Source organism: Scyliorhinus torazame, chromosome 29 (assembly GCF_047496885.1).
Source record: "Scyliorhinus torazame isolate Kashiwa2021f chromosome 29, sScyTor2.1, whole genome shotgun sequence".
In the NCBI taxonomy this organism is placed as follows: domain Eukaryota; kingdom Metazoa; phylum Chordata; class Chondrichthyes; order Carcharhiniformes; family Scyliorhinidae; genus Scyliorhinus; species Scyliorhinus torazame.
In genome coordinates, this window is record NC_092735.1 from 27,043,331 (window position 1) to 27,170,583 (window position 127,253).

At 50.7% G+C, this 127,253-nt stretch overlaps 1 protein-coding gene and 1 long non-coding RNA gene across 2 annotated transcripts in view; both read left to right on the top strand.

Annotated features, from left to right (window-relative positions):
• LOC140403759 (uncharacterized) overlaps positions 1-8,824 on the top strand; it is a 12,923-nt gene extending 4,099 nt beyond the window's left edge. The window contains exon 3 of the long non-coding RNA XR_011938410.1: positions 8,322-8,824. This is a non-coding gene — a long non-coding RNA (uncharacterized lncRNA). The remainder of the gene's footprint in view (positions 1-8,321) is intronic.
• A 13,386-nt stretch (positions 8,825-22,210) lies between these two features.
• Positions 22,211-120,174, top strand: mybpc2a (myosin binding protein Ca). Its single transcript, XM_072492268.1, has 32 exons — positions 22,211-22,383; positions 40,052-40,315; positions 40,426-40,443; positions 43,974-44,006; positions 44,122-44,151; positions 48,771-48,848; positions 50,905-51,053; positions 53,060-53,177; positions 56,075-56,120; positions 58,813-58,869; positions 61,986-62,155; positions 63,485-63,617; positions 68,043-68,167; positions 70,112-70,217; positions 71,061-71,227; positions 72,291-72,456; positions 73,330-73,436; positions 75,764-75,793; positions 77,553-77,695; positions 84,316-84,475; positions 85,600-85,704; positions 86,245-86,433; positions 86,736-86,870; positions 88,626-88,793; positions 91,918-92,006; positions 94,910-95,105; positions 104,152-104,291; positions 112,557-112,716; positions 114,158-114,294; positions 115,624-115,810; positions 118,312-118,353; positions 119,970-120,174. Exons 1-31 carry the CDS (start codon positions 22,362-22,364, stop codon positions 118,320-118,322), a joined length of 3,639 nt encoding a protein of 1,212 aa, XP_072348369.1. The 5' UTR covers positions 22,211-22,361; the 3' UTR covers positions 118,323-118,353; positions 119,970-120,174.
• Positions 120,175-127,253: the final 7,079 nt, after the last annotated feature.

Here is a 127,253-nt window from a genome sequence, read left to right on the forward strand (position 1 = left end):
GAAAATCTTATGAGGAAAGGCTGATGGACTTGAGGTTGTTTTCGTTAGAGAGAAGAAGGTTAAGAGGAGACTTAATAGAGGCATACAAAATGATCAGAGGGTTAGATAGGGTGGACAGTGAGAGCCTTCTCCCGCGGATGGAAATGGCTAGCACGAGGGGACATAGCCTTAAACTGAGGGGTAATAGATGTAGGACAGAGGTCAGGGGTAGGTTCTTTACGCAAAGAGTAGTGAGGCCGTGGAATGCCCTACCTGCTACAGTAGTGAACTCGCCAACATTGAGGGCATTTAAAAGTTTATTGGATAAACATATGGATGATAATGGTATAGTGTAGGTTAGATGGCTTTTGTTTCGGTGCAACATCGTGGGCCGAAGGGCCTGTACTGCGCTGTATTGTTCTATGTTCTATGTTCTAAGTGTTCAAGCAGTTCTGAACAATCCTCGTAATTCGGAAGTGTGTTAATGCATGCGTAACTAACAGGGCTATAAGGTAAAACTGATAGATTTTTGTTGCGAAAAACTGTCGGGAGTTTGTAGTCCGGAAAATAGCGAAAGCCGTACCCGTAATTACAGCATCGCCTTAATACCCCTCGTTCCAAATTTTAAGAGAGTATTTAGAGAGGAAAGATGGCAATGCAAGCAATGCAATGCCTCATGAACCCCGAAGAATTTGTGGTCGCAGCGACCAGCAGCAGAGAAGGACAGTGTCCCGTTTGGGAAGAGGAAATCAGGAAGTACCTCAAAGGGAAAGGATGGCCCCTTTGGAGTGAATTCTGTGAGAATAAGGAAACAGAACCCGGGAGAATAGGACATACTTGGTGGGAGAACCTGTCAGAGATTCATAAGAAAAGCGTGGGAAAAGCACGCAAGCCGGTGGCAATCGTGTCCTGTCTGGCACAATTGCGAGGCACAGTGGAGGTCGTTCGGATGCTCCGTAAAGAGTACATCGAATGACCAAAGTCGATGTAAGTGAGGTTGAGAAAGAGAACATAGAGTTGAGAAAGAATTTAGCAGCAAAGGACGGAGAGGTGGATGATCATATCATAGATTATCATAGAATTTACAGTGCAGAAGGAGGCCATTCGGCCCATCGAGTCTGCACCGGCTCTTGGAAAGAGCACCCTACCCAAGGTCAACACCGCCACCCTATCCCCATAACCCAGTAACCCCACCCAATACTAAGGGCAATTTTGGTCACTAAGGGCAATTTATCACGGCCAATCCACCTAACCTGCACATCTTTGGACTGTGGGAGGAAACCGGAGCACCCGGAGGAAACCCACGCCCACGGGGAGGATGTGCAGACTCCGCACAGACAGTGACCCAAGCTGGAATCGAACCTGGGACCCTGGAGCTGTGAAGCAATTGTGCTATCCACAATGCTACCGTGCTGCCCATGATGCCAAGAGGGCACACCAGTCTTGTCTGGCGCACCTAAGCAGCTTCCAGACACAGTACGAAAAGGTGCAGTCCTGGTAAGAGAGGAAACAGAGAAACCGGTAGAGGCATTGCAAAGGCAGTGTAGCGACCTGAAAGCAGCATTACGAGCACTCCATGCTGCCACCACGGAGCACAGACAGAGCTCACTAGATCACGCAAAGTGCCGGAAGCAGATTGCAGAACTGCAGTCTTTGCTTTCAGTTCAGAATGGGTTCCAGAGCACCTTTGGATCCCAGTTAGATGCAGAAGTCGGCCCGGATTGGGAAGAATTAAATGAGACCGCGAATTAAATGGATATGTTCAGGGAACATGTGCGCAAGGAAGGCCCCAGAAGAGAAAAGCGCCCCAGCCCCCCACAGAGCAGATAATTCAGGCACCCATGAATCCAGTAACCACCCACCGCACAGTCACATCGGAAGGAGACACGGAATTCCTGTACACGACCCCCTTAACCGTGACCGAATTACAGGACGCGTGCGAGAAAGTCACACCGTTCCTCCCCACCTCAGACCCCCACCACTTCTTTGCCAGAGTAAAGCAGCAGGCGACCATGTACGGCCTGGATGAGCGTGAGCAAGTGAAGCTCACAGTTTTAAGCTTAGACCCTTTAGTTGTAGCAGCCCTTCCCGACCCAGAGAATGTAGGAGGAGGCACCCTTGCAGAGATGCACACGGCGATCCTAGACGCGATCGGCTACAACAGAGGTGACCCCATAGAAGGCCTGAATAAGTGCAGGCACAAAAAGACAGAATACCCCACAGCGTTTGCTGGACGCCTGTGGATCCATTTCACAGTCGTTTTCGGCAATTTAGAACGCGCCCATTTGTCCCAAGACGGTATGGCCAAATGGACCCGCACCCTTATCTCCCATGCCACAGAGGCAGGACAAAAAGCCTGTACCAACTATGACCCCTCAGAGGAAGCCCACAATGAGAAATGGGTTTTAAAAAGATTGTCCCGCACCTGGGAGCAATCTGTCCAAAACAAACCCGTAATTAAGAAACCCGAAGAACAGCAGGCAGAGGCAGATATCCACATAGTTAAGATGCTCCAGAACCCCGCATGGGTAAACAAAGGCAGGAACAGCCCCCCACAGAAACCACAGGAGTGTTACAACTGTGGACAATTAGGACACTTTGCACGAGAATGCAATGCCCCACAAAAGCCACAGAGAGCCCAGCAGGCAGGCACTCTAAATATAAACAGGACAAAGCCAGTCCATAGTGTAAGCACCCGTTCAGACCAAGGGGACCTGAACGGAACTGACTGACGGTGTTCGGGCTCCCCCACTTGGGTCTGCGACATCCTTTGGGATAGGTCCGGCTGACCAGTAGTTGCAGCAAAAGTACGGGGACAGCCCATCGAATTTCTCTGGGACACAGGAGGGTCCCGCACCACAATAAATTCCTCCACCATGTTCCAAAAAGACACGTGGCCCACTACAGCCACAATCACCCTCAGCGGCTTTACAGGCCACTCACAACAGGGACACATCACCGCCCCTGTACCCATTCAAATCGGCAACATCACCACCAAGCACCCCATAGTCTTAGTCGACCTGCCCCACACAGCAGAACACATTTTGGGCATCGATTTTATGAATTCCCACAACCTGTCCTTTGATCCAGTCAACCAGTGTGTCTGGAAAATGGCAAAATCCGCAAGGCTCACAATAGGTGAATACTCAAACAAGATTAGCGCAGTCGGAGATTTCTGGTTTGACCCAACCACAATTAGCACAGACAAGCAGGTTAGGGCAGTTCTGCAGAAGCACAGGACATCATTCGCGACCCACAAACACGACTGTGGCCGGATGACTGGTTCTGTTCAAATCACAGGACCTAACCCTAGACCCCAAAAGCAATATGGATTTCCCCAAGAGGCAGAGGGAGAAATCTCAAAAGTGATCGACAGCTTATTAGAGCAGGGCGTACTCAGATCAGTAGCCTCGTCTAATAATGCCCCGATTTGGCCAGTGCGAAAGCCCGATGGATCATGGCGACTGACCATCGATTACCGGGAACTCAACAAAGTCACCCCCGCAGCAGCCCCCACGGTAGCCACAAGTCCCGAGACCATGCTCAAACATGGACTCAACTCACAATATTTTATGGTTTTGGACATCAGTAACGGATTCTGGTCCATCCCATTGGCAAAAGTGTGCCAATACAAATTTGCCTTCACTTTTAAAAGTCAGCAGTACACGTGGACATGCCTTCCACAAGGATTCCACAACTCCCCCTCCATTTTCCACCGACAGCTGGCAAATGGATTATCAAAATTTTCTCGTCCCGAATGTCTGGTCCAGTATGTGGACGACCTATTACTGCAGACAGACACCAAGGCAGAGCACATCGAGCTTCTGTCCGAACTCCTGGAACTCCTACAACAGATTGGTTGCAAAGTAAACCCAAAAAAGGCCCAGATTTTGGAAAACAAGGTGATATATTTGGGTACGATTATCACGCACGGTAAACGCGAGATTGAGCACAAAAGAATTGACTCGATTGCCAAATTGCCCCTTCCCCAGAATGTTTCAGCCCTCCGTTCATTTTTGCGACTGGTTGGCTACTGCCGGAACCATATTGACGGTGTAAGGGGAAAATTCGGGACAACGGATCAAGACCATAAATCATGGCTGACACTGTATCAGAAACAGGCAAAGGGTTAAATCAGATGGGTAGCACAGAAAGACCACACTTAAAAAGCACAGACACAGATCCTATCAGGACAATAAAGTATTCCCAATCAATACAAAGCCTGCATTTAACACCTCGTTATGAAACCCGGAACATATCTCAACCGTCAGCCAAAAGCCATCACCATTTAATCTAGTTAAAGGGAGCTCTATTGTGAACCTAAATAAATCCTATTAAAAAGCATGGTATTGACGTCAGAGCCAGGAAGCCCGCGAAAACTATGAATGAATGAAATCATGAATGAATGAGCTGTGAAGTGGGAACCGGTAATGGCCCACTGAAACTAACTTACGATAATACCTTCATGAATAAGCCCGCCAAGAATCATGTCTGCAGGGTAAAACTGTAAATATGCATTAACCCAAAAGCCCGCCAAAACTTGTAAGAAATCTGTATTATATAAGATGAAGCCTTTCTGTATGTACTTTGAGTTCAGTGTGGACCGTGATGTCTTTTAACTCCGGCCCGCTGTTCTCCCTGGAGCTCCAGACAATAAACCCTGTCTTGCGATTCAAACTTCTGACTCAGGTTGACTTTTTTCCCTGCAACAAAGGTTTCGCCAGCAAGGCAGCACCCCTCTCGGAACTCCTAAAGAAAGGAGCCCTTTGGGAATGTCTTCCGCAGCATAGGGATGTTGTGGATGCTTTGAAAAGAGCCCTCATTGCAGCCCCCACACTACAAGTTCCAGATCCGCTTTCCCCCTATGCTATAGAGATAGCTAGCACAGACCGCACCCTTTCGGCCGTGCTCCTCCAGGAACGGCACGAACAGTTAAGACCCGTGGCTTACGCCTCCAGACTTTTAGATCCTGTGGAGCAGGGATTTTCGGCTTGTGAAAGGCACCTGCTCGCAGTTTTCTGGGTAGTCCAATACTTCTCATACATCACCAGACTAAACCCCATCACAATCCTCACGGAACACACCCCCACCCAACTTTTACTAGACGGACAACTTAAGGACGGTACAGTAAGCCAGATCAGAGCAGCCAGATGGACCCTTCTTTTGCAGGGACGGGACATCACCGTTAAGCGGACCAAGACCCACACTTTCTTAGCCGATAACCTTCAGTACCCAGGCACCCCCCACAAATGTGAAATCATCTCACCGCACCACAACACAGGCCCCTTTATTGCAAAAACACCCCCCAGAAAGATAGGTAGTCCACCCCAGAGCCCCCAGCCCACAGACACGTGCGAACCCTTAAGGATATATGTGGATGGTTCTTCTACAGTATTAGAAGGGAAGCGCAGTACAGGATGCGGCATATATGTCGAGGACGCGCAGGGACGCTCCCTCGAAGAGATCTCCTTAAAGCTACCAGGCCACTTAGGCGCGCAGGCGGCAGAACTAGCAGCCGTTGCGTATATTATAGATCACCCAGATTCCTTCCCCAGCCCAGCAGACATATACTCAGACAGACTCTATGTCTGCAATAGCCTTACAGAATTCCTACCCCTGTGGAAAGCAAGAGGATTTGTTTCCGCAGACGGAAAACCTCTCCCTTCAGCCCCATTGCTCCGCCACATTTTATAGAAAGCACAGGACAGGACCTTTGGTATTGTTAAAGTTCGCAGTCACCACCGTTCCTCCCAACCTGGAAATGTAAAAGCCGACGCACTGGCCAAAGCAGGTTCCAGGCATGGATATTTTTGGACACCCCCCGAAAGCGCACCAGTGAATGCAGTTCAGGTCTCGCAGACTAATATCGAGGATTTAGTGTAAGCCCAGAAGCAGGATAGCAATCTCAGGGAGATTTTAAAAGGACAATTTACAGCACCCTATGATAGATTTAAAAATGCACTGACCACACATGATGGTGTGGTGTTAAAAGACACCCTTTATGTGGTTCCTGAACAGGCCAGGAATCAGCTCATTTGTTTGTTCCATGACAGTCATGGACATCAGGGAATTGATCCCACTACAGCCCACCTCAGGCAGCTCTGTTGGTGGCCAAATTTAAAAGAAGACGTAACACACTACGTTGAGAATTGCCTTATCTGTGCCCAGAACAATCCGGCCAGATACGCAAAGAAAGCTCAACTTAGTCACACCCGCCCCGTTAACGGCCCCTAGACTAACCTCCAGATCAATTTTATAGGACCATTGCCCCCTTCCAGGAATGGTTACAAATACGTACTAGTCGTCATAGACACTTTTACGAAATGGGTAGAGGCATTCCCATCTAGAACGAACACGGCAAAGACCACCGCAAAGATCTTAACCCACCACATCTTTATGAGATGGGGACTCCCCCGCAGCATTGAATCCGACCAAGGTTCCCATTTTACGGGACGTGTCATGAAGAACGTTCTCACGATATTTGGCATTACCCAAAAATTCCACATCGCATACCACCCCCAGTCAAGTGGTATCGTGGAGCGAATGAATCCGACCCGAAAAGCAACCCTCAGGAAAATGGTCCAACAGAACAATACCACTTGGGATTCAGTCCTCCTTTTTGCGCTGATGTTTTTGAGAAATACTGTCTCAACTTCCACAGGTTACACCCCACACACTCTCATGACCGGACACCCCATGAAAGGCATAGAATTTTTATTAGGATTGGACTTGACCAGCCCCGAAGTGACGGCTCTCACACACGAGAACGCAGTGCAACAATTAGTTGAGAATGTAAAAACGGCTCAGCTAGCAGCCGCAGTAAAATTAGGCACAAGGAAGAAACAGAGCAAGGCCTGTTTCGACAGGACAGTGCATGCGACTGAGTTTGAGGTAGGACAGCAGGTCATGCTCTCAATTTATAACCCCAACACATTCCTGTCACCGAAGTATTCGAGTCCGTACTCCATTGCGGACAAAGTAAGCCCCTCAGTGTATAAAGTTAAATACCCCAACGGAAAGACTGCGTGGTTCCATATTAACCAGCTTAAGGCATATGGCCCACAGTCCAATCACGCACACCACATCATGCTCGACGCAGCAGACCACACCCCGCCCACACCCAACGTATCCCTACCTCCCCCAACACGTCCACCACATCCACGGACTCACCCTCGACTCCACTCCCGACCTCTAGACTCCGCCCCGGAACGCCCACAGACAGCAGCAGCAGCGACAGCGACTGTGACACAGGAAATAGCCACAGCACGCCTCCTACTATCCCCATGCAACAGGACCCACACCCAGCAAATCTGACCATGATTCGAGTGATCCATTCCTCATTACTTTCCTCAACAAACCCCACCAAATACCACCGCCCTACGATGACGATTCCGTACCCACAGAACTAGACACCACCTTTTGGCACCAAGATAACTCATACAGGCTCGTCCGGAGCGACGAGATGGACCCCAAATCGCACCATGCAGCCCTATCAGCCCTTATACATTCGAGAGTATGGCATCCGGGAGAAGATGACGACTTTGAGTCTGACTCCCAAAGCGAGAACCCCTTTGCGACCCTGTTCGCAACTGATAACTGAGGTGTCCAGATGATGTTTTAAAAAGGAACCGCTTGGGAGAAACAGTGTCCTTTCTGATGGAACCTGCAGCATGTTGTTCAATGTTTGTTCGTTAATGTTATTGTTATGTGTTGTACGTAAGATCGGAATTTTTTTTTCCACGGCCCCACGCCTTATTTGTCGGCGGAAACCTATGAAAACTTGCCAGCACGCTCATCGGCAGAAACCGCTGAGAGCTTGCCAGACCCCCGTTCATAACTGCTCTTCTGGTTCGAAGGTGGAACCAATACGGCAACCCCCCACGATGACGACATTTCTTGCCGGTTGCTCAGGCAGTGGAGAAACGGCATTGGTCTCCGCCCTGCCTGAGGACGCCCCTCTGGTCAGCTACACTCGGGTAGAACGCATACGGCATTGATCACCGTCCTACCCGGGGATTCCATCCAAATCTTACCCGTCGCGGCCCATACACACCTCATTTCAGCACTCTTGGTTCAAAAAGTTTTGTTTTGTTTTCGGGCAACCCTTAGGTTGCCATCCCTATGCTATTTACATCCTCAAACATTTGGATGGTAAATCGCACAGCCTGCGAGACGGCTCGCACTGTTTCAGTTTTTTTAAGTGTGCCTAGTCCAAATTTTCGGTTTAAAAAAAATAAATGAGGGAGTCACACATGGTGACAAATTATAAAGGGAAATTGGCACTACAAGACAGACATTAGATATTAACCAAGACAGTAACAGAAACTATGCTTGATCCACAGAATTCCAGAAGCTCCAGGAAGAGAGAAGAAACGGAAAGGAAGAGACGAAAAGGAAAGAAGACAACAATGAAGACGTCATACGTGTTTTTTGTCGTTATTGTAATTTGTATCCGGTTGGGCGCGAATGCTACCCCCCTGACCCCTACCACACAGGCCGTGAATGATTCCCACCCCTACCATACACTCCACCCTGAAATAGTTAACCCCGAGATAGTCACCGACACACCATCGTGGTGTGATACGTTCATAACCTGATATTCACTATCATACGTAACTGAATCCCTTCTAGTACTGGCGATATTCTGCAGCATCGTGCAGATTATCCGCATGAGGAAATGGCGAAGGAGAGCCTACCGCTCTCGCACCCCGGTATACAGGATAAGATCCCCTATTTTCGGTTATCACCAGGCCCCCGAACCCCTTGATCTACAATAAAGACCATTTGTGTTGCATCTTTTGGCAATAAAGAAATGGAAATATTGTACACCCCTGTGCTTGACTGCCAAGCCAGAGGAAAAATGTGATTGCTGCTTTTATTTTTGTATTGTTCGGAAGATTAGTATGATTGAATGTTTTAGTGAATGTAGTTTATTGAGGACAGTTAGAGATACCGTTTTTTTGGGATGTTGTAATGCATGTCCCTGTCTGACATAGCGCCACTTAGAAATTGTTAGTTAAAATTTTTACTGCATAGTTACGGTTAGTGTAGAGGCCATGGAAGAGTGCTCGCTGGGTCAGGGAATGAAGACAACGCAGTTATGTGATCCTTCACACTTCGCGTTAGGGATCACAAGGAGGGTGTGCCGTCACCTGGGTTGGCCACTTCCTGACTTAAAATAGAGAACCGCAAAGACTAAAGGGAAATTCAGCCAACACAGGCAAAAACGAGCAAGTGCAGAAATCCTGTGTATTGGAACTTGCAAAAACCAGACAGCACTGAAACCAGCAGCCATCTGCATAGTAATGAGGCAGAATTGATACACTTCAGGTGAATAAGGCCAAGCCAGACTCCTTGGCGCCAACAGGAACCAAGACAAAGGAAGGCCAACGGACATTTAGGGACCGCCCCGCGATCAGGAAATAACTCCAGTATTGGAGAAATCGATCCAAGCGATCGGAACGCACTCCAACCATTTGGAACCAGATACAGGGTCCGCCCCGAAGGGCGGGAAGCCCCTGGAGACTATAAAGTAAAGCCCCCAAGTTCAAATCGGTCTTCTTGGCAGGGTCACTCAGCAGCGAATCAACCCTTGAGAGTGAACTGCCCAACTAATGTTCAATGTGATCCAATTCTCGAAAGTGCGTAATGAATAACGCCCATGAATTGTAGAACCCCTCCATCCTTCCCCTCAGTTCAAATTTGAATTTTTTCTTGTGAGGGCCATGAAGAATCCAGCACGAGTTTTAAGGATACAAAGAAATAACATTTATTTACAATAACATATATATACACAACAGCAGCAGCATCAACCTCCCTTGCTGTTCACTCCTTCCTGGCTGGTTCCAAACTGGCCAGCTTTATTTATGCAGGGAGTCTGCTAATGATTTCTCCACCCCCCTCATTGGGGAAGCTCATACTCCCATAGGATTATGGGATTGTCATTAGTCCCCAGCCAATGGTAAGCAGGCAGGTTATAACATCCCTCCCCCCCTCAAAGTCCAAGGAATCCACCGAAGACCCTGGCGAAGGAGGGCGTCGGACTCGTTTTGCCGCAGGCCAGACACCATTTGCACGATGCGTGGATCGGGCGGCGTGTAACGAGACGGAGACCGGCGCTTCCATGATGAACGGCGTAACGGTTGTGCATCCACGGCCCGTGGGCCCGAGGATTCCCCGTCTGATGCATCCTGTGTCTCCATCTCGGAGTCAGAGTCTGCTGCCTCTGTCATCTCGGCGTCTCTATCTCCATGCGGTTCTGTAACGACCTGCGCAGGCTTTGAGTGAGGCACCAGAGGAAGATTGTGAGGACTACTTTCCATTGTCTCTGGTCTCTGTGACTGTAGAAATGAGCTCCGGGGGCGGGGAATCTTTGGAAGGGCTAGTCTTCTGGACTGAACGTGGTCTACATGTTTGCGCTGGAGATGACCCTGGGCTTGTACCTGGTAAGATATAGGGCCTGTTTGGCGAAAGATTACGCCAGGGACCCACTGGGCACCACCAGCAAAATTCCAAACGAACACTGGGTCACCGGGCGCAAACTGCCGAATTGGCCGATGCCGAGAAAAACCCTGTCCCTGCCGTTCTTGTGTGCGGCGTACTTTTGCGCCAATGTCCGTCAAAACCATACTAAGGCGGGTGCGAAGTCTCCAGCCCATTAGGAGTTCTGCGGGTGCTACCCCAGTCACCGCATGGGGGGTGGTCCTATACGAAAACAAAAAGCGAGCCAGTCTCGTGTCCATTGACCCCGAAGACTGCTTCTTTAGGCCTCGTTTGAATGTCTGCACTGCGCGCTCAGCCAATCCATTGGAAGCCGGGTGGTAAGGGGCAGTGCGGATATGGCGTATGCCGTTCATCTTCATGAACCTCGCAAACTCCTCACTTGTGAATGGAGTACCGTTATCTGTGAGCAGCACCTCGGGGAGGCCATGTGTACTAAATGACAAACGCATCTTCTCAATTGTTGCGCAGGACGTTGTGTCTAGCATCTTATGCACCTCTAGCCATTTAGACTGGGCATTGATTAATAGAAGGAAGATGGATCCTTGAAAAGGGCCGGCAAAGTCCGCATGCAAGCGCGCCCAAGGCCGCCCTGGCCATTCCCAGTGATGTAGGGGAGCGGCCGGCGGAATCTTCTGATGCTCCTGGCAAATGGAGCAGTTTTGGGCCACCTTCGCAATGTCAGCGTCGAGGCCTGGCCACCAAACATACTCCGGGCCAACATTTTCATTTTGGTCACACCTGGATGTCCATTGTGCAAGTCTCTTAGTATCAGCGCCTGTCCTTTTTCCGGGACAATCACAGCGCTGGATCCGTGCAGAAGCAATGGGCGGTATCGGCTTATCCTCTCTGAAAAGTCCCAGCAGAGGCTTATGATCAGTCACGATAGTGAAGTGGCGGCCATACACGTACTGGTGGAAACGTTTCACCGCAAAGACCACTGCCTGGCCCTCCTTCCCGATCTGCGCGTACTTCTTTTCCGCTGCAGTCAATGTGCGGGAGGCGAAAGCTATCGGCTGCTTGGCCCCGTTCTCCATCTTGTGGGACAGGACGGCCCCAATACCATACGGGGATGCATCACATGTGACGAGCAAAAGCTTTCCAGGATCATAGTGGGTTAGTAACCCAGACGACGACAATTGTTGCTTTACCCGCCGGAAAGTGGTTTCTTGCGGCTGACCCCAAACACAGGTGTGATTTTTCTTTAGCAGAAGGTGCAACGGGGTCAGCGTAGTTGCCAGATTGGGGAGGAACTTCCCGTAATAGTTTACGAGGCCGAGAAAAGAACGGAGATGCGAAGTGTCAGTCGGGGCGGGGGCCTGTTGAATCGCGCGCACCTTCTCTGCGACGGGGTGCAAACCTTCGCAATCCACCCGATAACCCAGGTAGACTACTTCCTTCGCCTGAAAGACGCACTTTGTGCGACGTAAACGGACTCCAGCCTCCGAAAATCGTCTAAGGACAGCCTCCAGATTTTCCAAATGTTCCTGCTCCGACGTCCCTGTGATCAAAACGTCATCTAAGTAGACAGCAACACGCGGTAAACCTCTCAAAATGCCCTCCATTACACATTGAAAAATAGCACAGGCAGAGGATACTCCAAAGGGCAAACGTATATATTCATACAGGCCCCGGTGTGTATTAATCGTTACATATGGTCGGGAGGCAGGGTCCAGCTCCAACTGTAGGTAGGTGTGACTCATATCTAATTTTGTGAATGAGAGTTCGCCTGCAAGCTTTGCGTAGAAATCCTCTATGCGAGGCATTGGATATCGGTCGAGTCGGGAAGCCGTATTCACTGTAAGTTTATAGTTGCCGCACAAGCGAACTGTGGCATCTGGCTTCATTACAGGTACAATTGGTGCTGCCCAGTCAGCGAAACGGACGGGCCTGATAATACCCAAACTCTCCAAACGAGTGAGCTCCCCTTCTACCTTCTCGAGCAAGGCATAAGGCACCAGGCGCACCTGGAAATAGCGCGGCGTGGCTCCTGGTTCGACTTGGATACGGGCTACGGCCCCTTTTATTTTCCCCAAACCGGGCTGGAATACATCTGGGTATCGTCCTAGCACCTCAGTCAACCCTCCAGAAACTGTTTGGAGGATGTGCTGCCATTGCAACCGCAAATGGCGCAACCAGTCCCGACCCAACAGGCTGGGCCCATGGGCACACACCACGATAAGTGGGAAACGCCCCTCCTGGCGTCCATAAACAACAGGGGTCATTGTAGTTGCTGCAATGTCCAATGGTTCCCCCGTGTAAGTGGCCAACCTGGCCTGTGAGTTGGTTAATGTAAGGGTCTGTATACCCTGCTTGATGCGGTCAAATGTCCTCTGGGCGATCACGGAGACCGCTGCGCCAGTGTCCAACTCCATCTCAAGCGGGTGACCATTGACCCGTACTGTCACCTTAATGGGGGCCCCACGGGGAGCTGCCACACAATGCAGCTGCAGGCAGTCGTCCTCCATCTCCACGACCTCAGGAGTAGTCGCCGCAGGTTCATCCACATGGAAGGTACGGCCCCTGGGCTGGTCCCAGTTTCGGTCTGAATGACGGCATCTCTGGCACCCCCAGGACCGCCGTCCGCGACGGGGTCGGCGCCTACAAGTCTGACACGGACATGGCTCCTCATCGATTGGTTCTGGAGAAGGCTCCCTCCGGGGAGGAATGTCCGACGGCCACTGGCGTCGATCCGGACGTCACCTTGCCCAAGGTACCGCAGGAGCGCGGGGGGACATTTTTGGACGGAAGGGGTTGCGCCCCAAGGCGTGCACCTCCATTCCCTGTAGCTCCTGCACTCCTCGTTCTGCGCTCTCTCGGGACAATACTATTTGAATGGCCTGTTGAAAAGTCAATGTTGGCTCAGCTAACAACTTTCTCTGGGTTGCCGCTTTGTTAATACCGCAAACCAAACGGTCGCGTAACATTTCTGACAAGGTCTCACCATAGTCACAGTATTCCGCAATCCTGCGTAGCCTGGATAGAAAGTCGGCAAGGGATTTTCCTGGGGTTCTCTCAGCGGTATTAAACCGCTAACGTTGGACTATCGTGGACGGGGTTGGGTTAAAATGTTGCCCCACTAAATTCACAAGTTCATCAAACATTTTGGTGTCCAGTGCAGCTGGGTACGTAAGGCTCCAAATCACCCCAAACGTATGCGGGCCGCAGGCGGTGAGCAATATGACCACCTGCCGCTCGTTTTCGGTGATATTGTTTGCCCGGAAATAGTAACGCATCCGTTGTGCGTACTGGTTCCAACTTTCCAGCGCAGCATCAAAAACGTCCAAACGTCCGTACAGAGGCATGGTGTAATAGAAAACAACTTCCAACCTGTATCCAACAAAAATCTAGGGAGGTGGCTTCAGCAGTGGAGACAGCTATTCACTTTAACCCTCATCGCCAGTTTTGTGAGGGCCACGAAGAATCCAGCACGAGTTTTAAGGATACAAAGTAATAACATTTATTTACAATAACATATATATACAACAGCAGCAGCAACTTCGCTTGCTGCTCACTCCTTCCTGGCTGGTTCCAAACTGGCCAGCTTTATTTATATAGGGAGTCTGCTAATGATTTCTCCGCCCCCCCCCTCATTGGGGAAGCTCGTACTCCCACAGGATTATGGGATTGTCATTAGTCCCCAGCCAATGGTAAGCAGGCAGGTTATAACACTTTTCAAGCGTTAAGAATTCCAGCAGGTCCCCCCGCCACGCCAGGGCACAGGGTGGAGAGGTTGATCTCCACCATAACAGGATCCGCCTTCGGGCGATCAACGAGGCAAAGGCTACAACATCTGCCTCCGCGCCCGTTTCCAACCCCGGCTGCTCCGACACCCCGAATATGGCCTCCTAGGGCCCCGGGTCCAGTTTCACGTACACCACTTTAGAGATTACCCTAAAAACTCCTTCCAGCAATCCTCCAGCTTTGGGCAGGAACAAAACATATGAACGTGGTTTGCGCCCCCCCCCCCCCCCCCCCGGCAACATTCACACACATCTTATACAGTTAATGGAGTGTTGTGGTGGGCATGAGATGATGCAGTGAGATTGAAGGGTTTGTGGGTCGATGGATCTATATCTATTCAGGGAAGTTCCTGGACAGAATATCCTTTTATCCTCACCATAAGTGCGTTCATGTCCAGAAGACAGCTCATCCCCCAGGGCTGGAGACTCATTGTAAACGGTACTAAAGCACCTGCTTAGTAAACAGGAGATCCTCAGTTCAAATCTCAGTGATGCTGTTCCCTTTTAATCACATTTCAGTTTTAAATTTAATTTGTGATTTGTTTTTGTTTAAGGCAGCGTCCCTTTAAGGAATGGCCCCTTTTTTATTTTGTCCCTCAGTTCATTTAATTTAGTTTAATTGGTCCAATCAGAAATAGTTGGAGGCGCAAAGCAAATATCTCGGTTTCCTCGCAGCAGCAGATTTTGTTGAAGCGAAACCTCCGCTCCTGCCAAACTTTATCAGAAGAGATTCTGACAAATAGGGAGCGGGATTCTCTGTTGGCCGATGCTGGAATCGGGGCACGCGACTGGGCGGAGATCGTTTTTTTTTGGCGCTGAAATCGTGGCGGGCGCCGGGTTCACTCCAAATTGCAATTCTCCGCCGCCTCGACAGCGGCGTCAATGCGTTCCACTCCGCACGTGCGGTAAACGGCGTTGCCATATAATTAGCGGGCCTGACCCGGTATTCCCCGGGGCCGCCGCGATTCTCCGCCTCCACCGGGGCGAATTCCCCCACGTCGCGGTTCACTTGCCCTGAGTGCCAATCACGAATCTGGCGAATCAGACACCGTTTTTCATCGACATCGCCCGTGTTCTGTCCCGCGTGGCGCCGGCGCCAGCCCCTCAACGGTCGCTGAATCGGTCCGGGTGCGGCGCTAGCTTCCCCGTCATGGAAGTCTCAGGAACGGAGGATTTCTCCGCTGGACTCTGCTCAAGCGGAACTGATTGCAGTTGGTTGATATCCAGCAGGGGGCAATATTGTCCAGGTCTTGGCATTGGGGAATAAGCAGTGGTGGAGGGACAACGGTTAATAACCTTTTTACTTGGGTGGGGGGGGGGTTATTGTTCCTCCAGGATCCTTGTGTGTGGTTCATGCTGTCAACATTTTTCCCGAATGCAATTTATCCTACCTGCTGTGTTAGAAAGATATGAGTTTATGGATGAAAATGAATTACTGTGCGATGCGCTGTGTTGTTATACAGGCGACCACGCTGTGCACAGGAAGATTCCACAGGTGCGGTGACTGCCCAGGTGGTGACTTTGGTGGAGTCTGTTGAGGGCAGAATATTGGCCAGTATTTCGGGAGAACTCCATTGGTCCCATAGAACAGGAGATCTGGATCGTGCACCTTAGTCCTGTTCGAACCTCCTGACACGGAGACAGCTCCCAAAAATCAAAATAATTCAACGAGAAAATCTTATTTCCAATCTTCTCGCCTCCTCTCTTTCTGTTGATACCCCAGAGGTGGTGGTGGCCGTACTTCACATGTGAGACTTGGACAAGGAGTATTAGGAAGCTATTCGACTACAGGGAGCACTGCAGATCGGCCCGAATCCACACACTCACTCACTCACACACACGCTTACACTCACTCACTCACTCACTTACACACACACTCACACACACTTACACACACACATACACACACACATACACACGCACTTACACGTGTACATACACACTCACTCACTCACACACGCTTACACTCACTCACTCACTTACACACACGCACACACTTACACACACACATACACACACACTTACACACGTACAAACTGATGCACTATCAATTACGACGAGACGAGAGTAGAGAGTAATCGAGGCTTTATTACACAGAGTTGTGTGGCGTCCTGCAGCTGCTGCCGAAATGGCTGCAGCTCGGTGAGCACGCATATTTATACTCCGCCTACTGGGCGGAGCCAGCAGGCAGGGATCTACCCCTGTACCTGTAGTACAGGGGCCTTACTATAATACCCTCATATGCAGTGCAGTATATACAATATAATACAACGGTGGTGACTACTACATTCACCCCCTGTTAAAAATGAGTCCAGCGGGGGTGGTGGAAAACCAGTTACATACAGGTTGTCATTAAAATTTCAGCGAAAGTTACAAATTTAGACGGTCGGGTGCCTTGATCCATCGTCAAGAGCGCTGCCGTGCTGGTGGCGAGTCAGGCATAGGCTCGGTCGTCGGTGACTCCGGGAGCGTGTCGACATCCTCTTCATCCCCGGGTGGGACCAAGGGGAGGACGGATTGTCCTGGAGCGGGGGCTGTGGTGGGGTGGGCTGGGGGAAGGGAGGGTGGCACCAGGGCAGAGGGGGTGTGTGTGGGGACCCAGCTGGTGCCATGTCCCTGAGGGAGACTGTGTCTTGGTGTCCGTCGGGGTACGCTACGTAGGCGTACTGCGGGTTAGCGTGGAGCAGCTGTACCCTCTCAACCAACGGGTCTGCCTTGTGGAGTCGCACGTGCTTGCGGAGGAGAACGGGTGCTGGAGCTGCCAGCCATGTTGGGAGCGAAACCCCAGAGGTGGACTTCCTGGGGAAGGCAAGGAGACGTTGATGGGGGGTTTCGTTGGTCGCCGTGCACAAGAGCGACCGAATGGAGTGAAGTGCGTCGGAGAGGACCTCCTGCCAGCGGGAGGCCGGGGGATTTCTGGACCGTAGGGCCAGCTGGACGGCCTTCCAGACCGGCCCAGTCTCCCGCTCCACCTGCCCGGTGGTTGTAGCTGGTTGTCCTGCTTGAGGCAATGCCCCTGTTGAGCAGGTACTGGCGCAGCTCATCGCTCATAAATGAGGATCCCCAGTCGCTGTGGACGTAGGCGGGGAAACCGAACAGAGCGAAGATGGGGTTGAGGGCTTTGATGACGGTGATAGACGTCATATCGGAGCATGGGATGGCGAAGGGGAATCTGGAATATTCGTTGAGCACTTGAGAAAATACGTGTTGTGGTCGGTGGAGGGGAGGGGCCCTTTGAAGTCCACGCTGAGGCGTTAAAAGGGGCGGGAGGCCTTCACCAGGCGCGCACGGTCTGGCCGGTAGAAGTGCAGTTTGCACTCCGCGCAGACCTGGCAGTCTATGGTGATAGCCCCGACTTCCTCGATGGAGTAGGGCAGATTGCGGGCCTTACTGAAGTGATAAAAGCGGGTGACCCCTGGGTGACAGAGATCGTCGTGCAGGGTCCGGAGTCGGTCCGCTTGTGCGCTGGCACATGTACCTCGGGACAGGGCATCGGGGGGCTCGTTGAGCTTACCGGGGCGATACAGAATCTTATAATTAAAGGTGGAGAGCTCGATCCACCACCGCAAGATCTTATCATTTTTGATCTTACCCCGCTGTGTGTTGTTAAACATGAAGGCAACCGACCGTTGGTCAGTGAGGAGAGTGAATCTCCTGCCCGCCAGGTAAAGCCTCCAGTGCCGCAGCTTCAACGATCGCTTGGGCCTCCTTTTCGACGGAGGAGTGATGAATTTCGGAGGCATGGAGGGTGCGGGAAAAGAATGCCACGGGCCTGCCTGCCTGGTTGAGGATGGCATCCAGAGCGACGTCTAATGCATCGCTCTCGACTTGGAAGGGGAGCGTCTCGTCGACCGCGTGCATCACGGCCTTGCCGATGTCGGCCTTGATACGGTTGAAGACCTGGTGAGCCTCGGCCATCAGTGGGAAACCGGTGGAGTGGTTGGGTGGGCGGGCCTTGTCCGCATAGTTAGGGACCCACTGGGCGTAGTACGAAAAGAATCCCAGGCATCGTTTGAGGGCCTTGGGGCAGTGGGGGAGGGGGAGTGCCATGAGGGGGCGCATGCGATCGGGGTCGGGCCCCAGAACTCCGTTCTGAGCCACATAGCCGAGGATGGCTAATCGGTTCGTGCTGAACACGCACTTCTCCTTGTTGTAGGTTAGTTTGAGGAGTTTGGCGGTGTGGAGAAATTTGGAAAGGTTAGTGTCGTGGTCCTGCTGGTCGTGGCCGCAGATGGTGACGTTATCCAGGTACGGGAAAGTGGCCCGCAGTCCATACCGGTCAACCATTCGGTCCATCTCCCTCTGGCTCTGGTCACCCTACCAGACATCCAAACCATCCACTGTACACGTGTACACACATGCTGATCCATACCCACGCAGACATACATGCACAAACATGCACAAACGTGCAGGCATGCATACACACATGCATGCAATCGCACATCCACAGGCACATGCGCACACATACCACATACGCATGCATGCACACACACACACGAACACACTCACGCTTCCACACACAAAACACGTAGGCTTCCGCACGCGCACCCATCCGGCTTGGGTCACTGTCTTTACTACCCATGCTTTACAGCTGGAGTAATGAGAAATGGTCAGGCAGTCCCCTAACTCTGGGCATTGAAGCTAATTGTAGCCTCCCAGGGACGGCACGGTGGCGCAGTGGCCCCGGGTCATTGTCCGTGTGGAGTTTGCACATTCTTCCCGTGTCTGCGTGGGTCTCACCCCCGCAACCCAATAAGATGTGCAGTGTAGGTGGATTGGTCACGCTAAATTGCCCCTTAATTGGATAAATCCTAAAGGATTGTGGCCTTCCAGCCATTAATACAGCAAGAATTGTGATCAACATTTGGTATTGAGAGGGGACGATTAGCACGGTGGCGCAGTGGGTTAGTCCTGCTGCCTCACAGCGCCAAGATCCCAGGTTCGATCCCAGCTCTGGGTCACTGGCTGTGTGGAGTTTGCATATTCTCCCCGTGCCTGCGTGGGTCTCACCCCCACAACCACAAAGATGTGCAGGGTAGGTGGATTGGCCATGCTAGATTGCCCCTTAATTGGAAAAAAAGAATTGGGTACTCTAAATTTTTTTTAAAAAGGTGCTGAGGGAGGGCAGTAACTTTACTCTCCCGGCCAGTGGGTGGCGCCGTCCCTCTCTTTTTCACATGGTCGGTCAGGGCGGATGGTGTTGGGGAGTAGGTACGGCCGGATCAGTTAACCGCGCAGGGCCAAGGTGCCCTGTCCCTCGACATGGGCTGAACCCCGCGCCCGGATTCGCAACGCGAGCTCCCAGCGCGTTACCGAGCATCCAACAGACGCAGCGTTATACCAGCAGTATTGCTTTTACAGAGGGGGGCACCGGGGGGGGGGGGGGGGGGGGGGGGGGGTTAGCTCCACCTGTGAGAGTGCACTCAGGTCTGGCAAATCACAGCTCTCACTCTGCATCACGTGACCGCGCTGTTGTGCAGGCTGCGCAGCGACGGAGCCCGTACTGTATTGAGCTCAGTCCAGTCACTCTGTAACCGGGGCACCACTCTCACCTACATTCAGTCCTGCGCACCACAACTCAGGAAGGACATGTTGATCACGGAGGGAGGGTAGCGTAGATTGACCAGCGTGATATTGGAACTAAAAGACGAGGCTTTCCTATCGGAATTTCTCCAAATGGAGAAAATCAACTTCGCCATCCGTGGGTCGGAAGACGGCTTCCGCAAAACAAGGAGCCATACACCCGACTGTTCCGAGACCTGGGCAACACATAAATAAATAAGTAGCCAGGAACAAATAGCCAGGCCAAGCATGGGGGAAGGGGTGTGGGAAGGGAGGGAGGGGGGAAAACGAAAAAAGGGAGCTAGAAGGGAAAATAGATAAGAGAACAAAAACGGGAGGGAGAGCACAGGGGAAGACAACCGTGACAGCAACTCAGCAGGGCGAGAGAACGCGAAGAAAAACGGGAAGGGGAATCGAGCTATGGCCGATGCCGAGGCAACTGCACAAAACAATGTGAAAAGCATTCGGTGTCCCCTCCACCTTAGTTAGATTTCCCAGAGCCTTTGTGATTTGCTTTGCAAGGTATCTATAACTTGCACAAAACCCAATAAAAAACATTTATAAACAATAAAACGAGACGTTTAAGTACAGGGAAGATTAGGAGCGATCGATCTGAGGTGTTTAAGATCTTTAGGCAATTTATAGAGACAGACTCATAGAACATAGAACAGTACAGCGCAGAACAGGCCCTTCGGCCCTCGATGTTGTGCTGAGCCTTGTCCGAAACCAAGATCAAGCTATCCCACTCCCTGTCATTCTGGTGTGCTCCATGTGCCGATCCAATAGCCGCTTGAAAGTTCCTAAAGTGTCCGACTCCACTATCACAGCAGGCAGTCCATTCCACACCCTAACCACTCTCTGAGTTAAGAACCTACCTTGGACATAGAATCCCCACAGCGCAGAAGGAGGCCATTTGGCCCATCGAGTCTGCACCAACCTTCTGAAGGAGCACCCTGCCTAGGCCCACAGCCCCGTAACCCCACCTAACCTTTTGGACACTAAGGGACAATTTAGCATTGCTCCATGATAGAAAATATTGCATCTTGGGATCGGGAGGAGCGGCGGTGTTGTCACTCAGACTAGTATTCCAGAGGCCCAGGGTAATTCTCTGGGAGCCCAGGTTCGAATCCCACCACGGCAGAAATTTGAATCCAATGGAAATGAGGAACTAAAAGGCTAATGATGATTGTCCATTGCCGTAAAAACCCATCTGGTTCACCAATGCCCTTTAGGGGAGGAAATCTGCCGCCCTTACCTGGTCTGGCCTACCTGTGACTCCAGGCTCACAGCAATGGGGTGAAGTCGCTCCCAGGGGTGTGTGAGACAGAAAGTGTTGACATTAAATGTTACTATGTGGTAGAGGAATTATACAGTAGCTTGTCTTTTACCTTCAGCAAGTTTATTCTGCGTCCTACTTCAGCAGAGGTACAAACTCCTTACAAAGTCCCCACTGAAACAGTTCCAGCTGTGTCCATTTCTACTCTATGGGCAGCATATGGAGCAGTGGTTAGCACTGGGACTATGGCGCTAAGGACCTGGGTTCGAATCCCGGCCCTGGGTCACTGTCCATGTGGAATTTGCACATTCTCCCCATGTCTGCGTGGGTTGCACCCCCATAACCCAAAGATATGCAGGTTAGGTGGATTGGCTTGGCTAAATTGCCCCTTAATTGGGAAAAAATAATAATTGGGTACTCTAAATTTATGGGCAACACATGGCTAGCACTGTGGCTTCACAGCGCCAGGGTCCCAGGTTCGATTCCCCACTGGGTCACTGTCAGTGCGGAGTCTGCACGTTCTCCCCGTGTCTGCGTGGGTTTCCTCCGGGTGCTCCGGTTTCCTCCCACAGTCCAAAGATGTGTGCAGGTTAGGTGGATTGGCTATGCTAAATTGCCCTTAGTGTCCAAAAGGATTCACCCGAGGAAGGAGCAGTGCTCTGAAAGCTAGTGTTTGAAACAAACCTGTTGGACTTTAACCTGGTGTTGTAAGACTTCTTACTGTGCTCCAAAAAGCTTAGGAGGGGCTATTGGGTTATGGGGATAGGGTGGAAGTGAGGGTCTAAGTGGGTCAGTGCAGATTCGATGGGCTGAATGGCCTCCTTCTGCACTGTATGTTCTATGTATCGATGTATGTATCTTTTAGAAGTTGAGAAATAAACATTGGCTGTCTTTAGTAAGGCAATTAGCTGCACAATGTAATTTGTCACAGCTCACCATTGACAAAAAGTTCCAGAATGCTAAAATGGCAACGTGTGTTGAGTTAGGAAGGTGATGGCCAATTTGGCGACAGTGCATCTTCACTTTGTCCATTGCTCTCTTTCTCCATCCCTCCATCTGTCACCCTCTCCCTATCATTCTCTCTGTCTAACACTCTTTCCCTTATCCCTCTCCCTCTCTGTCTGTCCAAGCCCCCACAGTGTCTCTCGCACGTGTGGGACTCACAGCCCCTCCCCGGGGAGGGGGGACTGTCACTGCGATCGGCTGAGCCTCTCTCTCACACTTCTGGCCGTCTTATCTCCCGGAGCGCTGCTTGGGTGCTGGACGCGTTGTGGTGAGCGCAGGAGGATCGAGACTCGAACATGCCGGAGCCAAAGAAGCCAGGTTAGGTCCCAGAGGAATCCCACCCCCTCCCCTATTGAGGAATAATTTGCAAAACTTAAAAACCAACGACCTTCAACTAAAGTGTCTGTTTAAGCTTTTTTTTTTGGGGGGGGGGGGGGGTTGACCTTATTTGGGAATAGTCCTTGCTAATGCAAATTAATTGCAATTGATTCTGAATTCCACGTTTGAAAAGCATAAAGAGAATTGTGTCTATATTTCATTAATTCTGATTTATATAAATCGTGGGGGGGGGGGGGGGGGGCTGCAATGCAATTTAAGATTTTAGTTGCAAGTTTTTTTTTAATGCATTTTTAACCTTTTTAAAGTTATTTTGCCTGTTGCAATATCAAGATCCGCTGTGGATTTTTTTTCTAAACATCTGTTCTCCTTTATATCATCTTTTCCACTGGGGAGAGAGATCAGTTTCGGGGGGGGGGGCAGATTGGGTTTGGCACCGATGGGGTGAAGTGAATGTTGCATTTATTTGCACCCCCCCTATTCATTTGAGGCATAAAGCCTGTAATAATAATAGTAATCTTTACTATTGTCATAAGTAGGCTTACATTAACACCGCAATGAAGTTACTGCGAAAAGCCCCCAGTCGCCACACTCCGGCGCCTGTTCGGGTACACAGAGGGAGAATTCAGAATGTCCAATTCACCCAACAAGCACGTCTTTCGGAACGTGGAGGAAACCGGAGCACCCGGAGGAAACCCACGCAGACACGGGGAGAACGTGCAGACTCCGCACAGACAGTGACCCAAGCTGGGAATCGAACCTGGGACCCTGGCGCTGTGAAGCAACAGTGCTAACCACTGTGCTGCCGTGCCGCCCGTTATAGGTTATCTTGTGTGACCGGCGAGGAGGCAGATTGAGTGGGAGCTTTCAAAAGGGAACTGGATGAAATGAAAGTCGCTTATTGTCACGAGTAGGCTTCAAATGAAGTTACTGTGAAAAGCCCCTAGTCGCCACATTCCGGCGCCTGTTCGGGGAAGTGGTACGGGAATTGAACCGTGCTGCTGGCCTGTCTTGGTCTGCTTTAAAAGCCAGCTCTTTAGCCCTGTGCTAAACCAGCCTCATTAATAGCTTATTGTCACAAGTAGGCTTCAATGAAGTCACTGTGAAAAGCCCCTAGTCGCCACATTCCGGTGCCTGTTCGGGGAGTCCGGAAGCTGGGAATTGAACCCACGCTGCTGGTCCTGTTTTGCATTACAAGCCAGCTGTTTAGCCCATTGTGCTAAACCAGCCCCTGGTTTAAAGGAGCTGGGAGAGGAGAAAGTGTGCAGGGCTCTGGGGAAGGAGGGGGGAGAGGCGGGGGAGGGAGGTGGGGGAGGGGGGAGGGGGACGTGGTTCATCGCTGCTCTTTCAAAAACGTACCAGAAGCACGATGGACAGAACGGCCTCTCATTCCATGCACCCCCCCCCAAATAGTATTCCCCAACCCAACGACATGATTTCTGGAGTTGCATTATTGCCACTCTGACAAATGATAAAATCGATTAGCATTGGCCACTCTGCAAAGGGGGGAACTGGGCAGAATATGGGAATTGATTGCAGCCAATGTTGGGGGTGTTTTTGCACATTTAAAAGTGTGTGGGGGCCGTGTGTTTGTGTGTGTGTGTGTGTGTGTGGGGAGGTATGTTTAGAGGGTTTGAGATATTTTCCAATCGTTGGAGTTGACCAGGATTGAACGGGTTCTATATCAGTTCATGAGGTTGGGTGCGGAGGAGGGGAGGGGGTGGGGAGAGGGTGGGGCGGGGGTGAGGGACATTGTTTTGTTATGGGGAGAGTTGGGGAGCAGAACGCCTTCCCCACTCCCGTTTACCCTGACCTTTCAAACTGAAGATTATCCCACTCCATGTCCCCCCCCCCACCCCCTCACACCCTCTCCCCTCAGAGGGGGAATATTCCTTGAGTGCCAAGCTTATTTACCCAACCTGCTCAAAAGCGGCATTGGTACAAAGTCAGAAGGTGCGGAAAGGGTGTGAAACGTCAGTGCTTTCAGAAGTACAGACACCCTTTTGACATTGCAAACTTGCATTTACGTAGTGCCTCAGGACTCCAAAGTGCTTTACAGCCAATGAAGAACCTCTCTCGCATCGGCACCCATGCGATGTGAACTTTCAGCGTCCGTCCCTCAAAAGAAAATGATTAGATTTCCCTCGCAGTTTGCAAATATGGTTCCATTCAGACGAACATTCAACTTCCATTTTGTCACCATGCCTCAACTCTCTGAACACCGACCCCGCCCTTTTTCAAACTCTGCCTCGCCTCTTTGAGGAACCTTCCAGGAAAATATATTCCCATTCTGAATAGTTTCTAATTGCGTTTTGTTTTCAAGCCAACGTCAATAATAAATAACTCGCCCCACCCCATCCCAGGAATGATTTTACAACCTCTTTAGGAAGCTTGAATCGAAGACTGTGCATCGGGGTGAAGAGTTTGTGGGAATGGTGAGCTGGGGGACAGACCTGGATGTGCGCCAGATCGCAAATGGAGAAATGGAACGCTGGCCTTTTAATATTCACTTCACCCCATTGGTGCCGGTCTCAACTTGCAGCTCCGCCCCCCTCGTCCTTTCGAGTTGTCTTTCCCAGTGGTTTATAGAAGAATTACTCAAATGTTGACCTTGCATTTTAGGGTGTGATATTGCCAAGATCCCAGCAGCTCAGGACATCTGTGCGAGATATGTAGGCCTGTCTGCCCTCGCAGTTTAAAATAAATAATTACTTCATGGAATGTGGGCATCACTGGGCAAGGTCGGCATTAATTGCCTGTCCCTAAACACCCTTGAACTGAGTGGCTCCCTAGGCCCATATCAGGGCGCAGTTAAGAGCCACATGGAGCCACGTGTAGGCCAGACCGGGTAAGGATGGCAGATTTCCTTCGCTAAAGGGACATTAGTGAACCAGATGGGTTTTTCTGTCACCACAGTCGACACTGGTCACCGTTCAACTTTTAACTCCAGATTAATTTTTTTATTGGAGTCAAATTTCACCATCAGCCGTGCCCCCCCCCCCCCCCCACCCCCACCCCCACCCCCCGAAGCATTGCCCTGCGTCTCTGGTTCAATAATAATCTTTATTGTCACAAGTAGGCTTACATTAACACTGCAATGAAGTTACTGTGAAAATCCCCTCGTCGCCACATTCCGGCGCCTGTTCGGGTACACGGAGGGAGAATTCAGAATTCTCAGCCGGTACGGGAATTCAGCCCGCGCTGCTGGCCTTGTTCTGCATCACAAACCAGCTGTCTAGCCCACTGAGCTAAACCAGCCCCCTCATGCTAGTCCCATGGCAAAACCAGCCTCGCCTAGGTGGGAGTGGGGGGGGGGGGGGGCAAAGATCCTGCTGCCGCTATTGTGAAGAAGTGTAGGAGAGTTCTCCCCGGCGTCCTGGCCCAATATTTATCCCTCAGCCCACATCGCGACGAAGCTCCAGATTATCTGCTCATTATCATAGCGCTGCGTGTGGGATCTTGCTGTGCACACATTAGTTTCCATTAGTACATTTTAGAAGCACTCGATATTCATCCAGCACCTCTATTGAATGATAATGCACGCTTCCCACCCTCCCCAAAGTAAATATCGCGGAGGTTTCCCGCTTCTCGGTTAGATGATGACACCCCCCCCCCTCCCCCCACAACCAGGGGTTGATTAATGTGATGACATCGGTGGCGGAATATCTGGCTGCGAGCCCCCAGCTGAAAATAGTTGCCATGTTAAGTTGTCTTAAAGCTGCTGACACAGCTCATTCCGGGCCTGCCTCCCGGGGTGTTGGGTTTCCGCATTGAGCGCGGCTGCAGACTTGGGGCAGGGTATCATTTCACTAAACCTCGTGTCTCCTGATGAGGGATGGGGAAGGGGAGGCTGAGAAATCTTCTCTGCCCCTAATAGGGCTGGCTGCCCAGCCCCGGCCCCCTCGGTCCGGCCCCATGTCGATAACTCAGTTAGTTATGCCATGTGCTATCTGCCCTGCCTGTCCCTGGAAAATAAATTAGCTGGATTTAAAGGAGCATTTAAGTTAAATCCCATCAACCGACACTTAAGGCTCATAAAACATTTTAATGCTTGTCGTTTATATCCCCTTTTTCCCTCCCTTCCAGTCAAGCTTTTTTTCTCTCAGTATTTTAACACACCTGGCCTCTCCCTCTACAGGTCTCTTGTGTGTCAGTTTATCTCTCCATCTGTCTTTGTCACTGTCTGTCTCCTCAAACACCCCTTCCCAGCCCTCTCTCCATCTTTATTCCTTTTTCAGTGTATGAGTTTGGCTTTGGTGTGTGTGGGTCTCTCTCTTCCTCTCTGGTTGCTGTTAACCCTGCCTCTCTTTGCTCCACCTCTCTCTCTCTCTCTCTGTGGGCGCGATTCAACTAAGAGGGAATAAAGTTTCAAAGAGTGACTCTTGGCTGTAAAACGCCACCAGCATTCGATCAGGGGCCTGATGCACGATCAATGACCACTAAAACAAGGTTGCAGTCCAACTGGAGGCTTTAATAAGCCAGCTGTTTCCCCCAGCAGCTCAGGTACAGAATGAGGGCTGCTGGGACGGCACGGGTTCTTATACCCCGCCTAGCAGGGCGGAGCTATTATACACTCTAGCCAATCGCAAGCATATAGGTTCTACCAATGGTACTTCAGCCTCTCAGGTACCGTAATACCTATAATACCACATTCACCCCCTGTTAAAAAAAAGTCCGGCGGGGATGGTGGCCAGCAACTATGAAACATAACAACATGGTATAATTAGTTATGGAGGTACCGTAATACCTCCGTACAATGTGTAGTAACTATTTACAAGTCTGGTAGCTATGTACGTGCGGTGATTTTTATTTACAGATTACGGTTAAAATGAAGCAATCAGTCGATCGGGGACCCTGGTCGTCCTCTGTGATCGTCGGAACCTCGGTGGTGATTCCAATGGAGGCTCGGGCGTCTGTGACTCCGGGAGCGTGGCTTCGATCTCCAGGCAGCTTCGTCACCCCTAGATGGCGCTGGTGGGGAAAACGGCTGACCTGGGGAGGGAGCGCCTGCGGGGGGGGTGTCGGTGGGTGGGGGGCCTAGGCAGGGGCGGCGGACGGACCAATCCTCCTGTAAGGTGCTGCGGTGGAGGGGAGGGTGGGGCTGGTGGCTGGAATGTGCGTGGAGTTCCGGCGGGCGCCAGGTCCCTTAGGGAGACTGTATCTTGTCGGCCGTCGGGGTACGCCACGTAGGCGTACTGGGGGTTAGCATGGAGCAGATGGACCCACTCGACCAACGGGTCCGACTTGTGCGCCCGCTCGTGTTTTCTGAGCAAGATGGGTCCCGGTGCTGCCAGCCAGGTCGGGAGCGAGGTCCCGGAGGAGGACTTCTTAGGGAAGACAAGGAGACGTTCGTGAGGTGTCTGATTGGTGGTTGTACAAAGTAGTGACCGGATGGAGTGGAGGGCATCCGGGAGGACTTCTTGCCAGCGGGAGACTGGGAGGTTCCTGGACCATAGGGCCAGTAGGATGGTCTTCCAGACCGCTCCGTTCTCCCTCTCTACCTGCCCGTTACCCCGGGGGTTGTAACTGGTCGTCCTGCTTGAGGCGATACCCTTGCTGAGCAGGAATTGACGCAGTTCGTCGTTCATAAAGGAGGACCCCCTATCACTATGTATGTAAGCGGGGAACCCGAACAGTGCAAAGATGCTATGGAGGGCCTTGATGACGGTGGTTGTGGTCATGTCTGGGCAGGGGATGGCGAATGGGAACCGGGAGTACTCGGCAATCACGTTCAGGAAGTACGTGTTGCGGTCGGTGGAGGGGAGGGGGAACCGGAGGCCAGTGAGATTTTTTGATTAACCGGGTGGATGAGGAAGGAATAGCGCCTTACCGTGTCAGGGTGTATGAAGCTCTCCGCGCTCCCAGAGTCAATTAAGCAGGACGTCTCGTGCCCGTTGATGAAAACAGTCGTCGTAGCGGTTGAGTGTTCGAGGTCAAGATTGATCCAGAGTCACCGAGGCCAATCGCAGTAGTTGGGAATTCTGTTCAGGCAGTGTGTGGTCGGCCAAGCTGGGGTCCTGGGGGTTCATCCAAGATGGCGTCTCCCATTGGTCGCACATGGCCGGGGATGCACAAAATGGCGGCGCCCATCCCTCAAGCGTGGCGTCCGTGGAACAAGATGCCGGCGCCCGGGGTCTGCACAGGGCCCGTGGAGAAGTTTGTGGTGGCGGTCCGGATTCGCCGCTGGAGACCGCGGCCACCGCTCGGGCCTGACATACCCCCATGAAATGGCCCCTTTTGCCGCATCCTCTGCAGGTGGATGCGCGGGCCGGGCAGCGCTGGTGGGGGTGCTTGGCCTGCCTGCAAAAGTAGCAGCGGGGCCCCTTGGGGTTGGCAGGCCGTCTTGCAGCACAGGCCTGCGGGGAAACGGGGGAAGTCTCTGGGTTAGCTGCTGCGGGGTTCCACGCTGACCAGGGGGCTGCCGCGCGGTCGGGAACGTAGGCGCTGGCGTTCCTGGAGGCCATGTCCAGGGAGCCTGCAAGGGCCCGTGCCTCCCTAAGACCCAGGGTGTCTTTCTCTAACAGGCGCTGGCGGATTTGTGATGAAAGCATACCTGCCACGAAAGCGTCCCGGACTAAGAGTTCCGTGTGTTCGCTCGCTGAAACCTGCGGGCAGCCGCAGCTTTTGTCCAGCAGCAGGAGTGCGCGGTAGAATTCCTCCAATGATTCCCCAGGGGTTTGCCGCCTTGTTGCAAGCAGATGCCGGACGTAGATCTGGTTTACCGGGCGATTATAGTGGCCTTTTAGCAGCTCGATTGCTGCATCGAAGTCTTCCGCTTCCTCGATGAGGGTGTAGATCTCCGGGCTCACCCTTGAGTGCAGGACGTGCAGTCTCTGCTCTCCCGTGGGTGCGTTTTCTGCTGTCTCGAGATACCCTTTAAAAACTCCAGCCAGTGCTTAAAGATCGCCGCTGAGTTTGCCGCGTGGGGGCAGAGTTGCAGACACTCCGGCTTGATTCAGAGCTCCATCCTTTTAAATCTAGCTTATTAAATTGATGCACGATCAATGACTACTAAAGCGAGGTTGTAGTCCAACTGAAGGCTTTAATAAGCTAGATGTTTCCCCAGCAGCTCAGGTACAGAATGAGGGCTGCTGGGACGGCACGGGTTCTTATACCCCGCCTATCAGGGCGGAGCTATTATACACTCTAGCCAATCGCAAGCATATAGGTTCTACCAATGGTACTTCAGCCACTCAGGCACCGTAATACCTATAATACCACAGGGCCTAAGTGGGGAACGCCCAACCGAAGCCGCACTCAGCCCCGTTTTGTGCAAAGAGGGACTCCGCTCGCCGGATGTCCGCAGTGGGGTGTGAGAAAATGGCATCCTGATCTCCGAGGCAATCAATGTGACTGGCAGTGCCACCTGGGCATTTCCAGGGGACCAAACTGACAGTGCCAGAGTACCACCCTACCCAAAGGGTATGCGCCTGGAGGCCTCCGATCCCCTGGAAGACCCCCACAAGTGCCCTTCCATCTGGTCCTTGTTTGTGGAGACCAGTATTGGATGAATAGCATTCACCTGAAGTCTCCAAGGCAAAGGGGATAGATTCCAACGCCTCGGGTAACTCAGGAATCTGTACATTAAAGTAAGACCAGCTGTCTCGCTCTAATATGCAGATTTGCTAAAAAGTGATCACACCCACAATGGGCGCGATTAACATCGCAACATCTCACGAGATCGTGGTAGATCTCGTTGCGAGCCGGGTAGATGCCGGGAGTGGGGTCTCCCGGCTTCTATCGGCCACGCTGCGCCGCGGCGAGCTGATTTTCGGGCGCGGGACGGCATTGGATCGCGGCCTGTGTCACTCCCCGCCTCTCTCTGACTACTCTGCATGCACCTGTCTCTCTATCTCTGCCTCATTGCCTCCACCTCCCTTTCTTTGCCTCTTCTTTGCTTCCCTCACCATGTCCCATTTATCTTCGCCATTTTTTTTCCCCCTGAGATTTTCGAAAAGGGATGTGGTGGGGATGAGAACTGAACGTCTTTACACAGTGAGTGTTAATGGTCTGGAACACGTTGCCTGCGCAGGTGACAAAGGTGAGAACAATGAATGATATCAAAGCAATCTGGATTGGACGCTTGAGAACTTTAAGGGATAGAGCGGTGGGCACTGGAACTAACTGGATTGTTCTACTACAATGAGCCAGAACGGAATCGATGGGCCGAATGGCCTCCTCAGCTGCCATAAATTACTCTTAATTCGCAGGATATTTTTTCTTTTTGTCAAGAGGACGAATTGAAATAGAACACGTGACAGCGTAGACGCAGAGGTCACAAATATCAAGAATTAGGTTTATACCGTATCTCTCGTCCCCACTGGATGTTCCGGACCACTTTAGAACATAGAAAATACAGCACAGAACAGGCCCTTCGGCCCACGATGTTGTGCCGAACCTTTGTCCTAGATTAATCATAGATTATCATTGAATTTACAGTGCAGAAGGAGGCCATTCGGCCCCCTGAGTCTGCACCAGCTCTTGGAAAGAGCACCCCACCCAAACTCAACACCTCCACCCAACACCAAGGGCAATTTTGGACACTAAGGGCAATTTATCATGGCCAATCCACCTACCCTGCACATCTTTGGACTGTGGGAGGAAACCGGAGCACCCGGAGGAAACCCACGCAGACACGGGGAGGACGTGCAGACTCCGCACAGACAGTGACCCAAGCCGGAATCGAACCTGGGACCCTGGAGCTGTGAAGCAATTGTGCTATCCACAATGCTACCGTGCTGCCCTTAAGAATGGATGAAACACTTTTAAAATGTGGTAAACACGGCAGCCAAATTGTGCACAGCAAGCTCCCACAAACAGCAATATGATAATGACCGGATCACCTGACTTAGTCGTTCGGTCATATAGAACTTGAGTTTTGCTAAAAAAAAACCACGTGTCAAGGTTTTTCATCCTGCACTGATCAGGAAACTCCGGAAGAACACCGGCACAAGAGAAGACAACAACAATTTATACTGCATGAGATGAGCATGCTGAATGGTTGGCAGGTAGACTCTGATTTGGCAAGGCATCTACCAATCAGACAGTATGCATTGTTGTTTTCCTCCCTTATTCTTGCCAAGTTTTCTGATCAGTGCAACTTGAAAAACTTTGACGTGCGTGTCTTTTGTCAGCAATATTTTTGTGGTGCTGATTTGAGGGATGAATACTGGCCAGGACATTCCGACTGTTCTTCCACCTGAGCCATGCCATCTTTCAGGTCCGCCTTAGTAGGAAATGGAAGGAAGGAAGTCCGCACTCGGCAGCTTAGTCCAAAATGTCGACCTTTCAGGAGTGAAATCAGGCAGACATTTCTACATACAAGCAATCTCTCGTCCGCAATCGGCAATTCAAGCTACAGCAATATGTTTCAGACCTGAGATTGGTAGATTTTTCTTTTTGTTAACCAGGGTTTGAAAGAATATGGGGGCAAATGAAGGTGTAAGGAACTGGGTCACAGAGCAGGCATGGTCTCATTGAATGGGCAATCAAGCTGGGGAGGCCAAATGGCCTCCCGTTGTCCTCCCGTTAAACTTCACCTCTAATCGTGTGCAGAGTAAATCCACAAAATACCTTCACTCAGTCGCAAACACCAAGGCTTTCACCTGAATATTCCTCTTCCTCCCCAAAATCCCTGGCTACGCCGGTGAATCTAACTCATGGCTCAAGGCGAGGTTTACTCCCACAGTCGAAAGATGTGCAGGGTAGGTGGATTGGCCATGATAAATTGCCCCTTAGTGTCCAGGCAGAATAGGGTGGGGTGGACGGGGGGGGATTGATCATGGGTGGGGTGCTCTTTTGGGAGGGCCGGTGCAGACTTGATGGGCCGGATGGCCTCCCTCTGCACTCTGGGGGTTCTATGAGGTGTGGAGCATGCGATCAGATCAAAGAGTTCAGATAATAGCTGCAAACCAAGGGAGCTTTGACATCCCAATCCGCTTGAACCCTGTCAGATGGATTGTAACAGGCCTGGGTTTTGGCTAATCTTCAGAGTCTTTCATACATGTTGGAGAAGGGTAGTCGGTGCTGGTCGCCGCGCTTTAGGAAGGACGTAAGGGGTGCGGAGGAGATTTACCAGGATATTTCCTGGGATGAGGGATTCCAGCTCCGAGGTTAGACTTGGAGAAGCTGGGGAATTTTCTCCTTGCTGGGAAGGAGATTGAGGGGAGGTTTGATAGAGTGTGCAAGATTGTGACAGGGTTGAATGAGGCGACAAAGGGAAGCTGTGCTCATTGGATGAGGACAAAGGGGGGGAGGGGGACAGATCTGAGGTTCTGGGAATGAAATACAGGATTAGGGGTATCTGAGGAAGAACCTTTTTACCCAGCGAGCGGTAACTATCCGGCACTCTGTGTCCACGAAGGGAGTGGAAGTGGAGATGATCATTGATTTCAGATGGGCACTTGAGGGATATAAACTCGGAGGGCAATGGGGACAGGGAATGGGACTGATTGGATTGCTCTACGGAGAGCTAGCATGGACTCAAAGGCCTGAATGGCTGCCTTCTGTGCTGGGATTACTCTGTATACGTATGCTTCATAGCACCAGGTACCCAGGTTCGATTCCTGGCACGTTCGCCCCGTGCCTGCGTGGGTTTCCTCCGGGTGCTCCGGTTTCCTCCCACAAGTCCCGAAAGACGTGCTTGTTCGGTGAATTGGACATTCTGAATTCTCTTCCCCCACATCCCCTGCCCCACCCCTTCTTCCTGCTTCACCATCCGTTACTGGGGGCTTTCTTTAACTGAATTTTTCCCAAAGGCAAAACAAACTGAGGAACTTGAGATGTGTAGAGCGCGATGAAGTATCTGAAGAAATGCTGGAATAGGATTCTATGGGAAATTAGACAGGCCTCTCCAATAGCTAGCACAAGCCAGATAGCCTCCCGCTCTCCTGTCGGATTCGACAGTAGGGTTGGGAAGAAGTGCATTTGGAGCATACGTGACAGCATAGATCAGTCGGGCAGAATGGCCTCTTTCTGTCCCGTACACTCCAAGTATACTCCTGCTTGCCCAATTTCGGGCAAGATCTGACCACGACAATGATATTGATGGAAGATAGTTTAAGAGAGTTGACATTGTTTATAAATGTCAGGGGCTGGAATTAACAGCGATTTGGGAGATAGAAACCGGCGACCAGCCACCTTAATCCATAAGAATTCTCTTTAATACTGTCCCCGTGCTCTTGAGTTACGACCGTGTGATGGGATCACGTTTCCAAAGAGGCCGACGTTTATTCCTTCTTTGGTTTGTGTCCTGATTCGTAAGGGTCCCCGACTTAAATAAGAATAGACTTTGGATATAGAGCTGAAGTAGGAGCGTAGATCACCGGAGTGTTGGGCTCCTTGACAGTTCACAGCCGGCAGCCAAGATCCCCCTTCAGCTCCTGAGTCTGCCCTGTGTCCATGTTGGAGCTATAAATCCTCGGAGCTCCAGGCTGACAGCACGCCAAGGCATCTAGTGATGAGGACAAAGTGATAGAGGGAGAGAGAGTGAACCAGAGGCACAGAGCGAAGCCTGCAACACTGAAAGACGAGGAAGACAGATCTTGATACTTAGACACATAATAACAATCGTTATTAGTGTCACGAGTCGGCTTACATTAACACTGCAATGAAGTTACTGCGAAAATCCCCTCGTCGCCACATTCCGGCGCCTGCTGGGGTACACGGAGGGAGAATTCAGAATGTCCAATTCACCTCACAAGCACGGCAGGCAGACGGACGGGGCCCCAGGGCATCACCGGAGGCTGGCTCCTCTGACAATGTGGCACTCCTCCCCGGAGCCCACGTTGGAGCTGCCAGCCTAGGTTATGTGCCGGAGCCCATGGCCTCCTGCCAAGTGGCAACGGTTCCCTCAGCGGATGAAGACATTGTGCCTGACATGATGTACACCACCCTGTAGAAGATGTTCGAGCTCGGTACCCATTCTCAGTCTAGTTAATAAAGGAAAATAAAGATTTAGGTTTACATAGCGCCACCTGTTACCTCAGGATATCCCACAGCATTTATAACCATTGAAGTATTGTATTGAGTACCTTGGCAGATAATCTGCCCATAGGAAATGAGATAATGACTCGACATTCGTTGTTTTGTGCTGTGAGGGATTATAAATATTGATCATATTTGATGTGCTATTGAGAACATCCATACCCTTCCTCGGCATAATGCTGTGGGACCTTCTACAACATGAAGAGGTAGACAGGGCCTTGGCTTCTTGGAAGATGGCACTTCCAACAGTGCAGCACTCCCTCAGTACCGCACTGTGAGTGTCAGTACAGATTATGGAGGGGTCTTGCACCCTTAACCTTGTGACTCACAGGCTAGAGGGCCATCTGCCTAGGTGAGCATCAGTTGGAGTGTTACGTTGACCTCAGTACCATGGGCAATGGATGGGGGGGGGGGGTGGTGGATCAGCCCCAGCTTCAGCACCTAATTAGCCATTAGGCTATAGCGGGGGGGGGGGGGGGGAGGCTTGAGGACAGGACTAAGCTCCAACTACATGCCGTCCAGGAAGTCTTGTGGTGCACTGAGCTGGAAGCTCTGGGTTTGAGTTCCACCCCAGGAATTGATGGCCAAGGACGGTGTGTTCATTACACGACCAAGCGGGTTGAGTGCCAACCTGCAAATCCTTCCAAACACGCGGCAATGGCTGGTGGGAAGAGCAGGAGAGACTCCCGGTCTGCCATGTGATGGAAAGAATGCTGGAGACTCGACCATCACTATCCAGGCAGCAACATGCAGGTAAAAAGGTGCATGTCGCCACATCAAGTTAAACCAAGTGAACTGTAACACATCACCTCATGCCATCCGCGGTTACAAAGCCTGCCTCACCCAGGACAATGCGGGCACGTGGTGGGATAGTGCCAGAGCCCCCCAGAGAGCCAGGATTTCCAGAAGAGGAGAGTAATGAGGTCAGGAAGGAAGATCAGACTAAAACTAGGGATATTTACCTTTTATATAGGGCCATAAGACAGGCTCAGAATTAGGCCACTCGGCCCATCGAGTCTGCTCCGCCATTCAATCATGGCTGATATTTTTCTCATCCCCATTCTCCTGCCTTCTCCCCACAACCCCTGATCCCCTTATTAATCAAGAACCTATCTATCTCTGTCTTAAAGGCTCTCAGTGATTTGGTCTCCACAGCCTTCTGCAGCAAAGAGTTCCACAGATTCACCACCCTCTGGCTGAAGAAATTCCTTCTCATCTCTGTTTTGAAGGATCGTCCCTTTAGTCTGAGATGGTGTCCTCTGCTTCTAGTTTTTCCTACATCCTCTCCATGTCCACTCTATCCAGGCCTCGCAGTATCCTGTAAGTTTCAATAAGATCCCCCCCTCATCCATCCAAACTCGAACGAGTACAGACCCAGAGTCCTCAACCGCTCCTCATATGACAAGCTCTTCATTCCGGGGATCATTCTTATGAACCTGAGGGGGGGGGAGCATGGTGGCGCAGTGGGTTAGTCCTGCTGCCTCACGGCGCCGAGGTCCCAGGTTCGAGCCCGGCTCTGGGTCACTGTCCGTGTGGAGTTTGCACATTTTCCCCGTGTTTACGTGGGTTTCACCCCCACAACCCAAAGATGTGCAGGGTAGGTGGATTGGCCACGCTAAATTGCCCCTTCATTGGAAAAAATGAATTGGGTACTCTAAATTTATTATTTTTAAAAAATTCTTGTGAACCCCCTCTGGACCCTTTCCAAGGCCAGCACATCCTTCCTTAGACACGGGGCCCCAAACTGCTCACAATACTCCAAATGGGGTCTGACCAGAGCCTTATACAGCCTCAGATGTACATCCCACCTCTTGTATTCTCTTGGCATGAATGCTAACATTGCATTTGCCTTCCTAACTGCCGACGGAACCTGCATGTTAATCTTAAGAGAACCTTGAACAAGGACTCCCAAGTCCCTTTGTGCTTCTGTTTTCTCATTTAGAAAATAGTCTTCAAGGAAGTAAAACATTTTTTTTTTTAAATTTAGAGTACCCAATTTCTTTTTCCAATTAAGGGGCAATTTAGCCTGGCCAATCCACCTACCCTGCATATCTTTGGGTTATGGGGGTGAAACCCATGCAGACTTGGGGAGAATGTGCAAACTCCACACGGACAGTGACCCAGGGCCGGGATTCGAACCCCAATCCTCAGCGCCGCAGTCCCAGTGCTATCCACTGTGCCACATGCCGCCCCGAAGGAAATAAAAATTTAGGTTTATGTAGAGTCATGTGTTACCTCAGGATATCCTACAGCACTTTATAGCCATTGAAGTACTGTAGTATTGCTTTGTAAATGCGTTGGAAGTGTTTCAGAGGAGGTTTCCTCGATCAATACCTGGATTGGGTGGATTGTCTGATGAGGAAAGACTGGGCTCGTTCTTATTGGAGTTTAGGAGAGTAAAGGGGACTCGATTGAAGTCTATAAGATCCTGTACGGTGTTGACAAGGTGGACGGGGAATGGATTTTTCCTCTTGTGAGGGAGTCCAGAATGAGGGGGAGCTGGTGTAAAATCAGGGGTGGCTCTTTTAGGACAGAGATGAGGAGAATTTTTCTCTCTGAGGATTGTTCGACTTTGGAACTCTGCCTCAGAAGGCGATGGAGGCCGGGGTCGCCGAACATTTTTAAGGTGGAGGGAGATAGATTCTTGTTGGGCAGTGGGATCAGAGGTTATCGGGGGGAGGGGTGGGAATGTGGAATTCATCACAAACCAATCAGCCTTGATCTTATTAAATGGTGGAGCAGGCTCGAGGGGCCGAATGGCCTACCACTATCCCTATTTCCTATGTTCGTACGTTCTTTCAAAACCTCAATGTCCTAAAGCGCTTTACAGCCATTGAAGTAATTCTTTTTAAAATAAATTTAGAGTACCCAATTCATTTTTTTCCAATTAAGGGGCAATTTAGCGTGGCCAATCCACCTAACCTGCACACCTTTGGGTTGTGGGGGCGAAACCCACACAGACACGGGGAGAACGTGCAAACTCCACACGGACAGTGACCCAGAGCCGGGATCGAACCTGGGACCTCGGCGCCGTGCGGCAGCAGTGCTAACCATTACGCCACTGTGCTGCCCATTCTGAAGGGAATATTAAGATAGGGCAACACGGTGGCGCAGTGGGTTAGCCCTGCTGCCGCACGGTGCCGAGGTCCCAGGTTCGATCCCGGCTCTGGGTCACTGTCCGTGTGGAGTTTGCACATTCTCCCCGTGTTTGCGTGGGTTTCGCCCCCACAACCCAAAGATGTGCAGGCTAGGTGGATTGACCCCCTTAATTGGAAAGGATACTCTAAATTTATTTTAAAACGGATAATGTATAAAATATCAATGTAATGAACAGAATGGAAGAGGATGAGAGGGTAGAGGGAAATTGAAGAGAGTTAAAAGGGATAAGTGGAATAGGATGAAAAACAGGGCGAATATCGGACAGGAGGAGAGGCCGGGAATGGGAGGAATTGGAAAGAAAGACAAAGACACTCCAAGGAAATTAGCATTAAGAAATAATTAAACAAGGCCGCGATCATTGAATACTGCTCAATGAAAGAGCAGAGGAAGAATCTGTTTACCCTTTCGACTATTCCATCAAATCTGCGATTGAGCGCGTCCATCCATTGCCTCAGGATTTGCTGATTACACCCCCTGCCCTGTAAATGGTAATCCAGTGTGGAGTTCCCGACTTCCCGGGGGGAAAACACACAGTAAGAAACCCCCCTTGGCCGGGATTTTCCTCAAGAACTTCCTGGAAGGGACAATCCCAATCCTCATGTTCGGTTTCGGTGGCTGGGTCTTCGTTAAAAACTCTTGAGGTGTCGTTTTTGTTGTTTGTTGTTGCTGAAGTTTGATTGTGTCTCTCTGAAGCTCTTTGGGGTATCTTTCTATGTTTAAAAAAAAAACCTCCATAAATCCAAGGATGTTGAGATGATCACACCCAGACTTTGAAGAGATGATGAGGTACACGGGTTTGCTTCAGTTGTTTGTTGGGGCTGCTCGCTGGGATATTGAGGCGGTACAGCACAAAAATAGGCCATTCGACCCAACAAGCCCATGCTGGTTTTTTATGCCCCACACAACCGTCCTTCCACCCCTCTTCACCTACCTTCTATTCCTTTGTCTATCGTATTCTTAGCTTGGCTTCCCCTTAAATGCTTCCATGCGATTCACCTCAATGAGCAAGTTCACCATTAAGAAATAGGAGTCTCCCATTTGGCCCCTCGAGCCAGCTCCGCCGTCCAATAAAGTTGCAGTTGATTTTATTTTTCTACCTCAACTCCACTTCATCGCACTTGTGTCCAACTGATCAGTCTTGGTCTTGAATATACTCAATAACTGAGTCTCCACAGGTCCTAGAACATAGAACATACAGTGCAGAAGGAGGCCATTCGGCCCATCGAGTCTGCACCGACCCACTTAAGCCTTCCACCCTATCCCTGTAATCCAATAACCCCGTCTAACCTTTTTGGTCATGAAAGGCAATTTATCATGGCCAATTCACCTAACCTGCACGGCTTTGGACTGTGGGAGGAAACCGGAGCACCCGGAGGAAACCCACGCAGACACGGGGAGAACGTGCAGACTCCGCACAGACAGTGACCCAGCGGGGAATCGAACCTGGGACCCTGGCGCTGTGAAGCCACAGTGCTATCCACTGGTGCTACCGTGCTGCACCTGAGTGAAGAAATGTCTCCTCATCTCAGTCCTAAATGGCTGACCCTTCACCCTGAGATTCTGGCCCCTGGCTCCACACCGTCCAGCCAGGGGAAGCAACGCCATTTGAAAATTCGACATGTTTCAACGAGATCAAAGCACTCTCTGGGTAAAGGGAATTTCCCCTGAATCCCTTATTGGATTTACCGGTGACTAACCCATGGCTGGAATTTTCCATGCCCCTCCGCCTATCCCCATGGCCGGTTTTCTGGCTGCTCACCTTGGCCGCCAATGGGACCTTCCATTCCCGGCGAAGTCAATGCCAATTTCCTTGGCTCCCCCACCCGCCGTGATTGGAAGATCCCACTTGTGGGAAGGGCTGGGGAAACCCACTCATTCTATTTTTTATAATCTAGAGTACCCAATTCTATTTTTTTGTCCCCAATGAAGGTGCAATTTAGCGCAGCCAATCCACCGACTCTGCGCACCTCTTGAGGTTGTGGGGGTGAGATCCACGCAGAATGTGCCAACGCGCCTCTGGGACGGGGGACGGGGAGGGGGGGGGGGGGTGGAGAATGGGGAGGGGAAGGGGGGTGGTAGAAAATCCAGGCCTTTTAAAGCCCCTATCAGGTCACTCCTGGAGAAAAGAACCTCCGCCTGTTTGACCTTTCCAGATAGCCAGAAGCTCTCACTTCTGGCCCCATCTTTGTAAATCTATTTTTTGCACCTGCTCTGGTGTCTCTATGTCCTATTTATAGTGAGGGTTCTGTCTCCCTTGCATGATGGATGGGGGGGAATTTAACCTCACTGAAATCTTGGAATCCAAATGGCCACATTGGGAAGCTGCTTTGGGTAGGAGATAATGTGACCCGCCTGCCCCGTATCATTTTAATGATGCAATTTCAGCTGGAAATTCCCTTTCGTCGCATTTCCACCTTTCCCTTCCTCCCCTTCATCTCTCTCCTTTTTTTTTCTTCTTCTTTGGCCATGCATACCTTTTGACTCTCTTCTTTCTCTCCGCCGGCAGCTGGCTTCACCAAGAAGCCTGAGGGTCAGACGGGAACGCTGGGCGGCAAGGCGGAGTTTGTGGCGGAGGTGGAGAAGCCAAACGCGAAGGTGAAGTGGCAGAAGGGAGGGAAGGACCTGATCGCCGGCCCCAAGTACACCATCAAGGCAGAGGGCAAGAAGCACACACTGATCATCAATGACCTGGCCAAGCAGGATGACTCGGTGTACATGGCGGTGGTGGGCACGGTCAAGGAGAAGTTTGAGCTCCAAGTGAAGGAAGCCGGTGTGTAAATCTCTGGCATTGCGCCCCCTGCTAATTCACCAGCAAACGATGAGCTGGGCTTTGACCAAGTTTATCCATTCATTAATCATTTGTATTTCATTGCATTACAGAAAAAGCAGCAGCCCCCGGTAAGTACTTTCTTAAAAGAAAACTTTTATTCTCCTCCTTTTTCACATTTTCTCCCAAATTTACACCCAACAATAAACAATAATCAGTAACGAATGTAATGTCAATCCCCATATCAATAACAACGATCCCATCCTCCCACCAAACCCCAGGCATTAGCCCGCATGTTAACATAAACAAATGACAAAAAGGTATCAGGAATCACCGTCACCATTAACACATACAGTCCCCCTCCCCCCAACCCCCCCCCCCTCCCACCCTCACCCCCCCCCCCCACCCCCCCAATATTCGATGTAATCCATTTCTCGAAAATGCATAATGAATAACGCCCGTGAATTGTAGAACCCCTCCATCCTTCCCCTCAATTCTCATTTGACCTTTTTAAGCGTCAAGAATTCCAGCAGGTCTCCCCGCCCCGCCAGGGCACAGGGTGGAGAGGTTGATCTCCACCCTAACAGGATCCGCCTTCGGGCGATCAACGAGGCGAAGGCTACAACATCTGCCTCCGCGCCCGTTTCCAACCCCGGCTGGTCCGACACCCCGAATATGGCCTCCCAGGGGCACGGGTCCAGTTTCACGTGCACCACTTTAGAGATTACCCTAAAAACCTCCTTCCAGTAATCCTCCAGTTTTGCACAGGACCAAAACATATGAATGTGGTTTGCGGGGACCCCCCCTCAACGTTCACACACATCTTCAATCCCCTCAAATAGCCGCTCATCCTTGCCCTTGTGAGGTGTGCTCTACATCCCCGGTAAGTACTTTACCCCTCCTTGCGTCGGCTGCAAATAGAACATGGAACATACAGTGCAGAAGGAGGACATTCGGCCCATCGAGTCTGCACCGACCCACTTAAGCCCTCACTTCCACCCTATCCCCGTAACCCAATAACCCCTCCTCACCTTTGTGGTCACTAAGGGCAATTTGTCATGGCCAATCCACCTAACCTGCACATCTTTGGACTGTGGGAGGAAACCGGAGCACCCGGAGGAAACCCACGCAGACACGGGGAGAACGTGCAGACTCCACACAGACAGTGACCCAGCGGGGAATCGAACCTGGGACCCTGGCGCTGTGAAACCACAGTACTAGCCATTTTATGATGGAACCCTCTCTACACAGTGTCGTAGAAAGCTGGAGTTCCCTCCCCAAAAGACTAGATACTGGGGATACTTGGAGCTACATTTGGCTATCAAGTATGCCTGGACCCGAAGATGTGAAATTCTCTCTCTAAACCTCTCTGCCTCTCAGATGCGCCTTTAAAACCTCCCGATTTGGTCACCTGTATTCATACCTTTTGATGACGCCACTGTGAGTTGCACGGACATGTTACCATGTTAAAAGCACTACTTAAATGCAAGTTGTTGTTATTGTTTCTGGAATGAGGGGGCTTTTTAAAAATCTGCTTCATTAATTTTTTCCTGTCGTCTTGAGACATCTCGTTGAAGTTGGTACGACCACACATGGAACACTGTGTTCAGCTCAGGTCACCCTGTTGTAGGAAGGATATTGTTAAACGAGAAAGAGTGCAGAAGAGATTTACGAGGATGCTACCAGGACTTGATGGTCTGAGTTATAAGGAGAGGCTGGATAGGCTGGGACTTTATCCCCTGGAGCGTAGGAGGCTTAGGGGTGATCTTATAGAGGTCTATAAAATAATGAGGAGGATAGATAAGGTAGATAGTCGACATCTTTTCCCAAAGGTAGAGGAGTCTAGAACTAGAGGGCAAAGGTTTAAGGTGCGATGGGAGAGATACAAAAGAGATCAGAGGAGAAATTCCTTCACACAGAGGGTGGTGAGTGTCTGGAACGAGCTGCCAGAGGCAGTGGTAGAGACGGGTACAATTTTGTCCTTTAAAAAGCAGTTAGACAGTTACATGGGCAGGGTGGGTATAGAGGGATATGGGCCAAATGCGGGTAAGTGGGACTAGCTAAGTGACAGAAACTGGGCGGCATGGACAGGGCCATGCTGTCAACATCTATGACTCTTAAGAGTCTCGCTGTGTGGGCCGGCATTTGTTGCCCATCCCTAGTTGCCCTTGAACTGAGAGGTTTAATCGGCCCTTTCAGGGGGCAGTTAGGAGTCGACCACATTGCTGTGCATCTGGAGTCACAAGTAGGCCAGACCAGGTAAGGATGGCAGATTTTCCTCCATATAGGATATTAGTCAACCAGATGTATTTTTAAATCAATCGATGATACATTGCTAAGACTAGCTTTCAATTTCCTATTTTATTTGGAAGAGTTTCGAAAAAGCACCCTTACCTAGGCCCAGTCCCCTGTCCTCTCCCCGTAATCCCACCTAACCTGCACATCCAATCACGCAGACAGGGGGAGATCGTGCAAACTCCACACAGATGGTCACCCCCAAGGCCAGAATCGAACCCGGGTCCCTGGTGCTGTACCAACCACCCTTGACTGTCTACACTTTCAGATAAGGTAATTAGCCGCAGTCCATGGCAAGGTATCTTTCTTCATTTGAGAGAGAAAATTGGTTACGTGCCTTGAGGTAGTCCACTCCACAAGTCAGGGGTAAGGTGAGGAGACAAACCTTCATGAACCACCGCCGCTGGTACGGGGATTGAGTCCCAAGTTGTTGGCGAAATTCTGCATCAACCTCTAGCCATCGAGCCAACTAGGCTAACTGACCCCCCTCTGCCCTCATTGGACTTCTAGATAAAGATCAGGGGCAAAATTCTCCGGTATCGGCGCGATGTCCGCCGACCGGCACCAAAAACGGCGCAAATCAGTCCGGCATCGCGCCGCCCCAAAGGTGCGGAATCCTCCGCATCTTGGGGGGCCGAGCCCTAACCTTGAGGGGCTAGGCCCGCGCCGGACTAATTTCCGCCCCGCCAGCTGGCGGAAAAGGCCTTTGGTGCCCCGCCAGCTGGCGCGGAAATGACTTTCCTCACAGCATCCCCTCGCATGCGCTGTGGAGGGAGTCTCTTCCGCCTCCGCCATGGTGGAGACCGTGGCGAAGGCGGAAGGAAAAGAGTGCCCCCACGGCACAGGCCCGCCCACGGATCGGTGGGCCCCGATCGCGGGCCAGGCCACCGTGGGGGCACCCCCCGGGGCCAGATCGCCCCGCCCCCCCCCCCCCCCCCCCAAGACCCCGGAGCCTGCCCGCGCCGCCTTGTCCCGCCGGTAAGGTTGGTGGTTCAATCCACGCCGGCGGGACAGGCCTAGCAGCGGGACTTTGACCCATCCGGGCCGGAGAAACGCGGGGGGGGGGGGGGGGGGGGGGGGGGGGGGGGGGGGCGCCAACTGGCACAGCGCGATTCCCGCCCCCGCCGAATCTCCGGTGCCGGAGAATTCGGCAACCGGCGGGGGCGGGATTCACGCCAGCCCCCGGCAATTCTCCGACCCGGCGGGGGGGGTCGCAGAATCTCGCCCCACTTGAGCAAGGTATATGACTGGTGAGCCAGGGAGGGGGTCCAATACCTCAGAGAAGAGACAGAGGGAATGGGTAAAATTGTCAGTAAAAAAAAAAAACAATTAAGAGCAACTGTGCTAACATATTCTCTCCTTCTAGCCCCAGCAGCTGAAAGCAAAGCCCCTGCGGAAGGTAGACAAACATTTTTTCCCCCCTTGTTTCTGTGATGTTTATTTCTATGTAACATATCTTTGCTAGTTTGTTTTGACAGTTTAGAAAGGTTGATCTGTTTCTCTTTCCTTTGTAGAACAGAACCAAGCTGAGCTTCCAGAAGATGGTAAGAATTTCGATTCACCTTGCCTCACTGATAGGCTTCGAAGGAATTGCACAGCATGGAGGAGGCCCATGTAGCCCAACGTGCCTCTCTGCTGGCTCTTTGAATGAGCCGACCCCCACTCCACCCCCTGCTCCGCCACCCCCCCCCCCCCCCCCCCCCCCACCACCACCCCCAATTTGTCCTTTTTCAAGTATTTGTCCAATCCCCTTTTGAAAATGACCATTGACTGCGGCTGACTGGACATGACTCGAGTGGGCCGAATGGCCTGCCACACGATGGCAGAACTTACCCAAAGGCGATCCATGAGCTGTCTAGGAACAGCCCTGGGCTGGAGGGAAAAGGTGGAGAGGTGACACCACGGAGCTGTTCTTGCAGAGGGCCAGCACAGACGTGAGGAGCTGAATGGCCTCCTTCTGTCCTGTAGCCATTCTATGATCGTGGTTCCGGATACATTGTTGCCTTTTCCAATTGAAATCAATTTTCGGGGAGCGGAGGGGGGGTAAATGGGGCAGGCTGATCCAATAGACCCTGTTGCACTATTTGCCCAAAGTCAGAATTCCCTGACCCCCCCCCCCACCACACACACCCCTGGGGAAACCCCAGACCCGATGTTGTGCAGAGACCAGACCAGCGATGGGCAACCCAGGCTGGTGAGTGGTCCGCACGAGAGGCCCCCCCTCGTCTCAGCGGGCCGCCAGATTGAAATCGGGGCTCGTTCACTCACCGTGACCCCGTGAGTAAGATTAAATACATTTAATACACGCTAAATAGTTCATAATGAGTTATAGAAAATGCTTAATCATTTATATATTAATAGAACTATCATCAATTTCAAATGGTAAAAAGGAAATAAATATTTCAGAGGGAGCACACGACTCTCACAGACAATGTTATAGAATTTGCAGTGTGGAAGGAGGCCATTCGGCCCATCGAGTCTGCACCGGCCCTTGAAAACAGTACCCAACTTAAGCCCCCACCTCCACCCTATCCCCGTAACCCAGTAACCCCACCTAACCTTTTGGACACTAAGGGGCTATTTATCATGGCCAATCTACCGAACCTGCACATCTTTGGACTGTGGGAGGAAACCGGAGCGCCCGGAGGAAACCCACGCACAAATGGGGAGAACGTGCAGACTCCCCACAGAGGCCGGAATTGAACCCGGCTCCCTGGCGCTGTGGGGGCAGCAGTGCTAACCGCTGTGCCACCGTGCCGTCCCAATGTTGTGAGCAATCAGCGCACTCCTCACTTTGCTTTCCCTCGCTCTACGTGTGAATCACTTCAGTCACACCGGTAGGAAAAACACTACCCGGAGGGAAATCAGCAGAGTGTGGCGACCCTGCGCGTGGGCAACGGCCAACCAAATGTCTCGTGGGCCACAGGCCGCCCGTCACTGGTCCAGACCATCTTCAAAGGCGAGATCCATCAAAATAAGTCATGATCTCACTGAAAGGTGGAGCAGACTCGATGGGCCGAATGGACAGCTTCTGCTCCCACGCCTTGTGGTCTTATAAGATGTGGGTGAGAATCGGTGGATCTGATCTTGACCCCTGAAGTTGCCGATCTGTTTTACCTCCCGTTTTATTGGATTAGGGGCTGGTTTAGCACAAGGGGCTAAATAGCTGGCTTGTAATGCAGAACAATGCCCGCAGCGCGGGTTCAATTCCCGTACCGGCCTGGCCGACCAGGCGCCGGAATGTGGCGACGAGGGTCTTTTCACAGTAACTTCATTGAAGCCGACTTGTGACAATAAGCAATTATTATTATTATTATTATACCCTTTGCTGGAGCAACTGCACCACACGAAAAACCTTGAGCTCCGAGTGGGCGTCAGCGCAACATGCCAGAGGGCTGGGGAATAGATTTTGCTGCGAATTAATGTACAGAGGGATATAATTAAAAGGTAACCGCAGTTCAGGCCTCTTGTAGAGTTACAATTACTGCGCTATCAGCACCTCATTTCCAACATGTAATGGGGGGATATTCAAGTGGATTTGAATACTTTGCCAGTCACACCTTGGTCCCTCAATTTAATAGAAGGATATTCATATCAGTGCTGACTACTGACAAGGTTATTCACAGCTCATTCGCAGCCCGCACCAGAGGGGAAATATTTGCATAAGCCCTTCATTTGCATTTAAATAGACTTTCATTTGGCTATGACACCACGGGATGTCTGAGGGGGTCTGCGCGGTGTATACAGGGACCTGGTGGAAGTTAAGCTTCTGTAGGTTTCAGCCAAGAAGGTTCGTGAAGCCAAACAGGCCGGTATCTTGAGGCCTGGGACACATCTGCAAAGCAAATGAGGTAGAAGGAGTTGGGGAGTGGTGGGGGGATGGGGAGCCGCCCCTGGTAAAAACGCCTGGGTGGTCCTGTGGCCTGCAAGTGCAGGCTCGGACCCCCACTTGGCCCTCACTTCTGGATCCCAAACCCCGTGGTAAAATTCACCCCGCTCTTTAAAAAAAAAAAAAAATTTAAGTGCCCATTTCTTTTTTATTCACCAATTAAGGGGCAATTTATCCACCCTACCCTGCACATCTTTGGGGTGTGGCGGGGGGGTGGGGGGGCGGTGAGACCCACGCAGGCACGGGGAGAATGTGCAAACTCCACACGGACAGTGACCCTGGGGCCGGAATCGAATCCGGGTCCTCGGTGCTGTGAGGCAACAATCAGATCAGCCATGCTCTTATTGAATGGGAGAGCAGGCTTGAGGGGCAGAGTGGCCTCCTCCTGCCCCTAATTCGAAGGTTCGTATGTCCTGCCAGTGACAAATAGTGATCGGTTACAGTGCGGAACAAGGGCCAAACAAAGAAAATGCAAGAGCAGCATAGGGTGTCGTGAATAGTGTTCTTACAGGGAACAGATAAGTCAGAGGGGGAGTCGTTGAGGAGTCTAGTAGCTGTGGCGAACAAGCTGTTCCTATTTCTGGATGTGCGGGTCTTCAGACTTCTGTATCTTCTGCCTGATGGAAGGGTCTGGAAGAGGGCAAAGTGAAATTCTTCCGACCCACCCGCCGCAAGATCCCCACGGGCGGGACATGGACCATGTAACGGTCCATTGACCTCCGGCGGCAATTTCCGATTGCAGGGCCGTCGAGGCCGAAGAATACCGCCCATGGTTGCTGGGTTTTTGGCTGGGGAGGGCGGGATCAGGGAATCCTAGCAAGGAGGCTATTTGGGAAAAGTAATGCGCTGGACACATTCCTCCTGCCCACCGCATTCTGGTGGAGACAGAAACAGGCCCTCAAGCCTCCTTTTTTAGCACCATGAGGGCCTCAGTGGGATAAGTGTGGGCTGACACCATACACGTCCACCGGACTGTGGGGGACAGTCGGGGGTGGGTGGGAAGCTGATGGGCGAGCCATCCATTTTAATTTGAGGGGCCACCCTCACCTTCTGCTTCCTGCGAACACGCTGGCAGGGGGCTGGACATCTGTAAAAGTCTCCGCAACATTTCAGGTCAATTCCTGTGGTCAGGAGTCTTGAGTCTCTCTACATTGAAAACAACTGCTGTAAATCTTGCTTTGCTGGATATCGGACAGTTTGATGAGTGCACACAACCGTACGACCCTCATTGTTTTCAATATCCCTTTCCATTCCCAAAAGCCGTCATCCTTTTCAAATGTTATCTTCCATTTTCTATCTCTGCTCTCGCTGTGCTATGACTTACTGAAGGAGTGACTTGAAGTCTAAATCAATTATGCCTCCACTGACTGTCCTGACTTGGTTCCATATTTTAAAAACAAGATGTGAAAAAAATGTCTAGACTTTCTTACACATTGTGTTGAAGTGACCCTGAGAAGGTTCCCTGAGTTCGAACCTCCTCAGATAACCCCCGACCGCTCTCAAACCACAGTCCATATCGCACAGTCCCTTTTTATATTATTCATTCATGTGGGTTGCGCCGGCTGGGCCAGCATTTAGTGCTCATCCCTAATTGCCCTCGAACTGCGTGGCAAAGGACAGTACTGAGCCAGGTGGAATTTTAGGAGAATGGTTTCGTGATCGTCATTAAATAATAATAAATTATCTTTATTATTATCGCAAGTAGGCTTACATTAACACTGCAATGAAGCTACTGTGAAAATCCCCTCGTCGCCACATTCTGGCACCTGTTCGGGTACACGGAGGGAGAATTCAGAGTGTCCAATTCACCTAACAAGCACGTCTTTCGGGACTTGTGGGAGGAAACCGGAGCACCCGGAGGAAACCCACGCAGACACGGGGAGGACGTGCAGACTCCTCACAGACAGTGACCCAAACGGGACTCGAACCTGGGACCCTGGCAATGTGAAGCAACAGTGCTAACCACTGTGCTACCGTGCCGCCCATTAGATTGATGCTTCCAGATTTTTATTGAGTTCAAATTTCACCATCTGCCATGGTGGTATTTGAACCCTGCGTCTCTAGATTATCATGCCAGTGATAATACCACCATGCCACCACTGCCCCCAGGCTGTGAGGGAGGGAGTTACAGGACTTTGACTCAGCGACAGTGAAGGAACGGCCAATATATTATCTCCAGGTCAGGTCTGGAGGGGATCTTCCACCTGACGGTGCTCCCATGCGTTGACTGCCCTCTTGAGGTGAATGATTCTCATTTTCCTTCCCTCTTTGCAGACACCGCCCCTGCGGATGCCCATCATAACCTCACTGGTCTCTTCATCGAGAAGCCTGAATCAATCTCGCCTCACATGGGTGAGTCTGTGCGGAAGAGTCAAAGGATTGCTGTGATGTTGTGCTTATTGAAGGTTTCTACCTCAGTCAGAGGCAGGGGGGTGGTCGTGGGGGCTAAACTGATGGGGGTCTCTCAAATCTTAAAAAATATTCAGTCCGGTACATGCACGGTGTCCTTCAGTGTCGGGCGTGGGGGAAACGGCATCTAGGATGAAGAGAGAACATCATAGAATCGAAACCACGATATTCAGGAGTGGAATCACCAAGCAGGCTTACGCAATATCTGAAGACTTCGATCAGGGCAATACTGATCTTTCTCCTCCAAAATAATGGGGAGGCCATGGATAGAACCATAGAATTTACAGTGCACAAGGAGGCCATTCAGCCCATCGAATCTGCACTGGCCCTTGGAAAGAGAACCCTAAGCCCACGCCTCCACCTAACCTTTTTTTTTGGACACTAAAGGGCAATTTAGCATGGCCAGTCCACCTAGCCTGCATGTCTTTGGACTGTGGGAGGAAACCGGAGCACCCGGAGGAAACCCACGCAGTCACGGGGAGAAGGCGCAGGCTCCGCACAGAGAGCAACCCAAGCCGGGAATCGAACCCGGGACCCTGGAGCTGTGAAGCAATTCTGCTAACCTCTGAGCTACCGTGCCCCCCCATAGGTTGAGGCTTTTGAAACTGATTGTTATCAGGTCAGGGTCTCCAAACGATATGGAGCAGAGGCGGGTCAGTGGGGTTGAGATGCACTGATCTAATTGAAAGGTGGAGCAGGCTTGAAGGGCCAGATTAGCTCTGTATAATCTTGAGAGAGTGAGAGACCTGCCTTGATGTGAAGCAGAGTAGACTTGGAGTGGGCAGCATTACTTTGTGGGTCACCGGATTGGAGCAGGGTACAGGGATAGAGAAGGCCAAAGCCATGGTGGGGTCTGAACAGGAGAATCAAAATTTTACAATTGAAACGTTGCCAGATTGCTGAGGAGACTGAAAGTCCCAGCATGCATTGCCCATCCCTAATTGCCTTTGCGAAGGTGGTGGTGAGCGGCCTTTAGACCCAGGGAATTCCTACAGTGCAGAAAGAGGCCATTCAGCCCACTGAGTCTGCACTGTTGCTTCGAAAGAGCACCCTACCTAGGCCCTACCTAGGCCCACTCACCTGCCCTATCCCTATAACCCCACCTAACCTTTGGACTCTAAGGGGCAATTTAGTCTGGCCAATCCACCTAACCTGCCCATCTTTGGACTGTGAGAGGCCTTGAACATGCTGCAGTCCACGTGGTGTAGGTACACCCAGTGTGCTGTTAGGGAGGGAGTTCCAGGATTTCGCCCCAGCGACAATGAAGGGACGGCCGATATATTTCCAAGTCAGGGTGGTGAGTGACTTGGTGGGGAACGTTCAGGTTGTGGGGTTCCAAGTGTGGTAGGGGTCACGAGTTTGGAAGGTTCTGTCCAAGGAGCCTTGTTGAGTTGCTGCTGTGCATTTGCAGATGGTGTACACTTTGCGTCGGTGGCGGAGGGAGTGAATGTTGAAGGTGGTGGATGGGGTGCCGATCTGGAGTGGCCGCTTTGTCCTGGATGGCACCGAGCTTCTCGAGTGTTGGGCCAGTGGGTTTGGTTGTGAGCCACAATGTGGACGGTGGACATTGGGATGCGCTCGAATGTACGGGGAAGAGCGGGGTGGGGGAGGGGATTATGCGAGTCTGACCAGGAGAGCTCTGGAATGGTCGGATTTGGAGGTAACGTAATCCCAAACAATGATTTCAGCAGCAGAGAGTCTATGGCAGGGGTAGAATCACACCAGATTCTGGTCGTGGAAGTGGGTGGTCTTTTTGATGGGAAATGTATGGGGTCGGGAGCTAAGCTCCAGGCCAAATAGGATGCCGGGATTGCGAGGATAAAATTGGAAGCCGACCGTAAACGTTTGTGGGATTGTCAATCTCTTTTGGATTTCTGACGGTGTTGCAGAGGCTTGCAGGGGGGGTGGGAAGTGGGGGGACGGGGACGGGGACGAGGACGAGGGGAGGGTGAGATGAAGGGGAGGGATTGACTGATGCTTTCTGATTTTGGATTGACAGGCGATACGGTCTCGTTGATCGCGAAGGTTGATTCCAGCAGTCTTGTGAAGAAACCCGCCATCAAGTGGTTTAAGGGAAAATGGATGGATCTGGGGAGCAAGGCTGGGAAGGTGTACCAGTTCAAGGAGGAGTACGACAGCAAGACAAAGGTGAGGCAGCAACTTCAGACAGGATAGGACGGCTCCACCTGGCGGGCGTCATTCTCCGACCCCCCGCCGGGTCGGAGAATGGCCGTTGGCCGCCGTGAATCCCGCCCCCGCCCCCGCCGAAGTCTCCGCTCCCGGAGATTGGGCGGGGCGGGAATCCAGCCGCGCCGGTTGGCGGGACCCCCCGCTGGATTCTCCGGCCCGGATGGGCCGAAGTCCCGCCCAGAAACTGCCTGTCCCGCCGACGTAAATCAAACCTGGTATTTACCAGCGGGACCAGGCAGCGTGGGCGGGCTCCGGGGTCCTGGGGGGGGGCGCGGGGCGATCTGACCCCGGGGGGTGCCCCCACGGTGGCCTGGCCCGCGATCGGGGCCCACCGATCTGTGGGCGGGCCTGTGCCGCGGGGGCACTCTTTCCCTTCCGCCTCCGCTACGGCCTCCACCATGGCGGAGGCGGAAGAGACTCTCCCCACTGCGCATGCGCGGGAAACAGACAGCGGCCGCTGATGCTCCCGCGCATGCGCGGGGAAACTGACAGCGGCCGCTGACGCTCCCGCGCATGCGCCGCATTTCCGCGCCAGCTGGCGGGGCAACAAACGCCATTTCCGCCAGCTGGCGGGGCGGAAATCCCTCCGGCGTCGGCCTAGCCCCTCAATGTTGGGGCTAGGCCGCCAAAGATGCGGAGACATCCGCACCTTTTTGCCGGCGCGATGCCCGTCTGATTTGCGCCGGCTTTGGCGCCAGTCGGCGGGCATCCCGCCGTTGGGGGAGAATTTCGCCCGGCTGGTCTGGCAGTTCAGCAGTTGAAGTTCACATCCCAGAAAAAGGCCACTTGTGTTACCGCGCTGGCCATTTCCCGACCTCCAGTCGAGAAGGTTGCCTCGTAGGGACCCGGCGTTGACAATTTCACCTGGTTAAGCTGCTCACCTTATTTAAAAATTAATTTTAGAGTGCCCGATTCATTTTTTCCAATGAAGGGGCAATTTAGCGTGGCCAACCCACCTCGCCGGCACATCTTTGGGTTGTGGGGGCAAAACCCACGCAGACACGGGGAGAATGTGTAAACTCCACACGGACAGTGACCCAGAGCAGGGATCGAACCTGGGACCTCGGCGCCGTGAGGCAGCAACGCTAACCACCGTGCCATCGTGCTTAGTTGCTCACCTGATGTGTATCAGACCTTCTTTTCCCGTAACAGCCTCCCCGAACAGGCGCCGGAATGTGGCGACTAGGGGCTTTTCACAGTAACTTCACTTGAAGCCTACTTGTGACAATAAGCGATTTTCATTTCATTAATCTCACAGTTATTGGGGAAAAAAAGTATTAGGTGGCAGTGGTTGGCACGGCTGCCTCATGGCGCTGAGGTCCCGGGTTCGATCCCGGCTCCGGCTCACTGTCCGTGTGGAGTTTGCACATTCTCCCCGTGTCTGCATGGGTCTCACTCCCACAGCCCATAGATGTGCAGGGTAGGTGGATTGCCCCTAAATTAGGGGGGGGGGGGGGGGAAACGTACAAGTTATATAAAACTTGTAATACCTTGGGGAAACTTTTACAGCCGATGAAGTGAGTCACTTTTGTAATTTTGAAAAATGTATTTACGGGGCTTGGGCGTCGCTGTCCTGTATTTATTGCCTGTCCCTAATTGCCCTTGAGAAGGTGGTGGGTGAGCTGTCACCCATGAATCGCTGCAGTCCCTGAGGTGCAGGTAGAGTAAGAGTAAAGTAAAGTCGCCATAGTCGAACAAGGCTTCTCGGTGCCATCAGGCAGCCGTGCTAACCCCTGCGCCTCCGTGCCGCCCGCGACGTCTTGCGTTAAACGCTGACTCCGAGGTTACTAAGTAAAGCCAGACAGGCGAGTCCAGCCAGTGTAGACGAGGATTGGGGTGGGGGAGGGTGGGGGGGGGGGGGGGGGGGGGGGGGGGGCGGAGGGGTGGGGGGGGGGGTGCGTGGTGAATGGGCAGCCACTGGACCAATCAGTCAAGACGATGGATGACAAACTGTCTCTCCGCAGGTTTACACCTTTGAGATGAAGATAACTAAAGTTGATAAGACTGTCGCAGGTGGTTACAGGTGTGAGGTGACCTCGAAAGACGAGTTCGACAGCGTGGCTTTTGACATCTCGGTCGAAGGTAGGAAGCACGTTTTCTCAGATAAACCTGTCCCGATTATACGGTCGGTGGGAGCACTCAGTGCTGGGTAGTACTCTTAACTCTGGGTCAAAGGGCACTGGGTTCACGTCTTGAGCCCTAAACCCGTGGTAACACCTGCTGCGACCTTGTGCTGTGCTGTGTGGTGGTGTTTGTGTTGCTGATTTAGGAGATCAGTCTTTACCGTAAATTTTTTTCTGAGTTGTAGCATCTGGATTGCTTCTTCAATCTCCAGTGCTATTCTAGCCTAATCTAATTCACTGTTTCTTTCAAGGAATAGACTCCTGGTACCATGTGGTGTACTTTGTGTTGCTCATTTAGGATGGTAGGCGTAGTTTTCCACAAAGACCACAGTTAAAGCTTTTACTTAAACAAAGCTATGATTTTATTTACACTACTAAACTCGGTTTCAACACTTATAATAATAATAATCTTTATTGTCACAAGTAGGCTTACATTAACACTGCAATGAAATTACTGTGAAAAGCCCCTAGTCGCCACATTCTGGCACCTGTTCGGGTACACTGAGGGAGAATTCAGAATGTCCAAATGACTTAACAGCACATTTTTGGGACTTTTGGGAGGAAACCGGAGCACCCGGAGGAAACCCACGCAGCCACGGGGAGAACGTGCAAACTCCGCACAGACAGTGACCAAACTGGGAATCGAACTTCGGACCCTGGCGCTGTGAAGCAACAGTGCTAACGGCTGTGCCACCATGCCGCCCACTGAGTCCTAAAGAATACAGGATTGATCAATAACGCATCTACTGCTAATCTCACTACTCTCATAAACTATAATCTAAGGGCAGCACGGTTGCCCAGTGGTTAGCACTGGGACTACGGCACTGAGGACCGAATCCCGGCCCTGGGTCACTGTCCGTGTGGAGTTTGCACATTCTCCCCGTGTCTGTGTGGGTTTCGCCCCCACAACCCAAAATGTGTGGGGCAGGTGGATTGGCCACGCTAAATTGCCCCTTAATTGGAAAAAAATTAGTTGGGTACTCTAACTTGATAAACAAAACAAAAAGCTATAATCTAACCTACTCACACTAACTGCTCTATGACCATCACTAGCTATCTCCTGCATACACTTCTCCCCTATGGTCTAGCATCACTGATTTATATAGTTGTATCTGCAGCTCCCTCTAGTGTCCACTCTCGACACTACATTAACCCTTGTAAAGCTGATAGTTCTGATAATGCCACATCCTACATAGTCGGAAGTGCTGTTTGTCCTTCAGATGAGATGTTAAAATGAGGTCCTGACTACCTAGTGTTGTGGTGATGGTGGGTGCCGAAGACTCTGTGATACTAATTCGCAAGTGAGATGGGAAAAGCCATTCTACCCACCTTAATTCTTCCGTCCTGAAAGATCGCAAACATTGCTCCCCCCCCCCCCCCCCACAAGATTCCGTAAGATCCAACTCCCCATTTTAGTTTTCTCATTCCCCCTTCCCCGATTTGCGAATCCGTTTCACAAAGAAAGGTCTTCAGGAATAGGAGGAGGCCTTTCGGCCCCTCGAGACTGCTGTGCCCCGATCGTGGCCGATTGATTGTGGTCTCAACTCCACTTTCCTGTCTTCACCCGACCCCCCCCCCCCACTCCAGCCATAACGCGTAACTCACTGTAAATCAAACCGTCCGCATCTCTGTGGGAGAGAATTTCAAAGACACTTTGCGAGTAAAAATAAATTCTTCTCATTCCAGTCTCAAAAGGGAGATTCCTTGGACGGGATTCTCCGACCCCCCAGAGAATCGCTGGGGGAGGCGGCGTGAATCCGGCCCCACCGCTCCGACGCCGGCTGCCGGATTCTCTGGGGGCGGGGATCGCGCCGCGCCGGTCGGGGGCCGTTGGCAGTGGCCCACCCGGCAATTCTCCGGTCCCCTAATGTGCCGAGCGGCGGCCCGTTTTCGGCCAGTCCCGCCACGACAGACCCTGTGTAATTCACGCCGGCGGGACCTGGCTCTGAGGGCGGCCTGCGGAGTTCTCAGGGGGGGGGGGGGGGATCCGGCCCCGGGGGAGGCCCCCACGGTGGCCTGGCCCGCGATCGGGGCCTACTGATCTGCGGGCGGGCCTGTGCCGTGGGGGCACTCTTTCCCCCCGCGCTGGCCTGTGTAAGGCTCCGTCATGGCCGGCGCGGGGAAGAAACCCGCTGCGCATGCGCTGGGATCACGCTAGCGGTTCTGGGAACACGCTGGCGCTCCTGCGCCAACTTGCTCCAGCCGGCGGAGGCCCTTCGCCGCCGGTTGGCCCGGCGCCAATCACTCCAGCGCCGGCCTAGCCCCCTCTCCTTGTATATCATAGAATCCCTACAGTGCAGAAGGAGGCCATTCGGCCCAATGATTCTGCACCGACCCTTCGAATGACCATTTACACTCCCCCGCCCTATCCCCGTAAACCACAACCCAATCTGCACATCTTTGGACTGTGGGAGGAAACCGGAGCACCCGGAGGAAACCCACGCTCACACGGGACGAACGTGCAAACTACACACAGAGGGCGGAATTGAACCCGGGGTCCCTGGCTCTGTGAGGCAGCAGTGCTAACTCACTGTTCCACGGCGACGCTATGAGGCGGGTGTGTTGAGCGGGGAGGGTGCCAGTAAAGACCTTAATATTCATGGCCCTGTACCCTGCTCAGAGTAAAATACTGGAACTGCGGATGCATGCCATCAATAGCCATTAGGCTGCTCAATTCCCTATATTTTACACTCACTTACTTGACCTCAAAGCTGCCAAACTTCCTGGGACCGTTAAATAGGAGCAAGTCGTCTGTACATGTATCCGTTCCGCTGTACCTTCCTTAAGATTCAATTCACCGCGTGTCTGATTATTCCTGTGCTGTCTTCATTTAAATCTTCATTCATTTCTCCACAGCGTCAATTGAGGACTCTGGCAATCTTCTGACAGCGTTCAAACGGACGTAAGTAATCTCTTCCTTTCTCCACTTGTTTGCACCCTTGTCCGCCCTGTGACATTTGTTGGCCGTCCCTCGTCGCCTTTGAGCTGAGTGGCTTGCGAGGCCATTTGCCAAAGTCGACCGCTGTGGGTGTGGAGGAGAAGGCCGGAGCAGATCAGGATGGCAAGATTTAATGCAGGGCATTCACGGACGAGATGGGTTTTTTACGACAGTCGACAATGGTTTCATGGCCATCGCTAGCCTCTTAACTCAAGGTTTTTATTGAATTCAAATTTCACCATCTGCCAAGGTGGGATTCGAACCCGGGCCCCCGAGCGTTATGCTAGGTCCCGGGATTACTAGTCCAGTTACAATACCACTGCACCACCGCCTCCCCATTGGACACCAGCATTTCATTTGCACTTTTAAAAAAACTGAATTTAAATTCTTAAGCTGCCGTTGTACAAACTGGATTTGCTTTCTGCACATTAAAATGGTCTACTGAGGTTAGCACTGTTGCTTCACAGCTCCGGGGTCCCAGGTTCGATTCCCGGCTTGGGTCACTGTCCGTGCGGAGTCTGCGCATTCTCCCCGTGTCTGCGTGGGTTTCCTCCGGGTGCTCCGGTTTCCTCCCACAAGTCCACAAAGATGTGCAGGCTAGGTGGATTGGCCGCGCTAAATTGCCCTTAGTGTCCAAAAAAAGGTTAGGAGGGGTTATGGGAATAGGGTGGAGGTGTGGGGATAGGGGGGAGGTATGGGCTTAGGTAGGGTGCTCTTTCCAAGGGCCGGTGCAAACACGATGGGCTGAATGGCCTCCTTCTGCACTGTAGATTCTATGGTTCTACGGTACAGTAACCATTCACCTACTGTACTAGTTTGCAGTTCCAGGGACCCTTTGTTATCTCTGCCTGCCTCAGGCCAAATGGTGCACGTTAGCCAGTTAGTCAACCTTGGAGGGCGTCATGGGTGAACCTGATCCAGGACTTTCCGCACTGGCCAATGAAGGGTGGGCCTATGGTCGAAGGGGGTTTGGGACAACATGGTCGGCGAAACCGCACCTCTGTACGATTTGCCTATCAGGAAAGACTGAACATGCTGAAGCACTTTTCCCCACATAGAGGGTAGGCCGAGAGCTGACCCGAGTGAGGTGTTTACATTTACACAAGGACTTAATGACGTTAGGCATAGAGAAGATGTTTCCACTTGCGGACACCCCAGAACCGGAACCACCAATCATAGAATCCCGACAGTGCAGAAGGAGGCCATTCGGCCCATCGAGTCTGCACCGACCCTTCGAAAGGCCACCCTAACTCGGCCTGATTCCCCACCCTATTCTTGCAACTCCACCCTAAGGGGCAATTTAGCATGGCCAATCCATCTAACCTGCACCCCTCCTTGTCCCATTCCTGCAACCCCATCGAACCATTTGGACACGAGGGGGGAATTTAGCGTGGCCAACCCAGCTAACCTGCGCACCTTCGGACTGTGGGAGGAAACCGGAGCACCCGGAGGAAACCCGCCCAGACACGGGGAGAACGTGCAAACTCCACACAGCCAGTCACCCAAGGTTGGAATCGAACCTGGGTCTCTGGCGGTTAGCACTGCTGCCTCACAGTGTCATGGACCCGGGTTCAATTCCGGCCTCTGGTGACTGTGTGGAGTTTGCACGTTCTCCCCGTGTCTGGGCGGCTTTGCTCCGGGCGCTCTGCTTTCCTCCCACAGTCCAAAGATGCGCGGGTTAGGTGGATTGGCCGTGATAAATTGCCCCCCTCGTGTCCAAAAGGTTCGATGGGGTTGTGGGAATGGGGCAAGGAGGGGGTCCTGGGTAGGGTGCTCCCTCAGGGGGTTGCTGAAGCCTCAATGGGCTGAATAGCCTCTTTCTGCACTGCGGGGATTCTATGATAAATGATTAAACGTTTTCTCGTTGTGAAATATTCGTCGTGTATTAAATGTGTGTAATGTTATTCATGGGGGGTTACGGTTAGTGAACAAGCCTGCTTTCAAGCTTGCGACCCACTGAGACGAAGGAGGACCACTCACGCTGGATTCCCCATCACTGCCTTAAAGGAAATCTAGAAAAACATATGAGGGAGAAGGGATGGAGGTCATAATCGTAGAATAAGAAATAGCAAATTTAAAACAGATTTGAGGAAAACTGCTCGCCCCTAAAGGGTTGTGAATCTGTGGAATTCGCTACCCCACAATGCGGTGGGTGCTGGGCCGGTGAGTAAATTTAAGGAGGAGTTAGACAGATTTTTAATTGGTAATGGGTTGAAGGGTTATGGAGAACGGGCAGGACGGGGGAGTTGAGGCCAGGATGGGATCAGCCATGATCACACTGAAGGTGTGTAGGCTCGTGAGGCTAAATTGCCGCCTCCCGCTCCGAGGTCATGTGTTCTCGGGAGGAGATGCTCTGGCTGATTTCGCCATCCAGCTCTTGGTCTGTTACATTGCAGGTAGCAGGTGAGCAACATGTCAGCCATGATCGAATGGCGGAGCAGGCTCGATGGGCCCAATGGCCTGGTTCTGCTCCCATATCTTTCTGAACTTATGAATGGGGTAGGATACGAGCATGGCCCAGATGGGGCAAGGACCTGTCTCAGTAAATCTTTCGTCAGTGTTTGCATCTGCGAAAGAAGAGTCAAGGGAGGGAATATCTGAACATGATAGAACAAGACGTTTATTGCTGATAGACCATGTTTTCATCTCGCTGTAGGGCTGGAGCTGGCGACGATGCCGGAGAACTGGATTTCAGTGGATTGCTGAAGAAACGGTAAGGGAGGAGTCGATTATGTTTTGTAAATGTACGATCACGCACATCATAAGCATCAACTTGACTCAGTTGGGCCGACCGCTCTTGAGTCAGAAGCCGTAGGTCCAAGACTTGAGAGGTCGATGGCCTATCCAGGCGGACACTAGCGCAGCATTGATGGAGCGCTGCGTTATCGGATGTCCTGCCCTCAGACACCCGTTCTCGGGATGCCCCAGCGTTTGTTGCCCATCCCTAACTGGCCCCCCCTTGGGAAGGTGGTGGTGAGCTGCTGCCTTCAACCCGCTGCGGCCCCCCCTGGTGTCGGCGCACCCACAGTGCTGTTAGGGAGGGAGTGCCGGGCCTTTGACCCTTCGACAGTGAAGGAACGGCTGATGTATTTCTGGATGGTGAGTGACTTGGAGGGGGGCCCTCCAGGCGGTGGGCTTCCCCTGCAGGTGACAGCGTCCTTCTGGGTGGTTTTTGGAAGGTGCAATCGAGGGAGCCTTGGCGAGTTGCCGCAGCGCATCATGTAGGTGCTACACACGGCTGCCGCGATACATCGGTGGTGGAGGGGGAGAATGTTAATCGTGGTGGTTGGGGGAGGGGCCAATCATGCTCTCTCCTGGATGGTGTTGAGCTTTTTAAAAAAAAAAAAATTTTTTATTAAGGTTTTCATAAAATATCAATAACAAAATGAAAAAAGAACCCAACAGGGTTAAGTACAAGTCTAGAAAAGCAACCCTCCCTACCCCCTCCCTCTGTACATAAATAATAAATTAACATTAACACCCCGACTTAACACAACAGGTATATACACCCCCTCAGACCCTCCAGTGTAAATAACAAAAACAAAAATAAAGTCCCCCCCCCCCCCCCCCCCCCCCCGAGTCGCTGCTGCCATTGACCAATGTCTACCGTTCTGCCAGGAAGTCTAAGAACGGTTGCCACCGCCTAAAGAACCCTTGTTCCGACCCTCTCAAGGCGACATTCACCCTCTCCAATTTAATAAACCCTGCCATATCGCTGATCCAGGATTCCACGCTTGGGGGCCTCACATTCTTCCACTGAAGGAGAATCCTTCGCCGGGCTACCAGGGACACAAAGGCCAGAATACCGGCCTCTTTCGCCACCTGCACTCCCGGCTCCACTGCGACCCCAAATATTGCGAGCCCCCAGCCCGGTTTGACCCTGGATCCTACCACTCTCGACACCATCCTCGCTACGCCCTTCCAAATTACTCCAGCGCACCTGCCGCCTGGCAAACGCCCTTACCTGTAAGTACCTGAAGGTGTTCCCCGGGGGGAGCCCGTACTTCTCCTCCAGCTCACCCAGGCTCACGAACTTCCCGTCCACAAACAGGTCCCCCAACCTTCGTATCCCTGCCCTGTGCCACCCCGAAAACCCTCCATCTGTTCTCCCTGGGACGAACCGGTGGTTCCCCCGAATTGGGGTCCACACCGAGGCCCCAACTTTCCCCCTGTGCCGCCTCCACTGCCCCCAGATTTTGAGGGCAGCCACCACCACCGGGCTCGTGGTATACCTCCTTGGAGGGAGCGGCAGTGGCGCCGTTGCCAGCGCCTCCAGACTCGTACCCACACAGGACGCCGTCTCCAGCCTCTTCCATGCAGCCCCTTCCCCCTCCATCACCCACTTGCGCACCATCGCCGCATTGGCAGCCCAGTAGTACCCACAGAGGTTGGGCAGCGCTAGCCCCCCTCTATCTCTACTCCGCTCCAGGAACACCCTTCTCACCCTCGGAGTCCCTCGAGCCCACACAAACCCCATTATACTTCTCTGTTGACCCGCCTAAAGAAGGCCTTCGGGATAAGAACGGGGAGGCACTGGAACAGGAACAAAAACCTTGGGAGCGCCGTCATCTTGAGTGACTGCACCCTACCCGCCAAGGACAGTGGCAACGCGTCCCACCTCTTGAACTCCTCCTCCATTTGCTCCACCAGCCTTGTGAAATTCAGACTATACAGGGCCCCCCAGCTCCTGGCCACCTGGACCCCCAGATACCTGAAGCTCCTCTCCGCCCTTTTTAGTGGGAGCTCGCCAATCCCCCTCGCCTGGTCCCCTGGGTGAACCACGAACAACTCGCTCTTCCCCATGTTGAGCTGGTACCCTGAGAAATCCCCGGACTCCCTGAGGATCCTCATTACCTCCGGCATTCCCCCCACCGGGTCCACCACATATAGCAGCAAGTCGTCCGCATAGAGCGACACCCTATGCTCCTCCCCACCCCGCACCAACCCCCTCCAGTTCCTCGACTCCCTCAGTGCCATAGCCAGGGGTTCAATCGCCAGTGCGAAGAGCAGGGGGGACAGGGGACGCCCCTGTCTCGTCCCTCGGTGCAACCGAAAGTACTCCGACCTCCTCCTGTTTGTGGCCACACTCGCCATCGGGACCTCATACAACAGCCTAGCCCACCTGACAAACCCCTCCCCAAACCCGAACCTCTTCAGCACCTCCCACAGGTACCCCACTCTACCCTATCGAAGGCCTTCTCAGCGTCCATCGCCACCACAATCTCCGCCTCCCCCTCCCTCGCCGGCATCATGATTACGTTCAAAAGCCTCCGCACATTCGCATTCAACTGCCTCCCCTTCACGAACCCCGTCTGGTCTTCGTGGATGATCTGCGGCACCCAGTCCTTAATCCTCGTGGCTAAGACCTTCGCCAGCACCTTGGCATCTACATTTAGCAATGAGGTGTTGAGCTTCTTGAGTGTTGTTGGAGCTGCACTCATCCAGGCAAGTGGGGAGTATTCCATCACACTCCTACCTCGTGCCTTGTAGATGGTGGACAGGCTTTGGGAAGTCAGGAGGTGAGTTACTCACCACAGAAGTCCTGACCTCTGACCTGTTACCACTTTATTTATATGGCTGGTTTCGGGTCAATGGTAACCCGCAGGATGTTGACAGAGATGTTGAACCGAGATCCACCCATATATCGACAGCCCTCTTGTAAAACAAAAAGAACGATTTTCATTTAGATGTCGTCCATTCATGATCTCAGGATGTCCCGCAGTGCTCCATGGGCAATGACGTGTCGGTGATTTTGGGCGGTGGCAAGGGCAGAGGTCAAGGTCTGGGTGGCCGCTTGACATCCCCAGCTTCTTGTCGTTTTTGAAACAGGGAAGTCAAATCAGCGGCACCTCCGACCGAAGAGGTTGACGTCTGGGAAATCCTGAAATTGGCCAAGCCGTGTGACTACGAGAAGATTGCGTTTGAGTACGGCATCACCGATCTGCGGGGCATGTTGAAGAGACTGAAGAAGAAAAAAAGGGTGGAGAAGAAGAGTGAATGTGAGTGAATCGTAGACCCCCAACCTGAGGTGGGAGGGTGAGGAAGGTGGGGGGGAGGGGGAGGCTACGTTTTTTTTGGGGGGAGGGGAATTTGGGGGGCAGTGGGTTGGGGAGTGGCCAATTGGGGGGTTGGGGAGGGGGTGTTTGGGGGAGGGGAGGTGGACTGGGGGTGGGGGTGCGTGGGGGGGGATGGCGGAGGAGTGTTTGGGGGTGTGTGGGAGGGGAAGGTGGGTGGGTGGGGTGCATGGGGGGGGAAAGCTTGAAGGTGGGGCGGTGAAGGAGGGGTATGGTGGGAGAGGGAGGTGGGGGGGTGGTGGGGAGCGGGGGTGATGTGGCTTGGGGGAGAGTGGGTGGGCTGCGAGGGAGGAGGTTGGTGGTGGCTGGGCGGGGGGTGAGAGGCGGTGATGGCGGGGGGCTGCAGGGTGGTGCGGGGAGGGGTTGTTGTGGGCAAGGGGGGGAGAGGAGATGGTGTTAGTGCAAAATGGGTAGGTGGGCAGGCACAGCCACAGGCTCAATTACAGCAGAGAGGGAGGCCATTCAGCCCATCATGTCATGAACCTTGACAGTGTGGTGTCTCAATTTTATAAAGTGGTTGATGCCAGATGTCTAATGCACCTGCCTAATTCCAGCCACCAGCTCCTGTTAATTGGGTTATGAGGCAAATGGGACTCCAATTGTAGGCCAAAACTGCACGCATTCTGCCAAATTCCCCGGGCAATGGAGCCAGCTAGGTCCGGCCATGCATTAGGTCCCCCACCAATCCACCAGTCCCCCTCCAAACCGCTGGCCACCTCCCCGCCCCCGCCCTCTGCCACCGCCAGGCCTACCTCGCTCCGCCACCTTCCTTGCCTCAATCTTCCTTTCCGGCCCCGAGCGGCTTAGCCGCCAAGCTCAAGAAAGGCCGGTGCCTCAAAATGGCGGTGGGGGAGGTGCAAGTTGAGGGGGGGGGGGGCGGGGTGGAAACGGGACCTCTGTCCCACCCGTGTAACCCCAAAATCGACCCTCCAAAACTTTATGTCAAAGTCAATGGCTCCTTTTTTGGGGACTGTCTTAACAGCAAGGGTACAGAAACCTTCAGCTAGAAATGAAATGAAAATCGCTTATTGTCACAAGTAGGCTTCAATGAAGTTACTGTGAAAAGCCCCTAGTCGCCACATTCCGGCGCCTGTTCGGGGAGGCTGGTACGGGAATTGAACCGTGCTGCTGGCCTGCTTTGGTCTGCTTTCAGAGCCAGCGATTTAGCCCTGTGCTGAACTGCACCTGACTCAAAAATTACTTAATTAATTGATATTTTCGTTTTTCTCCCCCTTTTACATTGGCATTGCCCAGCATTTGGTAAGCGGCTGGAGAGCGCCTATCAGGTAGACAAAGGGGGCAAAATCCGAATGTCTATTGAGCTGTCAGGGCCCAACCTGGATGTGAAATGGTTGAAGAATGGAAAGGAGATTAGACCCAGTGGCAGGTACGTTTGTAAGGAAAATATTTTTGCGCTGCCAACTGAGAAACCTTGTGGAGGGCTTGCATTTCTTGCCCAATTTAGAGCTCTACTCCCCATTGCAATTCTTGTTTCGACGTTTCACAATGGGGGAAACGCCCCCCTTCCCCACCCCACCATTTCAACATTTGCCTGTCACTTTAATTGACCTCCCGCCATTAGGTGGCGATGTACTGCAATTCCTCAAGTTCACTGATCATCTTGTTCCACCATTCTGATTTTTTGTTTTGGATTTTAGGGGCATTTGAAACTCAATTTCCGGGTCCCTGACCTGATCTTTAAGACATCAGCGTTGGCTGCTAACGTTGGCCCATACACAGGCACCCGATCTTGATTTCAGGCCGAGATTGGTCCTGCTTCCTTTCCATGCCAGCACTGGGCTGGCCTTGAGGTGGCTCCTTAATTTTGGATTGGGGTTGTGACACTTTCTTAATCTCTGGCTTCATTGTCCCAGTTATAGCGTGCCTTTGTGTCTCGCAGCTCATGTTAATAATAATCTTTATTATTATTGTCACAAGTAGGCTTACATTAACACTGCAATGAAGTTACTGTGAAAATCCCCTCGTCGCCACATTTCGGCGCCTGTTCGGGTACACGGAGGAAGAATTCCGAATGTCCAATTCACCCAACATGCACGTCTTTCGGGACTTATGGGAGGAAACCGGAGCACCCGGAGGAAACCCACGCAGACGCGGGGAGACCGTGCAGACTCCGCACAGACAGTGACCTGAATGGTAATCGAACCCGGGAATCCTGGCACTGTGAATCAACAGTGCTAACCACTGTGCTACCATGCCACACCCCTGCCCACCCCATTCACATCGTGTCTGGTCCCAGCACTATTTGTTTTCCCTGACCTGTGGCCTACTGAACGCCTGAACCTAAGTAGTGCCTCATGACGCATGTGCGTCCCCATAATGACCGCTCCCATTGAACTGCGAGCTCTCGTGCTTTGGGCTGTGGGTGGCTTTGGTTTTGAGTCAGAAGAACATGGGAGTCAGGAACAGGAGTAGGCCCTTCGGCCTCTTGATCCTGCTCCACGATTCAGTAAATTTATACCTGACCTGATTGTGACCTCAACTCAATTTTCCTCTCTGCTCCCCGTAGCCCTTGTCGATCATAATTCCATCTAACTCGCCCTTGGATATATTCAATGATCCAGGCTCCATTCCTCTCTGAGGTACGGAATTCCACAGACAAACAACCCTTTTGAAAGAAGGCATTACTCCTCATCTCTGTCTTAACTGGAAGACCCCATATTTTTTGAACTGTGGGCCCTAGTTCTAGATTTTCCCACAAACGGAAACATCCTCCCAGCGCCCACCCTGTCAAACCCTCCTTGGGGATCTTATCTGTTTCAATAAGATTACTTCTCATTTTTCTATACTCCAGTGGGTGTAGACCGAGCCAGTGCAACCTTTCCTCGTAGGTTAGGAATTGGTGGTGGTCTCGTGGTTTTGTCACTGGACTCGTGATCCAGAAACCCGGAGTACTGTCGCCATGGAATTAAGCGCCTGGAATGACCATGAAGCTGTTATGGGCCAGGGTTTAGAGAACCCCAAAGTATCATGGAGTTCACCTGACCCACAACTTTTAATAGATTGTGGTATGGGGAGCACACGGCCCACTCTACAGGTGTGGTACAGCAGAAATGGAAAAGTTTTTTTTAAAGCAAAACCATGTTTATTCTATGAACTCAAGTTAACCTTTTCAAAACATACAGTGAACATCTTAGCAACCATCGATTCAAATACAACCCCCAAAGAATACAACACTAAGTAATCCTTAATAACTTCCCAAACAACATCCAGAAGACAAAAGAAACACCTTTTAACAGAAGCACATAATGTTTACATTCACTACTCAGAACATTTATAATTCTGAATTCACCAAATGATCAAGAGATAGTCTTTTCATGGCAGAGAGATCAACAGTACACCTGCTCTGTCTGGCTTCAGCTCCAACACTGAAAACGAAATTGAAACACACCCTGCAGAAAACAGCCTAAAACAAAAGTAAAAAGCCGACAGACAGCCCAGCTCCACCCACACTCTGACATCACTGATAAACACCCATTTCTTAAAGGTACATTTCTTAAACACCCATTTCTTAAAGGTACTCTCACATGACAGAAGCCATCGTCGTTTTGTCTGGCATGTTCGGGTAGGAAATCTGCCACCCGTACCAGGCCTGGCCTGCATGTGATTCTGGACCCACAGCACTCTCATATGCCATTCTGAAATGGTCACTCAGTTCAAGGGCAATTAGGGATGGGCAACGCATGCCGGCCCAGCCCAGCGACCCCCACATCCCATGAATGAATTTTTAAATTCTGAGATGCCAGTTTACCCTCCTTTAAAACGCTCCTTAAGCTATTACCGCCCAATCATTTGGTCAACTGCCTCATGTGGCTTGCCGTCAAATGGTTTGGTGACTACTCCTCTGAAGAGCGCTGCGCTCGGTTAACCATGCGATATCAATGCAAGTTGTTGTTGTAAATGGGCACGGGAGGTTGGTGTCTCGTTTGCTTCTGCTCGGATTTTCCCACTCGGAAGACTCCACCTGATGATCTGACAGTTTAATCTGACCTCCGCTGGTCTCGGCTGTTCAATGAGAGTTTCAAAACCCTCTCCTTGTCTCTTTTACTTTGCATGGTCTCTCTCTGCCTCTCTCTCTCTGTCTCTCTCTCTGTCTCTCTCTCTGCCTCTGTCTCTCTCTCTGTCTCTCTCTCTGTCTCGCTTTCTCTCTGACTCTCTCTCTCTCTGACTCTCTCTCTCTCTGACTCTCTGTCACTCTCTCTGTCTCTGACTATTTCTCTGTCTCTCTCTCTCTCTTTCTGTCTCTCTCTCTGTCTCTCTCTCTCTGACTCTCTCTCTGTCTCTCTCTCTCTGAATCTTTCTCTGTCTCTCTCTGTCTTTCTCTGTCTCTCTCTCTCTGTCTCTCTCTCTATGTGCGTGTCTCTCTCTCTCTTTGTCTCTCTCTCTGACACTCTGTCTCTCTCTCTCTGTCTCTGACTATTTCTCTGTCTCTCTCTCTCTGTCTCTCTCTCTATCTGTGTCTCTCTGATTCTCTGTCTCTCTCTATGACTCCTTCTCTGTCTCTCTGTCTCTCTCTGCCTCTCTCTCTCTCTCTCTGACTCTTTGTCTCTCTCTCCGTCTCTCTCTGTCTGTCTCTCTGTCTCTCTCTGTCTCTCGCTCTGTCTCTCTGTGTCTCTCTGTGTCTCTCTGTCTCTCTCTCTGTCTCTCTCTCTGTCTCTCTCTCTGATTCTCTCTCTGTCTCTGTCTCTCTCTGTGTCTCTCTCTGTCTCTCTCTCTGTCTCTCTCTCTGACTCTCCCTGTCTCTCTCTCTGTCTCTCTCTCTCACTGTCTCTCTCTTTCTCTCTCTGTCTCTCTCTCTCTGCCTCTCTCTCTGCCTCTTTCTCTGTCTCTCTGTCTCTCCCTCTGTCTTTCTCTCTCTGTCTTTCTCTCTCTGTCTCTCTCTCTCTGTCTCTCTGTCAATCTCTTTCTGTCTGTCTCTCTCTCACTGTCTGTCTCTCTCTCTCTGTCTCTCTCTCTGCCTCTCTCTTTCTGTCTCCCTCTCTCTGTCTATCTTTTTGTCTATGTCTCTCCCACACTTGCTCTGTCTCTCTGTCTCTCTCGCTCTGTCTCTGTCTCTCCTTTCTCTCTCTGTGCTCTCTCTCTCTCTGTCTCTCTCTTTCTGTCTCTCTCTCACTCTCTCTCTCTGCCTCTCTCTGTCTCTGTCTCTGCCTCTCTCTGTCTCTCCTCTCTCTCTCTGTGCTCTCTATCTCTCTGTCTCTTTCTCTCTGCCTCTCTCTTTCTGTCTCCCTCTCTCACTTTCTCTCTCTCTCTCTGTCTCTGACTCTCTCTGCCTCTCTGTCTCTGTTGCTCTCTGTCTCTCCTCTCTCTGTCTCTTGCTCTGTCTCTCGCTCTGCCTCTCGCTCTGTCTCTGTCTCTCCTCTCTCTCTGTCTCTCCTCTCTCTCTGTGCTCTCGCTCTCTCTGTCTCTCTCTCTCTGTTTCTGTCTCCCTCTCACTCTCTCTCTCTCTCTGCCTCTCTGTCTGTCTCTCTGCCTCTCTCTCTCTGTCTCTCCCCGCTCTCTCTCTGCTCTCTCTCTTTCTCTGTCTCTCTCCCACTCTCTCTCTCTCTCTCTGTCTCTCTCTCTGCCTCTCTGTCTCTGTCGCTCTCTGTCTCTTGCTCGGTCTCTCACTCTGCCTCTCGCTCTGTCTCTGTTTCTCCTCTCTCCGCTCTCTCTCTCTCTCTCTCTCTCTGTCTCTCTCTCTCTGTTTCTCTCTCTTTCTCTGTCTCTCTCTCTGTCTCTCCTCTCTCTCTGTGCCTCTCTCTGTCTCTGTCTCTGTCTCTCTCTCTGTGTCTCGCTCGTTTTCCGCCCTCGGCAGGTACATCTTTGAGGTCATTGGGCTGAAGAGGGTTCTGACCATCAAGAACTGCACGCTGGCGGATGATGCGGAATATGAGTGTATCAGTGGTGATGACAAATGTAACGCTGACCTCTTCGTAAGGGGTGAGTGCAGCCTCGCTACTTTTCCCTTCTCTTTCAGTGCTGCATCCCTGCTATGATTTAAAGTATTCCTTAAAAACTAGCTCCGTGTCCAGGTTTGTCCAATATCTCATTATGTGGCTCTCCGTCGAACATTGTTTTGATTCTCTGAGTTTTTTGTGATGTTTTCCTGTGCTAAAAATCCTAGATTCATAGAATCTACAGTGCAGAAGGAGGCCATTTGGCCCATCGAGTCTGCACCGGCCCTTGTCAAAAGCACCCTTCTTAAGCCCATGGCTCCACCCTATCCCCGTAACCCAGTAATCCCACCTAAAGTTTTGGGCACTAGGGGGTAATTTATCATGGTCAATCCACCTAACCTGCACATCTTTGGACTGTGGAGGAAACCGGAGCACCCGGAGGAAACCCACGCAGACACGGGGAGGATGTGCAGACTCCGCACAGACAGCGACCCAAGCTGGCAATCGAACCTGGGACCCTGGCGCTGTGAAGCAACAGTGCTAACCACTGTGCTACCGTGCTGCCCGTATCTATATTGTGATCCTTTTTGGAAGGTATTGCGCAGCTGTTGGACATGGAACGAATCAGGGTCAACTCTGATTGTCTCGAGCAGTCTGCGATCCTCACGGTCTAAACTCAAAGGTGAGGAATGGCTGCTTGCGCAAGGAACCAGGGTACATCTGGCAGAGTGAATTTCAGCGAATTCAAGAGAGCAAGGGAGAAAACTCATGAGGAGATTAAAAGAAAATGCTAACAACCCCAAAAAAAGGATGTAGCGAAACAAAATTAACTCTAGTAAATTTAATAATCTTTCTGGAAAAAAGGGTCAAAAATGAGAAACGCAAATAATTTGTGCAAGCATGTACGATTGCAAAATAAGTCTGGTCTTTGAGAACAACCTGACTGTGCAGAAGGGAGCCTCAAAAATAAAGCTGAGACACACAACAGACACATTAACAAACCATGGGCGGGATTCTCCACTCCCGCGCCGAAGTGCCCACGCCGTCGTGAACGGCGTCGAGGTACACGACGGCGCGAAACGGCCCCTATCCTGACCGATTCAGGGCCCGATAATGGGCTAGGAGCGGGGCCGTGTCATTTACACGCGCCAGGCCTTGTCGCCGCGTAAAGGCGACGCCGCATATATGACGTGGCCGGCGCCGCATAACTGGCGTCACCTATGCATGCGCGGGTTAGCCAGCGCCAACCCGCGCATGCGTGGTTGCCGTCCTCTCCGAGTCCGCCCCGCAAGAAGATGGCGGACGGATCTTGCGGGGCTGCGGAAGAAAGGAGGTCCTCCTTCAGAGAGGACGGCCCGACGATCGGTGGGCACCGATCGTGGGCCACCCCACGTTTGAGGTACCCCCCGGTGCAGGATCCCCCCCCCCCCCTTGCAGGCCGCCCCCCCCCCAGCGTTCCTGTGCTGTTCCCGACGGCAGCGACCAGGTGTGGACGGCGCCGGGGGGAACCCGCCGTTTTGGACTGGCCGCTCGGCCCATCCGGGCCTGAGAATAGCGGGGGTGCCGGAGAATCGCCATTTTGGGTGTCTCCGGCGATTCTCCGGCCTGCGGCCCGCGAAACTCGACCGGGCCGTTCCCGCCGCTTGGGAGAATCGCGGGAGGGCGTCGGACCGGCGTCGCGGGAAATTTTGGCGGCCCAGGCGATTCTCCCAACTGGCGCGGGAGTGGAGAATCGCGCCCCATAGGTTTGAAAGCTGATGCGTTGCAATTGGGAATAAACTGCCCCAACCCCTCCAGAGTAGAGAAAATGTAGAACACTCTTTAACAAGAGCTCAGGTCACTTAACGCTTTCTCGCTCCACAGATGCTGAAAGACCCTCTGAGCATTTCCATTGTTCTCTGTTTTTTTAAATTTCAGAATTCAAGCATCTGCATTACTTTGCTTTCACCTAAATACCTGCTGTTAAACTGCCCATTTCTTTCCTCAGAGCCTCCCGTGGTCATCACCATCCCCCTGGATGACCAGCATGTATATGTGGATGACCGGGTTGAGTTCGATTGTGAGGTCTCGGAGGAAGGCGCAGTTGTGGTCTGGTAAGAATCTTGGCACGTCCTCTCCCCTTCCCCTAGAGCGTCTAACATGCCAGGGTAACAGGGTCCTTCTCAAGCGCATCATCATCACTGAATCTCCCACCGTCAATGTCCTGGGGTCGCCATTGCCCAGAAGCTGGACTGGACGAGCCATGTAAATACTATGGCGATGAGAGCAATTCCGAGGCTGGGAATTCTGTGTCGAGTAATTCAACTCCTGAATCCCCAAAACCCTGTTCAGCATCTACGAGGCACACGTCGGGAGTGTGATGGGATACTTTGGAGTTTTTTTGAGGATAAGGGTGAACCAGTGGATGTGGTATATGTGGATTTTCAGAAAGCTTTTGATAAAGTCCCATATAGGAGGTTAGTGTGCAAAATTAAAGCGAATGGGATTGGGTTGATATATTGGCATGGCTCTTAAAGGGACCTCCGTTTCGAACTTTGTGAATCCCAACGAGGGGGGGCGTGGGGGGGAGAATGCCAGGAAGAACATTTTTACATGATGACTGGCAATGATCTGGAACTCGGGTGATGGAAGCAGAGAGTGATTTCAGAAGGAAATTGGATGGGCGCTTGAAGGAAATAAACCTTCAGAGATACGGGAGACGTAGTGGAGGAATGGGACGGATTGGATTGCTCGACCGCGATCCAGCACGGGGTTCGATGGGTCGAATGGCCTCTTTCTGCGCCCAGGGAGGGTTGGGAGGCAGGCGGATAGTTTTAGGGAGGCAAATTCCAGAGCTTATGGAAATAGTATGTTCCTCACAGCGTGGGGAACGGGGGGGGGGGGGGGGGGGGGGGGGCTACTAAACTCTGACCTTTCCCTCCTTCCTGTCATTTTAGGTCAAAGGACGGGGTGGAGTTGAACCGAGAGGATTCCACGAAATTACGCTTTAAGAAGAACGGGAAGAAGCAGATGTTGATCATCAATGACGCCACCAAGATGGACGGAGGACGCTACAAGATCATGACAAACGGAGGGGAATCAGAGGCAGATTTGATCGTGGAAGGTACCTCGCAGTGAGCCATTGGAGAATGAAATAGGATAGGGGTGGGGGAGGGGCCCAAGGCCAATGAGAAAGGTTCTTTGGGGGGGGGGGGGTGGGGCGTGGGGAAGGAAGGTCCAAGACAAACGTGCAGCCATCTGATTGGCTCTTGGCCAGCTGGTTTGTCCAGCAGGTCGTTCAAGAACGAATGGCAGTGCAGTTTCCATAGAGGTCAAAGGAAGGTTTAGTCCAGGTGTTCAGAATTATGGGGGAACGTTTCCATTGGCTGGAGGGACACCAATCAGAGGACACCGATTCGAACCATACTGAGGACGAGAGATTACGGATTAAAAGTAATTGGCGAAAGAACCAAAGGCGACGTGAGGAATTTGTTTTTTGACGCCGCAGATATTTCGGATGTTGACTGCACGGCCTGGAGTGCAGTGGAGGAAGAATCAGTCGAGGCTTTCGATAGGGAATTGGACAAACAATTGAAAGAAAAAATTAGGACAGTGAGGGAAACAGACAGGGGCGCACCCGAGTATCTGTTGCTGAGGACCAGCACAGAGTCGACGGGTCAAATGGCCTCCTTTGTGCTTTAAGCATTGTGGGCTTCTCACCATTGTAAATAGGTTATCCGTGTGTAAGCCATCTGAACCTCATGATTAGATTCCAGCCTTTAACTCACTCGCACAGGCGGCTGCAGCTACGGTTGGCACCCCGGCCCCTGGGTCACGAGGCGGTGGGTTCAACTCCTACCCCTGGACTTGAGCGGAAAAATTCGAAATGGGTGGACCCCTCCAGTGCAGTACCGAGGGTGTGCTGCACCGTCGGGGAGGGGGGGGGGGGTCTTTTGGACGAGACGTTAAACCGAGGCCCTCGTTGACCCTCCCAGGTGGCCGCTACGTTGAGGATGACCGGTGCGGTGTGTGTGGGTGTGCGGGCGCCATTCTTGTTCTTAATGAGTCAGCTGACAGCAGTGGGAAGGGGTGCGGAAAGCGGTCTCTTCAAGGTTCAGTGGCGCTGAAGCCGAACTATCTCTGTTGGACTGAGCTGTGGGTGTTTTTTGTTTGAATCTGTGTTTTAGACAAGGTCCTCCAGATACTGAAGAGTTTTGCAGACCTGACCCTCAAGGCCTCGGAGCAGGCGGTCTTCAAGTGCGAGGTGTCTGACGACAAGGTGACAGGCAAGTGGCTGAAGAACGGGCAGGAGGTCATTGCCAGTAAGCGCGTCCACATCACTCACAACGGCAGGTACGTTCTTCCCTGCTCAACGGCACCTCACCGGATATATATTGTAATTGCACCTCTTCACCACCCAAACCTCCCTCCAGATTCCACCCCACAAGGTAAGGTTGTAACCATAGAGCACCTACAGTGCAGAAGGAGGCCTTTGGCCCATACAGTCTGCACAGACCTTCTGAAAGAATACCCTACCTAGGCCCACTCCCCCGCCCAATCGAGGGCCAATTTTAGCCTGGCCAATCCACCTACCCTGCACATCTTTGGGTCGTGGGGGGTGAGATCCACGCAGAAACGGGGGGAATGTGCAAACTCCACACGGACTGTGACCCGGGGCCGGGATGGAACCCGGGTCCTCGGCGGCGTGAGACAGCAGGGCCGACCGCTGCGCCACTATCCCCGCCACCCCACCCAACCTGCACATCCCTGGACACTAAGGGGCAATTTTAGCCATTGCACCTGACCTGCACATCTTTGAACTGTGGGAGGAAACAGGGGCACCCGGTGGAAACCCACGCAGACACGGGGAGGACGTGCAAACTCCGCACAGGCAGTCCCCCCGCAGCCGGAATTGAACCCGGGTCCCTGGCGCCGTGAGGCAGCAGTGCTAACCACTGCGCCGCCGTGCCTTCCTCAGAAGGTTGTTGAACTGTCATGGCCGACAGCACTTCTGGCTCTCAGAAGATGCCTCCCAAAATGTTAAAGTGAGTGATGGCCATGCCTACTTTGAAGACCAGAATTTTACGTGAAAGTAGCAGTGGTATTATCGCAGGTATTCATTGCCATTGTTGGTTTTCCATTGACTCTGCTGCCATTATGTGTGCGCTGATTTGAACCCCCGCTCTTGTAATTTGGACATTGAGTCATCCCTGTTCTCCTCCACAGGTTTCACAAACTTGTGATTGATGATGTCAAACCAGACGATGAAGCTGATTACACCTTCATTCCAGATGGTTACGCTATCTCTCTCTCTGCCAAGCTCAACTTTTTAGGTACGAGGCACTGATTCACTTCGAGTTTCCATTTTATCAGTTCGAGCACATACTCATGCTGAGTATATGCAATAGATGTAGGACTGTGAGTGCGTGTACACAGTCGTGTAAATGAGTGTACTCCAGGCACAGCGCTGCAGTGGCCAGAAGAGGAACTGCAGGGAGCTGCCTGGCATTAAGTACTGGGAAGCAGAGGCCAAGGGTCTCAGGGCGGGGAGGGTAGGGAATGCCTGCAGAGTTGTGAGGGGGGGGGGGGACAATTGGGGTCTCAGGGAATAAGCCAGGAAGGTGATGGAGGATTGCCGGAGGCCACCAGACCGTTATGGGGGGGGCTACTGCAGGAGGATATCCCACATGAGATAAAACTAATTTTATTTTAGTGTTTTCCCCCCAGAGCTGTAATCCGCCTACCAGCTTAAAAGTTGACGCTGGGCAGAAAATGGCCCATCAGTGGCCATTGCGTGTTCACTTAAGGGCTTTAATTAGGGCAAGGGTGGACTCCACTCCCAAGGCCCTGCCTGCCCCAGTGTAAATGCACAACCAGATCATGGTGGGTGGGAGCCCAGAGGGAATCCCTCAGGCAATTTAACCCTCCCACCCACCCAACAATATATACAGGACGGTGACTGGATATACGCAATATAGACAGGACCGTGATTCTGTATGAAGGCAATTTATACAATCCCCTGACTGGGTATAAACACAATATATACAGGACGGTGACTGGATATACACAATATACACAGGATCGTGATTTGGTATGAAGGCAATTTATACAATCCCCTGACTGGGTATAAACACAATATATACAGGACGGTGACTGGATACACACAATATACACAGGATTGTGATTCGGTATAAGGTAATATACACAGAACCCTGACTGGGTATAAACACAATATATACAGGACTGTGATTGGATACACACAATATACACAGGATCGTGATTCGGTATAAGGTAATATACACAGGACCCTGACTGGGTATAAACACAATATATAAAGGACTGTGACTGGATACACACAATATACACAGGATCGTGATTCGGTATAAGGTAATATACACAGGACCCTGACTGGGTATAAACACAATATATAAAGGACTGTGACTGGATACACACAATATACACAGGATCGTGATTCGGTACAAAGGCAATATACACAGGACCCTGACTGGGTATAAATACAATATATACAGGACTATGATTGGGTATACACACAATATACACACGAATGTGACTGGATGCACACAATATACACAGGCCTGTGATTGGATACATAGAATATACACAGGATGGTGATTGAATTCACAATGTACACAGGACTATGATTGGCATACACATAATATGTATAAAACTGTGATTGTGTATAGACACAGGACTGTGATTGGGTATACACACAATATACGCAGGACTGATTGGGTACACACATAATTACGCATGACTGTGGGTATACACACAATATCCACAGGACTGAGATTGGGTATACACACATACACAGGAATGTGATTGGGAATAAACAATATACATAGGACTACAAGTAAACCAGAAGTTTACAGATTATAGCCGTAGAGATGATATTCAAAGATCATGGAAGGTGTAATTTTTCGACCTACCAGGTAAAGACTCTGAATCAGGTACTAGGGAAATATTCCATTCGGTTTTTGCAACTTATTTTGATGAGGGTTAGAATGTGAAAGCGAGGAGGTTTTATTGCAGCTGTACAAAGCCCTGCATAGGCCGCACCTGGAGTAGTTTGTGAATTCACAACTCTGAGCCATAGACTGGTTAGATCAACTTGGGAAGGGGATGCAATGCATAATCACTAGAGCGTTACCAGGGCTTCAAGGACTGGAATATGAGGAGGGATTATGTAAACTAGGCAAACATTCCCTAGTTTAGCAGTGATTACGTTTAAGGTTTCTGTTAGGATTTTGAAAGGAATTAATGTCGTAGATATAAATTCATTTCCCCCCTGGTGGGGGTCTAGGAAATAACAAGATCAGAGGGCGTTCAGGGGAGAAGCATTTCTTCACACAAAGTGGGGTCAAAGTGCGAATCTATCTCCCTAAAAGAGCGATAGAGATCTGAGATCAATGGGCTATTGCTATCCGAGAAAATCAAGTGACATTTGCCAAAGTTGGTGGGTGGAGTTAGGATACATGACGGCCCATGGCAGAACGGGCTCGAGGGGGCTGAATGGCCTCCTGCTGCCCCTATGGTCCTACCCTAGACTATTGATGATCAACAAATAGGGAGCAAAGCTTTTTATGTTTCTTTTTTATCTGTCCAATTTATTTTCACTCTCTCTTCATCTTGTGTCTTCCAGAGATCAAAATCGTCTACGTCCCACGCCAAGGTGAGCAAAACTTGGATTTTGGTGTTAAACTTTGTCGCGTCGTTGATCGATTCAAATGTTAGATGTCTGCATTTTAATTTAAACGGAGCCTGGGGGGGTTATCAACATACAGAGGGATCTGTGCGTTCTGGTACATGAATCAGAAAAGGGTTAGTTGTAAGGGTGCAGCAAGAGATTGGGAAGGTTGGCATCTATTGCTAGGGAATAAACGTTGGGCGTGGGGGGCATCTGCTGGGGCTGGGGGGAGTGATGGGGAGTGGCCAGGGGGTGGGCTGTGGGGTCGCGGTTTGCGGGTTAGGTTACGCGCACGGCCAGCGCCAGATTGTACGGCGCGACCGGTGCAGGTCGTCAGATGTGCGCGAGCGCAGCCCGGGACCCGCCCGTTCTCCGGCCATTTTCAGCATGATCCGCGGTGTGGTTCACACAGCGCCGGTGCTAGCCACTTACCGGAATTGGCGGGGGGCCCGCACCGATTTTCCTGACGCGAACCTCCCACGCATTCTCCGTTCGAGCCGGCACTTAGCTGCAGAAAAGGGGAATTCCGTCCCAGGTCTCCCTTCTAAGCCGGAGATGCGGAGAGATTTCCTTTCTCTCCGAGGGTCGTTAGTCCGTGGAATTCTCTTTCCCCAGAAAGCAGTGGAGGCTGGGAGTCTATTCAGTTAAAGTTAGATAGATTTTCGACGAGGGAGTTGAGGGTTTTATGGGAGGATGGTGGGCGGGGAGAACAGGAAAGTGAAGTTGAAACCATTCCCCGATCAGCCGTAAATTCATTGAATGGTGGATCAGACTGGGAAGAGTTCCTGCTCTTGGGTCCGATGCTTCCACGTCTTGTATACTGCAAGACCTCTGTCCCAAGGTGACAATACAATTTTCATTATGAATGGTAGGTTTTTTGAAAGTGAGACCTGGGGCGCGATTCTCCGACCCCCCCACCGGGTCGGAGAATCGCCGGGGGCCGGCGTGAATCCCTCCCCCGCCGTGTCGCGAATTCTCCGCCACCGGATATTCGGCGGGGATGGGAATCGCGCCGCGCCGGTCCGCGATGGGCCGAAGTCCCGCTGCTGTCAACCCACGCCAGCCGGCGTGGATTGAACCACCTTTGGGACGGCGGGACACGGCGGTGCGGGCGGGCTCCGGGGTCCTGGGGGAGGCGCGGGGCGATCTGGCCCCGGGGGGTGCCCCCACGGTGGCCTGGCCCGCGATCGGGGCCCACTGATCCGCAGGCGGGGTCGTGCCGTGGGGGCATTCTTTTCCTTCCGCCTTCGCCATGGTCTCCACTATGGCGGAGGTGGAAGAGACCCCCTCCACTGCGCATGCGCGGGGATGCCGTGAGCGGCCGCTGACGCTCCCGCGCATGCGCCGCCCGGCAAAGTAATTTCCGCGCCGGCTGGCGGGGCACCAAAGGCCTTTCCCGCCAGCTGACGGGGCGGAAATCAGTCCGACTCGGCCCCTCAAGATGTGGAGAATTCTGCACCTTTGGGGCGGCGCGATGCCGGACTGATTCGCGCCGTTTTTGGCGCCGGTCGGCGGACATTGCGCCGATTACGGAGAATCCCGCCCCTGCTCCCCCATTGCCTGTCTCTCAAGCATGCTGTTTCTGTTCCCCTCTCTTGTGTCCATCCATCTTATTGTCTTTCTTTCTCTATCTATTTTTCCCCCTCTTTTCCTCTTTGGGATATGATCTATCTCTCTCCCTCCCTGTCTTCCCTTTCGTCCCCCTCCCCCTCCATATCTAAACGTTTATTTCTTTGCCACACAGAGCCTCCCAAGATCCACCTTGACTGCACAGGAAGTGTGGTTTCCCACAACACCATTGTTGTGATTGCGGGTAACAAGCTACGACTGGACGTTGATATCAGTGGAGAACCTCCTCCAACTGTTACCTGGTTCAAGTCAGATCAGGTAGGCTTTTCTAGATGTACCCCCCGGATTGTTCTTGTGGCAATTAACTCCTTCGTCTTTTTTATTATTTGTCTCATTCATCGCTCTCCAGATGCCTGCCTCCTGGTCCTCCAGACGAGCACCCACCTGGTTCTTGTGACATCCAACCTTCTGGTCCTCCAGACGTCTGCCTATTGGAGGCTCAGACACGCGCCTTCCAGTCCACCAAAAAGCCACCCTGCGGTCCTCCGCACAGCCGCCCTCAGGGCGGCCACCCTCTGGCCCTCGGGGAAGCCCTCCATACACAAGGCAGACAAACACAATAAAAGACATAAGTAAAAGATAAAAAGAGCCATCATTTCAAATGGGTGTTTCCAGCACCTCGCTCCTCTTCACACTTTGCTTCCATTCAAGGTTTGTAATGTAGATTAATTCAGGCCTCTAGTTTCAGGAATCCAGCACTCACAGCCTTTCTGGAGAGGGAGAGAGTCCTGCTCTTCGCTTGACGCCCATATAGGTTATCCTGTAGGTTTGTTCATTCAGGCTCTCTGCACCTTCAGGAATCCAGCACTCACAGCCTTTCTGGAGAGGGAGAGAGTCCTGCTCTTCGCTTGACGCCCATATAGGTTATCCTGTAGGTTTGTTCATTCAGGCTCTCTGCAGCTTCAGGAATCCAGCACTCACAGCCTTTCTGGAGAGGGAGAGAGTCCTGCTCTTCGCTTGACACCCATATATGTTATCCTGTAGGTTTGTTCATTAAGGGTCTCTGCAGCTTCAGGAATCCAGCACTCACAGCCTTTCTGGATGAGAGAGAGAAGAGAAGCATGTCCTTCCCCTGAGTGTCCAGAATTCAAAACGGAGCTCCTTGGGTCTCTGAAAATCATTCCACTCTGAGAGGATCCAATTACCACCTGTTACCGGGAAGAATACAGCCTTTTGGCCAATTCATTGACCTCCAGCCAATCAATCAAACAGAGTCCCACTCCATCTCTCTCTCTCTCTGGTGCCGAAAGGTCTGAAGCAAACCAGCAGAGTGGAAAAGTTTAGAGTACCCAATTATTTTTTTCCCATTTAAAGGGCAATTTAGCGTGGCCAATCCACCTAACCTGCACATCTTTTGGGTCGTGGGGGTTAAACCCACGCAGCCAAGGGGAGAATGTGCAAACTCCACACGGACAGTGACCCGGGGCCGGGATCGAACCCAGGTCCTCAGCGCCATAGGCAGCAATGCTAACTACTACGCCACCGTGCCACCCTTCTACTGCTTGACTTAAAGATGCATGTCCATTTCACCCCCACAACCCAAAGATGTGCAAGGTAGGTGGATTAAACATGCTAAATTGCCCTTAATTGGAAAAAATGAATTGGGTACTCTAAATGTATTTAAAAAAAGACGCATGTCCATGAATCACCCGTGGATCAAAAATAATAGCGGCAAAAATAAAATACAGAGGAAATAGGGAATGAGCAGGAAGGACCCTTACAATATTCCTTGGATCAGGACTGCTGACAGCTTTAAGTCAATAAAATTACAAAAAAGCAATCACACTTCTACTTAGCATTGCATTATTTTTAAAAAATATAAATGTAGAGTACCCAATTCATTTTTTCCAATTAAGGAGCAGTTTAGTGTGGCCAATCCACCTACCGTGCACATCTTTGTGTTCATAGAATTTACAGTGCAGAAGGAGGCCATTCGGCCCATCGAGTCTGCACCAGCTCTTGGAAAGAGCACCCGACCCAAGGTCAACACCTCCACCCTATCCCCATAACCCAGTAACCCCACCCAACACTAAGGGCAATTTTGGACACTAAGGGCAATTTATCATGGCCAATCCACCTAACCTGCACATCTTTGGACTGTGGGAGGAAACCGGAGCACCCGGAGGAAACCCACGCACACACGGGGTGGATGTGCAGACAGTGACCCAAGCCGGAATCGAACCTGGGACCCTGGAGCTGTGAAGCAATTGTGCTCTCCACAATGCTACCGTGCTGCCCCATGTTGTGGGGGCGAAACCCACGCAGACATGGAGAGAATGTGCAAATTTCACAGGGACAGTGACCCAGAACCGGGATCGAACCCGGGAGCCCGGCGCCGTGAGGCAGCAGTGCTAACTGCTGCACCACTGTGCTGCCCTCTACCCAGCATTATTGAAAACCCTTACTTCAGCTACACATACCACCACTGTCCCAGAAGGTATATTGAGTATGTCATGAGAGAGTACCTTTAAGAAATGGGTATTTATAAATGGGTGTGTATAAATATCTGTAGTGAGAGTACCTTTAAGAAATGGGTGTTTACTACTGCAATGATGTCAGAGATGGGTGGAGCTGGGCTGTCTGTTAGCTTTCTACTTTAGTTTTTGAGCAGGCTGCAGGGTGTGTTTTAGTTTTAGTTTTCAGTGTTGGAGCTGAAGCCAGACAGAGCAGGTGTACTGTTGAACTCTCTGCCATGAAAAGACTATCTCTTGATCATTTGGTGGATTCAGAATTATAAATGTTCTCAATAGTGAATGTAAACCTAATGTGCTTCTGTTAAAAGGTGTTTCTTAAGTCTTCTGGATGTTAAAAGGACAGCTTACGGATTACTTAGTGTTGTATTCTTTGGGGGTTGTATTTGCATTAATGGTTGCTAAGTTGTTCACTGTATGTTTTAAAAAGGTTAACTTGAGTTCATAGAATAAACATTGTTTTGCTTTAAAAAATACTTTTCCATTTCTGCTGTACCGCACCTGTAGAGTGGGCCGTGTGCTCCCCGTACCACAATCCATTAAAAGTTGTGGGTCAGGTGAACTCTAAACCCTGGCCCATAGCAAGTACTATAATGATTTCGCCCCTGAGGAATCAAAGCTGGGTAATGCCTGATTTGTACATCTCAATATCACACCGTGTGACGTCCCACTCCAGCAACATGGGCTCAAAACCTTGGCTGACACGTCCAGTGTAGTATTGAGGGAATGCCAGAGGCACCATCCTTTGGATGAGCAATTCAAGCAACGCCCCATCATATCATAGAATTTACAGTACAGAAGGAGGCCATTTGGCCCATCGAGTCAGAAAGGAACTATGTCATCGGCTCTATTTCGAAGAGCAGGGGATCCCTCTTTTGTGTCCTATCCAGAATTTAACCCACGATAAAAGTTATTGAAAAACAGATGATCAAGTTGACGAGCACATTGTTGCTTATGGGAGCTTGAGGAAGAAATTTGGTTCTGCATTCCCCACAGGGACTACATTTCAAAAGTTCCTCCGTGCCGGTGAAGTGCTATTGTCATGTGAGAGTAGCTTTAAGAAATGGGTGTTTATAAATGGGTATGCATATAAATATCTGTAGTGAGAGTACCTTTAAGAAATGGGTGCTTACTACTGCAGTGATGTCAGAGAGTGGGTGGAGCTGGGCTCTCTGTCAGCTTTTTACTTTCGCTTTAGGCTTTTTGCTGCAGGGTGGGTTTGGTTTCATTTTAGTTTTGGAGACGCTGCAACCACAGCAGGATGTGTGTGAATCTCTGCAAGCTTATGAGTGTCCATTTGCTGATTTCAACGTGGTAACTGTTCTCGGTAGTGAAGTTGAGCCTTATGTTAAAAGATGTTTTTAAGTCTTATGGATGTTAAAAGGAAAGTAAGAATTACTTAATGTTGTATTCTTTGGGGGTTGTATTTGAATTGATGGTTGCTAAGATGTTCACTGTATGTTTTAAAAAGGTTAACTTGAGTTCATGGAATAAACATTGTTTTGCTTTAAAAAATACTTTTCCATTTCTGCTGTACCACACCTGTAGAGTGGGCCGTGTGCTCCCCATACCACAATCTATTAAAATTTGTGGGTCAGGTGAACTCCATGATACACTTTGGGGTTCTCTAAACCCTGGCCCATAACACTATGGAGAATCACGAATGGCGCTATATGGATGTAGGTCTTTCTTTCTGTCTCTTCAAAGATTAATTTATGTGTGAAACGGCAAATTTCTATCTGTTAGAACTAAGTTTGTGAGTCACCATTAATAGGCAGCACCTAACATTGCTTCTGGGAGTGAAAGTGTCTGATGCTCATTAACACAATTGACCCACTTCTGCTGTTACACCTCTTAACTTAACAGGAGAAACATGCCAATTTACCTGTTTCGCAAAGCTCTTCAATTTCACAGCATTGAGCCTGGCAGCACAGGCCCGGAGGGGACGGGCACTTTGAGGCTTGAGTGGGAGAGGATATCAAATTGGCTGCACCTTTGCACCAAGTACTTCACAGTCATCTCAAACGTGGTAGTGGGGAATAGTTGGCAGCCGCCCTCATTGCTTAGCTCAGTACTTTTCATCGAGATGGGCAGGGTGGCACAGTGGTCAGCACTGCGGCCTCACAGCGACAGAGACCCGGGTTCAATTGCCACCCCGGGTGACCCACTGTGTGGAGTTTGCACGTTCTACCCCGTGTCTGTGTGGGCTTCCCCTTAGTGTCCAAAGGTGTGCAGGTTAGGTGAGGGTTACAAGGATAGGGGAGTGTCGCGAGGCTAGGTAGGGTGCTCTTTCAGAGGGTCGGTGCAGGTCCGATGGGCCGAATGGCCTCCTTGTGCACTGCAACAGTTCTGCAATTTCTCTGCTGGCTGCAAAGGTGTCTAGGGCCTGTACATTCTTCCTGCAGAAACCATGATTCAGTGAACAGCAGTCTTGTCTGGGAAGCAGTGGATCCTGGGTTCAGGTCCCACCCCAGAAACGCGAGAATCTAATCAAGGTCGATGCTCCCAGTGCAGCACTGAGGGAGCGCCGTGTTGGTCAGTCCAAATGTGCCATTGAACCAAGGTCTCATCTCCCCAGTGTTATGGGCCAGGGTTTAGAAAACTCCAAAGTGTATCATGGAGTTCACCTGACCTTTATAGATTTTGGTTGCGATGAGCACAAGGGCCTACTTTCAGGTGTTATTTATCAGAGGCGTTAAGCACCTTTAATCAAAAACAAGCTTTATTCTACAAATTCAGTTAACATTTTTATAAACACCCACAGTAAGCATTCTTATCAACTATACACAGAAATACCCCACACAGCTACAGTACTCTATGTATAACCCTTAATAAATTACCCCCTTTAACTGTTCCAATTTAACAACAAGGTCCCATAAACTAGTAACCCTTTTTCAAAGGTGTGGCCCAGCACACAGTACTCAAGACCTGGTTTGGATGCTCTTGTTTACTTTCCAAAACATCAGGTTTAAATTCCTTCCAGAAAGCAATTATTTCTTTTAAGTTATCAAGTAGGCTGGAAACAGCTTTTAAACTGAAGGTAGAGAGGCAGGCCAAGATACTTCTCTTTCTGAGTACAGCAGCCAAATGTGAAAACGAAAGCAAAAACTCAGAGCCAGCAACAAGCCCCAAGCCAAAGCGAAAGTAAAACCCAGAGCCACAGCCCAGCTCCACCCATATGATGACATCACTGAAGCCATGTGATAAGACAAAAAACATTTCTGAAAGGGACACTCCCATGGCACCAGAGAAAAGATCCCACAGTGCAGTCAGACATCTCTAATGTCTTACCGTGGCTGCTGGTTACCTGACCTCTGAAGAAAGAACTTACATTTCTGTAGCGCCTTCACAATCTTAAGTCACCCCCCCAAAAAAAACATTGGAGCAGCCAATTAAGTTGGTAACCATCGGAGGGGCGTTAAAAGAGGCAGCCACCTTGCGCACAGCAAGCTCCCACACACAGCAGTGATAATGACCACATAATTCGGGTTTTTTTTAGGGATGTCTCCTGAGGGGTAGATATTGGTTGGGACACCAGCGATAGCTCCCCTGTCTTCTTCAAAATGGTGCCTGCGTGGGGGTCTTGTAGGCCCACCCGAGAGGGCCTACAAGACACTCCGATGGCGCAGCACTGGACTGGGGGTGACGGCCTTTGATTTCTTTTTGCTAAAGGCCCTGGAATGGAAATTGACCCCCCCCCCCACCAGCCGGCCAAATCAGACATACTGCCCACTGAACCACAACCGATATTGCAATACTAATAATAAGCTTTATTGTCACAAGTAGGCTTACATTAACACTGCAATGAAGTTACTGTGAAAAAGCCCCTAGTCGCCACATTCCGGCGCCTGTTCGGGTACAGAGAGGGAGAATTCAGAATGTCCAATTCACCTAACAAGCACGTCTTTGGGGACTTGTGGGAGGAAACAAGAGCACCCGGAGGAAACCCACGCTGACACGGGGAGAACGTGCAGACTCCGCACAGACAGTGCGCAGGCCAAACCGGGAATCGAACCTGGGACCCTGGCGCTGTGCTAGCCACTGTGCTACCGTGAGTCTGCCGTTTTGAGGCTCGATGGCTGGGACTATCCACCCAAACTCCCCATGATGTGTTTCCCGGTGGGGACGGCAGCTTGACATTGGCCGGTGGTGGGATCTCCCAGCCCATCCCTCCAGCAGGGTGTTCCAGGCCTATCGAAGTCCAAGGCCATTTGTGTTGCTTGCCAGCCACACCACGGGAGGGGGGGGGGGGGGGGGGGGGGGGAGATCACGCCCAACGAATCCCACTTTGGCCTAGCGGTGAGCCTGGGACTCTGTGAGTCTGGCAAAGCGGTATCTAACTGACAACATGGCAGAACCACAGGGAGAGAATCCTTCTTTGGTCTTATTCATTATTTTCACGCCTAGGAATTCACAGAGCAAAATGGACGCCTGCGGCTTGAGACAAAGAACAACTTTAGCAGTTTGGTGATAGAAGAAGCGGTGAGAGAGGATGAGGCAAAATACAACATCCAGGTCCGGAATCCAGCCGGCGAAGACAAGGCCGTCATCTTCCTTAAAGTTGTCGGTAGGTGGGATGGATGATGGGGCGGCGGGGGAGACGAACGTGCAGGTTTCAGAAGCGAAGAATGAAACCCAGATGGGGAGAGCGAGGTGGAATGGGCCCAGTCGCTCATTCGCCGCTCAATCCAGCTTTTTGGAGAAATTATTATTCCGAAAAGGGAGTCGCGTGGCAAGATTCGACCTCCCCTCACCACCTCACCCGTGGTGGAGGTATTAATTCCAGAGGCAGCCGATGAACTTGCGTTTTCGGCGACATAAATCTCTGAAGTTAGTCGATGATCTCGGCCCGTTTTGGGATCAGAGATTATGGGGAGAGAGCAGGATTAGGCTATTGAGTTGGATGATCAGCCATGATCGTGATGAATGGCGGAGCAGGCCCGAAGGGCCAAAAGGCCTCCTCCTGCTCCTATCTTCTACGTATCTATGTCTTCCCGTCTTCGGTCAGCTCCGGTCTAGAACTTTAACCTGGTGTTGTAAGACTTCTTACTGTGCTCACCCCAGTCCAACGCCGGCATCTCCGCATCGAGAAATAATGGAAGATGGTCCTACAGATAACTGAAAGGACACCGCAAATTACTTTCAGGAAAAGTGCGTTCCCTGCCCACCCTATCTGTGCCTCTCATACACACCCACCGAGCTGTCCTGCGACCTTTCTGCAGCAATTTGCCAGGGTGCTGGGTCACTTCAAAAAGCAGTCCGGAGTAAGGTGTAGGCCAGGCCGGGTAAGGATAGCAGATTTCCTGCCTGAGAGAAACTATGATAGGTTTTTGACAACGACCTAATAGTTTATGGTCACCCTCAAGGGACTACTTTTTTAAAAAAACACTCTAGAGTTTCATTAATTAATTGAATTGAAATTTCCCCAGCGGTCATCATGTGATTTGAACTAGTGTCTGGAGCGTTAAGACCAGGATTACTGCTCCGTTAATGTTGACATTGTGCCGCCATTTCCCATCCATTGTCCCATCGGCTAGTAGCTATATTCAGAATTGTTTGGGGGACTCAGTTAACTATTAAATGGAAATTTTAAGTGCACGGGGGAACGAGGATCCAAACTCCAGAAATCCCTCATCAGCTGTTGTGTTGGAAAGGGTGCGCAATAATGGCTGACGGCCCTCTGTGTTACAGATGTCCCCGATCCTCCGGAGAACGTCAAGATCATTGGCATTGGAGAGGACTGGTGCACAGCAGGATGGGACGTTCCTCCCTACGATGGTGGCCAGCCCGTTACAGGTACGTCTATGTCCCAGGTGAGGTCCACTGGGTGGTTGTCCGCCCAAGAGTTTTGTCAATCAAATGGGGGAGAAGAAGAAAGAAGCCAGAGACGATTCTTCTTTATTGGAACTTAGTGGAACCCCTACAGTACAGAAGGAGGCCATCGAGTCTGCTCCGACCCCCCGAAAAAGCACCCTGCCTATGCCCACTCCCCAACCCTACCCCCATGAAGGGACGATGGTTACGGCACTATTCTAAATAGTACATATAAGAGCTGGTTTTCATCTGTGTTGACAGGTAAAGGGACTCTGTGTTCTCTGAGTTGTATTCTCTTGAATTGTGTGAGTAAACCTATGTCGGGGAAAGACTGGCTCCAAATTCCCCCTTGGCTCAGTGGATGAGCAGTGAATTAACAAGAAACTCTGGCCCATACGGTAGAGGGGCATTTCTCTGCTCTGTTTTCCAGGGAGGGTCCATATTATGAGGAGGTGAAGTGGGAAGGACCATTGTTTGCTCCGTAGTCTCGAAGGAATGTTTATTCTTTGCCTCTTCCTGCAGGTTACCTACTGGAGAGGAAAAAGAAGACTAGCATGAGGTGGATGAAGCTGAATTTTGATCCACTGCAGGCCACGACCTTCACTGCCAGCCGGATGATAGAGGGCTGCGCTTATGAGATGCGTGTGTATGCTGTGAATGGGATTGGCATGTCGCAGCCTAGCATGTCTTCAAGGACTTTCATGCCACTAGGTGAGTATAGGGCAGCATTGGCGATTGCGAGTGGTAACACAATGCAAAAGGTAGCTTTCGGTCAGCAACTGAGAGGGGGGGGGGGCGTCAGCCCAATTGAGATCTTTAGGAAGCTTCCCCCCCCCACGCCACCCCCCCCCCCCCACCTTCCACCCGTCCTGGGTTACCGTGCTGTGGGAGGCTGCGAGCTTGCGTCGGTGCCAAGGAGGATCGCTGGCACAGAAATCCTACGATTGTGATTCCCCCGCGGCAAATTGCCAAACCGGGCCTGCCACTAAGCGTTTTCTTTTGTGCCTCTCCAGCCGTACCCGGTGAGCCAGTGCACCTGTGTGTTGAAGATGTCACCGACTCCACCACCACCCTGAAGTGGAGAATGCCCGAACGGATTGGTGCCGGCGGATTGGATGGATACCTGATCGAGTATTCGAAGGAAGGCTGTAAGTAGCGGACGTTTCGCTGATTCCGTGGCAGAATCTTCGCCCCGCTGTAGGAGCGAGAATGGGGGGTGGGCAGGCACGGGATTTTCAGCAGCTGGGCAGCATGTCATATTGCGGGTATTATCCCGTCCCGGGCCAATTTTCCCAGAGGCGGGACTGGGGTTAAAGAGCTCGGAAGCAGTGTGTCGCCAATTATCTGAGCTGGCTGGAATTTTCCCAGGGGTCCCCCTCCAAAATGGTGGCATGGCAGCTGTGGCAATTTTACAAATTTAAAAGTTTCTGAGGTTTTCGAGAGATGGAGGTTCTCTCTCGTTCTCTCTCTCTCGTTCCCTCTCTCTTTCTCTCTCTTTCTCTCTCTCACTCTATCGTTCTCTCTCTCATTCTCTCTCTCTCTCTTGTTCTCTCTCTCTCTCTCATTTTCTCTCTCTCTCTCGTTCTCTCTCTCTTTCTCTCTCTCTCTCGTTCTCTCTCTCTCTCTCTCTCGTTTTCTCTCTCGTTCTCTCTCTCTTTCTCTCTCTCTCACTCTCTCGTTCTGTCTCTCATTCTCTCTCTCTCTCTCTCTCTCGTTCTCTCTCTCTCTCGTTTTCTCTCCCTCTCTCATTTTCTCTCTCTCTCGTTCTCTCTCTCTCTCTCTCTCGTTTTCTCTCCCTCTCTCAAGGGTGAGACTTAATGAGTGCTTAACTGGAGCTATCATGGACAGCCGTTTGCACTGTCTCTGACTCAATCAAAAGGTGGTGGTAAGCTGCTTTCTTGAACAGCTCCCGCGGTGCTGGTAGGGAGGGGAATCGTTGACCCAGCGACAGTGAAGGAACGGTGAACAGGCTGCTACATGAACCCGACTGCTGTTCCCATGCTACGGTGTCTTTGAGTGCCATGGAGAGGTGGCAAGATTCTCTCTTGTTGCAGAATCCCACCCCTTGTCTTTCCACTGCCTTATCCCCTTGGCAGTACAGGCAAGATGGTGGAATTGTGTAGGAACGGCACAAAGGAGCAGTATGAGGCCATTCAGCCCCTCGAGCCTGCACTGCAATTCGAGCATGGCTGATTTGTATCTGAACTCCAAGGCCGGGATGCTCCGAAATCCCGGCCAAGTGTTGACGCCGGCGTCAAAACGGGCGAGAGTGACGCCGGATTCAACGGTCCTCCGGGCCCAGGCATTCACCCCTTCCTAGGGGGCTAGAACGGGGCCGGAGTGCTGTGCACTGCTCCGGCGCCGAAAGCCAGCGTGCCACGGCTGTCTCTGCGCCGGCCCCCAGGAAATATGGCAGATGCCTACAAGGGCCCGGCGTGGAGGAACATAGCCCCCTCCCCCGGAATGAGCCCATTCGCGGGCCTGGCCACTGTGGAGCCCCCCCCCTGGATTCGGCTCCCCCCGCCACCCCACCAGGACGGCCCCTGCATCCAGAACACCGAGGTCCCGCCGGGTAGGGCCATGCGCAAACGACGGCGGCAGAACTCGGCGGGCACCCGGCTCGTCGAGCGCGGAGAATTGTCAGGGGGGGTCACTTTCAACGGCCCCCGACCGGCACCGCAGCAACCTGCCGCCGGTTCTCAGGTCGCGTGATTCGCGCGCCCACACCTGCGATTCTCCGACCCGGCGCGGTATCGGAGAATCCCGGCCATTCTCTGCCTTGCTTCCCAAACCCTCGGTAGTCAAGATCTTAACCGAAGTCCATCAATCTCTGTCTTGAACACTGCTCCTCTCTATTTTGCCCTGATTGCCAAAACCTCTGTACGTTCCATGCCTCTTTGCAGCCGATGAATGGATCGCAGCTAACAACGAACCTGTGGAACGCCTTGGGTTCACAGTCAAAAACCTTCCCACAGGAGAGAAGATTAACTTCCGTGTGCGGGCGATCAACATAGCTGGAAAGAGTCCACCTGCCATTCTCGCCCAAGCAGTCACCATCCGTGAGATTGTCCGTAAGTAACAATGAAATAAACAGCGTAAGTAAAAAATATAGCCAACGACTTTGAGGGTTCCATTTTGAAGGACCCATGAGCCCAGCTGTAGACTCCAACCTATACATCATCTTATGGTGAAACTTGGGTAGTCTCAACCAGGCCTCGATGTCTTTCAGCAGCAGTTGGCTTCAATCATTGAGATCTGCCCAGGTGGGAGGGCCACACTTGGGAACATTAGCCACAGGAGGTTTATTTCATTACAAATTAGACCATCAGCCTCGGTGGGATTTTAGCCTGCACCTCCAGAGCATTGCCCTAGGTTTGTGGATTACCAGCTGAGGAACCTGTAACACTGAGCCACAGGAGGAGCGTAATCCACTATTCGGTTAGAACCAGGCCTGGCCAATCTGCACCTCCAGCCCACTTGTCCACTGTAGCTCCAAACTCCTTATCCAACAAAAGTCTGTCGATCCTCGCCTTGAAAGTTCCACTTATCTCGGCTTCCATGGCCTGTGGGGTTCAAAAGTGCGTAAGATACAGGAGCAGAATTAGGCCATTTGGCCCATCCACCATTTCATAGAATCAAAGAATTTACAGTGCAGAAGGAGGCCATTCGGCCCATAGAGTATGCACCAGCCCTTGGAAAGAGGACCCTATACAAGCCCATGCCTCAACCCTATCCCCGCAACCCAGTAACCCCACTTAACCTGTTTTGGACACTAAGGGCAATTTAGCACGGCCAATCCACCTTACCCGCATATCTTTGGACTGTGGGAGGAAACCGGAGCACCCGGAGGAAACCCACACAGACACGGGGCGAACGTGGAAACTCCGCACAGAGGCCGGAATTGAACCCGGGTCCCTGCCGCTGTGAAGCAGCAGTGCTAACCACTGTGCCACGGCGACGCTATGAGGCTGTGTGTTGAGCGGGTAGGGTCCCAGTAAAGACCCGGAGGAAACCCACACAGATCCGCAAAGACAGTCACCCAAACCGTGAATCGAACCTGAGACCCTGGAGCTGTGAAGCAACTGTGCTAACCACTATGCTACCTCGCTGTCCACAAATTTGATCATAGCTGATCTGTTCCTCATCCCCATTCTCCTGCCTTCTCCCCGTAACCCCTGATCTTCATATTAATCAAGAAATCCCCTAATTAACCAAGAACATCATATTTGTGCTTCGGGAATTGTTAACTACAGGGCTGCAGAGCAAGAGCTGGATGGTGAAATCAGCCAGAGTAGTTCTTTCTCTGAACACATGAACTAGGAGCAGCAGTTGGCAATTTAGCCTCTTGAGCCTGCTCCACTGTTCAATATGATCTTGACTGATCTCATCCTGGCCTTAATCCAGTGTTCTTTTTAAAAATAAATTTAGAGGACCCAATTCATTTTTTCCAATTAAGGGGCAATTTAGCGTGGCCAATCCACCTACTCTGCACATCTTTGGGTTGTGGGGGCGAAACCCACGCAAATACGGGAAGAATGTGCAAAGTCCACACGGACAGTGACCCAGAGCCAGGATCGAACCTGGGACCTTGGCGCCGTGAAGCAGCAGTGCTAACTACTGCGCCACCGTGCTGCCCTTAACTCCACTGTCCTGCCTATTCTCCATAACCCTTCAACCCATTACCAATTAAAAATCAGTCTAACACCTCCTTAACTTTACTCACTGTCCCGGCATCCACTCTGGCGTAGCGAATTCCACACATTCACAATCCTTTGCGTTTCTCCTCATCTGTTTTAAATTTGAACATAGAACATACAATGCAGAAGGAGGCCGTTCGGCCCATCAAGTCTGCACCGACCCATGTAGGCCCTCACTTCCACCCTATCTCAGTAACCCAATAACCCCTCCCAACCTCGTCACTAAGGGCTATTTATGACGGCCAATCCACCTAACCTGCACATTATGGACTGGGAGGAAACCGGAGCACCCGGAGGAAACCCACGCACACACGGGGAGAACGTGCAGACTCCGCACAGACAGTGACCCAGCGGGGAATCGAACCTGGGACCCTGGCGCTGTGAAGCCACAGTGCTATCCACTTGTGCTACCGTGTTGCCCATTATCCTGAGACTATGAACTCTCGTTCTAGAATGCCCCACAAGAGGAAGCAACCGCTCCACGTCTACTTTATCCACACCTTTTATCATCTTGCATACCTCGATTTGCTCATTTCATTAGCCCAGGACTGCCAGAAGAGTGGGAACGTCCCACCACACAGCGAGAATTGAGAGGAGGACAGGTTCCTTTAAATGGGAGCACATCAGAGAGGAAGGAATAGAATGTTATGCTGATAGAAGGGCTGGAGCATGAACGCCAGTATGGACCAGATGGGTCGAATGGTCTGTTTCTCTGCTGCAGTTTCTGTGAAAAGCAATATAAGCCGAAAACTTTATTTTTCACAGGTTTTGGGGGTCGCTGGCTAAGCCCACATTTATTGCCCATCCCTAATTGCCCTTGAGAAGGTGGCAAATTGACGGCAATGTCATAGAATACCGTACTGCAGGGAATCTTTGGTTGTGTTGTCCCTGAAACTTAGTCACGTTTGATTCGAGACCTCTGACGCAATTACCTGTGGTGATATGCATCACTGTATATACACAAGGGGTTAATGTAAATACACTACAACTAAGTAACCACTAGAGGGAGCACCAGAGATGTCATGACATGCCGACATACAGCCAATGGGTCATTGCAACAGGACACAACCAATGGGTAATCAAGACACCCAGAGGTGGCATTACCACAAGGGGGCACTTCACACCCCATATAAAGGGACAGGGCACACTTGCTCTGCCTCTTTCCACAGACAGACATCTAGAGAGTACATCAGGGTTGATCAACAGCATCACACCCAGCATGTGGCTTAGAGCAGGCTGGTAAAGATCGACTGAGTTACTACAGTTAGGTTAGCAGAGAGTCAATCTCATTTAAGAACTGTGCTAATAGTTCAATAAACACGTTGAACTAATTTCATAGTCTGGAGCTTCCTTTGTCAAAGCAGACATCAAGGAAGCAGCTTATGCTACACGAAGCAGCAGAACAGAACATTACCTGCTGGATGTTGCGACAAGGCTGAGGTGCTGCATACTTGCCGGGTGCTCTGTAATCCTTCATATGCCTTTCTTTTCCATGTAGAACACCCAAAGATCTGGCTACCACGTCAACTGAGACACACCTTAATTAAAAAAGTTGGCCAACAAATAAATCTTTTGATCCCTTTCCAGGTGAGTAACCTTTGTGTGTGTGTGTGTGTGTGTGTGTGTGTGTGTGTCCTGGGTACGTACCTACAAACTCTTCATTGGTAAGATCCTTGGAGGGGAACATTCATTCAATAGACTCCCGAATGAGACCGGGTAACTGCATAATCTCCCTGTCTGAGAATTGAACCTTGTCTTTCAATATGACACCAATATATTAACAAGGAACAATATTCCCCAAGCCAGATCTGAAGGTGTATTAGCAATGGAAGAACAGAACGACAAAACTCTGATCAAGTCCGGCCTATGGACTCTGGCATCCCCCCCCCACCTTCTGAACTCCACCACACTCCATTGTGAACTCTACCCAACCCAATTAACCTCCCGTAAATTTTCCTCCAAGGTTGCTTTCCCTGACATGACTTTCCATGAGTCCCGGACGTGGGAACCAAAACCAGGGTATTAAAAAAAAGCATGGAATTCATTTTTAAAAATTTGTTCATGGGATGTGGGCCTTGCTGGCTAGGCCCATCCCTAATTGCCCTTTAAACTGAGTGGCTTGCTGGGCCATTTCGGAGGACAGTAAAGAATCACCCACATTGCTGTGGGTCTGGAGTCACCTGGAGGCCAGACCAGGTAAGAACGGCAGATTTCCTATTTCCTCCCTATTTATGTACCCATCCAGATGCCTCTTAAATGCACCACATCCTCTGGCAGCAGGTTCCGGGCACCCACCACTTTCTGCGTGAAAAACGTACCCTGCAAACCTCCCTTAAACTTTCCCCCTCTCACCTTGAACCTGTGCCCCCTTGTAATTGACACTTCCACCCTTGGAAAAAGCCTCTGACTATCCACCCTGTCCATGCCTCTCATAATTCTGTCGACCTCTGTCAGGTCTATCCTCAGCCTCCATCTTTCCAGTGAAAACAATCCTAGTTTATTCAGCCTCTCCTCATAGCCAACACCCTCAAGACCGGGCAACATTCTGGTGAACCTTCTTTGCACTCACTCCAATACTTCCACGTCCTTCTAATAATGTGGTGACCAGAACTGCACGTGATACTCCAAATGCGGCCCAACCAAGGTTTTATATAGCTACAACATGATTTCCCAACTCTTATACTCACTGCCCCAGCTGAGGAATGCAAGCATGCCATATGTCTTCTGAATCACCTTGGCCACCTGTGTTGCCACTTTTAGGGAACTGTGGACCTGCCCAGATCGCTCTGAATGTTAATATTCCTAAGGGTTCTGCGATTTACAGTATGGCAACATGGCATCTCAATACATTCTGGTAACTTGAGAAAGGGAACTTCTGTGTTCTTCCACTGATGTGACTGAAATCCGAGGAGGAATTAAATAATTGGGACTGGGGGGGGGGGGGGGGGGGGGGGGGGGGGAGTAGGGGGAAGAAAGGTCTGTCCACGGATGAGACAAAACTTCACATGAAAAGTGGTTACATGGGTGCAATGTGGGAAGCATCCAAAACTGGGCAGCACGGTAGCATTGTGGATAGCACAATTGCTTCACAGCTCCAGGGTCCCAGGTTCGATTCCGGCTTGGGTCACTGTCTGTGCGGAGTCTGCACGTTCTCCCCGTGTGTGCGTGGGTTTCCTCCGGGTGCTCCGGTTTCCTCCCACAGTCCAAAGATGTGCAGGTTAGGTGGACTGGCCATGATAAATTGCCCTTAGTGTCCAAAATTGCCCTTAGTGTTGGGTGGGGTTGCTGGGTTATAGGGATATGGTGGAGGTGTTGACCTTGGGTAGGGTGCTCTTTCCAAGAGCCTGTGCAGACTCAATGGGCCGAATAGCCTCCTTCTGCACTGTAAATTCTATGAAATTCATGTACATAATAATCGCTTATTGTCACAAGTAGGCTTTAATGAAGTTACTGTGAAAAGCCCCAAGTCGCCACATTCTGGCGCCTGTTCGGGGAGGCCGGTACAGGAATTGAACCCGTGTTGCTGGCATTGTTTTGCATTACAAGCCAGCTGTTTAGCACACTGTGCTAAACCAGCCCCTGATTAAAAACAAGGGAGTAATCAGATTGCTGCAGTTGTCCTCCCAGCCCCTGGAATAGAGAATGGGAAATCAGCACATTCTTGGTCTGCTGATGTGCAGACATCAGTTGGAGGCAAGGGGGTCTTACAGCAATCAGTCAATTTTACAGTAGACAAAGTCTATTTACTCAGCAAGCAGAGTCTATTTAAACACCACACCATGGCAAACAGTCTACAGAGTCTACTTGAAGAGAACACTTATTAAACTGTCTGCACAATCTATTTAAACAATGCAAACAGTTTACAAACAATGGATTACAGCAAACAGTCTACAGAATCTATTTAAACAGTGTATGACAAAGAACAGACACAGAGTTTATTTTAAGAGTCCCTATAAATGAGTGGGCACAGAGCTGATGGCCAGAACTGCAGCAGTGTCTCCTAATTTAAAAAGAAAATATGGTGATTTCTCCAGCAAAGCGCAGTGATGGGTGGCTAGTTACATAATACAAATTCTGTGCGTAGAATCAATCTCGGTCACTTAGAGCGGAGGGGTCTCCAGGAGTGATAGAGGGAGAAATTACTCTGGCTAGGAATAGCCAACGTATTGAATAAGAGCAGAATGTGGATCAACTGAAATGCCCTCCATAAGGTGAGGAGGAGTCTGCTGAGATTCACTGCCAGGGCTCACATGAAAAGTGGTTATGTGGGTGCAATGTGGGAAATATCCAGAGAAATGCATCTCAGTCTACAGAGTCTATTTAACAAACGGTGGGTCATAGTCTTCAGGAGTGAAGGAGAGAGAATTGAATGGGTGAGGTAGGAGAAATATTTCAGAATTAAGGGGATCACCTTGAGTCGGTTCGCAGGCGCGATTCACTTTCTCAACCCCCACTTTAAAGCTGGACTGACCGTTTGAATTCCTCAACAGGGAAAGCCACGGCCGTTGGTCTCGTGGTTGAAAGATGGGAAGCCCTTGGACGCCAAGCAAATCAGCACTCGCAACAGTGAGGTGGACACCATTCTGTTCATCCGAAGTGCCGAGCGCGATCAGTCTGGGAAGTACGAGCTCAGTGTTCAGATTGAGAACTTGATCGACAAGGCAACAATCAAGATTCAGGTTGTTGGTAAGCCCCGTAGTCCGGGTGATGTCTTGGGAGAGGGGAAAAAAAACAGAGAAAGAAATTCCAGGAACACAAGGGGAAAGGTATTCCAGAAGGCTTGTCTCCAAAGTACTTGGACAATCAGTGCAAAAGTACTCATGGTCGGGTGTTTTCCGAAGAACATTGACATTTTATATGCTGCATTCTCTGCCCCAGGCAGGAACCCATGCAGCTCCCTAATGAAGGCTACAGGGAGTAGGCTGTGCACTATGTCAGTCTACAGAGTCTCTTTGAACTGCAGACTACAGCAAACAGTCTACTTGAACTGCACACAACAGCAAACAGTCTACAGAGTCTCTTTGAACTGCGGACTACAGCAAACAGTCTACTTGAACTGCACACAACCGCAGTCTACAAAGTCTATTTAAACTGAGCACTACAGCAAAAGGTCTACAGAGTCTATTTAAATATCGTGCTACAGCAAACAGTCTACAGAGTCTATTTAAACTGCGCACTACAGCGAACAGTCTACAGAGTCTATTTAAACTGCGCACTACAGCAGTCTACGGAGTTGTAATATCTCCGCCAAGGCCAGGCTTCATACAAACTCTAATTTATTTGGATTAGGAAAATAGGAATTAGGAGCAGAAGTCGGCAGTTCAGCCTTTCTAGCCTGCTCCACCATTCAATCAGATCATGGCTGATCTTTTCCTGGTGTCAAATCTATCCCCCTGTTCCCCATATCCATTTAACCCATTTTTTTAAATCAGAAATATATCTATCTCCTTGAAACCATTTAATGACTCAGATTCCATTGCACTATGGGGCAGTGAGTTCCACAATGTGACTCCCACTCCACAGTAGTGTGATTGATTCTTAACACACCCTGTAATGGACTAGCAAGGGCGTGCAATTTTAGCAGGTAATTGGGAAGGCAAATTTAATGTTGCCTTTTATTTCAAAGGGAATGGAGTATCAATATAAGGAACCCTTGCTAAAATTAAACAAGGCACTAGTTAGACCACACCTGGAATACTGTGAACCATTTTGGTCCCCTTATCTAAGGAAAGATATACCAGCATTATACTGGTATAATGAGAAGATTCACTAGGTTGATCCCAGGTACGGAGGGATTTTCTGATGAGGAGAGTGAGTAGGTTGGGCCTCTGCTCATTGGAGTTTAGAAGAATGAGAGGTGACCTTATTGAGACATATTGGATTCACGGAGGGGGGGGGGGGGGGGGGGGGGGTGGGGGGGAGTTTGACAGGGTAGATGCTGAGAGGTTGTTTCACCTTGTGGGAGAGTCCAGGACCAGAGAGCATCATCTCAGAGTAAAAGGTCACCCATTTAAGACGGAGATGAGGAGTAATTTCTTCCCTGAGGGGAGTGAATCTGTGGAATCTTTACCGCAGAGAGCTGTAGAGGCTGGGTCGTTAAGTATGTTCAAGGCTGAGATAGATTTTTAATCATTGAGGGTTTGTGGGGATAAGATGAGAAAATGGAGTTGAGTATTATATCAGATCAGTCATGATCTCATTGAATGGGGGAGCACACGCGAGTGGCCGAATGGTCTACTTCTGCCCCTGTGTCTTATGGTCTTATAGTAATTGGGGAATGGGCAATAAATACTGACCTTGTCAACCCCAAGAATGAATAAAAAATGGCAATTCATTCCTGAGACTCACTACACACTGGGGGAAAAATATTCTTTGTTTCTGCTCTCTTATGTAGTCTTTGGTTCCTCCCCAATCTATTAACACAGAATAATTAGCAACGATGATGCTTTTCAGCCGTAATTATGTCGTAGAACCCCCCCCATCAGCTCAAATCGAAGCCTAAAGTCAATAGATTAAGGATCTTGAGTTTACCTGGCGGCTGAGGTTCTTCAGGGATGTGGCGAAATGCAAGGAAGAAATGAATAATGGTCGGAAAAGATCTTGGGCGGGATTCCCCGACCCCCCCGCCGGGTCGGAGAATCCCGGGGGCGGCAGCGTGAATCCCGCCGCTCCGGCTGCCGTACTCTCCGGCGCCGGTTTTCGGGCGGCAGCGGGGATCATGCCGCGCCAGGCGGGGTCCATTGGCGCGGAGGGATCCGGCCCCGGGGGGGCAGGGGGCCCACGGTGGCCTGGCCCGCGATCGGGGCCCACCAATCTGCGGGTGGGCCTGTGCCGTGAGGGCACACCTTCCTTCCGCGCCGGCCCCGGTAGGGCTCCGCCATGGCCGGCGCGGACAAGACACCCCCCCCCCCCGCGCATGTGCTAGAATACGCCGGCCGGTCTGTGCATGCGCGGAACCACGCCGGCCCTTTGGCGCCGGCCTAGCCCCCGGAAGTGCGGAGGATTCCACAACTTGAGGTCAGCCCGACGCCGGAGTGGTTCGCACTATTCTTGGCGTCGGGCCATCATGAGCATTCGGGAGAATCCCGCCCCTTCCGTATCACCAAGATAGGGTCGGAGAATCGCCGGGGGCTGGCGTGAATCCCGCCCCCGCCGGTTGCCGAATTCTCCGGCACCGGATATTCGGCGGGGGCGGGAATCTCGCCACGCCGGTTGGCGCCCCCCCCCCCCCCCCCCCGCCCCCGTGATTCTCCGGCCCGGATGGGCCGAAGTCCCGCCGCTAAAATGCCTGTCCCGCCGGCGTAGATTAAACCACCTACCTTACCGGCGGCACAAGGCGGCGCGGGCGGGCTCTGGGGTCCTGGGGGGGGCGCGGGGCGATCTGGCCCCGGGGGTGCCCCCACGGTGGCCTGGCCCACCATCGGGGCCCACCGATCCGTGGGAGGGCCTGTGCCGTGGGGGCACTCTTTCCCTTCCGCCTTTGCCATGGTCTCCACCATGGCGGAGGCGGAAGAGACTCCCTCCACTGCACATGCGCGGGAATGTTATCAGCGGCCGCTAACGCTCCTGTGCATGCGCCGCCCGGAGATGTCATTTCCGCGCCAGCTGGCGGGGCACCAAAGGCCTTTTCCGCCAGCTGGCGGGAAGGAAATTCGTCAGGCGCCAGCCTAGCCCCTTAAGGTTGGGGCTCGGCCCCCAAATATGCGGAACATTCCGCACCTTTGGGGCGCCGCGATGCCCGACTGATTTGCGCCGTTTTGGGCGCCAGTCGGCGGACATCGCGCCGATACCGGAGAATTTTGCCCGTGATGTCCAATCTGGTTAAATATCATCCCCCTTCTAATTGAAAGAAATGTAGAAATGTAACTGAATCTCATGCGGCCCTACTTGAGTCCAGACAAATTTGAGACATGGAGAACAACTTGAATTTAATATGATGCCTTTAACTTCGCCATCAGCAAGACATATTGGTTTGATCAAACAACATTGAGACTCTGGTAAGGCGATATTGGGACAGGTGACTGTGATGTTCTCTGTTTTGTAAATCAGGACGCCTTGAGAACATAGTGTTGAACAAAGAACATCAAACTAAGTTACTGAACAAAGCTGATTTATTTACACTGCTTAAATAAGATTCGAACAAGTCACAAGGTATCAGTTATTAAATTAAACTATACGATGGGTGGGATTCTCTGACCCCCCCCGCCGGGCCAGAGAATTGCCGGGGGGTGGCGTGAATCCCGCCCCGTCGCCTCGATGCTGGCTGCCGGATTCTCCGCCGCCGGTTTTCTGGCGGGGGGCGGGAATCGCGTCGCGCCGATCGGGGGCCGGTGGCAGTGGCCCCCCCCAGCGATCCTCCGCTCCGCGATGGGCCGAGTGGCCGCCCGTTTTCGGCCAGTCCCGCCGGCGTAAATCAAACGAGGTCCTTACCGGCGGGACCTGGCTCTGCGGGCAGCTTGCAGAGTCCTCGGGGGGTGGGGGGGGGGCGCGAGGGGATCTGGCCCCGGGGAGGCCCCCAAGGTGGACTGGCCCGCGATCGGGGCCCACCGATCTGCGGGCGGGCCTGTGCCGTGGGGGCACTCTTTCCCTCCCCACCGGCCGCTGTAATGGTGCACCATGGCCGGGGCGGGGAAGAACCCCCCTGCGCATGCGCTGAGATCACGCCAGAACACGCTGGCGCTCCCGCGCATGCGTCAACTCGCGCCGGCCGGCAGAGGCCCTTCGGTGCCGGTTGGCGCAGCGCCAACCCCGCCGGCGCTGGCCTAGCCCCCGAAGGTGCGGTGGATTCCACACCTTCCGGGCGGCCCGACGCCGGAGTGGTTCACGGCCCGCCCCGCCGGATAGTGGAGAATCCCGGCCGATATCTCCAATCATGCAACTAAACAACTATCTCTAACTCTACACTGTGCAACTAATCTACCTCACGCCTAAACACCTTCTCCCAGAATTTCAGGAGTCACATGATATTCAAGGACTGCTCCTTATCTCCATTTGGTGGTGAGAAGTATTAACAGCAAATTGTTAACCCTTTGTATTCCTTACAATATACCTATTGTTACAGTGAGCAAAGGCTTGGTCAATAGAGGTAGGTTTTGAAGGAAGATAGAGAGGTGGAATTGCTTTATGGAGGGAATTTCCGAGCTTCCAGTGCTGGTGGAGTGACGGTCATCCGGGATGGGCTAGAGGTCAGAGTCAGAGGAGTGCAGTGACTTCAGAGGGCTGCGGCCCTGAAGGGTTACAGAGATGGGGCGGCCGAGGAGGGATTTGAAGGCCAGGATGAGAAGGGCGTCAGAATGTGATGAGTGTGGCGTTATGGCCATGATCCTACTGAATAGCGGAGAAGGCCCGGGGGGTTCGAATGGCCTACTCCTGCTCCAAATTCACATCTTGGTCTGTGGAATCGGAGTGTTGCGGAGCTGGGAGCAAACGTAGGGCCAACGTAGGGAGAAGGGAACAGAGAGAGACCAGTTGAGATGGGGGGCACAGGGGGGAGGGGGGGGGGGAGGGGAGGTGGGGGTAGGAGAGATAGCAGTGAAACTATATTCCTAAAACCTTGTAGAGCTTTCACCCCCATCCTGGAGGTAAGTTTCCACTCAGGAAACCTTCCCGCCACTGTGGAGGAACCAGGGGCAAATAAACAGGAACTGTGTCACCTTTCAATCCAGCAATGGGTTTTAAAAATAAAACTGCAATGCAGATAATTCAGGAAGGTGTAAACGTTGACCATTGCTGCCCAATGTGGTGTGAACACTTTGAAAGGCCTCAGTGAAGATGCAGTATTCTGGAACTTTCTACAATGAATGAAACCTGTTGCAGCATAATCACAGTCATGAGGAGAAGGCCCTGATATGTGAGGAGAGTTGGCTCAAGTATAAAGGACACAAATAATTCCTTAGCTAGGATGGTGAAGTCAGAAGGGATTAATTTACATGCCTGATGCCGAGTTAATTGAGCTTCCGGCTGTAGGATGAGCAAAGATAACTAGGCCCAATCTTGAGGGATCAGATGAACAGAATTCTGAGCAAATAGAACATGAGCTATTTCAGCCTCTGGTATCACATTCGCTGTTTATGATTGTATAACCCACTCCTCGCACAACACTCTCTGATATAACCTACACCTCGCAATGTAACATTTCCTAACACCTATTAAAACTCTCTATACTTCGCACCTCTCAATGTGACCTTTTCTAATATACCTACAGCCCCACAGTAGCAGTCCTACCCCTCGGTGAATAACTTGCATTTAGATAGCGCCTCTAACTTTGTTAAAGCATCGCATCTCATCTCAAGGGACGTCACAAGGGGAAAATGGAGCATAAATTGGCACCCGGCCAGAGAAAGTGACAATAGGTCAAGCAACGAAAAGTTTTAATACACTTTATTAGTGTCACAAGTAATCTTACATTAACACTGCAATGAAGGAGGTCCCAGGTTCGATCCCGGCTCTGAGTCACTGTCCATGTGGAGTTCGCACATTCTCCCCGTTTTTTGCGTGGGTTTCGCCCCCACAACCCAAAGATGTGCAGGGTAGGTGGATTGGCCACGCTAAATTGCCCCTTAATTGGAAAAAATGAATTGGGTACTCTAAATTTTTAAAAAACCACTACCGGGACTTGTGGGGGGAAACCGGAGCACCCGGAGGAAACCCACGCAGACACGGGGAGAACGTGCAGAGTCCGCACAGACAGTGACCCAAGCCGGGAATGGAACCCGGGACCCTGGCGCTTTGAAGCAACAGTGCTAACCACTGTGCTACCGTGCCGCCCAATTTGACAAAGAGGTAGTTTTTCGAGGGGAGGGAGGTGGGGAGGTTTATGTTGGGGACTACCAAGCTTGGGCAGCTCGGGGCCTGGCCATGGGGTGAAGGAAATCTGGAATGGGCAAGAGTAATGTCCGAATATTTCTCCAATCCAGACGATAAACAGCTTGCTCGATACCCATCTGCTCCACACGCCCCATCTCTGTAGCATTAACCGCCTTTAGAAAGTGCTTCCCCCCCCCCCCCCCCCCCCCCCCCCCCACCACCCCGGATTACAGTGTAGTTGATGCCGAGCTTCCTTTCTGTCAGTATCACATTTCTGGTGTGTCAGTAATGCTGCTCTACCCCCGTGCAACAGGCCCGTTTGCAAAATTCCAAAAGAAAGAAATGCCCTCAAAGGGAACTTTGGAGCAATTCGAAAGCTTAAAAGATCTGACAGAAGACATGGCCCCGTCTCTGATCACCCCCTATGAACTGTGACCTATAGGACGCCCAAACCCCAAGTGCTCAGAAAAGTCAGTGGGTGATTTATTTGCTCAGCAACTTGAGCTGTGAAAGATTAAATTTCTACTCGACCAACAAGTCATGTCTAGTGTCCTTGGCATTCGCCTTATTCCGTGCTGGCATTAACTGCTGGGTAACGAGAGGAGGCTGATCAAATGTTCCTTGTTGGCAACAGGCCCCAGTTGCCCCATCTTGACTTTAAAATTCTCCAGTCGTGTGTTTTTTCCCGCCCAGTCTTAAAGAGGTCCAATCTTGCTTTGCGTGCTTCGCCGCCAATGTCGCGCCCTCGCCAACTAATTCCCCTTCATGTCTAAACCAAGCGATTGAGTCTCTTCAATCCTGGGCAAGTTGGGGCTGGTTTAGCACACTGGGCTAAATCGCTGGCTTTTAAAGCAGACCCAGGCAGGCCAGCAGTACGGTTCAATTCCCGTACCAGCCTCCCTGAACAGGCGCCGGAATGTGGCGACTAGGGGCTTTTCACCGTAACTTCATTGAAGCCTACTTGTGACAATAAGCGATTTTCATTCAATCCTGGGCAAGTATCAATTGGAGTGTGGAGAACGAGCCACCTCCCACCTCACCCGATCAACATATCCTTCGATTCATTACTCCCTCATACGCTCATCTAGCTCCCCCTTTGATATATCAAAGGGGCTGATTTAGCACGCTGGGCTAAATAGCTGGCTTGTAAAGCAGAACAATGCCAGCAGCGCGGGTTCAATTCCCGTACCAGCCTCCCCGAACAGGCGCTGGAATGTGGCGACTAGTTTTTTTTACAGTAACTTCATTGAAGCCTTGTGACAATAAACGACTATTATTATTATTATCTCTGCTATTCACCGCCACACATTTTTTGAGTTTTAAAAAATTATTTTGTGGGCATCGTTGGCTAGGTCACCATTTGTTGCCCATCCCTAATTGCCCTTTGACTGAGTGGTTTGCTCGGCCATTCCAGAGGACCAGTTAAGAGTCAACCACATTGCAATCGGTCTGGAGTCATGTGTAGGCCAGACCGGGTAAGGAAGGCAGATTTCCTTCCCTAAAGGGCGTGAGTGAACCAGACGAGTTTTAACAGCAATCAAAGATAGTTTCACAGTCACCTTTACTGAGACTAGCTTTCAATTCCAGGTTTTATGAATTGACCTTAAATTCTACCAGCTGCCAAGGTTGGATTTGAACCCATGTCCCCTGGAGCATTAGCCTGGGCCTCTGGATTATCGTCCAGTGATATTGCCAGTACGACACCATCTCCCCAAACTGTGTAAACAAGTTTCTCACAAATGAATCAATGGGGTTAAGAGTGACTATCCTCTCTTTATCATGTCTTGACTCACACACACGTGGTTAGCACTGCTGCCTCACAGCGCCAGTGACCTGGGTTCGATTCCGCCCTCGGGTGACTGTGTGGAGTTTGCATGTCCTCCCCGTGTCTGCATTTGTTTCCCCTGGGTTTCCTCCCACAGTCCAAAGATGTGTGGGTTCGGTGGATTGGCCACGCTAAATTGCCCCTTAGTGTCCAAAAGTACATCCACCTGACTGATTCAATTAGAAGCTGGTGAGTGAGGGGGGGGGGGGGGAGAGAATCCAAATGAAACGAAGGACTGGACACGAGGGAGCAGAGAAATAGCAGCACGAAAATGATGGGGAAGGTCAATTAGTGCAAATGTCAAATTGTTTCACGATTGTCTTGTGGCAGGAAGAATCTGTGTTTATACAGTTCTTTCAAGACTTGAGACTCTATACAGCCAATAGCGTTTTGGAAGTCCCGTACCAGCCTCCTGTAATGTTGGGAAATTCAGCAGACAGTGTATGTTCAGCAAGCTCCCAAGGCCTGCTATGAACAAGGAGCAGGAGTGGGCCATTCGGCCCTTCGAGCCTGCTCTGCCATTCAATACGATCATGGCCTATCTGATAGTAACCTCCAACCTGCATCCCACCCACCCCCTGATAACCTTGCTTACCCAGAATCTATCCATCCCGGCCTTAAAAATATTCAAGTCTCTGCTTCCACCGTCTTTTCAGGAAGGGAATTCCAGAGACTCAAGACCCTCTGAGAGAAGTATATTCTCCCCATCTGAAATGGGCGACCCCCCTTATTTTTAAACAGTGACCCACTAGTTCTAGATTCTCCCACAAGAGGGAAACATCCACCCCACGTCCACCCTGTCAAGACCCCTCAGGATCTTCAATGTTTAATATGATGACATTAATGACCAGACGATCTCCCTTTGGTGATGTTTTAGGGATGCATGTTGGCCAGGCCATTTGGAGTACTCCATATGGCTCTTTATAGATCCCAGAGCACGATACATAACGACCAGCCAAGGAGATCAAGAGGCCTCTATTTACCATCTCGTCCACACAATATCACCTAGACAGTGCAGCATTCCCTCAGTTCACTTTATTCTCTTGATAGGTGACTGCAGTTTCTTTGTCGTAATGTTTCTTTGTTCTGAATCTATTCCAGATAAGCCCGGACCTCCAGAGAGCCTGAAGATTGTAGATGTCTGGGGATTCAACGCTAGCATAGAGTGGGAACCGCCAAAGGACACCGGGAACACGGAAATCATTGGCTACACCATTCAGAAAGCCGATAAGAAAACCATGGTGAGAGAGTAAAATTGGCAGGACGATATATTGACACACGCTTTGCTATATACACCAAGCAGCATTGAATCCCAACGCCCTTACACTGAGTCACTGAAGGTAGTAGTGCGCACGCCTCTTCTTTGGGTTCCTCAACGTCAAGGCGAACAGCAGCCGATTTAAATAGATTATTTCTGCCCCCGCAATGTCCATAGAATCCCTACAGTGCAGAAGGAGGACATTCGGCCCATCGAGTCTGCACCAACCCAGGGCAGCACTGTTATAGGTGAGGCATTTTCAGAACCCCAAAATGTATCATGGAGTTCAACCTACCTCTCCCTTTAATGGATTTGTTGCTTTTCCGAGGACACGGCTTTTTCCCTAGGTGTGGGATTACAATTATGGACACGTGGTTTTTTTTACACTAAACACTGTTTATTCCATGAACTCAACTTAACATCTTAAATAAACATTGGATCTCTTAACACCCCTTACTTCAAAGATAACTCAGAAAATATTGCAACAGTAAATAACTCCTTAAACTGTTCCTTCAAACTTCCAAGAGACTTAACACCTTTAAACAGTATCACATCAGGTTAAAGGATATATATATTTATGAGTTTAAATCACCCAAATGATCCAGAGATGGTCTTTTATGGCAGAGGTCACAACAACTCCAGCTCACTGCAAGACAAGCTGCTTTTCAAACTTGCAGCTCTCTGGAAACACACACACATTGTTTTTTTTAAACTGAAACTAAAAACCTGCAAAATGGCTGAACTGAGCTGAGCTCCACCCACTCTATGACATCACTGGTTTCTTAAAGGTACCCTCACATGACACCTCCCCCCCGAGAAAAAAAATAAACCATCAACTTCAAGATGGTTTCATTTTTCACTTTTGCACCATCCACAGTAAATATACCTTTTCGTTTTAAAAAAAAAACAACACACGCAAACAGATATAATAATATAGTCCATTTTTCTTTATTCTTCTTCCTCCAACCGAAATCCTTCTCGATTGACAGTCTCTTTGAACAAAGTCTCTGCACGATCCATCCATTCCTCTACTCCTCGGCATTTCTCTTCAGAATCAGATAATTTAGTTCAATCTGACCACAGAGTCCCTTGCAATTCTCCAATACAGGAACATTGGTGATCACAGCTTTCAGGCAGTCAAATGCCTGTTGAAAGTCCGCTGTCCATTGAATTTTTTTACGTTTCTTCAGCAATTCCATCAGTGGAGTAATCACGCCACAAAACCTTTGCACAGCTGTTCGATCAAATCCACTCATGCTAAGAAATCGCATTATTTCCCTTTGTCTTGAGGGTATCGGAAACTCCACAAAGAAAGTGATTCGGGTTTCTCCAAATTCACTTTCGGCTAGGTTCACCATCAAACCTGCCTCCTGAAGTCGATCGAAGAACTCCATACGATATTTTAAATGTTCTTTCCATTTCTGGAAGTTGGAAATAAAAGCAGATTGTCCCAATTTCTCAATGCAATCCTCCCAACGCGGGATAGGATAAGAGTCCGTTCTTGTAACTGCAGTCACCTTTCCATAGTCCACACACAACCGTTGGGTACCGTCTGGTTTAGGTACCATCACCATGGGTGAGCTCCATTGGCTGCAACCCACTTCAATTATGCCATTGCCAATTTTAAAGGATTAAGTCTATATGGATGTTGTTGGATAGGAACAGCATTTCCCACATCTACATCATGTATAGCCATTTTTGTACTTCCCAATTTATCTCTACAAACTTGCCCATGTGATATCAATAACAGGTCAGTTCGTTTTTCCTCTGGAAGGTAACTTAACAATTCATCCCAATTTTTAAGAACATCCTCATTTTCCAATTTAATTTGAGGTATGTCAAATTTACAGTCATCTGGATTTGGTTCGTCACTTTGAGTTAGAATCATTAAAACCTCCTTTTTCTCTCCTTCCCTTTCAAAGTACCTTTTAAGCATATTCACATGATACACTCGGTGAGTTTTCCTTCTATCTGATGTGTTTACCACATAATATACCTCACTTAATTTCCTTTCAATCTGATACGGTCCACAAACCTAGCTTTTAAAGGCTCCCCTACCACTGGTAACAACACTAAAACTTTATCCCCACTGGCAAAACTACGAACTTTGGATTTCTTGTCCGCTACCCGTTTCATCACATTTTGTGCAACTTTCAAATGTTGTCTATCCAATTCACCTGCTCAATTTAATCGTTCCCTAAAATTTGACACGTAATCCTATAGTGCAATTTCCGATTTCTCACCCACCAATTTTTCCTTAATCAATTTAAGTGGTCCTCTTACCTCATGACCAAAAATGAGTTCAAAAGGACTAAATTTGGTAGACTCATTAGGTGCATCCCTAATTGCAAACAATATGAATGGAATTCCTTTATCCCAATCCTCTGGATAATCTTGACAATACACCCTCAACATTGTCTTTAATGTCTGATGCCACCTTTCTAACTCTCCCTGCGATTCTGGATGGTATGCAGTTGATTTAAAGTGTTTTATTCCTAAGCTTTCCAAAACTTCTTTGAATAACTTTGAAGTAAAATTTGTTCCTTGATCCGCTTGAATTTCTGTGGTTACTCCATATCTAATAAAGAATTTAAGTAACTCCTCCACAATCCTTTTAGCTGTAATATTACGTACTGGAATGGCCTCTGGAAACCTAGTAGACACATCCATTACAGTCAAAAGATATTGATTCCCACTTTTTGTTTTAGGAAGCGGTCCTACACAATCGATTAGGACCCTTGTAAAAGGTTCCTCAAATGCTGGAATGGGTATTAAGGGCACTGGTTTTATCACTGCTTTAGTTTTCCCTAACACTTGACATGTGTGACATGATTGACAAAATTTAACTACATCTTTATGTAGTCCAGGCCAATAAAAATGTTTCTGGATTTTAGCTTGAGTTTTCCTTATTCCCAAATGACCTCCCACTGGTACCTCATGTGCAACTCGCAACACCTCCTTTCCATACCCTACTGGCAATACTACTTGATGAACTTCTGCCCACTTTTCATCCGCCTGCATATGTACAGGTCTCCATTTTCTCATCAAGACATTATTTTTACGGTAATAACACTCTGGTATCCTCTCAGATTCCTCCTCTGTATATGCTTTCTGATATATCCGTTTTATTTCTACATCTTTCTGTTGTAACTCCGCCAATTTTCCTGAACTAAAAATATCCGCCTCATCCTCCACCTGTTCTTGTTCTTTTTCAACCATCTGATCAAAAATTGTTTCTGATAATTGCACTTCAATTTCATCTTCACTCTTTGATTTCTCCTCTTGTCTTAACCTGTGACTTTGCGACCTTGTTACAACACAATCCGGAAAAATCTCAGGATATTTGTCCTTCAACCCTTCAGTTGTCTGATTTTCCACTGGCTTATCAACCACAGTAGGCATCACTCCCACCTGCGATCCAGCTATATCATTACCCAAGATAAACTGTATTCCTGGACAAGCTAGTTTATCTATTACTCCTACTACCACTTCACCACTCTTCACTGGACTTTCCAACCTTACCTTATGTAATGGAACGCTACTCCTCTCACCCTGAATTCCACATATCACCACCTTTTCTGGCAACATTTTTCCCAAACTACACAATTCCTCATCTCTTATCATTAAAGATTGACTAGCCCCTGTATCTCTTAAGATTGTGACTTCTTTACCTGCTCCTCCTGATACACATAAGTAAACTTTACCCACACAAGTAAATTCTTTAAAGACATCTGGCACCTTCTTAACAATTACTTCTTGAACAGGCTGTACAATCGTTTGCACCCCCTTCGCTTCCCTTGGGCTTTCCTTTACCACTCTTAACAAACCCCACTGTCTTATCCTGTTTTACCACATCAGCCTTCCCAGTGCTTTTCTTCAACCACCAACACTGTGACTTTACATGGCCTAGTTTATTACAGTGAAAATATTTGAAACTTTTCATTTCTTTTCCACCCTCTTGGATTTCTTTGTTAATCTGAGGTACACTCTCTTTATTGTCTCCCATCAGATCACCTTTACCTTTACCAATTGAGTATTTCTTACGTCCCCAGTTTCTATCCCTCATCGGCTGAAACTGATGTCGGAAACCAATCTTTGATTTATGAACTAATTCATAATCATCTGCCATTTCTGCTGCTAATCTCGCAGTTTTAACCCTCTGTTCTTCCACATAGTTATCACTACATCAGGAATTGAATTTTTAAACTCCTCCAAAAGTATAATTTCTCTGAGAGCTTCATACGTTTGGTCTATTTTCAAAGCCCTTATCCACCCATCAAAATTACTCTGTTTGAGCCTTTCAAACTCCATGTATGTTTGACCAAATTCTTTCCTTAAATTTCTAAACCTTTGTCTATAAGCTTCAGGCACTAGCTCATATGCACTTAAGATGGATTTCTACACCTCCTCATACGTTCCAGATACCTCCTCCGGTAGTGATGCAAACACTTCATTAGCTCCACCTACCAGCTTTGTTTGAATCAGTAACACCCACATGTCGTGTGGCCATTTCATTTGTTTAGCTACCTTCTCAAATGAAATGAAAAAGGCTTCCACTTCCTTCTCATCAAACCTTGGCAATGCTTGGACATATTTAAATAGATTCTCACCACGTCTTTGACTATGCCGCTCTGTCTCATTATCCTCATCACTTTCATCCCACTGTACGTTTCCCTTTACGTCTGCCAATTCTAACTGATTGTCATGTTTCATGGCCATTTTCTGAAGTTCAAACTCCCTCTCTTCATCTTTTTCCCTGGTCTGTATCGCTCTTTCTTTTTCTTTTTGTTCTGCTAGGGCTATTCTTTCTTTTCTCCTTACTTCTCTCTCCTTTTCTTTTTCCTCTCTCTCTCTTTCTCTTTCTTTTTCCTCTCTCTCACTCTCGTATTCCAGCCGCTTTAATTCTTTCTCATGTTCCATTTGTTTAATTTGCAACTGAATTTTTGCCATTTCCAATGAGTCAAACTCTATCTCAGGCAACTTTTCATGTTTAACCACCGCCATAATTACCTCATCTTTTTGCATTTTGTCAGGTAATGTTAACTGCAATGTTTTTGCCAAATCTAACAGTCTGCTTTTTGTTTCTGTCCGTAAAGTACTACGTGTGACATTCTCCACCCCCAAAAACTTCTGAGCCTCTGAAAGAGCCATTGTTCACAACACTCTCCCCACTTAAACTAAAATACCACACCGGAAAAGCAACAATCCTTCACTGTCTTTTAAGTTCACAAAAGCCAATCCAATAGATAGACTTTTATCCCCCTCGAGCCCCCAATTGTTATGGGCGAGGCGTTTTCAGAACCCCAAAATGTATTATGGAGTTCAACCAACCTCTCCCTTTAATGGATTTGTTGCTTTTCCGAGCATACGGCTTTTTCCCTAGGTGTGGGATTACAATAATGGACATGTGGGATTTTAAACACTAAACACTGTTTATTCCATGAACTCAACTTAACATCTTAAATAAACATTGGATCTCTTAACACCCCTTACTTCAAAGATAACTCAGAAAATATTGCAACAGTAAATAACTCCTTAAACTGTTCCTTCAAACTTCCAAGAGGCTTAACACCTTTAAACAGTATCACATCAGGTTAAAGGATATATATATTTATGAGTTTAAATCACCCAAATGATCCAGAGATGGTCTTTTATGGCAGAGGTCACAACAACTCCAGCTCACTGCAAAACAAGCTGCTTTTCAAACTTGCAGCTCTCTGGAAACACACAGACAGACACATACTGTTTTTTTAAACTGAAACTAAAAACCTGCAAAATGGCTGAACTGAGCTGAGCTCCACCCACTCGATGACATCACTGGTTTCTTAAAGGTACATTGCTTAAACATCCATGTCTTAAAGGTACCCTCACATGACAAGCACGGTGGCGCAGTATTTAGCACTGCTGCCTCACGGCACCGAGGTCCTGGGTTCGATCCTGGCTCTGGGTCACTGTCCATGTGGAGTTTGCACATTCTCCCCGTGTTTGCATGGGTTTCGCCCCCACAGCCCAAAGATGCGCAGGGTAGGTGGATTGGCCACGCTAAATTGCCCCTTAATTGGAAAAAATGAATTGTGTACTCTAAATTTTTTTTAAAAGGAGTCTGCACCGAATTTCTGAAAGAGTACCCTAACTAGGACCAATCCTCTGTCCCATCCCAGTATCCCCATAACCCCACCTAACCTATACGTTTTTGGACACAATGGGGCAATTTAGCCAATCCACCTAACCTGAACATAGTATCATAGTCATAGTATCATAGAATTTACAGTGCAGAAGGAGGCCATTCGGCCCATCGAGTCTGCACCGGCTCTCGGAAAGAGCACCCTACCCAAGGTCCACACCTCCACCCTATCCCCATAACCCAGTAACCCCGCCCTACACTAAGGGCAATTTTGGACACTATGGGCAATTTAGCATGGCCAATCCACCTAACCCGCACATCTTTGGACTGTGGAAGGAAACCGGAGCACCCGGAGGAAACCCACGCACACACGGGGAGGATGTGCAGACTCCGCACAGACAGTGACCCAAGCTGGAATCGAACCTGGGACCCTGGAGCTGTGAAGCATTTGTGCTATCCACAATGCTACCGTGCTGCCCCCAACGCTCAAGCAGCAAGTGCCAGCAGATTCCTTCCCCCACCTTCTCAACAGCAACAACTTGTATTTATGGAAACATAGAATCGTAGAATTTCACAGTACAGAAGGAGGCCATTCGGCCCATCGGGTCTGCACCGGCTCCCGAAAGAGCCACCTAGCAAGTCCCATTCCCCAGCTCTATCTCCGTAGCCCTCTAAAATTGAATCTTTATGTAGCTCCTTTGATAAAATCAGCCTAAGTGTTAATGGGATGTTAGTTGTATGATCAAGGTTAAGGATACAAAGGTGAAGGGCATTGATTGATTACATACCTTGAGCACATATAAAGAAAGACTTCCCCTTTATGGGCCTGCTACTTCTATTTGTCCATTTGTTTATTTTATTGGTATGCTCAACAGAAATATTTCTGGTAAATAGGAGGCAGGAATGTGCAATGCTGCATCCTGTCTGTAAATAAACCAAAATAGGATTTGCATTGGGTTTCATGTTTCATACTTCGCCACCTGGCTTGGGATCCATTTGATGTAAAGGCACCTCATGGGAGTGTTCTAAAACAATATTGGACAATGAACCTCAGCTGAGCTGAGGGGCGAACGGCAAAAGTTAGGTGAGGGGGCGGTTTTAAGGAGCTCTTACAGGAGGGAGGAGAGGTACAGAGAAGGGTTTAGGGTGTGAATGTTAGGGCGAGGGGCCCAGACAGCTTAAAAAGATGACCGGCATTGGTGGAGCAAATCAAATCACTCAAAATCCAGAACTAGATGGGAGCGGGGGGCTGGCTGGAGAGGTAGAGATATGGAGGTGCCAGACCATGGAGGGATTTTGAAATAAGGATGAGAGTTGAGGTGTTGCTTAAAAGGGAGTAGCAAGCAGAAGAATGATAGGTGAATGGGACGTGGTGAATGGGACACAGTACAAATAAGGACATGGACAGCAGAGATTTAGATGACCCTCAAGTTTACAGGGGTAAGATTGTAGGGGGCCAACCAAGAGTGCACTGGAATCGTTGAGTCTAGAGGTAAAATAAGCTTGACTGAGGGTTTTAGCAGCAGGAGAGTGGAGACCGTGGCACAGTTGGGCGGTATGGTGACACAGTGGTTGGCATTGCTGCCTCACAACACCAGGAATCTGGGTTTGATTCCGGCCTTGGATAACTGTATGGGGTTTGCACATTCTCCCCGTGCATGCGTGGGTTTCCCCCTGGATGCTCCGGTTTCCTCGCACACTCCAAAGATGTGCAGGTTTAGGTGGATTGGCCATGCTAGGGCGCCCCTTAGTGTCCAAAGGTTGGGTGGGGTTACGGGGATAGGGTGCGGCCGTGGGCCTGGGGTGGGGTGCTTTTTCGGAGGGTCGGTGCGGACCGACTGAATGGCCTCCTTCTGCACTGTAGGGATTCTGATATGCCGGAGGTGGAAATAGGCAGTCTTACTGATGGCGTTGGTCGATAGCTCAACGCAATGCCAAATCCAGGGTTCAGCTTCAGACTGGGAGCGGGAAGGAGTCCGTTGCGAGGAAACAGTGTGCGTAGTGGGGGCTGAAGACAGCGGCTTTGGTCAACATTTAGATGGAGGAAATTTCTCAGAGAGGTTTTGACCCCTGGTTTGGCTCCGACCGGGAAAATAGTGACAAACTTTCACCCATTGCTTTCAGGAATGGTTCACTGTGTACGAGCATAACCACAAACCTCACTGCACCATCTCTGATCTCATCATGGGCAATGAGTACTACTTCCGCGTCTTCAGTGAGAATATCTGTGGCCTAAGTGACAAGCCAAGAACATCAAAGAACACGGCCTACATCCAGAAAGACAGTAAGTGACAGGATTGCCTCCTCTCTCATCGGGATATCATAGGAACACCCAAATCTCTCCATGTTTGGATGCGCTGTCTAGGGAAGGAATATCCCCCCCCCCCCCCCCACCGCAATTTGAAGGTTATGCCACTCTGCTTTTCCCATCCCACTGTTATGGGCCAGAGTTTAGAGAACCCCAAAGTGTATCATGGAATTCACCTGACCCACAACTTTTAATGGATTGTGGTATGGGGAGCACACGGCCCACTCTACAGGTGTGGTACAGCAGAAATGGAAAAGTATTTTTTAAAACAACACAATGTTTATTCTATGAACTCAAGTTAACCTTTTTAAAACATACAGTGAACATCTTAGCAACCATCAATTCAAATACAACCCCCAAAGAATACAACACTAAGTAATCCTTAGTAACTTCCCAAACAACATCCAGAAGACAACAGAAACACCTTTTAACAGAAGCACACTAGGTTTACATTCACTACTGAGAACATTTATAATTCTGAATTCACCAAATGATCAAGAGATAGTCTTTTCATGGCAGCGAGATCAACAGTACTCCTGCTCTGCCTGGCTTCAGCTCCAACACTGAAAACGAAACTAAAACACACCCTGCAGCAAACAGCCTAAAACGAAAGTAAGAAGCTGAGGGACAGCCCATCTCCACCCACTCTCTGACATCACTGCAGTAGTAAACACCCATTTCTTAAAGGTACTCTCACATGACACCACGCTGTCAACAACTAACCCGACACACAATTTACTATAGATCAAAGTGTCAGCTCAGCCGTTGAAGGTAGGTTGCGGGTTTAAGCTCCACCCTCGCACTCTGGGGAGGTGCGGGTAGCCTAGTGGTAATGTCACTGGACGAGTAATCAAGGCTCTGGGGCCACGGGTTTCAAATCCCACCATAGGGGGCAGCACGGTAGCACATGTGGATAGCACTGTGGCATCACAGTGCCAGAGATCCCAGGTTCGATTCCCCGCTGGGTCACCGTCTGTGCGGAGTCTGCACGTTCTCCCCCGTGTCTGCGTGGGTTTCCTCCGGATGCACCGGTTTCCTCCCACAGTCCAAAGACGTGCAGGTTAGGCGGATTGGCCATGATAAATTGCCCCTTAGTGACCAAAAAAAAAGGTTAGGAGGGGTTATTGGGTTACGGGGATAGGGTGGAAGTGGGGGCTTAAGTGGGTTGGTGCAGAATCGATGGGCCGAATGGCCTCCTTCTGCACTGTATGTTCTATGTTCACAGCAGCCGGTAAATTCATTTCACGAAAAACTAGTCTTCCGTGACAGTGAGCATGGTTCCCGACACAGGGCGAGTACCTACCAGCATCCGGGGTCACCCGGTTCTGAGGCGACACAGGCAAGTGAAAGAATGCACCAGCCAGCTTTGCAAAAATAGATGAGCCTGATCTTAATTCCTCTCCTTCTCCCTCCGCAGGCAAGTCCTACAATCCAGCACCGTACAAGGAGCACGACTTTAACCACGCACCGAAGTTCACGCAGCCTCTACTGGATCGTTCTGTCATTGCAGGTTACACAGCAAAGCTGAGTTGTTCTGTACGGGGAAGTCCCAAAGTAAGTATGTTAGTCTGGATTCTCTGAGGCTATGCCCAGGCGTGGGAACGCTGGCCTTATACTTACATTTCGGGCATGCAATAAAAGTGACCCTTAGTTTGTGTCCCTTTCCATGTCCAATTTTACGCTCAATATCTGGTCATTTATCTCATATACATATCCGTATATGAATTAGCAGCAGGAGAAGACCATTCAGCCCCTCGAGCTGGCACCGCCATTCAATACTATTATGGCTGATCTGATTGTAACCTCAACCCCAGTGATTGTCTGTTTGTAAAACACTGAGAAGATCAGGGGTTGCCAAAGGCATTCTAATACGGAATCATAACCTGGTTGCAGCACAGAAGGAGGCCATTCGAACCATGGTGTCTGCACCAGCCCTCTGAAGGAGCAATTCATCGAGTGTCACTTCCATACCTTCAGCCAAGTCGCCCTTCTTTATTAAGGGGCAATTTAGCGTGGCCAATCCACCTACCCGGCTCATCTTTGGGTTGTGGGGGTGAAACCCACGCAGACACGGGGAGAATGTGCAAACTCCACACGGACAGTGACCCGGGGCCGGGATCGAATCCGGGTCCTCGGTGACGTGAGGCAGCAGTGCTAACCACTTTTGTAGCTCTTCTTCCTTCACAGGTAATAATCTAATTCCCTGTTGAAAGCCTTCATCGAACCCGCCTCCACCGCCCTCTCTCAGGCAGCGCATTCCAGATCCTAACCGCTCGTTGTGTGAACAGGTTCCTCTCGTGTCCCCCATTGCTCCTTTCGCCGATACCTTAAGCCTGTTCTCGTTCTCGATCCCTCCACCAATGGGAACGGTTTCTCCCTGTCGACTCTGTCCAGACCCCTCACGATTTGGAACACCTCTGCGAAACCGACAAACGCAAGACCTTTCTTTCCTGCTTCGCGACTCGTAGAGTTTTCATAGAATTTACAGTGCAGAAGGAGGCCATTCGGCCCATCGAGTCTGCACCGGCTCGTTTGAAAGAGCACCCTACCAAATCCCACACCTCCATCCTATCCCCATAACCCAGTAACCCGACCTAACACGAAGGGCAATTTTGGACACTAAGGGCAATTTTTTAGCATAACCAATCCACCTGACCTACACATCTTTGGACTGTGGGAGGAAACCGGAGCACCCGGAGCAAACCCACGGGGAGAACGTGCAGACTCCGCACAGACAGTGACCCAAGCCGGAATCGAACCTGGGACCCTGGAGCTGTGAAGCAATTGTGCTAACCACCGTGCTACCCTGCTATTGTAACTCGCTTCCTTTTTTTTTGAGATCTTCACACGAGTAAACCCGGTTTCTTTCTCCTCAAAACACAGCCAAAGATTGTCTGGATGAAGAACAAAATGGCGATCATAGACGATCCTAAATTCCTGATGCGCCACAACGAAGGTGTCCTGACGCTGCAGATCCGCAAACCGAGCACGTTTGACGGTGGCAAATACACCTGCAAGGCCATCAATGACCTTGGTGAAGATGAGGTGGAATGTAAGCTGGAAGTGAGAGGTGCGGTCACACTTACCTTCTTGTCTCGTGTGGTGTCTCGGTTATGTGCCGGGTCTGATGACGGCGCAGTGTTTGAATACAGTGTCCAGGCTCAATGGAAATAGGCTAGTGTCTGTGGAAGAACGGGGGGAGGGAGAAGTTTGGAGGATTTGGGGGGGGGGGGGGGGGGGGGGGGGGGAGGTCAGGTTCTCTGATCATTAAAGGCAGCACTTTGGGTTGTTTAAGAAACGTTAATAGGATTCTAGGTTTTAACACAAGACCCTCCAAAGTGAGGGGTAATGATGAGCCTATATAAGAACATAAGAGCTAGGAGCAGGAGTAGGCCATCTGGCCCTTCGAGCCTGCTCCGCCATTCAATGAGATCATGGCTGATCTTTTGTGGACTCAGCTCCGCTTTCCGGCCCGAACACCATAACCCTTAATCCCTTTATTCTTCAAAAAACTATCTATCTTTATCTTAAAAACATTTAATGAAGGAGCCTCAACTTCTGCACTGGGCAAGGAATTCCATAGATTCACAACCCTTTGGGTGAAGAAGTTCCTCCTACGCTCAGTCCTAAATCTACTTCCCCTTATTTTGAGGCTATGCCCCCTAGTTCTGCTTTCACCCGCCAGTGGAAACAACCCTTCATATGCTATTCCGTTCATAATTTTATATGTTTCTATAAGATTCCCCCGCATCCTTCTAAATTCCAACGAGTACAGTCCCAGTCTACACAACTATGAAAGCCTTTGATGAACATGGTGTCCAACCTCGCTCTTTTCTTCATTAACGTCACGTGGCCTGGCCAGTGATTAATGCCCACTCCTAATTGCCGCTCAGTGTTGGTGAGTTGTCTTCTTGACCACCAAGTGGCTTGCCAGACCAATTCAGAGCGCAATATTTTTAATTTAATTTAATTTATTCATTCTTGGGTGTCGTTGGCTGGGCCAGTATTTATTTCCCATCTCTTTAAAAAAAAAAAAAAAATTTAGAGTACCCAATTCATTTGTTTTCCAATTAAGGGGCAATTTAACTTGGCCAATCCACCTACCCTGCACTTCTTTGGGTTGGGGGGGGTGGGTGGGGGGCGAAGCCCATGCAAATACAGACAGAATGTGCAAACTTCACACGGACAGTGACCCAGAGCCGGGAGAGAACCCCGGTCCTCTGCGCCGTGAGGCAGCAGTGCTAACCACTGCGCCACCGTGCTGCCTATTTCCCATCTCTAATTGCCCTCAAGAAGACGGCGGTGTGTCTCCATCTTGATCCACTGCAGTCCCTGTGCAGGAACGGCCAATATATTTCCAGGTCAGGCTGGTGAGTGGTGCGGAGGGGGACCTGCAGGCGGCGGTGTTCCTGGGCATCTGCTGCCCTTGTCCTTCCACGTGGCAATGGCACCGCGCCATTAATCCAAAAGTCCAGGCTGATGCACTGGGGGCATGGGGTCAAATCCCGCGAAGGTCAAACTAGGTAAAGGCAGCAGATCCCCCCCCATCCCCCGCCCCTGGAGGGTATTGTTCTTTGTTCTTGCAGGAAGTGCCAAGGGCTTTGGCCAAGGTTGGTACAGGCTTGGAGGGCCGAAGGGCCTCCTGTGCTGTATATATGGGGCTGGTTTAGCTCAGTGGGCTAGACAGCTGGATTGTGATGCAGAATAAGGTCAGCAGTGCGGGTTAAATTCCCGTACCAGCTGAGAATTCTGAATTCTCCCTCCGTGTACCCAAACAGGCGCCAGAATGTGGCGACCGGGGGCTTTTCACAGCAGCTTCATTGCAGCGTTAATGTAAGCCTGCTTGTGACAATTAAGATTATTTATTTATTTATTGTTCTTTGTACTCAACCAGGCGCTTTGTTAAGAATCACAACCTGGTAGTTTCCTGGTTACTGTTATAACTTTTTAATTCCGGGTTTATTTAATGATCTTAAATCCCAGAATGCTAAGAGACATAGCCTTTTATAAGACTACTCAGTGATGCCATCTAGTGTTGAGATACATGAACATCATCTTGTTAACCTGTAGCGCACAAAGACTCACGAGAGACGAATAGAGATGAAGTCGATGAGGCTTTATTAAGCGTGACTTGTACCCCGCAGTTCAGCAACAGACTGGCCTGCGGGGGAGAACTCCTGGTTCTTATACTCCGCCTTCAGGGCGGAGCTAGAGATCAACAGCCAACCAGGACCCGGGATCTGTCAGCCAATGACATCACGGCTTCACAGTCCCACATGATCCCTAATGCATACTACCACATAACCCTTTACACTCCTCACATTATACATCTCATTACATCATGCACTTGTAATTATCGAAATATTCCTGAAAGGGGACGAGGTCAATAAGGGGGCATTCGAGTTTGCTGGTTAAGGAGGGCAGAAGAGTCACACAATGGGACAATGAGCGCCGACTGGGTGCACACATGATGAATGGGTGAGGGGATAGAGATTGAACGACTGACACAGCACAGTCAGAATTGCAGAGATGATAAAACAAACCAATTTTCCATTTCTCTTTCTGTTACAGTCCCTCAATAAAGCGCTCCCTGTGTAATGCAGCAACAGCACGGTAAGAGGCCAAATTGATATTTAGACTGATTTTTATTTTAAGGCTACGAGCCGACACTGTAATACTTTTTTTCACAAGATTGATGAGGACTAAGACTGTCACGCCAAGTTTTCTAAGGGGCTAGGGTTCTCCATATTCAGCAGATCGATTCTGGGCACGTTCATCTGCTATTATAAAAAAACTCTCACCTCCCATTTATGTCTCCGTCCTCCCTCGGTGCGTGCTTGCTACAGATTTCTGTGATCTGATTTCAGAGCTGCAAGCAGTGTAAACGCCTTATCCCTTGTGCTCCGCCCCACTCGATGGTCTCCATGCGCCAAATGATGTTTGTCGTTGAGTGCGTCACTGGGAACAGCCAATCGAGCAAAGAATCTGGCTGCTCAGGATGAACCACTGAAAACTACCGCATCGCTCGCCAGACCTTCTTTGCCAAGCTACGTTTCTGGTGCTTGTTTGAAAGTTCTGGCGATGAAGCAATTCTGCCAAATGGCTTTTGACAGTCTGCTCAGGGACTCATCCAACAGGATCCACCATCTAGGACATTACGAGCAGACCACTGGCTTGTGGGTAAAGGTGTTTTTCCCGCACAGACTTTTCCTACGAGAGATAGGTGGTGCGCACTGTCCAACTGCTCGGAGCGTTCAGCTGCAACGAGGCCAGACCCATCCTTTGTAACACCGGGGTCCGGTAGATCCTCAGAACGATGCTTGCGTACTCAGGGTCCATGCACAGCTTGGCGCAGTCACACACAAAGGTGGCCATCAGGATGGAGGGCCATGTTGGGTACATTTCATTCCCACTCACCCGCTCCCCCTTCCTCCTCATCTAGCGGTTTGTACATCGTGTCCCTGAGAATACGGCCCATTTTCAACCTCCAGATAAAACGGAAGATGGCTCGGATAATGGCCACGGCACGAGGGGGTGAGGAATGTGCCACAGTGGGTGGCACGGTAGCACAGTGGTTAACACTGTTGTTTCACAGCACCAGGGACCTGGGTTCGATTCCCGGATCGGGTCACTGTCTGTGCGGAGGTTCTCCCCGTGTCTGCGTGGGTTTCCTCCGGGCGCTCCAGTTTCCTCCCACAAGTCCCGAAAGACGTGTTGTTAGGTGAATTGGACATTCTGAATTCACCCTCCGCGTTCCCGAACAGGTGCCGGAATGTGGCGACTAGGGGCTTTTCACAGTAACTTCATTGCAGTGTTAATGTAAGCCTACTTGTGACAATAATAAAGATCATTATCAGTTGCACCACATACAGCAACACCAGGAGCATCTCGAGCCTGATGACCAGGTTCTTAACCGCAAATGGAGTGGGAGTGTCGCTCCCACGTCTCCGTTCTTTCGTTTACCGTGGATAGGTGCTCCTTCCCGTTTTTAGTGTGCGCCCCTGCCCCTCCGAACCTTCAGGTACCCTGTTATACAAACTCTGGTTGTGACTTGATCCAAACCTTGACGAGAGACGTCACTTTTGTCAATCCTGGCATACTCATTATGACGAGATTAATGTGCCTCGGGTGATGGGAGTTTTAAAAAAAAAACACATACTTTTATGCAATAGATAACTTTTACAAGTGATGGTACTTCTCAATCTGACCTTTCACCCTGTGACCCACAGGCAGCTTCAATTCACCTTCCCAGATTGCATGGCAACCGTTTTCTTCAGGCAGCAAAGGATGATGGGAATGATGCCAACCATTTCCCCCCCCCTCCAAAAATGGATAATGGCTACTTTTGACTGTATTAATATTTGAAAGCATTACTCTGTTATTCAGTCTTACGTCACCCATATATATTTTTAGTGAAATAAAGAGGTTAGACAACTTCTTTGTTGGGTATTTCTTTGTTCTTTGCTCTGTGCTGTGATGGTTCAGTTTGTTGTGAGCATTTGGTACGACTTTCTCCAAGTGAAGCTCCCGATGAGACTGGTGGGTGAGAACTTGGGCGCGGGGTTGGCATTGTGTGGGTCGGGGTGACGGAAGGATCCCAGTGAATACTCCTTCCCCCCCCCCCCCCCATCAAATCTATAAACATCAGACCTCATTGCTTTAGACAGTCACGAGAATGCAGAATGCCCACCGTCAGGACATTTCACCCTCCGCTAAATCATCGAGCATATATTGATTCAAAAGCAAGGAACGCTCCAGCCGGGTGTCTGAAGTAAGAAGAGAAAGTGCTGCAAACACTCAGCAGGTCGGACAGCGTCTGAGAAGAGAGAAACAGAGTTGACGTTTCAGGTCAAAAACCTTTCGTCTGAACTGGCTACAGGGGGAACAAAAATTATCATTTTTAAAAATTGGATGTGGCCTTTGATCTGTGGTGTAAAAATGACATGATCCATTGCCCCTTGGTATCCTGGAGGTTGGAGGTTAGGTCAGGTGGGGTTACTGGATGAAGGGTATAGGGTGGGACCTGACCCCGGGTAGGGTACCCTTTCAGAGGGTCGGTGCAGACTCGATGGGCCGATTTGTCTCCTTCTGCGCTGTAGTGGTTCTATGAGTTGATGACCAAATCATCGCATACTACCTCACAATTTTAAAAAAATAATAATTTATGGGATGTGGGTGTCGTTGGCTACGCAGACATTTATTACCTGATGCATGATCAATTGTACAAAGACTCAGTTTGGATACAACTGTGGCTTTATTGCAGTAAGATGTGTGGCCTCCCACAGCAGCTGGCGAAATGGCTGCTGAATAGAGGACACGCATATTTATACTCCGCCTACTGGGCGGAGCCAGCAGGCAGGGGCTACCGGCGAACCTGTAGTACAGGTCCTACCTTACATCACATAATATAGGTGCAACACTGGTTTACCACATTACCCATCCATAATTGCCCCTTGAGAAGGTGGCGGCGAGCCGCCTTCTTGAACCCGCTGCATTACTGAAGTGTAGGTACACCCACAGTGCTGTTAGGGAAGGAGTTCCAGGATTTTGACCCAGCGGCAGTGAAGAATGGCGATATATTTCCAAGTCAGGAAAAGTGTGAGGCTTGGAGGGGATCTCCCAGGTGATGGTGTTCCCAGGTATCTGCTGCCCTTGTCCTTCTGGACAACATAAAGCGCTTTCCTTCCTCAGTGACGAACCTGGTTCACAGAGATCATGAGATCGTTCTCTGATAGCGGAATAACATCGCTAAAATGGCAGTGAGTGAACCACTGGTGTATTCTTTATCTTATTTTTTTATTATAAATTTAGAGTACCCAATTAATTTTTTCCAATTACGGGGCAATTTAACGTGGCCAATCCACCTACCCTGCACATCTTTGGGTTGTGGGGGCGAAACCCACGCAAACACGGGGAGAATGTGCAAACTCCACACGGACAGTAACCCAGAGGCGGGATCGAACCTGGGACCTCGGCGCCGTGAGGCTGCAGGGCTAACCCACTGTGCCACCGTGCTGCCCTCTACCTCTCTTTCCCAGGCACATTTAGTCTGTAGCTATAGATAGCGATGGGAGAGGCTCCAACATTCTTTCCATCTCATGGCTGACCAGGAGTCTCTCCCACTCTTGCCGTCAGCCATTGGAAGGATTTGGAGGTTGACTCTCAACCTGTTTTGGCCACGTTATGAACGCACCTTCCTTGCCCATCAAGTCCTGGGGTGGGACTGGAACCTGGAGCTTCTGGTTCAGAGGCACGAACCCACTGGAGCACCAGACGGCCCAGGACTAGGTCCTTGTTACCTGCTGAAGTTTCAGGCTGAGCTGATTTTCTTGGCGGTTTTTGGCAGTGGCGGTTTGCGACTGGCTTCCTCTCTCTCAGTGGCCAAGGCGAGAAAGCACGGTGTAAATCTACCCCAGCCAGAATGGGGAAAACTAGTCTGAGCTGGAGTTTGTACACCTGTCTCATCTTCCAGCAGCCCCATCTCAGCCTTTCAACATATCTTTTTATCTCCTGTTCTCTCATGCACTCGTCCAACTTCCTTCTGAAAGCATTTCAGCCTTGTGCCTCAATGTGTAGCAACCTTTAATGCCATAAAGCACACCGAGCAACTTCACAGGATTGTTACCAAACAAAATTGGACATTGAGCCTCAGAAGGAAATGACCAAAAGCTTGGTCCAAGAGGTAGATTTTAAGGAGGATCTTAAAGAAAGAGAGAGAGGGAGATAGAGAGTCGGAGTGGTTTTGCGAGAGAATGACAGAACTCCGTGTCCCTGGCCGCTAATGGTGAAGTGGTTTCAATTTGGGGACATTAAAAGACCAGGATTTTGTCCACACTCTTGAGATCTGGGTTTGTAACTCTGATAAAGTAATGGATAAAAAAACAGGATTGGAGGGGACGCAGCTTTCCTTAAGGATTGGAGGACTGGAGGAGGTTGCAGAGATGGGGGGGGGGGGGGGGGAGAGGCGGGACCTTCTGCGCGCCCCATGGTGCGTTTTCCAGCAGCAGTGGGGGTTCACCGATGGCCTGCAATGGGATTTTCCAGTCCCGCTAATGTCTATGCTGTTTTGCAAGGCTCGCTAGCCCCACCCACCAGGGATCCCACCGCGAGTTGTGGGGGATTTGGGGCGGTGGGGGGGGGGGGGGGGGGGGCGGTATTGCCCTTGGCTGGTCTGGAAGATCCGGCCGGGGCGTTGGGGGGGGGGGGGGGGGGTGCTGGACATTTCTAAAACTCGTTTTGAGATCTGTAGGATGTTCCAAAGTACTTATCAGCCAACAAAGTACTTCTGGACTGTAAACCGCTGTTCTAATGTTGGAAATGCAGCTACCAATTTGCACACAGCCCTCTATCTCAAATAACAATGCAAGCACGGCCAGATCACAACCTCGTGGGCCCAGGAAGGGTGCGTTCTTTCGGAGGGTCTGTGCAGACTTTGATGGGTGGAATGGCCTCATTCTGCCCTATGTGGAATTCGATGGATTTATATGAGTGAAGTTGGTGGAGGGACTGGCCATGATGCCTGTGGAGAACCGGCCCTAAGAACCTTTGATGTAGTGTGGTGGAACCTTTTACTCCTGTTTGGGAAAGCAAACCTCAATTTCAGACCTCACCTTGAACGATGGAACTCCTGACAGTGCAGCGCAGGGTGGGATTTACGAGGCATTAAGGCAACCCAAGGAGGGGCGTGAGATTTGGGAATTTTCTTCCTCAGAAGGAATTCTCGTCCTCAAAAGGCGGCGGGAACACAGGCCGCAGCTCTTTGAGTCGGCGGGATCTTCCAGTCTCGCTGAGGTGAATGGGGATTTCAATGGCTCCCCGCCTTGGAAACGTCTTTGAATGTCTTCAAGGCAGGGGCAGAGAGGTTCCTGATGAGCAAGGGGGTGAAAGGTTATCGGGGTAGGAATGTGAAGTGCGAGGTTAAAATAAGAACAGCCGTGATCTTATCGAATGGGGGGGGGCAGGCCCGAGGGGCCGAGTGGCCTACTCCTCATTCGTTTGTTTGTACTGCTGGAGTGGGAGCCGACGCGGTGAATTTCCTATTGAAGCCAACCCAAGCTGCCGGGAAATCTGTGGGAGGGGGGTGCGCTGCCGTGGCAACAGAGAATCACAATGGCCGGAGATTTCTGGCTACAGTTGTTCAAGCAGGAACGCGACTTGACTATTGATGATCAGTCCTCGTAGCAGAAGGACGACATCTGATGTCCCCCGGATGGAGATTCTGCAGGATCAACGCTGCCAAGTTGTGTCCCCCTTCTTCAGACAGCGAGACAATCTTATCACAAAAGCTCCACCTTTAGACCAATTGGTAGAGAAGATATTTCCAGGTGGGAGAAACCAAGATTAGGGCCCATTAATACAGGAGGGTGACTGATAAATTGAATAGGGAATTCTCTTTGTCCAGAGAGTCCATAGCGCTGAATTGGATGGGCACATTTAAGGGAAATGTAGAGAAGTACATGAGGAAGAAAAAGGTATGGCAGGGTGGGATAAATTGGTGGAAGGAGGCTCGCGTGGATGCTGGCATGGACTGGTCGGGCTGAGTGGCCACTTTCTGGGCTTTGACTTGAGATAGTTCAATGTAAAGCCCTTTAATCTCATCCTGGGCAACTGCTGTCTCTAAAACACTCCTCTGTGATTGACTGCAGACCACTTTCTCATCGAAGTTTCGAAGTTTTGGTAACAGCGTTCCCTCTTTATACTCTTTCCTTTTTGAATAAAATTAAAAATCGGTAAATTGAACAAAAAATAAGGGGTCGGTTAGCTCACTTGGCTGGACCCTGCTTTGAGATGTGGAGCCATGTCGATAGCCCCTGGGTTCAATTCCTGCCTGACATTAATCCTGAAGGTCTCGCCTTCTCAATGTAACCTCGCCTGAGGTGTGGGGACCCTCACGGTTAAATCGTCATCAGTCAGTCAAATCTCCCCGTCTTTCAAAGCAGCAGCCGATGGTGTTACAGTGAAACATTGCAGGTGGCTAAATTGTCACTTTCTGGGCGGCATGTGGCACAGTGGTTAGCACCGTTGCTTCACAGTGCCAGGGTCCCAGGTTCGATTCCCGGCTTGGGTCACTGTCTGTGCGGAGTCTGCACGTTCTCCCCGTGGCTGCGTGGGTTTCCTCCGGGTGCTCCAGTTTCTCCCCACAAGTCCCGAAAGACGTGCTTGTTAGGTAATTTGGACATTCTGAATTCTCCCTCCGTGTACCCGAACAGGCGCCGGAATGTGGCGACTAGGGGATTTTCACAGTAACTTCATTGCAGTGTTAATTTAAGTCTACTTTTTATAAATATAAATTTAGAGTACCCAATTCATTTTTTCCAATTAAGGGGCAATTTAGCGCGGCCAATCCACCTATCCTGCACATCTTTGGGTTGTGGGGGCGAAACCCACACAAACACGGGGAGAATGTGCAAACTCCACACGGGCAGTGACCCAGAGCTGGGATCGAACATGGGACCTCGGCGGCGTGAGGCAGCAGTGCTAACCCACTGCGCTACCGTGCTGCCCCAATGTAAGCTTACTTGTGACAATAAAGATTATTGAATTAAAAGGCAGGCAGCCCTTGGTGAGCAACTGAAACAAAATGGCAAAGGAAATTTGGCTAACTAAACGAAACTGTCATTGCCGGGGGTGATGATGCACTCCAGCCCCCGCGGTGTCCACCAGTCATGGAAGGCCTGAAATATACTGGTGGGCTTTACAAGCGATGTAGGTATTTAATTACATACTTGTGTATTGTAACAATATAATTAAGACGCCATTAACACTTCTGTGGTGAATGTATTCACCATAATGTATGACACGGTAACCATTGTATCCACCTAATGTAACCTTTGACCTAGAAGTGGTGATACGAGCTGCTTCCAGGCACTGTACTGTAACCCTGGTGGGCTCCGCCTCTGGCTCTGCCCTCACCGGGGCCATATATAACCTGGCCACCTGCGGGTGGCACTCATCTGCACAACCGACTCTGGCTAGGCAAGTTCACGACTAATAAAGCCTTATATTCACTCGCTCTCTCAGCCTCTTGGTGAATTGAAGGTATATCAATTTATTTGTCGTCGACAGCACCATGGAAGCCGCTCTAAAGGCAGACAGGCTCGAACTCAACGCCCGCGCGTCCGAAGCCAAGGAAATATTTGAACATTGGCTTCGATGCTTCGAGGCCTACATCGACTCCTCCACAACGGCTCCCTCGGAGACCCTCAAACTGCGACTCCTCCGCGCTCGGGTGAGCCATCGAATCTCGGTAATGATTGAGAAAGCGGCCACGTACGAGGAGGCGGTCGCGACCCTCAAGGCACACTTCGTGAAGCCCGTAAACGAGGTGTTCGCTAGATGCCTCCTCACTACTCGCCGTCAACGTGCCAGAGAATCGCTGGACGAGTATCTGGAAACCCTGACTCTACTCGCGAGGAACTGCAGCTATCGAGATGTGACGGCGGAGGAGCATATGAACTCACAGATCCGGCACACCTACGTGGCGGGGGTCCACTCGAACTACATCAGGCAATGTCTGCTGGAAAACGGGACCTCCGACCTGCGGGACATGGTAAAGCTAACTACCTCGCTAGAGGTGGCCTACCAGAACCTTAGCGCGTTCCCCGCGGGCCCGACGAACCCCTCGTGGACACTATCGTCGCGGCCCCCGTCGGAACTGCCTTCATCGCAGGCCTGCGCCGCGCATCTGCCAGCCCAGCCCGGAGAACCGCAATGCTACTCCTGTGGCCAGGGCCAACACCCCCGGCAGCATTGCCAAGCCTGCTCAGTGATGTGCAGCGACTGTGGTGAAAAAGAGTCTGTCTGGGCCGACCTAAGGCCCAGAAGTCGAAAACGCACCAGGCCCAACCTATGGACTCGCAGCCCCACAGACCCCGCAATGTGGCTGCGTGCCCCGACCGACACGTGCGACCAATGGGGGCGGCCATCTTGGTCGCCATCTTCGATCCCGTCCGACACGTGCGACACATGGGGGCCACCATTTTGTGACTCCACCGACCATGCAGGCTACCCGCAGTTGGGCGCGGTGACCCTCGACCAGTCGCAGCCGAAACCGCTAAAGAACTCCATGATGGTCGTCCGGGTCAACGGGCACGAGACCCCCTGCCTCTTCAACTCCGGGAGCACGGAGAGCTTTGTCCACCCCACCACGGTAAGGCGCTGCTCCCTCCCCACCTACCCCGCCTCACAAACAATCTCCCTTGCCTCCGGGTCTCATTCGGTCCAGATCCGGGGTACTGTACCGCCAATCTCGCTATGCAGGCTGCGGAGTATACCCGCTTTAAGCTCTACGTCCTCCCCCACCTCTGCGCCCCCCCCCCCCCCCCCCCCCACTGCTCGGATTGGATTTTCAGTGTAATCACCGAAGCCTGACCCTACAGTTCGGCGGACCCTTGCCCCCCCCTCGCGGTATGCAGCCTCGCGACCCTCAAGGTCTCTCCCCTTTCACTCTTTGCGAATCTCACTCCTGACTGTAAGCCCATTGCCACCAGGAGCAGGCGGTACAGCTCGCTAGA

Bases quoted from the DNA above. Each gene is read 5' to 3' on its own strand.
- mybpc2a (XM_072492268.1), top strand. From the start codon at position 22,362: ATGCCGGAGCCAAAGAAGCCAG. The intron at 85,705-86,244 runs GTACGTCTATGT...CTCTTCCTGCAG, and splicing joins TGGTGGCCAGCCCGTTACAG to GTTACCTACTGGAGAGGAAA. The intron at 112,717-114,157 runs GTAAGTGACAGG...CTCCCTCCGCAG, and splicing joins GGCCTACATCCAGAAAGACA to GCAAGTCCTACAATCCAGCA.